We start from the raw sequence: 113,109 nt of genomic DNA, 5'->3' as shown, positions 1-113,109 counted from the left end.
ATCATATATACAAATTCATTAATTAATTTTATGTAATTAATTTTAAAATATTTTAATGATTTCTTTTACGTTAAATAAGATATTTAGTAAATAAATATTATCAATCACATACATATTAATCAACCAAATAAAGTAAATTATCAAAATGCCATATATATTGTTCATAATTACAACAAAAGAAAATATAAATAAAAGATAAAAACTATGATGCGAGGTCTCTACACACATCCTCGACTGCAGCTAATTGTGTCTCTACTTGTGTCAGTCGAGTACTAACTGTGACCTGAGTTGCATTATTGGCATTAATCGCTGTACGTAACTCATCAAGCTCTGTATGTAACCCAGAGACGGTAGCCATAATCTCTGTACGCAACTCAGACATGGCAGTATGCACTGCATCAATCACTGCTGATGTGTGTACACCGATCTCAGCACGCAATATGTCAGCCAGCTCCTCGCGAATATATGTGCGTGATGTCTCAGGCTGTGTAGATGTCTCACCGGCCGATACTCCAGTATCTCCTGGCTGCCCATCTCTCTGAATCTCAGCCCTATCTGGAACAGCTCCACGAAAACGAAATCTAGAGTGTCCCGTGCTCCGTGATAGGGTGGTGCTGTTGATCGGTGCCATCGGAAATCGAGAACGCTCGGCAGATTCGGGCACAACCCCGGCATGTAGCAAAAATCGAGTGAGAAGGATCCCAAACGGCAGTATATCTGTCGTAATAAACCGTGCCTCTGATCGGATCCTCTCAAATATATAACCAACGAGGTCGATCGGGATGCCACGAGCGACCCGGATCATAAATCTCGCTCGATCCATGCCGACCTCGGTCTTGTGCTGCCGTGGGTCAATATTGTTGGCAATGATCAAATTCATAATCTTGAAGAAAGAAGATAAATCTGTCTGCCTAATACTCTTGGAGCCATCATACACTGGAGCATCTGGACCAACAATCAAGTCCCTGACCTCGTGATCAGCAAGTGTATCTATCTCATCTGTGTAATCTAGTCCCTCGTCCTGAGACTGAGCTGCATCACCTGAAGGACCAGACTCTCTAGGCGGGAGGTTTGGATAGGCATCAAGAAGCCTAGGAATACCCAGATATGCAGCGAGTCCATCTGCTGAAAATATAACAGGAGCTCCTCGGACAGAGATCCTATATGCCCCTCCATCGTCTGGGCTAGCAGCACCGAGCTCTTTATAGAACTCAGTAACGATCTCAATGAAGGAAAGGAGCTCCATTCCTTCTTCTCGCTGATCTAAGATCGGTGCCCAACCACGATCATTAAATACTGATGGGAGGGAATGACCCTCCCATATAAGAGCGACAAAATCAGACAGTTTTACCTGTCGCTCAAGTAAAACGGTCCGCTCTCGAACTGTTTGGATGGAAGATTCTCCTGATCTACCACGTTTACGGCCCCGAGAAGACATTATTATGATCCTGCAATTAAAACAATAAAATATACATTCAAGATTAGTGATAAAATCTAATTACGACTAAAAGATTTACAAAATTATATACTAATAGCAATTTAATAAATTAATTGATAGAACATATAATCAATTAAACGATGAAAACAATTTAATAAGCTAATAAAATGTTAATGGATTTAACTTAATAATTACCGTTCGAACGTATAAATATATGTTCGAACGGAAAATTAATAACGTTCGAACGTGTCTATAAAGTTCGAACGTACAGGTTTACCGTTCGAACGTACTGGTTAATACCGTTCGAACGTAAAACAGATCTAACTCGGCCATGGCTGAGTCAACTCAGCAGCCATGAAAATACTCAAAAATGTTTCGATTCCGTGGTTTCTTCGACTCAAAAACAAAGTACTCTTCATTTCTAAACATCCTACGATAGATTTATGTGTTCTACGGTAATTATTAATGAGAAAATATAATTTTAAGGAAAAAAACCAAATAAAACCATAAAATTATAAAATAAACGGTAAAATGAGTTTGAAAGTACATACCTTTAGTTGGGAGGACAAATGTTGTACGTATGTGTTGATCATGACGGCAGACGGCGGTGAAGAGCGTGCGTTCAAACGTTTTCTCAATTTTTCAAACGGTGGAGACGGCGGCGTGAGAGGAAGGAAGCCCGCGATAAACTTATACCTGCAGAACCGTTCGAACGTTAATATTAAACGTTCGAACGTTAATGTAAACCCGTTCGCCCGTTACTGTTTCACGTTCGAACGGAAGTTTTACAATATTATTAAAAAATATATTAAATGTATACTATATTTATATTCATATAAATTATTATAATATATATACTATTATAGTAGATTATATATATTGTAATCTACTATGTAATATTATAATATATATTATAATAGTAGAATATTTTAATTGAAAGCATAATATCTTATAAAATATTTTCTTATAGTATAATAGTAATATATCATAATACTTTACTATCAAAGTATTATATATGAGATATAACTCATATATAACGTACTATATAATAGCATGTAGTACTATATGGTATGAGTTTATACTTAACTAATATATGTCATATTACATATTCCATTATACTTTACCTACTAAAGTTATATATGATATTATACAACATATATACATAGAGTTTAGATTACTTATAATATACTATCATCTTATAAATTTCTCTAGACTTTATTATGTGACCTTAGTATATTTGGGGCTATATATATGTGAGTATATATTACTAATACATATGATCTTAATAATATATATGATAGTATAGGTCACTATATATATGATAATATATATTACTATATATACTATATAATTAGTATAGATTACCATATATATGATAGTATATATTACATTATATATGATAGTATATATAACTAATACATATGATGTTATAGTACTTTTCATTTAATGATGAAAAAAGTTATATTTAATCATAAAGGATATGTGTTCGAACGGTACTCATAAACAGTTCGAACACATATGTTAACGTTTGAACGTAAAATAAAACATTCGAACGGACAAGGCAAATGGCGGGAAAACATCCCGCCAATTAAAGACAGCTGGATTACCGTTCGAACGTAATTTGTTATAGTTCGAACGGATTATTGCAGTGGTGGGAAAATATCCCGCCAATTAAAATATAGTATCATCTAATATGTCTACATATATTAATGTTGTTCTTTTATTCAACATTATAATGAAAAAAAAAATAAATAAAACTTTGTAATACCGTTTGAACAGTTAGAAATTAACGTTCGAACGATAAATTTTCGAGCGGGAATAATTCAATAACGTTCGAACATACTTTTTATACGTTCGAACGTGAAAATTAGGAGGGAATTGTCTCCCGCTTAATATTTTCACATTCGAACGGTTAGTAAATAACCGTTCGAACATGAAATGTTCTTCAAAAACACGACAGAACCTCACAATTTCCTTTCTCTCCGCGCTGTCGCTCCGTGCTCTGAAGATTACCCTTCGCATATTAGAGGTATTCTTTCTCAAACTAGCCCTTAAGCTCAAAAAAATTGTTCATCTCACTCCATTATTCTCGGATTAATATGTGTAGGATAGTTTGTGATTATTTTCAGATTATTCTCGGATTATTTCATTTTCATCTTCAATTTGTCAGGTATTTCTTTTAAAATAGAAATGTATGATTTGAACTTAATATTTTGCAATGTTAGAAAGTTGTATGCTTTGAAATTGGTGTTTGTGTTTGTTAGAGTTTGTAATTAATGGAGTTTTCGGCGTTGTTGAAGACGACTGGAATCTGGAACGAATACGTTCGAACGGATTAGGATTACCGTTCGAACGTATTAATTTTGTTCGAACATAGGGCATCATCGTTCGAACGGGTAATGACATTTCATATACATAATACAAATAGTTTGGGATAGTTGTGTAAATTATATGTACTACTACCATTTAATATTGTTAATTCTAGATAAATAAAATTATTATTCAAATTAAAACACTACTAAAATTTTAAAATAAAATATAAATTTTGGTAGATTTAATAATACTTAAATAGTTAAGATTTAATAATACTTAAATACTTCAAGATAAATTAATAAAATTAATATTCAAATTAAAATACTACTAAATCTTTAAATTAAAATAGAAATAGTTAAGATTTAATAATACTTAAATACTTCAAGATAAATTAATAAAATTAATATTCAAATTAAAATACTACTAAATCTTTAAATTAAAATAGAAATAGTTAAGATTTAATAATACTTAAATACTTCAAGATATATTAATAAAATTAATATTCAAATTAAAATACTACTAAATCTTTAAATTAAAATAGAAATAGTTAAGATTTAATAATACTTAAATACTTCAAGATAAATTAATAAAATTAATATTCAAATTAAAATACTACTAAATCTTTAAATTAAAATAGAAATAGTTAAGATTTAATACTACTTAAATACTTCAAGATAAATTAATAAAATTAATATTCAAATTAAAATACTACTAAATCTTAAATTAAAATAGAAATAGTTAAGATTTAATAATACTTAAATACTTCAAGATAAATTAATAACTTTTAATATTCAAATTAAGATACTACTAAATCTTTAAATTAAAATACTTAATTATAAACATGTAAAACTAATATTTAAATTAAAATCTGGAATAAATATTGAAATAATACCTACTAATTATGTTTTTGTTGTATTGTTGTGTAAATAATATGTTGTTATTGTTTGACATATATTACCATATTTTGTATTTTTTGTTCATCAAAATAAACCTTAGACCCGTTCGAGAGTTATCAATTCGGATGAATGCTTGATTGATAACTCTTGAATTGTCCAGAGTGGACAGTTTGGGATTGTAAGATCATTCTCGCAAACTATAGAACTATATCTGTTGTCGTCCAACATTATGAGGTTGACATTTCATCCATTGTTCTCTGGATATGCAGTTTCGTTGATGGTGCAACGATGTGTTAATCGTCAGTGCACACAACGAAACGAGCATATTTGGAGAACTATGGGGAGATGCTGCCGAAATTTTGTTGGACGTGACAGATAATAGATCATAGGGTGGCGACTATGATCTTACAATCCCGAACGGGATAGGACCAACTACCCGGTGAAAGGTGGCATACTCATTAATTGGTACATGATATATGGATGTTTGCTGATGCATTACAATATTGTTTGTAATGAATATAGTCGGCATGGATAAGAGTTGGATGAGAGTTACCCATCGATTGGGTCAGAATTACAATGTATATGCTGAAGGTGTTAAGAAATTCTTGGAGTTTGCATTGGGTACATGTGATAGTGATGGGCGTATCAGATGCCCATGCAGAGAATGCAGGAATTTGCGTTCTCATAAGATAGACTTGGTGAGAGAACATCTGTTTGTCAAAGGTATTGATAAGGGTTATACTGATTGGGTCTTACACGGCGAACCATATCCAACTTCATTTGAGGCTCCACATGAAGAAGAAGAGATCGATGAAGATGTACAACCAGAGATTGTTGGAGATGATTACGATGAGGATATGGAGGAAATGTTAGGTGACATCGGTGCGGGAATGTTTGTGGATGAAGGTGACACGGACACATTAAGCTCAAATGATGGGGGCCATAACACTTTTGCACGCTTGTGGAATGATTCACAGCGTGAGCTATATCCAGGATGCAGAAGACATAGTAAGTTGTCGTTTACCGTAAGATTGCTTCACATAAAATCAATGTGTCGATTATCTATTAAGGCAGTCAATATGTTACTTGAGCTGTTTAAAGAGGCACTGCCGACAGACAATACTTTACCTCGTAACTTCTATGAAGCAAAAAAGTTGAAACGAGGACTCGGATTTGATTACAACGTAATACATGCATGTACGAATGACTGCATATTATTTTGGCGAGAGAATGAGCAGTTGAACGAGTGTCCTATATGCCACGAGTCAAGATGGACATCGGACAAGGCAAATGTTCCGCAAAAGGTCGTCCGCCACTTTCCATTGATACCTAGATTACAACGATTATTTATGTCACGCGCAACGGCTGTAGATATGACATGGCACTCATCAGATAGAGTAAGGAACGAGAATATTTTGTCACATCCTGCTGACTCCCAGGTGTGGAAGGAATTTGATCAGGAACACCCATGGTTTGCTGAAGAACCGCGTAACGTAAGACTTGGGTTGGCAACAGATGGATTTAATCCTTTTGGGAACATGAGTACTAGTCATAGTACTTGGCCAGTTGTACTTATGCCGTATAATTTACCACCTTGGAAGTGTATGAAAGATCCATATTTCATGATGAGTTTGCTCATCCCAGGTCCGAGGTCACCGGGAAATGATATAGACATACACTTACAGCCATTGATTGCAGAATTGAAAGATTTGTGGGAGAATGGGGTTGTCACATTTGATTCGTTAACAGGCAAGTCGTTCAAGATGCATGCTGCGGTGTTGTGGACAATAAATGATTTTCCAGCTTATGGGAATTTGTCAGGTTGGAGTACTAAGGGGAAAATGGCATGTCCAACTTGTAACAAATATACCAAATCTGAATGGCTTACGTACGGGAGGAAATTATGTTTCATGGGTCATCGTCGATTTTTACCTGGTGACCATAGATGGCGTGGAAATTCTGGAATGTTTGATGGAACTGTTGAATGGGGCCAACCTCCACCATATTTGTCTGGCGAAGATGTACTTGCACAATTTATAGATGTTGGTTGTAATGAATTTGGTAAAAAACAACGAAAGAGAAAACGAGCTACGAATGAGTTGAATTGGACAAAGAAGAGTATATTTTTCGAACTCCCGTACTGGTCGAAGTTAAAATTGCGACATAGCCTTGATGTTATGCATATTGAAAAAAATATTTGCGAATCCGTATTGGGAACATTGATGTCAATTGAAGGAAAAACAAAGGATACAATAAACTCAAGGAAGGATTTGAAGCGGTTGGGAATAAGACGGGAAATGCAGTTGCAAGAAAATGGTTCGTCTGTCTACATGCCGATTGGGTGGTATACATTGTCAAGGAATGAAAGGGTTACATTTTGTGAGTGGCTAATGAAGATCAAATTACCGGACGGTTATGCCTCGAATCTAACAAGGTGTGTGAGAACAAATGATTGGAAAATAACTGGATTAAAAAGTCATGATTGTCATGTTTTCTTACAGCGTATCTTGCCTATTGGTATCCGTGGGTACTTGACCAGAGATGTGCGTGTGGCTTTGACTGAGTTGGGTGCATTTTTTAAAGACTTATGTGCGAGGACGTTGAATGTAGAAGCTTTGGATCGAATGGAACGAGAAATTGTCATAATATTGTGTAAGCTAGAAAGTATTTATCCACCGTCATTCTTCGATGTCATGGTTCACCTAGCCGTTCATTTGCCACGTGAGGCTCGACTTGCAGGACCAGTTCAATATAGATGGATGTATCCCATTGAACGATTTCTTGGAAAGTTGAAACGTACAGTGGGTAACAAGGCCCGTCCAGAAGGATCAATTGCAGAAGCATATATTGACGATGAGTGGCATACCTTCTGTTCCAAATATTTCCACGGAGTTGACACTCGGTTTGATCGGCCAGAAAGAAACTTTGACGTTGACCGAGCAAGACAACGGAATATATATTCTGTGTTTTCCCAACAAGTTCGTCCAATTGGTGCAGTGCGTGGTTATGACTTGTGTGGAAGAGAGTTCGAGAAAGCTCAGTGGTACGTGCTGAACAATTGCCCTGAGATAGAGAACTACTTGAAGTAAGTTATAACTTTTTCTTAATTTAAATTGCCTCATTACGTCAGGGAAAAAATACAAAATATAATATATTTGTGGTAATCATCAATTTCAGTGATCATATTAACGTGCTCAAGGAACTAGGAGTAAATGATATAAACCAGAAACATGAAGAGGAGTTCCCGAGATGGTTTGAAGAACGGGTAATGAAATTACATATGCATTACTCAATAACAAATGAAAAAATATTAATTTCAACTTTGATATAGTATATGCTTTACTCAATATGTAGGTTGTACAATTGCATGCGAATAATCCAAATGATATATCTGATGAACTGTATGCATTGGCGCGTGGCCCATCGAGACGCGCTGCTCGATATTCTGCATGTATTTCTCGGGGAAGTAGGTATCACACACTGGATCGAGATTGTTATAGGAAAACCCAAAATAGTGGTGTCCTAGTCGAAGGAAGTCATGATGGAGAAAATATTGATTTCTATGGGGTTATTGTCGATATAATTGGAATGAAATATTTGGGAGAGCTTGCGGTGTATCTGTTTAAGTGTGATTGGTGGGATTTAAGCAATCCTCGTACTGGAGTCCGTGATGATGAATATTTTTTGAGTGTTAATACATCAAAAAAATGGTATGAAGATGATCCTTTTATTTTGGCTTCTCAAGCATCTCAAATATTCTACTTAGATGACCCGAAGTTAGGAAATCAATGGCGAGTAGTTCAAAAATATTCTCCAAGAAATATATATGATGTTATCCCTCAGGTGGAAGGACAAGATGAAGAAGAAGATGACTCTTCTACTCAAGAAGCATACCAAGAGAGTCAACCCGCGATAAATTTGTTTGTGGATTTGAGCCAGTATGAGATGATTCCATTAAATAGAGAAGATATTGAGGCTGAAATTGTTGATGCGACAGTTGAGGAAAATGTTGAATCATCTGAAGTATCTACAGATGATGAGAGCGAATTGTCAAATGAAACTGATACAGATTCTGATTGACCAATTAAGTGTTAACATTCCACTTGATGACAAATATTTTACTTATTGAATGTATCAGTAGTTTAAAATTATGCCGCCAAAGAGGAAGGAAGTTCGCAACCCATCTCCACCTGTTCCTAGCTCTCCTTCAGACTCACCATTAGAGATTGATTCTACAGAACAAGGTAAAAATTTAATACTCATAAAAGTTATTAATTAAGGTCCTGTAATAGAAATATAAATGCAATTGATTACAATGTTATATTTTATAGAATCTACAGTACAATCTCGTCAAGGTCGAGGCACCACTAGAGGGGTGACGTTGGAAAAATATCGGAAGGTGGGTAAGATCAAGGTTAACATTCCTGACGAACATACTGGGGGCGAAGGACAACCAGCAGCTTGGCTTGCATCACATGTGGGTGCTCTTACACGAACTTACGCACCTTTGGCAACGACTTCATGGAAGAAAGTCCCCCAAGATGTTAAAGAGCTTATCAAGAAGCGTTGTTTGGTAATATTTAAAATATTGATTTAGTAGAATAAATTCCTATACTTTACTTAAATTTAGAATATTATAAATGATAATGTGTTTGTGACTATTTTTTTAAGGATGATTTCGAATTAAATTTTGGTCGGAGAGAGGAGCGTAAGACTGTGGAAGAGCTTATGGGTAATGCATTCCGCAAATATAAGGCGAGGTGTCATGAGCATTATAATAAGTTTGAGAAGAAGGAAGATGCACGCCAACATCCTTTCCAGGATGTCCGACCTTCTGAGTGGGAAAAACTTTGTGACATGTTTGAGGATCCATCATATCAGGTATAATGAAATTTAATTATTTTACTTGTCATATCTGTCATTTCGCTTCATAATATTTTCAATTTCTTTGCAGGAGCGAAGTTCTATAAACAAAACAAATAGATCAAAATTGAAGATTAATCATCATGCAGGCTCAAGATCTTTCCATCGTCTTTCTCAGAAATTGGTATTGCTATTTTTTTTATTGGATATAGTTAATTATTTGGACTCATCATAATGACTTTATATCTTTAACACATTTATTGTAGCAAGATTCAGATACTAATTATGATCTGACAAAATTATATGCTGCATCGCACACTGATCGTAATGGAGAGTGGACTCATCCTGATGCCCGTGAAAATTATGTAAGTTTTATAACCTGTTTGAATTAAATATATTAGAATATTTATGACGATATTAATTCTTTATCTTATATATGGCTAGGATAAAATGGTTGCCCTACGTGCTGAATCTGCGTCAGATCAAAATTCCTCAACAAGTGATATTGAGATTTTTACACAAGTCCTGGGTCAACGTTCAGGATATTTGAGGGGTTTGGGTCGTTGTGTAAAGCCTGGTCCCTCTTCCTCTTCTTCTGGGAATGCATCTATGACTTCTATAGCGCTAGAGAATGCGAATTCCAGAATCGAAGAATTGACTGCAAGACAGCATGAGTTAGAGGCTCAATTGGCAAAACAAGCAGATATGGAGATGCGCCTCAAACAACATGAAGAACAACAAGAAGAGTTCAGAAGACAGATGCAACTCCAAATGCAGCAGCTTATGCAACAGTACAGGCCTCCAAACAACTGATGGATTTTGGGATTATCTATTTATGTACGAACAATACCTGTCTCGACTGTTATTTATTTACTTTGCGCTTATTTTCACACTTTTGTGAGTGTTAAACAGTTTCTAATGTATTGTGGCAAATAGTATGAATGTCTATTTGGTTTTCTATTATTGATTTAAATTAAAGAGATATCGTTCGAACGAACGTAAAACGTTCGAACTCTATGTAACGACAATAGCGTTCGAACGTAGACAATACGTTCACGTTCGAACGATCACACAACGTTCGAACGTAAATAATTTCAGTCATGTTCGAACATATCCTATACCGTTCGAATTTATATAGCGCGTTCGACCTGACCATTTAACGTTCGAACACAAAGACAATTCATAACGTTCGAACGAATTCATGTGTGTTCGAACATATTTCGAACTCGTTCAAACAGGGTACTACTGTTCGAACTTAAAAATTTTCCCGTTCGAACTATTTTCTGGGACGAATTTAAACCGTGACGAAAAATTTTTTTCGTTCGAACGTGTTCGAACGGTTTCCTTCAATTTCGTCCCAAAAGAAATTTTTTGGGACGAAATGGTGATTTTCGTCCCAAAATACCTTTTGGCACAGTGATATTGGAACGACTTTGGGACGAATTTTTCTCGTCCCAAAAATTTTTACGGGACGAAATTGGGGTCTTTTGGGACGAAAATTTTCATCCCAAAATACCGTTTCTGTTGTAGTGGTCTCTTAAAATGGTTAGAACAGACACGAGAAGAAGACAAGGAAGATTTATTGGTATGATCAAGATGATTACAACATCATAAAGTGACGTTTAATTTTATTAAAATGTGCTATATAACATGCATCGATGGCCCCATGATTAGAGATGATATCTAATATGGCGTTGGCCTCTTGGCTCCATGCTATTTCTTGCACTATAAAATGGTTTGTCTCTGCATGTCTTAAAAAACTTACACAAACGATATTATAATAAAGAAAACTATCCTACTCGAGGCAGAACTAGTCCTGAATATAAACGTCCTAGTTTTGATTTAACCTAATGGTGACACATCATGTTTAACTGGTTTTGCATGATTAAATGAGATGCTTATCCACTTGGCCTATGCCATTTGGAAATTAGTGTTATAATTTTATAAAATCCCAATCATACATCGATTAGGCCGCCCCAATTTTTTTTTTATAGTATTCAGGACATTGAAGTTAACTCAAGCATGTTTTTATTCTTGTATGCAATTTCCAAGCCATGGATAAATACTCAGATATTGCCATGGATAAGTACTTAGATATTGTAGCTATAACAACAATATCTGAGTGAAACATGCCTATTATGGTTTGGGCGTGGACGATACTTGTGCTGGTTATGCTTGCTTATCTCCTGCGAGAATGGACATGGAAAAGGATGAACAAGACTAAAACACTACCTCCTGGTCCAAGAGGCTTGCCTATCTTCGGGAATCTTCATATGTTTGGGGAATTACCTCATCGAGATCTTCATCGACTAGCCCAAAAATATGGCCCTATCATGCACTTGCGCTTAGGATTTGTGCCCACCATTGTGGTCTCCTCCCCCCAAGTTGCTGAACTGTTTCTTAAAGCGCATGACCTTGTGTTTGCTAGTAGACCACCTAGTGAGGCTGCAAAGCACATGTCTTATGAGCAAAAGAACTTGTCCTTTTCTCCTTATGGTCCTTATTGGCGCAACATTCGCAAGATGTGCACCCTTGAATTGCTTAGCAACGTCAAAATCAATTCTTTCAGATCCATGAGGAAAGAAGAGCTTGGCCTACTGGTGAAGTTTATTGAAAAGGCTGGTTGTGATTGTATTGTTGTCGATCTCAGCGCCAAGATCTCATCCCTCAGCGCGGATATGAGTTGTCGTATGGTGTTTGGGAAGAAGTACATGGATAAGGATTTTGATGAGAGGGGATTCAAGGATGTAATTCAAGAGGGTATGCATCTAGGTGCTACTCCTAACCTTGGTGACTACATTCCTTATATTGGTCCCCTTGACCTTCAGGGGTTGAGGCGACGCATGAAGGTTATTAGTAAGATATTTGATGCTTTTTTTGAGAAAATTATCGACGATCATGTCCAATCCAAAGATGAAAATAAGATTAAGGACTTTGTTGATGTCATGCTAAGCTTCATGGGATCTGAAGACTCTGAGTACCGTGTTGAACGGTCCAATATCAAGGCCATACTCTTGGTAATCATTCATTGAACTTGTGTACTATTTGATTCAAATTTGTTGTTGATCACTTATTTCCAAACAATGATTTCATTACAGGACATGCTTGTAGGATCAATGGACACTACTGCAACAGCAATTGAGTGGACAATTTCAGAAGTCATCAAGCATCCAAGGGTAATGAAGAAACTTCAAAAGGAGCTGGAAGATGTAGTGGGCTTGGAGAGGATGGTAGAGGAATCAGATTTGGATAGGCTGGAATACTTGGACATGGTTGTAAAGGAAACCATGAGGCTACATCCAATAGCACCTCTATTGCTCCCTCATGAGGCCATGGAAGACATCACTATCCAAGGCTTCCACATCCCCAAAAAGTCTAGGTTGATAGTAAACATATGGGCAATTGGGCGAGACCCAAGTGTTTGGACTGATGCTGAGAAGTTCTTCCCAGAAAGGTTTGTTGGGAGTAGCATTGATCTCCGGGGACGTGACTTCCAACTTCTCCCATTCGGCTCCGGGAGAAGAGGCTGCCCGGGGTTACAGTTGGGTCTAACTGCGGTTCGGCTCGTTGTGGCACAGCTTGTTCATTGCTTTGATTGGGAGCTTCCTAATAACATGCTACCAACTGAATTGGACATGACTGAGGAGTTTGGCATTACAGTTCCTAGAGCTAAACATCTACTTGCTATTCCCCGTTGTCGCCTTCACAAATGAGAAAGAAGATCTCATTTCTTTGTCACTCTATTTTCATCTATATTTGCTGATTTCATGGTAATGCATGTCCCTGTTGCACTCATGTTATTAGAACTCTTCAAGATATATATGATGTTCCTTTGAGTCTGTGATTTGCTTTTGTGCAACTCATTGTAGTTTCCGTCCAATATGTAATCGAAAAGATATTCATAAAATAAGAGAAATATCATTGTATGTAAAATACTCTAGCCAGCATACACAAGCTAATCACAAGCATTTGTAACTCTTCTCAACAATAAATGGCAGTGAAGCATCCAAGAAGAATAGCTCTCCAGCCAACCCAAGTCAACATGAATACAACATGAAATAAATGGGTTTAAGTTTGATATAATTGAGTTCGAATTAAAATAGATCAACTCGATAAGACACGATTAATACATGAGTCAGTCCTCTTAAATCGAAATCAACCCATATAATTTGTTTAAGTTTTATTTAAAGATTACTATACTATATGTATGCTTATGTTTATTATTATTGGGATTGTAATATTGCATTTTATTATAAGTTAATATTTTTAAAAATATTGACATTTATTGTTGGTATTTAGTCACATTTCTTGGAGATATTAATTATAATGTGGCTACTAAAATTTGTAGATATTAATTTTCAAATAAAATTATGTCAATTAAGTCAAACGGGTTATACGAGTCAATTGAACTTCTTTACACGAAATGGGTCAATACGGATCGTGTCGTGTTAATCCAATCCTAATTGATTATTAAACAGATTATGCAGGTCTTGTTGTGTCATCTGTTATTATATGAGTTGTGTTAAGGCTTTAAGTTCAGGTCGATTTAATTAAGCAAATCGTGTTTGATTTAATCTATATAATAAAATACTCATGTCTTAAAACGACAAAAATACAATCTATAAATACAAAGTATTCCCTATTTTATTAAAAACTCAACGCTTCTCTTGCTTAACGAATGGCATGAAGAAGCTGTTGGGAGCTCGACAATAAGAGCAACATGCATACAACAGATGTTTGCCTAGTTATAGAAATGACATACAAATAAAAATAAATAAAGAGAGATACAAAGATTTGCATGGTTTTACATAAAAGCATACGTCTATGGATTGTTTGGGGATAAAATTCACTATGATTGATGATTTTACGATCTCTCATGGCCTTACATATCGCTAAATATAATGGAGAAATTTAGGATTTCAGGAGATTGAAAACGATGCTTCCTTTGACTGAACATCCTTTGAAATCGTTGTGTATGGTGGAGTCTATACGTAGGAAGCCTCTGTAGATTTGTGGATATCTCCTCCTTATAAAGAGGTCTATTTCCTTGGAATGATTGAGTTTATCTTACATTGTGAACCCCTTTCCTTTTAGAAGTCTAAGTCTATTTCTTTCTAGGAATCTGAGTTTCTTTCCTTCTAGGAATTTAAGTCTCTTTCTTTTTAGGAGTCTGAGTCAACTTACTTTATCTCTTCTTAGCCTTATCTATTGGCTTGATTTTCAAGCTTTATCACAAGGTAAATTATAGGATGTTGATTTGACCCCAAACAGATGCCCGCGATTCTTAAGATCGACTTGCTCACAACAAGAAGGCCTTGAGAATCTTCAAGTCAATAATCTGCAAATAAAATAAACTTTGAAACTTGGTCCCTGGCTTTTTGTTTGTTTCATGCCAAGTAGTGAAGAGCTCACCTTGGAGATATATGCGGGAGATGTGCTCGACTGCGTTAGGTGCAAGCGCGGATCACAACTTGGGCAGGAGATGTACTCGCTTGCACTAGGTGCGATAGTAGAGCTCGACTTGGGCGGGAGATATACTTGACCGTATTAGGTGCAAGCGCGGAGCTTGGCTTCAACGGAAGATGTACTTGACCGCATTAGGTGCGAGTGCGGATCTTGACTTTTGCGGTAGATGTACTCGACCGTATTAGGTGCAAGGGCGAAGCTTGACTTTGGCGGGAGATGTACTTCTCCGCATTAAGTGCCAGGACGGAGCTCGACTTTGAGTTTGTTTATTTGTGTGAATGTTTACTTGACAGACTGTTTATTCTCGGCGAAGAGTGCATATTTTCATGATTAGTTTTTGCTATTTGTTTTCCATGATTGGTTACATGTGACCTTTTATCGTCAACAAAGAGTGTTTATTTTTGTGATCATTTTTGCTATTGTTGGTAGTAGTGGACTCTCCGTCCATTGGTGTAAATTGTTCTTAGTGTTCTCGTTTTGCTGTTGGTGTTTGTTGGTAGTAACCCACACTAAGTGGTCAAAGAGCCTGTCGACTCCTAGATCCATCTTAAGCAGTTGTCTAGCCCATCGATTCATTCCCGAAGGTAACCTATGCGAGGCGGTTGTGGAGCTTGAAGGCTTATTCTCAGAGGAAACCCACTGGCGGCGATTGTGGCATGAGTGTAAACACTCGGTATATGCTACAGAAGATGTTGTGGTTGTATTGCTGTCCAAGTGAGAGAGATTACGTATTGTAGAGACTTGACAGCTTGTTAGGCTCCTGGGAGGTCGGGTGGTCCATGATCTTTCCTGCATGTTGACTCATCACGAGGGAGGTTGGATAGTCGAGTGACTTGTCCCGCCTATTGACTCTAGCGAGATATGAGTAAGGTCGGGCAGTCCTTGACTTTTCTCACCTATTAGTTCATCATGAGGGAGGTCAAGCAATCTGATGACTTGTCCTACCTCTTGATCCTCGGCGAGAGATAGGTAAGGTCCGACAGTCCTTGACCTTTCCCGCATGTTGACTTGTCATGAGGGAGGTCGAACAGTTTGATGACTTGTCCAGCCTCTTGATCCTTGACGACGTATGAGTAAGGTCAGGCGGTCCTTGACCTTTTCCACCAATTGGCTCGTCACGAGTGAGGTCGGGCAATCTAATGACTTATCCTGCCTCTTGATCCTTGGTGAGAGATAAGTAAGGTCGAGCATTCCTTAACCTTTCTCGCCTATTGGCCCGTCACGAGGGAGATTGGACAGTCTCGCCTCTTGATCCTCGGTGAGAGATAAGGTTGGGTGGTCCTTAACCTTTCCCACCTATTGGCTCGCCATGAGGGAGGTGAGGCAATCCGATGACTTGTCCCGCCTCTTGATCCTCAGTTAGAGATAAGTAAGGTCAGGTGGTCCTTGACCTTTCCCGCTAGTTGGCTCTTCACAAGGGAGGCCAAACCGTCTAATGACTTGTCCCACCTATTGATCCTCGACGAGAGATAAGTAAGGTCGGCCGATCCTTGACTGTGCTAAAAATGCAAATCCAGATAGTGTAGATAATCTAAATCACAAATGTGAGATTTGCAAACCTGAATCGCTTTGCTAGAGCATGGCGAAGGTTTGTGGTGCATCGATGAGGCCCGGAGGCAATCATGCTTCAATTATGAAGGTCCAGGGAGCCCACGATATCGAGCAATCTTTTCTAATGAAAACAAATTAAAAAGCCTGTGCTGCGCCTAGGAGGGGCTATGTAGCCGGTGTTTCGTGTCACACGAGCGATTTCCCAAGAAATATATTCCTTGAGCTTGTGACCACTCGGATTCTTGTGGAACCTCGATGAGTTTTGGCGGAAAAAATATCCAAAAACCAAATTTTTTAATAGAAAATAAAATTAAAATATCAAGTTTGAAAAAGACAAACCCGTGAGATTTAGTTGTTACTTTCGATTCTCCCTTGACTAAAATTGTTAGCTACTAAATGATTTTTGCACGGAGAAATTACCAGTCTTTGAGCTCTTTTGTAACGATGACAATTTTTTGTCCATCTTGGATTGATTTTTTTTTCTTTTTACAATCGAATTTGAGCAAGCAGCTAAGTGTGGCGAGAGAGACTTTCTGTGGGTGAGTAAAATATTTTGGGTGAGAGGGCAAGAAACTTACAGTGGGTGAAGCAACCTCCTCCATGGCGAGCAAACTCTTTGTGAGTGAGCAACTCATTGGACTGAAATGTGGCGAGGTAACACAGTATGACTGGAGTTTTGTGTAGCGGGCACAACCTTTTGTGGCATGGAAAGATGCTGCACGAAGTGAGGCTGGCAAGAGGTTGACCGTTGGGATGGCGATGAGATGTTGGTGAGTTTTTTGCCGGATGTGTGAGCTGCTCGTTGGTCGAGCAAAGGTGGGTTATTGCCCACCATGAGTGTGATACCACGTATTTACGTGTATTTTAACTAAGTAAATTATTGCATTTATTAAGATTATGAACTTTCTTGTTTTAAATTTCAAATGATTTACATTATATTATTTTAAGATTTTTAATTGTTAATTCAATGTTTTCTTATTAATAATTATTATTTATTATTTAAATCGTTCTTTAATTTAAATTAGTTATTTGTGGGTTTTAAAATTTATTTTGTTGTTGGATTTAATTATTTTATTTTACTTAGTTTTTGTGTTTGAATTATTTTATTTTACTTGCTGTTTTGAAATCGTTTCCGTTGGATCATTTTTGTGACCCAAGATGTGAGGATTGGACCTCATTTCTTTATCTCACTTTTTCTTTTCTCCTTTTTCTTTTCTTCTTCTTTTCTTTTTCTCCTCTCTCTCTCTCCTCTCCCGTGCACTGTGCTATCTCTCTCCCTCTCTCTCCCTGTGCATTGCTTCTCCTCCACCCAGCCACCGTCGCGCGCTGCCGTGTGCCTCACCTCCCAGCCCACCTTCTTCCCCACCCACCGGCGACCCCACCCCTGTGTTTTCAGCCCCTCCAACGCCGTGAAACTCCCCCATGCGCAGCTTCAAGCCTCACGGCTTTTGGTGCTCGCGCGCCGCCTTCGCGCCACCGCTGGCCACCACCTTTTCACCACACCATCCTCGACCTCCCAGCTACCTAATGCACCAATCCTTGGCTCTAATTTGCCACCGATGAAGCCCATCTATCTCCATCTCCGATTTGAGCATTTTGGCCTTCAACCACCATTTACGCCACCACCCACGGCCAACAACCATCACCATTGGCTTCATCGACATCCCTAAGTCATTCCCTATCAATCTCGGGTCTTCATTTGTACTAATTCAAAAGTGAGTTTTTGAGACCCAAGGTCATAGTGCATTTGGCACTGTTTTGTTGATGTGCCGCCACTTCTAGCACCTACGTGATCTTTCAAAAATTATATTATAGCATTGTAAGTATTTTTTCAAAGAACTTTCATGATTTAAATGTATTTTTGTACTAACTCATTATACTGTGATTTGATTGGTTTTGTCAGACTAAGTTCGAGGAGTAAGGGGGTCGGTTAGATTGGACGATGGAGTTGTTTGTGTGATTGAGTTATGCTATGAGATTTGTTGGCTGTTTTATATATGGGTGTTTTTGAGTTTGACGTTGGTCATGGTGGATATTGATAATTTTAGAAAGTGATGATATATTTTAGAATTATGAGAGTTTAAGTTTTAAGGAATTCAAATAGGCTATTTTAGAAGTTTAGGCTTAAATATCGAAATATGTTATTGATTAAAAACTTATGAAAATTACGTGATTATTTTTATAGGTGATGATTTATAGTCGACTCGATATTTTTGGAGGAAAATTCTGAAAAGCTAAGTTGTCCAGGTAAGTGGGGTTCCTATGCATGTAATATGAAATGATTTGGATATGTTTTTGATCAAATGGAAATGATATGAATATGTTTCACATGTGTTTTGATATGATATAGATATGATAAAACTTTGGCATACTTATATGTCCTGAATCTGATTCTGAATATGGTTCTGATATGATACTGGTTCACGTGATATGGTTGGTACCAACATGATATGATATGATATGAGTGCACACACTTTGGAAACAAAGTGGTCTTTTTACGTATTATTTCCTGTGTGCACACTCGGGGCTCCGAGATTGAAAAAGGGGAAGTCCACCATATGACACTGTCTGGTTTGGCCACCGGGAATAGCACAACCCTACCACAGAGGTTAAACATGGTATATGATATGATACGATATGATATGATAAGATGAAGATGTTCAGTTATGTTATGCCAAAGAGTTTTTTAATATGAAATGGATATTTAAATATGAATAGTTGATTTTGAGTATGAAAAAATTGAAAAGTCGCTCTAATTTTCTGATAACATGTTTTTCTGAGATCTGCATATAAAAATAAAATATTTTGTTTCTGCATACTGAACTTTCTGAAAATGCTCATGTTTACATACTAATATATATTCTCTGTTTACTGAGTTGTTGATAACTCGCCCTTTATCTCCACAATATTTTTCAGATGATTTGAATGTTCCAGTTGAGAATCAAGAATATGGAGCATGGGTGAGAGGAGTTAAGATTGATGATTTAAGCATAGAAGGTTTATATGGTTATTGAGGATTTTCATTCAGTAAACTTGTTGTGCTCTGATGATGTGATTTGTTGGGAGGTTGATATTTATATTAAGATTTTGTATTGTCTTAGAATAGTTATTCTGGAGTAATTGATGTAAATAAATGAGTATTTTGTGCGATAAAGAAAAATTAGAGTACGTACTATGTGGATGAAAAATGATTTTTAAGTGATATGAGTTAACTCTTCAAACCCTCGGAGACGGGGCGTTACAATGAGGGTGGCGAGACGCTGGTGAGTTGTTGAGCCATGGTGAAGAGCTTTCATGGTGAGCAGCTTCTCGGCCTCTGTGCAAGCCTAGCGGTGGAAGAATGTCTGCCAACAGTTTCTGTCCCCTCTCATGGCAGGACTGTTGGTACAGTGCTACTACTTGGGCGGTACTGTTTCTGCCGATGCCAATCTAGCACGAGTTGGCTACTTACCTCCGTTCTGCTCACAGTTGGCTTGTCCTGGGCACGTCGCGAGTGGGGAGTGCCACGACGGGCGGAGCTATGGTGGTAGAGGACCACAACACTAGTGACAGAGGTCGCTGGCCAATCATGTGGTGGTTAGTGAAGGCCTCCTAGCGAGTTGTCGCGGGTCGCGCTGCCCAAATCTCGCGCACAAATAGTCTGTCTGCCTCCGTTTGTAGGATTTGGGCATACCACCGAGCAGAAAGCACTACGCCGACGACAAAAAGCACAGACAGCCATGTGGTGGCCGCTGGCAGCTTCACTTAGCCCATGGGTTGCTGGTGGAAACTTTTCATGTTGTTTCAGAGCTTGCATCGGCGAGAAACAGGCAGGAAATCTCCTGTTGGTTCCTTCTGGTTCTACGACTGGGTGGCCAACCTTGCCCATCACCGAGTAGAGGAAGTGCCGGGCCCTCGTGCCCGCCGACTAAGGCCACTGGGTGCATGGTGTGTCATTCCCATTGTGCATGCACTGCATGGCACGCACAGAGGGTGCCTTACATGCACAATGCATGTCAGGTGCACAATTCATGTCCCACTTGCTCAATTCATGCCTTACATGCACAGTACAACCATACATTCTGCACATGCCCCATTGTCTTTTCCTTCTTTCTTTTGCAGGTGTTAGTAAAATAAAAATAACAGGTAAAAAGTGAAAAAATTTATCTGAACTGTTTTGGATGGTCTCGTGAGTCAGAGAATATCCTTCTCCCAATTTTGGTTTAAAGAATTAGTCGATCCCACAGACGGCGCCAATTGTTAATGCGTAAATTTGCACAACAGATTAGAAGAGAGGAAAAAATAATTCCTAATTCATGATAATGATTCGAGCTTCGATACGGTGCACTTCACGTTCATCCATATAATAAATAATAAATATGCAAATAAAAATAAAGAAAGAAAGACACAAAAATTTACATGGTTCGACATAAAAACCTACGTCCACGAGTTGTTTGGGGGAAAAATCTACTATGATTTGTGATTTTACAGTCTCTCAGGGTCTCAAATATCGCTCAATACAATGGAGAAATTTAAGATTTCTGGAGGTTGAAAATAATGCCTCCCTTGAGAGAAGATCATTTAGAATCATTATGTGAGGTGGAGTTTGAATGTAGGAAGCCTATGTAGATTTATTGATATCTCCTCCTTATATAGAGGTCAATTTTCTTAGAATGATTGAGTCTAACTTGCCTTGTGAACCCCTTTCTTTTAAAAGTTTTAGTCTCTTTTCTTTTAGGAGTCTGAGTCTCTATAATTTAGGAATCTGAGTCAACTTACCTTATCTCTTCTTAGCCCTACCTCTTGGCTTCATTTTCGGCTTTATCTCGGGATAAATTATAGGACATTGATTTGACCCCCAACACTTATATATTCTTTTTATATGAAACATCAACTTCTCTTTAGTGAAATGAAACATTACAACTATTTGTCAACCCAAATTGGCTACCGAATACATGTTGGAAAACTATCCCACCAAACATTAATATCTTGAACATTACAAGCAAACCTTGCAAGTTTATGAGATACTACATTTGATTCTCTAAAAGCATGAAGGATTGAACAACTTGGAAAGTTGTTCATGAGGTGTTGAATATCTTTGGCAATATGACCCATCATTGTAGAGGAATCTGTTTGATCTTGAATATCCTTTACCACCATTAGAGAATCACTCTCAATTTGTAACTCTTGTAAACCCAATGGAGTGCACAGCTAAGGGCCCCTCAACACTGCAGTAAGTTGAATCTCATAGGAATCAATCACTGCCAATTCTCTCTTTGAGCAAGCCATAAGCACTTCATCCTTACTATCTCTTAATATTACTCCCACTCCTGCTATTCCTGCTTCATGAAAAACAGCTCCATCAACATTCAGCTTAACTACATCAATAGGTGGAGGCATCCATTTTGTAAATCTTGTAACTGTGTTTGAATGTTCTGTTTTAACAGAGTTGCAAAATTTTTGCATTGAAAGTGCCTGTGTAATCACCCAATCTGGACTGAGTTGTTTTTCCTCATAAGTCCATTGATTTTTCTTATACCAGCAGTTCCAAGCAATGAGCAACATCATTTCCAAATCTGCTTTTGTTTTGCCTTCTTGATTTAATCTTAGATATTCCCAAAATAGCAACTATGAGTCTGCAGCTTGCAAGCAAGGAAAGTGAAGGCATGAAGAGTATTCTCTGGTTCTTTTAAACATAATCTGCATACATCCTCTTCCACAGATCTTCTTTGTTTCAAATTCACCATGGTTGGTAAACCCTCCACACAAGCCCTCCATGAAAAGACTTTCACCTTATTTGGAATACTCAAACTCCAAATGAATTTCCATAGCTTATTTTGACTGTTAGTATTCGAAGATTCTGCATGGTCTTCTCCCCTCTTCATAGTTGTCAATAGTCTACTCTTCAAGAATAATTCCCTTTCCTCTCCATGGTCCAAGTCAAACTATCTTCATGCTGTTCAGAACATAATACCATTTTGAGGAATGCATCTGCAGCAGTAGGTGGCATTAAACTTCTTACTTTGAAGAAATCCCACCATCTAGTTTGTGAATCAATCACTGAGACCACTTTTGCACCAGCATCCTCAATGACATCCTCATTCACAGAACTTCTTAATTCTTTAAAACCTAGAGTCCAAGAATCATTCCAAATTTCAACACTTCTTCCATTGCCAACCCTCCATTTGCAACTGTGTGATAGTTTGTCCTTAACTGACCATATACCTTACCATGCATAGGAATTGTTATGTCCCTTCTTTGAATCCAAGAACCTGCTATTTGAAAAGTACTTAGCCTTATAAACCTTATAAAACAGACTATCTTTAATATGCATAAGTCTCCATCCTTGTTTAGCTAACAAGGTATCATTGAAAATTCTGAGATCCTTGAAACCCATACCCCTTTTGCTCTTTCATTCGCACATCCTCTTCCAACTAATCCAATGGATTCTTTTCTCTTCTTTTTTCTGACCACCCCAAAAACTTGCCATCGTTTGCTTAAGCTCATTACACAAAGAAGAAGACAGCTTAAAACAACTCATAGAATAGGATGGTATTGATAAAGCCACTACCTTGATTAGTATTTCTTTTCCTCCTTGAGACAAGAGTTTATCCTTCAAATTCTTCAGTTTAAGCCAAACTTTATGCTTAATATCAGAAAAAGCATAAGACTTAGCTCTTCCAATCATTGGTGGGAGTCCTGAATATCTTTCATACTATTCAAAACTTTGTATCCCCCAAAATTGTAGCAAATATGTCATTCTTTCATTAGACACATTCCCACTAAAAATCACTGTTGTTTTGTCTCTATTTATTTTCTGCCCAGAAGCAAATTCATGAACTTGTAAAAGCTCATGCACTGCCATATTTTCATTGAGGTTAGCCTTACAAAATAAAACACTATCATCAGAAAACAAAATATGATTTACTAAAGGGGCCCCTTGACATACTTTAATCCCACTAATCTGTCTTCTTTCAGTAGCCTTATTCAAAAGAGTAATGAGGCCTTCAGTACACAGCAGAAATAAGTATGGGGACAAAGGATCTCCTTGCCTCACACCTCTTGTTGGATAAATTGGTCCCTTTGGCTCACCATTTATGAGAATAGAGAAACTCACTGACCTAACACAAAACATTACCATATCAATCCACTTACTAGCAAATCCCATCTACTTCATCACCTCCTCCAAATAATTCCATTCTATCCTATCATAGACTTTGCTCATGTCAAGCTTGAAGGACATGAACCCTTCTTTTCCAACCTTCTTATTCCTCAGGTAATGGACCATTTCATATGCCACTATTATGTTATAAAAAAAAAAGTTGTTTGAGACTTTGAGATAACATTAGGTAAAATCTTTTTAAGCTTATTAGCTAAGACTTTGGAAATTATTTTATAAACCACATTGCAAAGACTAATAGGTCTATGGTGATCACGCATTCCTTTTTCCATAACAGAACCAATCCACCACTAAGCCCCTCACTTGCCACTGCCATGCAACCATAATAGTCCAACTAATAGTTAATTTTCTCCATATGCTTAACAGTCGACTTAGTCTCATAAAAAATAACACATCGGGATCTTCCTTCCTAACAAGGTCACGAAGGGCTTGAACTCCTCGTAGATTCCCAAGCCCATGAGAGTTCCAACTTATGATTTTCATTGCTTCAGGCGGGGTTGACTTGCAGCCTACATCGATATCTTCATATTTTGTTTTGAACTGCCTGTGACCCTTTTATACTTCTTAACAGGTAGAACTGACTCCTCCTCCACATCAATAAGATCCATTTTCCTCTTCTGATTATAGCATGACTTGTTCCCAGCTTGTTCCCCTTAATTACCCCTTTGCTTTCTTTGCCATGTTTTCCTTGTCACTGTGCTACCAGGTAGTGATGAATTAGATGTAGACACAATACATGGGCTGTTAACTTGGGTTACCTGCACCAGCTCAGCATTGTTTGGCCCACTCATAACTTGAATCAGAGGCCCATCCAAAGAGGTATCTTTGTCTGCTACAACCTTCTCTACAGTTGGTGTTTCCATATTAAAACCAGAATTAAAAACCACCCTTACTTCATGCAACGCATCTTTCTTCCCTAATAGGCCATCAGTTACCAAATTTGACTTCATAGTCTCTTTCTTCCTTAAAGATTCAACAATTACCATATTTGATCCCTGATTCTCTCTGCTATCATAACCTGGACAGTAATCCTTAGCCGTTACAGCCTCTTTTGCAGCCTGAATGCGCTCCCCTTTCTCAGCAAGATTCTCTCTAGCCTTCATTGAATTATTAATATGGTCTTCTTCCTTCTTAGCTCGAAGGTTCACATTTGCTACTGCTCCTCCCATACGCAGCCATGAACCAAGAGGTAATGAATCCTCAGTATACTTAGCTTGGGATCCATAAACTGATACAGTCTTTGTGAATATGACCCAACATATAACAAAAATTTGGAAGACCTTCGTAAACAAAACGTACCCAACAAGAACCCTGAGATCCCAAGCTAATACATTTGCCACACATCAAAGGCTTTGTGATATCTACAGTAACCTTAACATGTATGTATTCTCCCCATGCAACAGCATCACATTCAAAATCTACCTCATCCACCTTCCCAATACTGCTACCAATTAATCTAGCAACCTTCTCACAAATTACATGGAGAGGCAAATCATATAACCGACTCCAGAAAGGAGTCTCAACAATGTTAATGTTACTAACCTGAAGATCTCCATCAAACTGTTTCAACAAGACCAAGGACTTATCAAAAGCTAGCCAAGGCCCTTCTCGCAATACGCGTTCCTTATCTCTATCATCTTCAAATTCAGCCAACATCATTTCGGAACCAAAGTTTTTGAAAGAAAGCTTTTTGACTGGCCTCCATATGCTCTTCAAAGTGTGCTTAAAAGCTTCCCTATTGTAGCCCTTCTCAGACAGCAACGTGACAAAAAGACAATACTCCCTTCTGCTCTTGCACTCTTCTATCAAAGAATCTTCTACCAATAGTTGCTCCAGCTCCGTCTCTGATATTGACAACCTCTTACAAAGGTCGTCTATTGACTCTCTCGAGAGCGAATATGTACCAACGACACTTATATTTCATTGCACATGACTTTATGAAATTGTGATAGTAATTTTACGTGACATATAGATTTCTAAATATGGAAAGTTACTGTTCATTTCAAAATATTTTTAAAAATATTTTATTTGATTAACAAAAGAAACTCTTCATCTAATCATCTATATTTCCTCTTATAGTCATATTTGTTATAATTGAAACTTGACATAAATGTGACCAATTGAGATGATCTATTTTTTTCTTAAATTTGACCATTTTTAAAAAAATATTATTGTTACAAAAATATTGATTTTGAAAACATTACCGTTTGAATAGATAAATAATTTTAAAAATCTTGTTTCAAATAAAACGTCGAAAACACCAGCATAACAAATAATTTTTTAAGTACGAAGATAATATTTGAATAATTCTGGTTTTAGTTCCCTCTCTCTGTTTCTGGTTTGGCATATAATATTTGAATAATTCTATTTAGCATTGCACACATTATATAATATACTTTTTTTAATTTTTTTTTCTAATAACAAGTATGTGTTATATAGATGATAAGTTAAAGTTTGACGGGAATAAAATAAAATAAAAAACTAAAATATCTATAATGTGTAGTGCGGGATGATAAGTAGCATAATCCATAATATTTTTTCGCACAACGAGGGGGTACAAAGCACAACAGTAATGTTCGATCGTTCTCGCTTTGGAATGAATGAATGTGGGTTTTCCATTTTCATGGAATCTGAAATCATGTGAGGATTTTGCTACTCTGAATCTTGCTTCATATGAGAGCCTCTGTTTGGTGCAGGATACAAAGATATGTTGAGTGTGCAGCCTTGGTTCCTTCTTCACGTGGGGAAGAAAGAAATTTGCTCTATAATTGAAGCCGTTAAATCCATATGTTGTCTTTATGCTAAGAAGTACAAGTTTAATCAATGAAATCACTTCTCATATAAAAGTTTAAAAGTCGATGGAAATAAAAATAAATAAATTTATATTTTATCTTGACATAATTGATATGTCGTTTGAGTTTATTTCCTTGCATTTCACGTTCACAATATATTGCAATATTCTTGGCCAAATCTTCTTCCCAAGATGCGTTGCTTTGTCTAACCAATGTCGTGGTATGAGCACAAGATTGAAAAAAAAAATTGCATAGCCAACTCCGCATATATATATATATAAAGGTGTATTTCGATCCGTCATTTAAATTTTTTTATTATAAATATCGATCTCATCTTTTATATATACTTCTTGACGATCCTGAAATCTTTATTTGTCACGACACCCCTACCTGGAGGTTAGGCTGGACTAGATTTCACAGCTTTTTTTTTTTTTTCTTTTTTTGTGATTTATGCTTTGGTTGTGGTTGAATTTAGTCTTTGTTTGGTTTATCATTTTTGTTCCTTTTTTGTGTGCTGTTACTGATTGGTTCCTTTCGGACATTCTCGGCTTGAACTTTTCTATCCAACCTTCGATTATTGAAGGGTACAAGAGCATCCTCTTTTGTCCAAGATTTCTCTCTCTAGGAGATCTAAACTGGGCAAGTATTATTTCTCTTCTTCCATTATCTCAGATGGAAATGACGACTTTTCTTAGAGGTGTTTTTTATTCTTGCATGTGTGTTGAAATCAAGCATTTGTTTTCCTTTTGAGATTTTATTTTTCTTTTCTTGCGTTATTATCTGATATTGGAGCACAGATTGACTGCGGTTTTTTTTTTTTTTTTTTCCTTGCATTAAAAGAAATACTTCTCAAAGTTGTGCTCCAAGTTGTGCTCCAAGCCATTCCAACCTATGCTATGGGGATCTTCCTTCTGCCAACATCCATCACTAGGAAACTGAATCAACTCCTTAAGAAATTTTGGTAGGGGTACAATGAAGATACCTAAAAAATCCAGTGGATTACATGGGAACAACTCAGCTCTGCTAAGGATTTAGGGAGCCTTGGGTTTAGAGATTTTCAAGGTTTCAACCTAGCTATGCTCTCAAAGCAAAGCTGGAGGATGCTACAAGACCCATCCTCACTAGTCAAAAGAGTCTTCAAGCAGAAGTATTTCTCTCAGGTGGGTCTGTTGGAGTCAAAATTGGGCTCGGGGCCTTCATATGCTTGGAGGAGCATTCATGCAGGTCTGTCGATGTTAAAAATAGGCTTAATATGGAGGGTAGAAAATGGAACCAGTATCAACATCTAGAGATAGGTGGATCCCAACTCTCTCTGCCTACCAGATCTCATCCCCTAAAGACAATGATGTATGGTGTACCTCAATGAGTAACATAATAGACCCTAACTTGAAATTATGGAGAGAGGACCTTATGCAGGAGATGTTCTCAACTCAGGAGATTGTAGCCATCAAATCCATACCTATTAGCTTAGGAGGAAGAGAAGATAGATTGATATGGCAGTTCTCCAACAATGGCCAGTATACAGTTAGGAGTGGTTACCACTACCAAAGGAGTTTGGAGTCAGAAATGGAGGGGGAAGCATCAAGAAGATATAGTGACAAAGCTGTGTGGAAGAGGTTATGGAATATGAAGGTTGCCCCTGCTGTAAAATTATTTGTTTTGAAAGCCTGCAATGAAGCACTTCCTACTTTTGCAAACTTGAAAAGGAGGAAAGTTATAGAAGATCTCCTCTGTCCAATCTGTAGAATAGAACCTAAAAAATCAGGCCATGCTCTATGGGGATGTTCAGCTACAAAGGATGTGTGGAGTTAAGGGTGCATCAAGGTTCAGAAGATGTCATACCAAAATGACCTGTTCTTCAATGTATGGAGTTCTCTAGTGCAGCAACCGGACCACAATGAGTTGGGGAGGTGGCAGTAACACTAAAGGGGATATGGACCAGAAGAAACAAGTTTGTGCATGGTAAAGGGTTCAAACATCCTATAACATATCCCAGACGGCAAGAAAAGAGGTGATTTCCTTCCATGAGGCAAACCAGTCCCACCAACTTAATCTAGTGCAAAGAAATCAGAAAGAACTCAAGTGGCTAAAACCAGTAGTGGGTTTATTTAAAGTAAACTGGGATGGGGCTTTAAGGGTGGAAACAGGTAGAATGGGGATGAGAGTAATCATTAGAGATCATAATGGATGGGTTATAGGTGCACTCAGGGCATCTTGGCTAATCATAGACAACCCTTTTGATGCTGAAGCTCAGGGGCTCCTACTAGCAGCAGTCTTTTGCAATGAAATTGGTTTGAAGCAGGTAATATTGGAAGGGGACTCAAAACAAGTTGTTGATCTTCTACAAAAGTAGGGATCCAATTGGAGCAGAGGGGGAATGATGCTTGAGGATGCAAGGCAAATACTGAACACTTTCAATCAATGGACAGTCTCACATGCTTGCAGAGAGGCCAACATGGCTGCACACCACTTAGCTAAATCAGCTCTCAATTTCTCTGTAGATCTATATGACATTGAAGAATGCCTTGTTTGCATTCAATCAATTGTAGCTACCAAGATGTTATAAGTTTGGCTTTTAACGAGATCAAGTTATTTTTTTTTTTAAAAAAAAAAATTTAATGGGATATGGAAATGACATGGTTCATTTATATTAAAGAAATAATATTTACAGTCTTAACATGTGCAAGTCTCATGCACTTATTTTAAAAAAAAAATGGCTAGAGGACTCACATGAAAAAATTATTTCTTTAAGAGAAATACTTTATTTATGAAAGGATTACACAAAAATAATCTCACAAACTAACGTGATTTGTTGTGGTTCGTCAGATTGTAAAATTACTTTTATTGTAAAGCAAATCTAACGGATCATATGAAACCACATCAGTTTGTGAGTTTACTTTTGTGGAATCTCTATCTTTAGCACTTCACTTTTTTTTTTTTTAATGGTAGACCACATCCTTTTTCAAAAGGAGTACGTCACTACAAGAAATATGGGTTTTTCGCACAAATTTCTTTCCCACGACAAAGCATGGTGGAAAATAGTGGTTTGATCACACTAATTCTATTTGTGAAAAATGAATAGAGTTGTTGCTGCGACATGTCCATCGACGAGGAGGATTCGGTGGAAAAACAACACTATTGCGGCAAAAAATACGCGCTACAATAAATGAAATCCATAAAATATACCAAGTGTAAACAGTAGAGAAAGTCTACTTTGCCTCCCCAAGTTGACACCTCCATTTGACCGCTGGTCAAAATTCTTTTTTTTTTTTTTTTACTTAGTGATTAAGAAAGTGATTTTAAGTGTATTAGTGTATTTTTTATTTATTTTTTAAATGTATTTAAATATGTTAAAAATGTGAAAAGAAAAAGGAGAAAAAAAAAAGTTTTACCTCCCAATGGTCAAAATGGGGCGGCATAGTAGCCGCACCCGTAAACAGTATTGGTGAATTGGGACAATTACAGACTGTGGGAACAGATTCTTTTTCACTCCTACGATTTCCGTAGTAAATATTAGTGTTCTAATCAGACTATTGACTTTGTATTTTTCCCAAACCACTCTTGATTTCGCCCATTTCATAAGATCAATCCCCTGATCAATTCTTCTGGGCTGCAATCGAGGAGAACATTTCTCATTGAGCATCTCTGTATCGGCGTCCACGAGTTGGATGTAGTCCCACGGCAGGAATCCGCCCTTAATCTTATCGAGAATACTCGGCTGGAGCATCCAAAACTGACTTCGTTGGTCATTCTTTGTTTTTCTAAATATCTTCTCTTCGCCCCTGTTTCATTATTAACGTAAACTAGATTTCATTCTTGATGTTGTAAATCTCATCAATTTGTGGTCTTCCTTACTCGTCAATTTGATCATCACGTATAGCCTCACTAACTTATGTCATTTCATTTCAGGCATTTCCCACAAATTGACAAAAGATTGCATGCAGTATCCAATCTATATATATAAAGAATGGGTTTGGATTTTTTGCTTTTGGTGACATGTGAATGACAGGTAAGGAATTCAATTCAAATTGGTTTTCTGATCATCATGTTGTTAAAACTCATTACCTAGTGTATCTTGATGAATATAGAATTTTTGTGGTGGCCTTTTTCTAGTTTAAATGGTTTTTTGACAAAAAGGGTTCCCGTCCCCTAAATTTAATGATCTGATCTTACACTATAATATACAGTTTAATGAATTTTCAATATTACTATCTATGCACACACATAACACATAACATATGCACACGCACATATGTTTGAGGTGGCTTACAAAGAATTATAGGGTTGTTCGTAAGTTGTCTGAAAAATTTATATACTGCAGTTAGTATGCATGTATTGTTTCAGGTGGCTTTATGAATGGAATTAGAAACATGGTGGATTTTATATGTGTTTTTGCTTAGACCATTATAATGTCCCAGATAAGAAAATGTATGTATCAGCTTTTGAAGTGTTTGTCATCTGTAATGTCCTAGTAGCTAGCTGTTAAGAAATGTTTTCTATTGGCTAATACAGATGATTTGAAATGGTTTTTTTAGGTAATTATGAGAGACTAATATTTGTGGATGAAGATGATTTGCTTCCAGATTTTGGGGAGATGAAATGGAGAATTTACAACAGTATGGAACTATTTTCAGTCGCGTCTTGAACCAAAAATATGCGCATGTATACATGTAGTTAGGCAGCTCCATTTTTTATGAACAATCTGAAGGCCATGTAGGCTTCCCTCCTGAAGTACTCCCTATTTGTAAACTGCATGATGTATTTCCATGGCCTTGATTGACTGGTTAATCCAATGGAAATTAATACGTGTAAAACTAATATTACTTATGTTATATAAATATATGGGTGAATTTTACTTTTGGTTGAAGTTGTTCAAGTGCTGGTATTTGTGCAAGAGTGTCTTTTTGTACATGAGTGTCATTCTTGTAACTATTTATGATATCTTGCTTAATTTGTTGCTTTTTAATTGAGATGAATGCAATTTGGGTATTTCTAATTGGAACAATTCGTGGAGAAAGAGTTGTCTCAGAACTTTGTCTACATGATGTATTAGTGAGAAAATACTTTTTAAGAAGAGTTGAGGTGGTGGAAACAGGTACCTTCCACAATGTCAAAAAAGTATTTCCCACGGCATGAACTCCTAGGAAAATACTGGTTACGGATGGACCGGATGGTTGTGTGTTCATGGGAATCAATACTTTTTTCGATGGGATTACCAGTTTTCCACCACGTCATTTCATGGCAATAGTCTTCTTTTCCACCTATTCGGACGATTGGTTCTTGTGGCAAAAAACTTTTTTCGACGAAAATTGATCATGGCAACAACTGAATTCCACCACCTCATTTCGTGGCAAAAAACCTCTTTTGATGAAAATTGGTCGTGGCAAACTTTTTCCACTACAAATGATGACATATTTGAGGCCAATCTAGATGATTTTCGCACCGATCTCATCATGGAAAATAGTGATTTTTCCCCACGAGATAACGTTTTGGTGGAAACAAATATCTTATCTCACTAATAATATGCCACGAGGCTCCCACAGAATAATTTGGTGAGAAAAAAAAAATTTTCCACCAAGGTGGTATGTACGTAATCTTATCACTTCGACTCGTGGGAAAATGTCACAAATGTTATCATAAATACGCGAAATTTATACACTTTAAGACTAGATCTAGAACTACTCTTTATATTATAACACGATTCCTTCGAAAGACTTCTTGCGTGCCAACCATAATGACAGAGATTTGTATTTTCACCCAGCCAACTAAATTGTATTTTGTTTTGTTGTGATGTTCTATAAAAAAGTACAAGTCAAACTCACACTCTAATTATTTGTCAGTGATATATATGTTTTCTTTTTTCTCGGCGATATATACGTTGGATATTGCATCCATATTATAATAAATAATCCAACTACTGATAATAATAACGCATCAACATAGTTAAATAGAAGGAGGACAAAAGTGATACAGCTTAGCTCTAAATTTATGAGCTATCAATTTAAAAAATATATATATACATATTAATACCCATCTTTCTTTGTTTCTTTCTTTTCTTTCAAATGCCAAATCCCATAACTTTAGATCACATTCTACCTGAAATTCCAATTATCATTCACCATGTTTACATCAAAGAGGCCTCCATTAGTTTAAGCCATTTCTTGAAACTACACTGTTATACAATGGTTTATCTTATCTTTTGATCGATGTTCTCATTTGCCATCCTAATTTCCAATGCATTCCTGTCTTTCCAATTCCCAGCTATTATTGTTTTCTTGAAGAAGTCTTATGTTTTCCTTTTAATTGTTCTATATATGATCTTTTCGAAGCATACACCATTTGTATTCTACTTTGTTAATGTTCCTCATCTATTCGCTTATATGTTTACATTTTTGGGTTGAACTAACGACCACATCTTGAGATTAAACCTACTAATATGTTTAAAAAGAGAGCGCTATCTATTTTTTTCTGAAAAGAAAGAAAAAATAGTAAGAGGGAGTAACTGGAGGTAGCTTTCTTACATGTGCATGACCATAGTAGCACCCTACTTTTGAAAAGTTTATTAGAATGGTTTAATCTTTTGAAAAACTAGCAAGACATTTGTTTTGAATTCTTGATATTATATATACATTTATTTTCTGATCAAGATTCACAAGCCTTCTACATCTATCTAGGATCCACAAGCTGGTAGACTTGTCACCCCTTTACGCCAAGCTGATGAAACCAAGCAATGCTATGGCTTGGTTGAATAATATCCAACACCCAAGATCAATAATAGCTTAAAATATAATAATCTCTTCCACTGGATATTAAAAGAACTAATTTCGTGGAATCCTCTAACTAGCTTTATTAAATTGTCATTATCTATGTAGCTCAGAAATAGACTTAAAAGCTATTAAAACCATTGTGTTAACATAATTGTGACGGCATTTAGCTACCTGTTGTAATATATGGTATGAAAAACTTTGTTCTTGTGCATCATGTTAGAAGACTAGGGGTGGGCAACAAGGCCCCGCACCCTGTTGCCCCACCCCCGGTCCGCCAAATTCAGGGGGCGGGTGGCCCCATCCGCATCTAGTGCCCCCAGTGGGGACAGGGGGGATGGGCTCAACCTCTACCCCGCCACAGCATATATAATAATATATAAATAAATAATATATATTTTTATATATAAACGTATATTATAAATTTATAATTAAAAAAAATACCTCAATCATCAAAATGACGTTATTTTGTCATTAACAAAACAGCAAAACGGCGTCGTTTTGATGACTAGGTTATTTTTTAAAAAACATCCATATCAAAACGACGTCTGATATGGGTTGTTAAGCTGCCCCTGCCGCCTATCCCGCGACTCCCACTTTCCTTTCAGAATCTCCTCTCTCTCTCTTTGATCTCTCTAACCCTCGCAGTCGCCGCTCTCTCTCCCGCTCTGTAGTTCGTCCGTCGTATGCCGTCAGGACTCAGGAAATTCTTCATCGCCGTGAAGTCCGTCGCACGCCTAGTTTGTCGCCGAAGGTAAGTTTCCCGTTCCCAATTCACATGCACATATATATATATATATATTTTTTTTTTTTGAGTTATGGAGGATGAGACTAAATTGAGGAGTTGGAGGATGGGATTGTGAATTGTGTGCTGTGGTGGATTGAATTGTGCATGTGTTTTTATGATTGTAATTTTTAAATTGCGAATTTGAAATTCTTTAGGGTTCCAATTCGAAACCCTTAATTATGTTAAGGGTTTCATTCTTGAAACTCTTAAATTAATTTAGGGATTTTCCTTAACTGTAAATTAAGTTAGGATTTTCAAATCTTGACACTGAATTCATTGCCCGAGATGAATGCACCCAAACATGTCCCTCACAATTATGAAATCATTTAAAAAAAAAATGTTAGAGATTATCCCAGATGGGATCAGTAGGGGAGATTAAACTCAAACTTATTACCCAATTTCTAAATTGTTTCTTGTTTTATTATATTACCCATGTACTTGGTAGGTTTTGAAGCTATGACCTTATCCTCTACCCTGTTCTTATAAGACTCCGATTATTGGTCTTTCCTAGCTGACTATCCATTAGGGAATTCGGGAACTTGATTTCCTGCCCCACTGTTAGTTTTATACAAGTTGATAAGATCGGATATTTTCAACTGTTTTGATTTTATTATATCATTTATTTTCAGCTTTCTGTCGACTGGTTTAGCAGTGGTCCACACCTTCTCTCTGTTGCCAACTCCAGGCTCCAGCCCTCTTAACTCCTCCCCTCCTTACCAACTAAATAAGACTCGTACTTTACATTGATAGTACATGGTGCCTGGGAGCCATACTATTAAAATTGCTGGTTGTTTTGTGTAGAATGGATGGCTTGAATTCGAGGAACTTTTGCAAGGATTTGCTTAACTAAAAATGGTTTGTCAATTTCCCACTTGCTATTAGCTGATGATCTCATCGTTTTCGGGAAAATCAATGCAAGGAATGCCCAAGAAATTTCAGAATGCTTGGAAAAATATCAGGCTTGGTCAGGTAGAGGATTAATCACAATAAGTCCTCAATATTCATCACTCACAATACCAACCCAATAGCTCAAGCAGCAATTAGTCTGATTACACCCTAAAAAATTCCATCTTTGAGAATGAAATATCTCAAACTTCCAACTACTTTTAGCAAAGCAAAAAAAGAGTCCTATCAAGAACTACAGGAAAAAATCAATAAAAAGTTCGAAGGTTGGAAGTCTAAACTACCATCACAAGTTGGACAAACCATGTTAACCAGAGCACCATTCCTTCATATCAAATGTCTTCTTTCATGTTACAAAATCGGTTTGCAAATTACTAGATACTCAGTTTAAAAACTTCTGGTGGGGCTTCCGTGATGATCTAAAATAAAATTTGACCTTGAAGTCATGGAAGTCTATCTCTCAACCCAAAACCTAAGGTGGACTTGGCTTGAGGATAATGGAAAATCTTAACATAGCCTTGCTTGCTAGCAAAAATAGGTTGGGCAAAGAGTCAAGCACATACAGGTATTTGGCACCCACTACTTTTATTGAAATATCTCAACTCTTCAAGTTTCTCGATTGTTTAATCTAAAGCATCCAACTCTTGGTCATGGAGGGTCATTCTAAAGACAAGAGGGCTACTCTCAAAAGGTTAGATGCTATCAAAATTTCAATGTTCAATCTGTTAATATTTGGTCAGAATCTTGGATTCTTATTCTGGATAGTTTTAAGCCTAATCTGCTCTAGCAAATGGATGAGATCTTCCCCTTTTTAAAGGTCTCGGATTTAATCACACAAACTCCTCGAGCATGGGACATCCAAAAATTACAATCTCTTTTTGACCAAGAAAGCATAACAGAAATCCAAAAAAATTTTCTTTCCCAAAACCTTCCAAGGCAAGACTCTTTGATATGGTCTCCAAACAACTGCGGAAATTTTTCTGTGAAAACAGCATACCACATTGTAACAAATGTATCCAGAACTCCCTTACAAAACTTCTCAAGTCCTGTACTAAAGAAATTCTGGAAATTGAAAATCGACACAAGTTGTTTCTCTAGAAAATCAATTAGAACATTCTCCCTACCCGAGCAAGGCTCAACAGTTTTCTTCCAACTATTCAACCTGAAAATATGCACTGTCCTTTGTGTAATGTAGAAGAAGAATCTCTACTCTACCTTTTCATAGAATGCCCCTTCACTCGGATACTTTGGAACCAAAGCAACTGGCCATTAAATCTCATATCTATGCCGATCAACTCAATGACAGATTGGGTATTATTGATAATCAGTCCAGAGCCAGTCTTGGGATTAAATGGCCTAGAGATACATCACTTTTTCATTCTTGTCGTCTTAATACTCGACCTTATCTGGGAGCTTCGAAGAATCAAAACAAAATTATTCATGATCATATTGAGCTGTCTTTAAGGAAAGCAAGTGCTCAATTGGGAAAATCCTACCAGGCCTATTGAAACAGATTCCGATTAATCTACAACAAACTCCAGCTCAAAGGAAGATCAAATCAAAGCATATCTGATGCCAACTCCAACCGCACAAGTCAATCCGCTTCAACTCAAATTTCAAATGTAAAAGATAAGGATAAACTTAGATAGCATTTCCTTTTGAATTTATATTTGTAACAAAACACATGTACAGATTTATTATAAATAATACCTCACGCTCCCAAGATGATTATGGGAAGCACAATCCAAAATCTCTATAAACAAGCATGAAAAAAAAAGCTACAAGTCTTCCTCCCTCTTAACTGGACACCACCTCCACTAAACTACTAGAGTATTTCCTTTGATCATCGGTAGTTTGTTGCAATTCGTAAGGTATGATGTCAACAATATGGACTTCAAAATCCTTTCCACAATTCCAGTCATAGCTAAAGCATCTACAACCTTTCTAGCATCACAGCTAGCAAACTCTCTTCAACTAAAATCTCTCATTTCGGGAGCTGCGCAACAGGTCATTACAGTAATAGAAAATGTGGATTCTCCATCAGTATGGCAAATCATTGACGGCACCCATCAAAATCTATAACTTTGTGACGATTGGATTGTTAGAAAAATTCATTAAATACAAAATTGATGCGCGTGCTCAATGATGCAATAGATAAGGTTTAATTTAACTTTTAGTTATATACTCCTAGATATTTTACTCAGATATATTTTGTATATTGTCAATAGAAAAATCCACCTTGAAATACTATGTATTTATTCTCATTTCCTGTTAATACTAAGTGTTGTTACATTTTAATAAAAATTTATTTTGTAACGATTATATTTTAAATTGCAACGTTTGGGTTAAAGCATTAATATAGTTTTTTAATTGCTGCGGATTTTCTTATATTAATATTTTTGTAATTATCTTGAAAGCCGTTTGTAATAAATTTGATTGATTTAATGTTGTACGTTTTCATGTATATACGTTGACTGACGAAAAAATAGCTCTAGTTTGAGAAAGGGTAGTGATCTACATTTTAAGTTTTTTTATTTTTTTATCATTTTCTTTTAAATATTTTTTAACATATTTAATCACTAAGAAAAAATTAAAAAAATATATAATTTTACTAATACTCACTTTCTTAATTATTAAATAAAATTAAAAATTAAAAAAAAAATCAAATACAAATTAGATAAGAAATGGATAGTAATAAGATAGTAACCTGTCATTATTCTTTGCTCAAAACCCTCATTGCATTATTTTCAACATTTTATTTATTATGATATTTTACAGTTTTGTTTTAAGGCTTAGCCATTTCATATCATTATTTCGTGTGCTAACTTATGCAGAGTTTAATTCTTCTGTTACTTCATGAGCCGTTTCACAGTATAATTATCAGCAAGTTTTACTAGCCTATAAATAAGTGCTTTTGTTTGGTAAGAGGTGGTGTATAAAAAATTCATACTATTTCATCTGATAATTTTTATGTGTTTGAGAGATTACACGTAAAAGAGAGGTGTTTCTTTTTATAGAGCGTTGAGCTCAATCATTTGTACAGAGTTAGTTTGGCCTATACGATAATCAGTTAGACTGTTGTATTCTGAAGAAGTCAAGTTAAGAGAAATTTTGTTGTACTGGTTAATTTGAAATTTTGTATACCGTAGAGGAGTTGAATTTCCTTAAAGAGAGCAAGATTTCGGTGTTTTATTCCAAATTGACTTCGTCTTAATGTTAATTTCATTATAATTTTTATTATATTTTTATGTATTTCACTAGTACTAATTGATTAGGGAAAAAAATATTTAACCTCATGGACACCGAAAAGATTGGCGTTTATGCTATACCAATGATATTTCCAACTAGAAATGTGACCGACAAAATCTACTGATTTTTCTTTTTTAACTAATAATCAAAGAATTGTTTTTTAATGAATTTGTAATTTTTTTAAAATATTTAAGGAGTTTAAAAAAAAATTAAAAAAATTTGCACGTTCGAGAGGAACTTTCGGTTACTTTCCTCGATAGGTGTAAAAGTGTCCGAAATGAGAAGTAGAGCATTTTTCGATCTTTCGATGATCTACATGTAAAACAGTGTGTTTGATATAAGTTGTGTTAAGATTTAAGTTCTGGTTGATTTAATTAAGCACATCGTGTTTGATTTAATCTATATAATAAAATACTCATATCTTAACACGATAAGAATTCGATCTAAAAATACAAAGTATTCGCTATTTTATTAAAAACTCAGCGCTTCTTATATGTTGGCCGAACAAATGGCATGAAGATGCTGATAGGAGCCCAACAGCAAGAGCAGCATGCATACAACACCCATGGACCTGATGTTTGCCCAGTTATAAAAATGACATACTGAAAAGTTAGCCTTCGATGCTCCAAGCCCATTGAGGTATTATTTATATTTTATTCCTTTTACAATTGTTCATATTGAATTTTGAAAAAAAAATCCGTAATCTTATATTTCACTGCACATGACTTTACGAAATTTTTATAGTAATTTTACGTGACAACACGGTCTATTTTTCATGGACAAATTCTGCTTATAATGTATTCAATATAACATTCGTGCAACATCATTGGCGTGACAGTCAATTGTATCAATTATTTTTCAATTAAACATATCAATGACTTCTAAATAAGAAATGAGAAATGCTAATATGCCGTCTAAGTTTATCCCCTCACTTTGATAGTTCATATATATATATATATAGATATTTTACTTAATAATTAAGGAAATGAATTTTAATATATTTTTTTATTTTTTAAAAATATTTAAATATGTTAAAAAAATATAAATATAAAAATAATAAAAAGACAAATTTGTACTGGGTGGCAGCCTAGCACTACTCATAAGAAATATATCTCCCAAGCTAGTTTTTTCTTATTAATTTCTTTTTTTATTTTTTTATTTTATTTATTTTGAGTATTTCCTTATGGTAAAAGAAGACCCATTTTTTAGTGACTTCAACAATTGCATTACCTTGACCATCATTCTTCGTTGCCTTGCAATTAGTTCATTTCTAGGGGTCGCTCCTCCCCCTGTTATATCGAGTGCTAAATCTTCTTTTCTTCTTGTGAACTGTATATATTTTTAGTAGATCTCATCGTTGTAAAGCTACTTCTTGTAAAGTTTGGTATGCACATAGAAAGCTCAGATGGCAAGGTTAAGTTAATGCTTCTTTGGAGGACAGTGTTAGGTAGATCAGCAGAGTGTGGATATAGAAAGAGGAAGCTTGGAGACCCATTAAACAAGTGACAGTGATCAGTGGCAACGTCCTTGGCCATTTTATATATTAGTTAGGGACAAGACACAAGGAGAAGCCAACCCATGCCCTTGAGGACTGAGCTTGCTGCTGAGGAATCAGGAGACAAACCAAAAGAATAAATATATATATATATATATTTATACACATACAAACTTCATAAATAAAAGATTGGATTAGAGAAAATGGCATCATATATAGTGGTAGTAGCTTTTGCTTGTTCTCACTATCATCCACTAGCTAGAACTAGGCTTCAAAGAAGTACCGATGACATCTTCAAGATTCGCTCTCTTTCTCTTTTTTGTTCTCTTTTACTGTTTTGTATCTGTAGCTCAAGGCGAAGCAAACGCCAATGAATTTGTGGTGGGCTCTGCAGGGACTTCTGCAAATGTAGTCATCTCTCTCTCTCTCTCTCTACACACACAACATAAAGAGTTACTGTTGTTAATATAACAAGACATTGATAATGGATATGATGCAGGGAAGAGCAGCTGGGTGTAGTAAGGAGATTTCCGAGTGCAGAGAAGGAAACGAAGAGCCAGAAGATAATGTTTTTGTGAATGAGGATTATATCTACACCAACTCTTTTCCTTAGATAATTTATCTCCTTGTAATGTAAATTTGCTTTCAATGGATCATTTTGTAGCTTGAGTCCAAACATTTGTTGTTTAAGTTTATGCACGGAAAATTATTAATTTTTAATACTATTTATAATCTAATTACCAAGTTTTTTAAATGGAATATTACTCTATTATTATTTGTAATAAATAAGATACAGAGAAAGAAAGATCATGTCCAAATTGAAAGACCAACTCTCTCTCCAAGATGAGTTCTCCCCCTCTCCCTAGTGAGTCAAACCATCTTAAGGATCTCCCACACCAACCAATCTTCCCCTTCAGCTGCTATGAACACACCAGCATTAAATCCACACAAACTGCAACTTACACATACACTTCCCACCAACCATCCCTTCTCATTACCACCCCCATAATAGTAACTCTCATCCAAGCTCTACAAACTGTCACCCTCAAGAGAAACAGATCCAAACCCTTTACCCAACACAAAAGTCAAGCTTCCAAAATCAAACTCCCAAAGCCATGAATTTCATCCCTGATACAGAAAGCCATGTCTCAACAACCATAGCCCCAAAATGGAAAGAATTGAATCTGGAACCAGAAACTAAGTATGCAACATATCTCTCTGATCATGCACTCATTGGCAAGATCGTGTCATCCAAACCCCTCAACAAAAAGGTCCTTCATGCTACCATCAAAGTAATTTGAAGCTTTGTTATTGGGCTTACCATAGAAGATTTGACCATCAATACTTTTCAGTTTACCTTCTCAACTCAGTAGGACAATAGTAGAAAGATGGATCAACGTCCATGGAACATCAAGGGCTTCCACATGCTGATAAGACACTGGCCTCCAGGTTTGAGCTTACAGGAAATAGACTTAAAAATGTCAGTGTTTTGGGTGAAAATCCACGAGCTACCTCTAGAGTTAATGACAAACCAAAATGCTGGAAAAATAGGGAGGAAACTAGGAAACTTTATTCAAGTTGAGCAATCTTATAGCCCAGGTATAGTCTTTAGAAGGTACATGAGGATACTAGTTGAGATCAATGTACACAACCCACTGCCAGATGGATTCCCTCTAGCAAGAAAAATAAGGTCTGCCACATGGATAAGCTTCAAGTACGAGAGGTTATCAGACTTTTGCTATTGTTGTGGCTGCTTAGGCCATATACAACAAGTTTGCCCCTCCTTCGAATTCAAACCGAGGTCACCAACTTTGGTCCAAGGATAAGAGCAGACAATCCAGCCTCTAGAAGAACCCCCCACATTACACATCAATATGATCATCAAGGAAGTCAACAAACTGAAATGGTGGCCTTTGGAGAAAATGCAACAGGCGTGCCACCAACTCATCAACCACCACTAGCAACAAGACAATGTTTTCCACAAACTCCCAGCAAAGGAAAGGAAAATGTGATATATGAGAAGGAAAGTCACACCGCTAACCAAAACATCTTCTAGGGACAAAATAGTGTTGCAAGCCCCCATTGCATTCAGCTTGATACCCATGGTGCACCTTTCTATGGAAGCCAAACCTGCATGAGCATGGAACTCACTAAGCTGCAAAAAGAAACATGTGGCAGATATCCAACTTAGCAGACAAAGACTCAAGAAACAATTAAAGATAGCAGTGACTATCATATCTGACCTCCTATGCAGACTCAGATAGTACAAGCTGACCTCCCCATCACATTAGTCAAGGCAATCCAGCCCCTCCAAGAAAATAATGGAGATCTAATGGCCAGAATCAAGCCTCCAGCATTAAAACTCGGCCCACGAGCCCCCTCACCCATCACCTCACCTTCAATTAACTCCCTCTCTAAGCAGCACAACCCTTCTGAACCCAACCTTTTCAAACAAATCATAGCACAGTCCGAGAAACTCCAAAGCCCAACAAGTCTAGATCCAAAACACCACTCAATTTCACTCCTAGTCAACCCATTGGGTAAATCTTGTTTTGCTATAAGGCCTAACTCAAACACACTCACCAACACAGCAAGCCCAGATCACGACAGCAATACAGACTCAACCCAAGAACTCAACATGTTCTTCCCCCCTTGCAACAAAAATATCACGGCCTTCCATTCAACCTGCATTAATACAACCAAGAACAATCCCTCCATCACTGAAACAAAAATGGTGTTGACTCAAGAGGGACAAGGGGATTCGAGCAACCTTGGGGAGAAAAGAAACTGGAATGCTAAGTTGGGGAGACACAAATTTCAGATAGAGGAAGAGGATGTCCCAATTGCAAAGTACATTCAGCTAGCAAAGAGAAATAGGAATGATGCCAATAACAGAAAGACAAAAAGACTTGGGTTCTCTCCATATCAAAAGGAGGGACAACTTCCTAGTAATATGACTTAGACTCACACTTTTGATAAGTCTGAAGTGGCAAGGCCCAAGTTGTCACCAAAAAATGAAGCTGTTATCATGAAATTGCAGGGGTATAGCCCGACCCCATGCAATCAGAAGCCTGAGGGTTAACATCAGGAGCTACAACCCTGATGTTGCCTTCATCTCGGGACCATTTTGATGCATGTGAATATCTCTAGTATTGTTAATAGAGTAGGTTTCTCTATGTATATAGATGTTCCCCCTAATGGCAGAAAAAGGGGGGCTTTTGTTTTTATGGAAACATGGCTTGGATGTAGAACTTGTGTTTGTTAATAGTAATATTATGTCTTTATTTGTGTACTCTAACCCCACTCATAATCCTTGGGTTCTTATTGTTTATTGTCCTGCTCAAAACAGTCATAAATTGAAGTTTTGGGAAACCAGGAACCAAATTGTTAATAGCTTTAGTGGTTCAATTTTAGATATTGGAGACTTAAATTCCATATTGAGCCAAAATGAGAAAATAGGTGGGAGACCCTTTTCTTGTTCCTCTCAAGGAAATGGTCTTAGACTCTATATGGAAAACACTATCAAAATTGATCTAGGCTTCCATGGTCCTATGTACACATGGACTAACAACAGACAGGGCCTGGGAAGCATTAGGGAAATGCTTGATAAAGGGATTGCTAACCATCAATGGATGATCATTTTCCCTAATGCCACTCTCCACCACCTTCCAATTAGCACATCTGACCACTCCTCAATTATTCTTGATACCTCAGGGAGAAACCAGCACAAAACCTCCTTTAAATTTGAAGAGTTTTGGATAAGAGACCCCACCTGCCAAATGATCATTCAGAAGGCCTGGACCATCCATTTTACAAGGACTCCTAGCTTCACTCTCTAAAAAAAATGAGGTCAAAAAGGCCCTGAAAGTATGAAACAAGAACCACTCTGGTCACATTCAATGAGCAAGGTAAAAGAGAGGAGACCCTATGGAGGCAGAAAGCTAGACTGAATTGGTTAACCACTACTAACCTGAACACTAAGTTTTTCCACATGTCAACCACCATAAAGAGGCGCACCAATTCCATTGAGAGCCTTAAGATCAACCCTCATACATGGGCAACTGAGATCTCTATAATTCAGAACAACTTCCTTGAGCACTTTAATGAGATCTTCACAACCTCTAACCCAATCATGCACACTGAAATGAGTGACCTATTCCCTAACAAGATTTCAGACCTGGAGAACCAATTCCTTTGTGAGGTTCCATCTAACTTTGAAATCTTCTCAACTCTGAGACAAACCCCTTTCACCAAGGCCCCTGGCCTAGATGGCTTCACTGGTATGTTCTATAAACATTATTGGGACATCATCAAAGAAGAATTTAATGTTGTCATCAAGAACTTTTTCATTGATGGGAAATTGCTCAAAGAATGGAACCACACACACATTGCACTAATTCCAAAGACTAATAGCCCTAATATTGTCCACCAATTCAAGCCTATTAGTCTCTCAAATGTCTATTACAAAGTCATAGCTAAGATTTTGGCCAATAGGCTGAAAAAGTTCCTTCCCAAGCTCATTTCTCCATACCAGACAGCCTTTGTCCCTGGGAGGATCATTCAGGAAAACACCAACATGGCTCAAGAGATCTTTCATCTCATTAAAAGGAAAATGAAAGGAAAAAATGGGCTAATGGCTATCAAGATAGACATGAAAAAAGTCTTTGACTTTATGAAATGGAAAGTCCTGCTTAGTATTATGGACAACCTTGGTTTCCATAGCAAGTGGGTTAACTAGATCAAAGAGTGTGTCTCCACTGTCTTTTACTTAGTGATCATAAATGGCAACCCTTGTGGTTACTTTCAGCCTTCTAGAGGACTTAGGCAAGGGGATCCACTATCCTCCTTTCTATTCATTCTTGGTATTGAGGTCCTAACACGTATGATAACAAGAGAGGAAAATCTTGGTCACCTGAGAGGGATCTCAGCAAGCAGAAATGGACCAAACATCTCTCATATGCTCTTTGCAGATGATCTTATCATGTTTGGTAAAGCCTCAAAGAACACAAAGGTTTTATAATTGTCTGCGGACGTACTCCCTATGGTCTAGTCAAAAGGTCCATATTGTTAAGTCATCCATTCAATTCAGCTGCAACACATTGCCTCAAATCAGAAGAGAAGTGAAAGAAATCCTTAATTTTAAAATTGCCTCTTCTAATATCAAATATCTTGGTCTGCCCCTCATTTTCAAAGCTTCAAAAAAAGCTCATTTCGAAGAAATGCAAGAAAGGGTCACTCAGAAATTGGTAGGGTGGAAGGCTAAGCTCATCTCTCAAGCTGGTAGGACCACTTTAATAAGATCAGTAGCTAGCTCTATTCCTTCCTATCAAATGGTCACCCTTTCAATCCCAAAAGCAGTTACTCACTTCATAGATAATTCCTTTATAAAGTTTTGGTGGGGTTTTCCTACTCAGAAATTACACAATTTCACTCCTAAATCATGGAAGTCTATTTGCAAACCTAAACCAGTTGGTGTCCTCGGGCTAAGAATAACCTATGATTTCAACTGTGCTCTTATTAGCAAAATAGGTTGGCAAATGATTAATGAGAGTGACAATACTTGGAAGAGAATGCTCACTGAGAGATACTTGAAGAATTCTTCATTCTTTACAACCAGTCCAAGATCTTCTGACTCTTGGGTTTGGAAAGGGATCCTAAAACAAAATGATTTCTTGAAAAAACAGTGTTTGCTTTCAGATAAACAATGGTGTCACCACTAAGGTTTGGATTTACCCTTGGATCCCTACCCTCCCATCCTATCAACCCAGTCCAAAATCACCATCCACTCATAGGGACCGTTCACTAACTGTCTCTGAACTAACAATGGAGGAACCAAGAAGATGGAACACCATCCTTCTCCAAGCCCTTTTCCACTAAGACACCGTGAATGAGATTTAGAAAATCCCTCTTTCCCAATTTGACTTTCATCACCAAAATGATAAAATCATGTGGATGCATCACAACTCGGGCAATTTCTCTGTCAAATATGCCTATGTTGCCCTCTCTATGAACCAAGACCACACCAACCCCTTAATCAATTCAGTAACTGGAAAAAAACTTTGGAAAACTAGGATCCAAGACAGACTTAAACTATTTTGCTAGAAAATCATTCACAACATCACTCCTACAAGGAATAACCTGAAAAGGTTCATCCCTTTGAGTGAAGAAGACACCAAATGCCCCATTTGCAACACTAAGGAACAAACACAAAGGCATCTCTTCCTGAATTGCCCCTTCACAAGAATCCTTTGGAGGCAATCCCCTTGACCGATAGTTATTACTAGCTTTGCAAATAAGGATATCAAACATTGGATAGATTGTATAACCACTCCCTCTACGAGTCTAAATATCCCCACCAATGATGAACATCACTTTCAAAGTTTTGCTATCATAGCCATGGACAACATTTGGTTTCTTAGAAACAAGATTGTTAATGAAGCCATCCAACTTTGTGTTAGAAACTTTGAATAAACAATGATGTCAACCGATCATGTACATCAATGGTGCATTTCCTCTGTATGTTTTTTTTAATATTTATAAATAAATAAAAACACATAAGAAATGCACCATTTGTGCACATTATCGATTCAATTAGTAGTTTCCTTTAACATGGTCATTTAATGCCGGAGTAGATGACGTGACTCATTGTTGCTCAGGCTTGGAAATAGATGGTGGAACCTATTCAATTGAAAGACTCCAGAGAAAAACACATACATCTGTATCTAAATGAACTGACAGGTAACAAGGCAACAAGACTAACAGATTACACAATAGAAAAAGGATGGGTGTCCTATTGAAACCCATAAATGTAAAGTTTTCCGGCATATAGATTTGGCTCATCTTGAAAAACTATTGCGTTTGGATGTTGAGGTAATCTCAGATGATCTAGATTGATCTGTGTATAATAGTATTTTGTGAGTCTCATTGAGATGTGTTTGAATGTAAATAGGTTGAGATATGAGTTTAAATGTATGAAGTGGGTTAAGATGAATTTAACTTTTTTTTATAGAAAGTTGAAAAAATAGTGGACCCTATCAATAATTAGTTTGGGATAAGTTGAGTTCACTTCAACAACCAAACACAACTAAAACACCAATTGATTTGTGCAAAACTAGTCTCATTTGTTTTCAGTACTCCTCTCAACTCAACTCATCTCATCTAATATAATCTAATCAAATCATTATAAGTTTCTCGAATTAACACATAAAATAAAATAAATAATTTAATTTTTTCAAATCTCAAAACAAAAATAATATTAAAAAAATATATTCTAGTAATATTTTATTTAAATTTTAACTTTAATCTCAACTTAACTCAATTCATCTCATCAGCAAAAACAAAGACTAACTTATAAGGGCATATACTAATTTCTCTCCCAACATATTTCTTGGTCGGTGCGAGTTGGTGATTAACAAAACAATACATGTCCACTAATTTGGGTTCAGCAGATCTGGCTTCAAGCACTAGGACATTGGTCATGTCATTGAAGATTCTCTCTCTCAGAGAGACTTCTTATCAGCTAAAAGTATGGGAACATGACCATGTGGGAATCTTTAGGATTGCTGATTTTTTTTTTTTTTTTTAAATGGCGTATGGGTCTATTACAAACATTTTTATATTGTGACAATCATCTTTACTCTCCGGTATACCACTGCCTCTAAGATCTAACCATTAAGATAGACAAAAAAATACGTGATGTGATAAACAGATACCATAACTTTTTTATAGAATCAAAGCAGAAACATTAAAAAAGCACATTTTATTGAATAATTTTGTCTTATATTACAAAATTATACACCATTAGTAGACATCCATCCAGTCAAAGATGACTACCATAGAATTGTTACAAATTACAAAAGTAACTCCTCGTTGGGGGCTGAAAGCTATCCTTTATGGGCCAACCAACTTGCGATTAGAAGGCATCAGGTGAAAATAGACTTGAGAGTCCTTTTGGGATCATTCTTGTAAAAACTCAAAATTAAAATGGAACAGCTTCAGCTAACCTAATTACAAGTTCCAATCTTCCCTATAAGCCCGCCCTTGCTTATATTGAGGTAAAGGGACCCACCGTCCATGACATGCTCCTTCAAGCTCTTGCTTTTTTCTGATGATTGGACAGCTGACTTGGGTGATCATAAAACTTCATAAGAGCCGCGTCTGCACTCTAGATCTGTAATGAGCCCAACCAAAGGAATAAATTTGCTGAAAGGTTAAGATCGATAAAATATAAACAGTTCACAGCAGTTTCTATGGGTATAGCATAAAAATGTAACCCCGATTATACAAAACGATCAAGCACATTCTAGAAAGTTTCTGATTTGGTCATGCAGCGGTAAGACAGTAGGTACAGTTGCTTATGATTCTAATAACCATCATCAGCTTCATTTTATAAGCTCCTAATTGGAACAGTTGCTTATGACAGATAATAGTGGGTGAGACTCTCAGTAACTTATTCCCAAGGCAAAGAATGGTGATTCGATGATGGTTCCACAGTTCAAGATTTATAGAAATAGCACAACTAGGTACCTGTTTATTTGGTTGAAACAATTTTATTTAGTATAATGAACTGACTTGAGAAACTCTATTCATAGATGCTTTAAATCAGCCCTCAGTTTGAGGATGAAAGACCACAAAGTAACTTGCTGGTGTTGAGGGACCTGATATCTATATGACGACCATAATCTACCACACAAAGAGGTCAAACTCCAAGGTGATTGTCATGGGCAACCCAAAGGTGCTCCAAATTCAGTTCACTTGATTTAGAATCCAATCTTGTAAGCCTTTCTAAAAGGTAAAGATTATGGGGAAATAAATTAACATGTTTGTCCACTTTCTTGCTAGCTTATACATGGGATCATCCATGCTCACATGAGTTCTCCAATAAGGCCCTCGGCTTACATATATCCACGATATTCTGCCACCCAATAACTTCCAACACCACTTAGGTGCACAGATTCATACAAAAAGACAAACATTGCTGAATATCAGAAATGAATTATGAAAAATAATGTCATTGTTTCCTAGCTTGAACACCTCCCACCACAGAAATTGACATGTAAATAAAGCTCACAAGTTGACATCAGGGAAGTAGGTTATATGTTCTATATTCTGTCAATTTTTGTAGTGTTTGGTCATACATTACAGACACTCACATATGCAACTTTTCAGCTGTCCAGAAGAAGAGGAAATGGTATTCACTTACCGGTGGCTTAAGCAGTTCCTGTTACCAACCTCTCCCTTTCATCAAGTTTTTTGACCTTTATAATGCCAAATAGAACTTGAAAGCCAAAAAATGCACAGAAGACATATGCTATAGTTGCAGGCACCTGAAAAGAAACAATTTAAGCAAAGCACTGAATAAAAATTAAGCCCCAAAGAGATCTGTATTGCCATAAAGAAAAAATATTAAAAGGGATAGCTTACTCGTATGGAATTAAAATACAAAATCGTTGCAAGGTTTATTAGGCTCCCAGCAGCTACGGCCTGTTGATTAGTCAAAAGGAGATACAATCAAGGAGACAACATGATAAAGGGAGTATTACAAACACTTTGTTAGTCTTTTAAATTCTGTCTTAGAGATCCCAGGTTATTGTATGTGTGCATTTTTGGTGTGACACTCTCTCTCACACGTGCGCACAAACGTACACACCCTTTCTCTCCCCTTTCTATTTTATGGTCCTCATTCTGGTGTTGGGAGACTTGAATCCCCCAATGCCCAATAACCCTCCAAGTTTCATAAACTCTCTACTTTATATTTGATGAAGCTGCAGAAGAAGGAAAGAGGAAAAAAACAAATTGCTCTAGGAGTAGAGGGGTAACACTTGCACAATTCCCCTAGAAGATAAGCCAGCTAAACTCACATTCCCTACAGTCCTCTGAACAGCTGCAACACGCTGGAACGCCCGCTCTGACTCCAAGGTTCGAACTCGAAGTTTCAGATCACCTTGCTCCTGTATTAAATGGAACAAGGAAATTCAATTTGAAACCAACCAGATCAATGGAACATAATACATCAAAGAAATTTTTAATAAGTACCAATCGTTGGATAATCTCTGCAAGCTTTTCAACTCTGTCAGCCTGTCTGAATAAATTGTAGAACGCACGAGATTGTCTATCCCATCTCTTTCTGAAGTCCTGAAATACTCATAAGATTCATAAGAAATTGCGAAACAGACCAGAGCAATGCAAAAGATAATGAGAAAGTCAAGAGAGTTTTGAGTTTGCCTTCAGGATAACTTCAACCCCAGCTTCCTTAAACCTTAACAACTCCATCGCATAGCTACAAGGTAAAGCATCAAAGGCATGTCAGAAACAAGGAATATCTAGCTTGCTAAATCTCAGAGTTGGAAGAAGCAAAGATCAAACTCACGGTTTGGCAATCTCAGTAATATCAAATCGAGGGTCAAGGCCCTTTCCAATGCCATCCAAAACTGCAGAGATGATAATATTTTACTGGTCTGAGGTTCATGTAGCATGTACAACAATTCATAACAATCAAGCCGGCAATCTCTTATTATATTACCTGAAAATGCTCTAACAACAAATGTGAATGTGGCAGGGAATCGAAAGGGTTGATCTGCTGCAATAGCTAATAGATCTTCCCCTGTTAGGAGAATGCAACAGTTAGAATCTCATGTTCATGGGGAACATGTGAAAACCCTAGCACTTGCTGTTGTTATCCGAAGTAGAACATTCACACGACTAACTGATCTGAGGGTAGAAAGTTCAAAGATAAGATAGAGCTATCTGTTTACTTTATTATATTTGTACATATGCAGATATGCACACATGTTACTGTACACGCATAGATACATTACATTATCTTCGTTATTCAATTAGCCATGAACAATTTAAATAACTTCTAAAATCTCGAGCATTAATGAGGCAGAATACAGTTGCATGTGTATGCATCAAACAAGCACAGGGTTTTCTTATTCTAACCCCAGAGTATGCCTTAACTTCCTATGTCTCAAGTTCAACAAGACAAAACTGACCCCAGAACAGAATCTTCTCTGAAAAGTCAAGACTCCCAATAAAACAGAGGACCACCCAGTTCCCATTTTATATGCTGGTAAGAAGCATGTAAGACAGTAAGAAGTATTGCAATTGATTGCTATCCCTGAGAATATACCTAAAAATCATAAGACCAAATTATTATTTATGTTTCTATAAAAACAATATCCCAAACTGCATTGTATTGATTATGCCCACCACATGCACTTAACTCTCAAAATCTATTGCCATATAGTTGCGACATTCGAAACTTAATCAACCATGATAAAACCTATCACAGACATAAGATCTACACCAGGTGAATTACCAATTGCAGCCAGCCTTTGTTTCTTTTTCATTACTCTTTCATCCTTACTCAATGGCTTTTTAAACCCTGGTTCCATTGTCGCCAGCTCTCTTTCCTTTCTTTGTGCAGCAAGACGCTCTTCAAAACTGCGGAACAGACAGGTTATAATTTTAGAGTCAGAAAAACTCAACCAGGAAAAAAATGTCTTCAGAAAATTTAGCAGGGCATTTTTGTTTATTGACATTAGACAATTTGGCAGGAAAAAAAATGTCTAATATATAATTGGCAGGACATTTTTGTTAATTGATATTTACCCAGAGCTCCATCTTTTGTTTTTTCATAGGTAAACAGGACTGCTTTAAAAAAGAAGGAATAAAAAGCTCCATATTTTATTTAAGACTCGAAAAGAAAAAACAATAGCATTCCCAATCAATACACACAGGGCCTGGCTGTACTCAATCCCACCCTGTATATGATTAAATTCAAGCATCATTCTTGGTTACAGAAGGATAAGACAACAGCTAATATCTTCCTTCCTATTGAATTTAGAAATGACTTGTGTCAGATCTATAGTGCAATAAATTTAGCCCGCTGGAAGCATTGTTAGTATTCTTTGGGTATTACACTTGACCTGACAAGGAGGCATTTCCCCGAAGTGAGCTCTTGAGGCATCACTGAACTTAAGCTTATTTCTGTTTTCAAAAAAAGTTAATGGAATAAACTACTAAAGAAAGTAAAAGCATCAACATATTAGAAAATTTGAGAGAGAAAACAAGAAAAGATGGAGCACCTGTTAAGGAAGAACTGTGCTGTTCGTCTGACAGCAGTCATATCTCCAGTAGGTACAAGAACACCCATTTGAATCATTGCCTGAAGCACCTGCACTAGCATAAGAGTTTCCACCAGTAAGTACATAAGAACCAAGCATAGGAACTACAATATCATTAAAATATGATATTTGTAATGATGGCCACCACCCTTAAGGGGAAACAATTACCTTATCTGGATCTTTCTCATAGACTCCATAGAATGTTTCAAGCAAACCTTCTCTAATATTTTGACTGATACTACAGGGAGAGTAAATGCACAGGACAGTCACCATAGGGTGCTACAGAAATGGAAAAGAATCGATGGATACTTAGAGTGGATAGCACAGGACCAGAAAATACCTTCCCATCATTCCAAAATCATAAAAGATCAATCTTCCACCGTTGACATCATCAACAGCAATATTTCCAGGATGCTGCAGAAAGAAACAAATAAAGATTCTGGTTACATCCATGAGACAGATTTTTTTTTATAGGTATCCACGAGACAGATATGCAATGGCAGGATCTGAAACTAGAGTAATGCTAGATACAGTCCTAGGGTGTGCAAGCTTACTAGAACTCTCTATCAGGGTATTAGGTTTGAAAGAGGCTATAAAAAGAGGGAAAGGAGGGAAGAGATGCGAGAATGCAAGGGATTAACAACACGATTTCAAGAATGTTCCAAGAGGGTGTTCTTGACCATCTCTTTTAACTCTTCATATGATTCTGATTTTACACACCCTAATTTTTCTCCAATTTTACTAAATCTGTCTTGCCTATACCTTCACCTGCGAAGCACTACTCTCCTGCTTACAAAAGATTACTTCCCAAGCAAACTATTGAAGACAGACTACTGGGAGTGGGAATAAAGCTCCAGACCTTAACCCTGAAAATTCTTTTTCCTCAGCAAATACTATCATAACTCTATATAGGGACCTTCTGACACCACAAAAGATAAGGCTTAAGACCAGTCACTCCTCCAGCAACCTCCCCCCCCCCTTCCCAACCTGACTCTCTATATGATCACTAGGGATTTTAAACTCCTCTATGAACCAAGGTAGTATAACTTATATTTATCCAAATAAAACAGTGCAACAAATTATGAATAATATATCTAGAAAATAGTCCTAATCATGGCATGCTTTATCAACCTTTATAGCATTAAAACAAAAAAGCAACAGCAGGAACTCACAGGATCAGCATGGAAAAAACCATGGGACAGAATTTGTTCCAAGTATGATTCAACAGCATATCGACCCAACCTAGAAAACAAAGAAATAGAATTATCAGGTGTTACAGGTAAATCATCGTTTCATCAAGATGTACAAGAGTAGGTGATCTCGTGCAAACAAGGTTTTGCCCTGATGTAAGGCATGAGATTGGATTAACCTTTGGCGATCAACACCCAGCTGATCCAAAGCTTGTATCTTGTTTATCTTGATCCCTGGGACATACTCCATTGTCAGAACCTACATGCAAAATTTTTATAATGATAATGATCAAAAGAGGTTAATATTAAAAGGTAAATAATAATCACATTAACTGGTTGAGGTTATGACTTCTAAAAGATTAAACCTGTGGTGTCGTATACTCCCAATATATTGATGGAACTTTCACATAATCCATATTTTTGAAGTTACTTGCGAATAGTTCTGCATTGGCAGCTTCTTTTGTGTAATCGATCTCCTGAAAATTGAAAATTCTAGTTGCTAATTGAACAGGAAAAATAAAAGAAAAGAAGCGAGAGTGTAAAAGAATGAGAGAGAGAGAGAGAGAGAGAGAGAGAGAGAGAGAGCGAGATTGATATCAAGGTAAACGAGAGTATAAGTTGCATCAGAGACCTATTAGGGACTGACCAACTTCAAACAAAAGATGATCCTAATATGTGTTAATAGTTCTGCTCATTAAATCTAAAGTATTTTGAATTGTAACAGAGGTGAACTGAAAAGGCAATCCCATGCAATTTCTTTTCCCAAATAGTGTTATAATTTTCACACTTTTAGGCTTAAAGTAGATCACATACAATCCTCCATCAGCCCCATTTCAGAACACTGGGGCATATTCTTATCAAGTCAGCCTTCTTGAAAGTGTGCAGATTATACATTATACAGTTATCATATTCCAACTAGTTTGAAATTCGGATCCTTAACAAGGTATAAGTCAATTATATTATAACTTTAATCATTGGAAGGCACCCTACGGAGGACTGTCATTAACTCAAAATTTTGTGGGGCTAAGGGTGGATGGAGTACAAATGAGGTGAGTGTACCACATGAGGTGGGGCTCTAGAAACACACAAGAAGAAGATGGGAATCCTTCTCTAGACATACTCGGTTTGAGGTGGGAGATGGGTCTAGAATCAAATTTTGGCACGACCAATGGTGCCGTGAAAAAATCCTCCAGGAAGTCCATCCAGGAATTTATGGAATCACAAGGTCACAATAAGCCTCAGTTGCGAATCCATTCCCATGGAAGAGCATTTGGAAGACTAAGGCTCCTAAAAGCAACTTTCTTCATATGGACAATCTCCTTAGGGAAGATCCTCAACATAGAAAATATAAGGAAATGAAAGTTTATCATAATCTATTAGTGTCACATGAGCAAAACTAGCAGGGAGACAGTTGATCATTTACTTCCTTATTGTGAGGTCGCCACGACCCTATGGAATGACTTCTTTGCTAGAGAAGGAATAGCTTGGGTGATGCCAAGGAGGGTAGTTGAGTTCCTAGCAAATTGGAGAGGCTTACATGGTGATCGCAAATTGCAACAATATGGAGTATGGTTCCCATTTGTCTTTGGTGGTGTCTTTGGAGGGAGAGGGATGATAGAAACTTCGAAAATCAAAAACAGTCAACAGATGAGCTCAGAAGTTTCTTTTTTAAACTTTATTCCATTGGTATGTAGAAATAGATTTCAATGCCATGCCTATTATCATCAATAAAATTCTTGTTTACTGATAAAAAATAAAAATCATTGGAAGGCCAACTTAAGCATGACATCTAACATGACCATGTGATTTTGGTACCAACCTGAATGTTTTAAGCTCTTTACAATCAGTTGGATGATGTTTTAAACACACCTTTACCAAAGGGGATCAAAATCGACTAGGCACCACAAAGAATATGTCCAACAAACTAGATTTAAGCTATAAGTAAATCTCTTGGCTAGCTTAACTAACAACAAAATGCCAAGCAAAGATGAAGAGGATTCCTGTCATAGTCAATAACACAACATAACAAACTCGACTTGGCTGTCCAGAGGCCCTGGCAAATTTCATTGACACATTCTGTTTTACCACTTTAGTCTATGATCGTTGCATACAAGATTCTAGACCAGTGTTTACTCACAACCTTGGCACACACTCCTTTTTGTTCCCCCCATCTTTGTTGCAAGATGGAACCATCTCAATCAACTTGCTTCAAAGTTATCCTTGATGCTGTTCCTAAAGTCCCTTAAATGTTTTGGTATGATATTATCAGTGTATCCTGTCCCAGCCCCTACTGTTCCATATGAACTTCCTTGTCTCAGATCAATTCGTTTGCCAATATTGATTTGTTTTTTCTTTAAACAAAGCAATCCTCACAGACAGGCATCTTATGAGCCTCAAATTTATGTAGAAAAAGGTATGAAATTCCATCAAAACCCAAGCATAATGATGAGCCTATCAAGGGAATATGACTACCTGATATAAGACACTAGCACACTCATCATAGATAGCAACCCAATCCCTCTTAGCACCATCTGACTTTGGGTCAACTTTCTGAAGATATTCTGCAATTACCTGGAATAAAGAATGGTCATAGTATCAATGCATGTCAGAGTTGACAAACCTGTTAACATGCATAAATATCAAGAAATAACTTTCAGACATACAAGTGCATGCCCATACAGGCATACAACATGCTCGCATGGAGACATAAATAAAGAAGCATAAAAAAATTACAAAAATGAGAAAGAAATAAAAAATAAATAAAACCTCCAAGTGTCTTTGTTATATTAAGCAATAATCTAATAAAAAATTTCGATTTCTGCAGGCAAAAGAAAGCATGGAAGGCCACAATTAATATATAATGAGTACTGGCAATTAACAATAGAAAACTAACCCTCAGGTTTTTAAGATCAATATCAAAAAGATCCTTGAGACCAGGCCTTTGTACTTTAACAACAACTTCCTGTCCCTTCAATCTTGCACGATGAACCTGACCTGCATAAAAGAGAGAGAGAGAGAGAGAGAGAGAGAGAGAGAGAGAGAGTATTTTGAGCCTTGAAATCTTATAAGCTATTGCAAATCAAGAAACAATTTTACTGTAAATAGAACATATAAGGTACATTGAGCAAGGTTCATCAAAAAGCAAATAAAAATTACCGAGACTAGCAGCAGCTATTGGTTCATACTCAAACTGATCAAATATATCACTCAAAGGAGCTCCAAGTTCTTCTTCAACTATAGACATAGCAGTCTCTGAAGGGAAGGGAGGAACTTGATCCTGAAGCAAAAAAAAAAAAAAAAAAGCAATTCAGTTTTACAAGAAAAATCACCAATATATAAAAGATAGCAGGGCCATAGTATCTTTTATTTTTACGAAAAAAAAAAAATTATAACTACGAATAAAATAGGCATTGCCGACGTACACAGGAAGCAGGGCCATAATATCTGGTGACTGTAGTTAACTTATTCTTATTTTTTATAATTAATAAGAGTTTTATTACCATGAATGGGCATAGCCCGAGTACACAGGAAGTATACAAGAGGAAATACCTACACACAGCGACTAAAAAGACAGAAAAAACTAAATTAACTCCAACACATCATCACCGTCCATTACATTAGCCATAGCCTATAGACATAGAGTTTTAAAGAAAAATTCCCCCAAGTGTACAAAATTATTCTTTCAGAAAGGTAAGAAGAAAAACAAGCTTAACTTCTACTTTTAGGTTCTGATAGCAAAAAATGGTGAATGCCCAGAAAGAAAAGGGGGCAATGTAAAGAAAAGTGGTCCATATGTTAATTTTTATTTTTAAGCAATATTTCTTTATGGTTGTTGCCACCACGTCTCTAGCTCCTATTAGGCGAGAACAGAAAATTAAAAAAAATAAAAATAAATTTATCTCATCATGTTTTGACAAACTTTACATGCTCCAAGTTGAAAAGAAGTTTTCCAATCAAGTTTTTTACATCTAGGAACATAATATATTGCAACCACATATACCTTGGAAAATTAAATGGCTTTTATTTCTTTTTACATAAAAAATCTACTGCTGATTTATTTTTTATAATTCTCGGAAAAAGAGATATACCCATCAAACAAAGGAAAAGGGAATATTAAGTCCAGTGGTCATTAGTATGGCATAGATGAGGAATTATAAAGGCTGTTAAACTGAATGTCTCACATCAAGAGGCACACTAATTCTCTGAGGTTTTTTGACATTGATGTACATTTTCAAGAGTATTGTGACTATTGTCCAAAAATAAATGATCAAAATGATATTACTGGCATGACTGTACAAATGTATCCGAGTTCAAAGGACTTCAACCTTTATTTGAACATCTCTCCCCATTCCACCCCCCAACACCTTCCCCAAAATTGAAATATAAAGCAAACCAATACACATTGGTTGCTCACTTGTTAGCCATACTGGGAACTCCAATTGAAAAAGTACCATTGGAATGAGAAACCCTCTTTCTTACCCTAATCGGCTAGCTATTCATGTTTGTTCCTTAGATGAGATCACAAAGTAGTAACCTATCTCAGTCTCAGAAGGCTCTAAATGAACAACAGTCACAAAGTTAAAAGGAAAAAAAGGTTGATGAAAACACATTTATTAATCTGGTTCATTTCAAGATGAGCACTAGACAGTGGAGAACTAGAAGAGGAGCAGTGAAGAACAAATGAAAACTTAAAAGAAGCATCCGAGCGGCAAGTATTAAGATGGTTCAGCCAATCAACACTACATTATCTATACACACTGTGGCATGAAGCACTCATGAATGACATCTAAAATAACATAAATTCAACCTGAAGTTCTGACAACTGATCAACGTATTCTTGTGCAAGAATGTCCACCCTTGTAGAGAACTGCTGGCCAATTTTGATGAATGTAGGACCTAATCTCAAAATACTTTCTTTAAGCCACTTGGCAAGGGCCTTCCGCCTTAAAGCTTTCTTTTCTTCTGTTATTCCTCCTGCAAATCCACATCTTCAAAATCAGATCTAGATTAACAACCCCATCCACTCCCCCTCTCCCCAAAAAAAAAAAAAACCAGTTTTATCTAAATAGATGAAATCATATTGAGAGAATTCTAGATATCAAGGCTGCTCCTAATTGGAATCTAGTAGAATTTACTTTTAGAAAGCAATTCCAAGTTTGGCGGTACAACCCTTTGCAAATATTGCACCACGGGCTTTTGAACAGCTTTCTCGTCCTTGACACTTACAAAATATTGCTGTTAGTCACTAAATATTGCAAAAATCTTGCTTTATTTATTCACTTCAACTCAGATGGATAAACCCATATTTCAAAAAGGTTGCTAAGTTTTCAAAGCTATTCTCAACGACACAGCATTGGAGTCTTATTATGAACAGATACAAAACTACATGCTTTCAATTGTTGGAAATCTTCAATCCAGTAAAAGTGCCAGACCTCTATAAGAGAACTTTTTATTGTTCAGCCAAGCCTTAAAGATAAATGTCAGAACAAATCCCCATATTTCCAAGGTCCTTTGTATTGTTGAGTAAGTTTTGAATCTACTCCAGCGGCCACCAGGTGCAACAGAAACCTGCAAAATGTTTCACAAAAAGATTTTTCTCAATATATAAATATATATACGCATGTTGCTTGTGTGTGTGTGTGGACAGATAGATAGACAGGTATAAGCTCTCTTGTGAACAACCATATATATATATATATATATATATACTAGTAATAGAGTAACGTCCAAGGGACGTTTGCCTAATTTAGTTAATTAAGAATATTATCATATTTAAATTATGTTAAAACTCTAATTATTTATATAGTTTTACTTTCCTAAAAATATTTAGTAAAATTTCATCATTTATTTAATGATGAAATATTAGTATTTTATAAATTAAATTTGATAGTTTATGTATGATGTGGTATTTATATTTTAATTATCTATTTTAAATTAGTTTAAATCAATGTTTAAATTTCTACCGTTAGATCAAATCTGGGGACTTAAGATAAAGGGTTGGGATTTAAATCCCCAAAACTTTCATTTTCCCCTCACTTTCCCTTTCTCCCTCTCTCTCCTTCCGCTTCAGCAGCCACGTCTTCCCTCTCTCTCACCCAATCTCCTCCCTCAAGCAGCCCAGCACCACCGTGCACCACTCTGCGGCATCACCGACCACCTCACCGGCTTCCTCTCACACCGGCGACCAAACCCCACCGTCGAAGCCCCTTGGCAGCTCCTCCCTTAACCGCACACGAGCAACCCGAAATGGGTCTCAATGCACGAGTTCTCCACCCTTGCGCCACCGCGGCTCAGCCCCAACTCCACCAAGCACCACCACCGAGTTCCCCTCACGCTGTGGACCACTTCCATGGAACCCCTCACGCAGCGCCTCTACACGCACAAGTTTCTCCCCGTAGCTCCGTCGTTAGCCAACCCCACGCCATTGCACCACCACGACGGCCTAGATCCGCCGCCTACAGCCCACGACGCCACCACCAGCCTTCCACGGCACCTCCCCTGCTCCTCCATGCCCAGTCGAGCCTCTACCTCTCCCATTTTGTGAATTTGTACATTTTGTGATTTTGTAGAATTAGAATGATTTACGGTGAGTTTGTGATCATCCTACAGTGATTTTGAGATGATTTACGGTGAGTTTGGTTTGTGCTTGTTGTGATTGCTATGAGGTTGTGCAGATCAGGGACATATGTGGAAAACGGAAGTGTACACTGTTCATTCTTGTTCATCAGCTGATACGCTCTTTTAAGTACAAGGAGATATATATATATATATATATATAAATATATATAAACAAAACAGCCTCTTCCAACACCATCAACCAACCATTGACCTGAACTTAATTCCAAGTTTGATACCTCAGATTAAATTCTTCAATTACACATAAATGTTGAGTACCTTTATTCATTAATAATCGGTGCTTTCATTAGCAGTTTAGCACATAAATTAGCCTATCGTTTATACTTTGTATCCATTACCATTTTTTTCCTAGCTGTAATAGAAGAGATTTATATATGAACTGGCATTTAACTTTCTATCAAACCCCACTTACAATTTACATGACAGACAATGACATGATGCTTTAAATACCTGCCTTTTCTCTTTAGATTTTTCTCTTCGGCCCTTCATAAGATTCGAACACCTCAATTTTACTAACACGCTTATATTTAGCAAATGAGCCCCACGCTCACATGTTGCAGATGAGTCCAACCTTAAGAATCAGGCGAACCGTGAGGTAAACCACTGGACGGTACCAGTAAGAAGTAACACATATTTCTCACAACATTCTCCGTTAAGATTACAACGCACATAACAAGAAGAAGAAATATTGGACACACTCAACCTGCATTCCCTTGCACAGAGCCAGGTCCTTCAAAAGTGATTCTTAGGCCCCACTTCCAAATCTAGTAGTTTTCAGGTATGTACTCAAATTCACTAAACTCCAAATTGAAAACAATAATAAAACAGCTAAGCAAAGTTTTTTTTTTTAAATTCCATAGAACTGTTTTTTTTTATAGGTAAAATGGAAAAGTCAATAGAACTGTATACTCAAATCAACACCAATTTACCTCAATGGATTCTTTCCCGGATCCCTTGAACCATGCGTCTTCTTTACCAATCTCCTCAATCCTTCTCTTCCTCCCGTCCTCCTTCGAAACCGTATCTTCCTCCTCCACCAACTCCGCCGCGGCCACACCATTCCCGTTCACATACTTCACCAAGCTCCCATTCTCACGCTCAGACACGCCCACACTGCCATTCGAGTACCACTCAGTAGACACACCGTACCTAGTATCGCCAGTAGCAGCACTAGCAGCTCCATTTCCATTTTTCAATTCCTTGATCAATTGCCTCTCTCTCTCTTCTACCAGCAAACCTTCCTCACTCACAGCCCTAATTCGATTCCTAAAAGAAGGACGGCACCTAAGGTTCCTGGATACAGACATATGAGAGAGAAAAAGCCGGTGTTTGGGAGTTGATTGCGGAGAGAGAAAAATGAGCTCGGGTAACGTTAGAGAAGCGGCCATGGTCAGGGTTTTTTGCAAAGAGAAATTTCTATTGAACCCCAACCTAGTTTTTCATTGAATGTGCAACACAGAAACGAATCCGAAGGCTTTCTTGTGGCTGTGGACAGTGAAGCATTTGCAAGACGAAGAAGACGACTAGGACGGTTACAGGAAGTGTGGGAAGGAGGGAGGGAAAAGGGTGGAAGTGGATACGACACGTGGCAAATAGAAAGATGAGCATCGTGGGGATTTGGGGATTCTTATTGGGTGAGAACCCTGGCGTGTTGTCTTGGCCACAAACGCATCTCGGGATCCTTCTTTGCCTGCAAACTTCTCCTCGGACTCTTTTTGGCTTACGTGTATACCCACACGTTCACGTTGCAATGCCCCTCGTCAATAACATTGTAAAAGGATTTTTTTTTTTTATAAAAGATTAATTTTCTTATTTATTTTATAAATCAAATTAAATTACATTAACATTATATTCACGCTGACTTACAAATAATTTTTTTATAACTGTGATACATTCTTTGAAAAGCTAAGCAGATATTATGAAAAATTGTGATGCACCTCGTCCTTTTTTTTTTGTTTTTGAGAATTAAATATTGCTTCATTCAATAGTCAATAACAAATATAATGAAAATCATATTTTTACAAACACTAATAAACCTTAAAACTACACTCCAGAACATTCCTCTACATTCACTACTAAACAAGTGAGAATAAAGTCCGGTAGAGTGGATCACTATTGAATGGTATCTTCCATCACACCTCGTTCTTGAGGGTTGAGTATTCGTACGCAACTTGCCTAATCTCTACCTAAGGAGGACAGGGTTGCTCGCCCGCATCAAGTGAGCGAACTGGCAAACACTTGCCTCCCATGCACAAAGGCGAGAGCAGGTGCCAAGCTAGGTTTCACTTGTCCTCCCGACCCCTAATTATAAACACTTAATTTTTCTCTCTTCTCATTTATTTCTTCTCTCCTTTTCACTTCTCCCCCTTCCTTTCACATCTCAAAGGTCGTTCACCGTCCTTTCTTCAATCTCATTTCTCTTCTCCTCCCTCTTCTATTATTCTTCTCCTCCTCTTTTAAACCGGCTTCTCTCTCTCTATTATCGTGAGTCACAAGTCACAACTCACGGCCAAGCCACAATTTATGCAACTTGTAACTTTGTCAAGACTTTTTATTGGATTTGTTTGATTTTCTTATGTATATGCAATTTTGTTAAATTTTTTGTGAAAAATATGTTTATAATTGTATAAATAGAATTTTTATAATTGTAATGCTTTCTTTGAGAAGCTAAGCAAATATTATGAACAATTGTATTACACTTCATCCGTTCCTTTTCTCTGTGATGGGGGGGGGGTTGTGGAGTTTACAACTTTTAGCTGTCCAATGCCATGTTCTGATATACTCCTACCTGAGTGCATCCTCTACTTAGCATTTATGCATTTTACACACTAATCAACATCTTTTGTCCAAATTCTAAGTAGATTTCCGAGAGAGAAACAGTGTATACACCCTATAACATCTAATTCTGCTCTAAGATCCACAAAATTATAGGGGATCTAAATCTTACATGCATCATGCAAAGAACCATACTGATTCAGACACCTTTCTGAAATTTCTGATAATGTTTAGAGAGAGATTTTCTCGCCATTTACATCTCATATTTACAGACTAATGCTCTATAATTACCTACAAAATTCCTATAAAACTCCACAAGAATATCTCCCCCGACCACTTTGACTAGCATAGCACCAATGACTCACAATTATAATTGCAGCAACTCACTCTTTTCCCAAGCGAATGAGCAGAATCTCTCCCCAAGGCGGACAGCAGTTTCCTGTGTGCCATGGTTTTCAACAAGTTCCGTGTTGAAGCTTAAACGGCAACTGGCTGTTTGCCTACCAACTCACAGTTCATTGGTAATACTGACAACTTCTGTGACTGTTGCGTTGCAAAAGAAACATCTACGGCAATTTAAAAGATGCCTGGTTATGCAGCCAGAACAAGATATGTGAGAACATGGCACGAACCGGGCATCTGCTTCACCAGTATAACAGATGCAGCATGTGTTATCATCCTCCTCAGTTTCTCCCCCATATCCCATTTTATCAACTACTTGCGACTCAGTCCGGCTGATAAGGATGCTCACAAAGTTCTCAAGCTGCCCAAGTTTTCCAGGATAGGCATCCCCCCGGAAAGATCCAGCCTGGAGAAAATAAGAACGAGAGCATAAATTCCTGTTAAAACCTTCATCTTAACAGAGAGAATATCTAGTCATTTCAAGCAATCAAGATTGGGGTGAGCTAAAAACACAAATTGCATTATCCCACAAGCTGACAAGCTATTCCACCCACCAATATAGACATGAACAAGTTGCAAGTTTAATTCGAAGGGCTAATGCAAATGCCTTGAAAGCTTAAGTATGCAATAATTGGGAAAACGGAATATGACAGATGTCCAAAAGACATCGAGGCTAGCAGTTATATGGAAACACAGAATCCAGATCCACAAGTTTGGCAAATTAGTAGCAGCTATTATACATTTGCAATTAATCAAATAACCATCTTAAAAAGGGTAAGGTTGGGGGCATCACCAGCATAATACTAGTAAGTTCTTGTACCAAGTGATAGCACAATAAAAGAAAAAAATGAGTCTCATAAACTGAAACAATTTTCCAGCTGATGGGAAAAGTTTAGGATTCATGCCAATATGAATGTACATAACCATGGGGAGAGACAGAAAGGAGGGAAGGGGGAATCAGTCAGGGACTAACCCAGTTGTAATCCAAGAGATATTGGAAACCACAATGAACAGTTTTAGGGCAGTCCATGCTTGCAAAGACACCCACAACATCATTGTGCTCCCTGCACTCTGCACCTGAACTGGCATCCAGCAAATTCAAGATGATCCCCACAAGAGGTGCCAATATCATGCCTCTGTTAACTTTTTCTAAAGAATGACCATGTCGTCTAAGCAGCCTGCAAAATTAACAGGCAATATGAAATTAGTTTGTAGGATTTTAAAATTCCCTATTCATTTCAGCTATTTATAATGTTATGATAAGATATCAAGTTATCCATGAGAAGGCATTGGTGGCCCAAATATGATATTAGGTTGGGAATGCAGAGTTCTTTAGTACAGAGCAAAAAAAAAAGAGCAAAAGGGAGGCATAAAATGACGTGGGTAGAAATCAAAAGCAAAGATATGACTGTTAAACGGTAAATGGAGCAGTGGCCCTAGGTAAGGATGAGTGGCATAATAGGATCCATATAGGCAACCTAAATTAGCTTGTTTTTAATCTCAGCCGAGTACATCAAGTTAAACTATAACCAAGTTTACTTTGTACCAAGAAGTAACAATCAATATGTTCCATACAGTCGAAGTGTGAAAATAGACTTATTTCATACAAGTTCAAATACTACAAGAAACAGAACAGATTCATGCAAATTTGATTGGAAAAGGGTAGAAAGGTTCAGGGGGGAGAGTAACAGCACAAGTTTGTATTCAATAGCCAGGAACTTACAAGTCAAAAAACTCAGCATCTGTTGCTGAAGTTATGTGGTTCAGAATAAAGATGATCAGTTCAGTTAGCCGTCGAAGATTTGTATCAGTCCCCAACAAGAATGCTTGAGGGATTTCATGGGTACAGAATTCCAATACCCTGGTAAGATTGCATGAGAGATCAAATATGACACTGCATTTTCTTTGCTGAAACTCTAATACCTGCAAGAATGTTTTACAACTATTACATGGCATGATGGAGAATGGGGGAAGAAAGGTGTTAGAAAGGCATAATGGGGAGGGGATGGTTCAAACAAGAAAAAAAAAACTATGCACTTGCCAGCAAAATGCATATCAGTAAACCTATTATAAACTACTCTACCCGACAAAAACCTCAAAGGCAGAGAATTAACCTTTTGATATACCGCACCGTTAATGACTCAATCGCATCATGTGATTTACCACAATTAATTAATCCAATCATGATAAACATACATAAACAGATGAGAAAAAGCAAAACTCCATGTCTGAGAACAGGTAAGAATTCTTTTTTTTTTCAATAAGTAATAGAAGATTTCACTAAAAAGGCAAAAGTCATAGTATAGGAACACTTAATTAGAAATAGGAAAAGGAACAATAAAATCATGAAAATTCAACCCATTAAAATTAGTAGAAACTATCAAAAGGAACAAAGGATTGAAAGAAAATTCTCTGTTGTCTGCTCTCGATCCTCAAAATTTCTAACATAAAATAACTAAAGAGGATAAAATTTAAAAATTTTTAAAACTTTTGTCCATAATTAGTGTGGCAGCAGGATATTCAATCGCCTTGCAACTGCACAGCCCAACCCAGAAAACTGAGTAAGCAACCACCACAACTGGAAGAACAAGTAGGTCACTCCAGGTTAATTAATATTGACCACATGAGAGAGTTTTTACAGTCAATTTCAAAACAGACCTGAGCACAATGACATAAATGTCGAACAACAGAAGCAAATATATGGATCTAAAAACCTACATCCACTAGAATATTCAAATCCCTACATCATATTTATTATGCACTGACAGCATGTCAATACACCCAGGCTGCACCATCCCATGTGTGAACCACCCGTCATAGTAGAGCCTTAACCCAGCCCATCTGTTTGCAAAAGTAGATAATTTAGAAGCACAGTAAAGAAGAATCAAGTCCAAATATTTCACCACGATCCCACCTAGTATTCTCAGGCTATAGATTAAGCCAATCATATTAATTACTATCTAAATCATGTGAACGGGTCAAAGAACACTATCATCATTTGAACAGTTCAGAAAATGAAAAAGGCAGTGAGTTCAAAGATCAGACAGAAGTCAATTAAACAACTGAAAAATTGTTCGAAGATATCTCATTAATAGGCCAGCTATGGGCCTAACTCTCTAACAACTATGGAAATCTCCTACATAACAAGTCACTCCCCCACAAAACCACCCACCCCCCGTGCACGTCCCCCAAACTATTTCTCACATACAAATACACACTAATCTCCAGTGTTAACCACAGCTTTGATCACTGCAGTGGACATGCACAAGGCATGTGACCAACTCCCACACATTAATCATCGTGTCAGTCACTACAGTGGATGTGCAAATCGCACGCAACCTGCTCCCAACCACAAAGTGGCGTCACATCTATCACAATATATAAAGCTGAAGCATTCTCTTGGTAAAAAATTGTGCCACCTCAGCATTCACTCAATTAATTTTATTATTTTACTATTTTCAATTTTATTTTGCTTCACCACTTTCATTTTCCACTGTCAATTTTCAGCCCCTTCAATCTCCAGTCTGTTCAATTCCTTTTGTTTTAATTACAACACTAAATCCCAACACTTGCTCTTCCTTTCTCTCAAGTAATTATATCCGTTCAAGTTCCAGCCAGCTAATTTTATTGTGCATCAATGGTCTAAAAAAATTAGCCACACCTCTTCACTTTCCGTTCATGTCTCTTACAATTCCCCATCTCATCATGCCTCTTTGGTTTCGTCTCTTGCAATTCTCTACCAGTTTTTCACATGGGCTGGTATCTATTTATTGTTTAATTTATTGCAATACTTATTTCTCCTATAATAGAGAGGTTGTTGCTGATGCTTACAAACCATGCAGTTTTCTATATTGCTGTTCCTTCTGTGGCATGACTGTGACGAGAAAGAGAGAAATAGAATACGGAGAGAGGGACCAAGGCAAGAGAGAGAGAGAGAGATGTCTCTTACCTAGATGGGTGGCAAGCGGTGGTGCAGCAGGGCTTCTTGGTGAAGCAACATTGGCGGCATGGAATGCTAGGTGCAGTAGCAGCAGATCTTGGGACGCGGTCGAATTAGGGGGAGGGGGGAGAGAGAGAGAGAGAGAGAGAGAGAGAGAGAGAGGCTCGGGTGAGGGTTGGTATTTTTTATATTCATAATGCTCAACCCTCTGTGCTTGATTAACATGTAACTTGCAGGCGATGATGGGGAGGTTGTGGAAGTTGCAAGTTCTGCTATGGATACATTAAATAGGACTTACAGGATGCCTTCCCTGTTGAATGGTTGTCCTCCTTATGGGCACAATTCTAATTGAATGGTTGTTTCCAATGTCCCAAATTGTAAGACACTGAGCTACTTGAGACATTGGAAAGTGAAGAGAGCAATTGTGGGAGATGGAGGAAGATGGAAAAGCCAGAGTTGGGAAATCTTGAAAAAACGCACGTTTTGACTTTTCTTTTTTTCCTTTTTTCTCTGGGCTGGGTTTATGTATTTAAAAGGCTGAGTAAGCAGCAAAAATCGATGCAAATATAGCCCTTGGTACAAAGAAATTATTTTAACTGCTTTAAACCTAACTTTTTTATACAAAACAAAAACTAAAATCTTAATTTTTTTTGTTTGTACCTATCTATATAAATGGTGCAATCTTAATCAATAATTTGCCCATGCGGTGCACAACTAGTTACTATGTATAATTGAGACAAAAAAAATGTCTGTCTGCTGTGATGGAAAGATGTCTTAAGATTCAAAAATTAGGGAAAATTGTGTATCACAGGGAGATTTGGGATAGATGGTCCAATTGAGTTCATCTGGGGATTTATGTTTCCAGCACATTTATCAAATCTGTTGGCAAGTTCGTCTGAACCTTACAACAGGCCACCACTACTAAGCTTAAGGGAAGAGATTCTGGTGGGAGAGTGTCATTTTGTTTCTGATCACTTACTATTTGATCATATCCTACTTTTGAGGTTCTAATTTAGTCATGCACTCAAAAAGCAGGTGAAAATACTAAAATATACATTCATCTTCTCCATGTGTTAGTTCAATTCCAACATTGCCCCAAGAATCTTATGTATTCAATGTTGTCACTTCATACTTTGCACAGCACATCCCAGCACTAAAAACAGGCCAAGCAACGGGAAAAGGGACAAGAAAAATGGATGTCCATATGATTACTGTAGGTTACCCAGGTTTGCACTCTGTGGTTCCAATTAGTCAATGCTGAGTGAAATCCAGATGAACGTTAGTTCCAGGTTTACAATTTGATTTTTAAAAAAAGAAATCATTATGCTAAACAGCAGTGCAACCAACACCAACATCCCCAGCATTTTGCTACCTTGGTCATTACGTATATATTATCATCATTGGCCAAATTAACTCAAAAGATAGGGATCAGCTGCTGTACTCCCAATCCACTTAATAGCTACTTCTTCCATTTGTTTTGGATCCTCCAAAAAACATTCTTAACATTCTCATCTCACAGTGCACCCATCCCCTCTCCCCCCAGGGATGGTTGTTTTTTAAGTCCTTCCACAGTTACTGTGGTGCTCCCACACTGTTAAAGCTCTTTATTATGGCATGTTGTATGAAATAAGAAGAAATTCAAGAAAATACCTCCTAAATAATAAACAGGTTTTGGAACAAACACAAAAGAAAATTAATATGATTGAGAAAAGAAAGTATCACATTTTCCATAGGAACCAGATTAACCATACCTGGAATTTTTCTTGCATTTCACGCATGGAAACGGAGAATTCAGTCATTGTCCAACTGAGAGTGTTAAATAGGCGGTTGAGGAAAGCCGAGAACAGATCTTTGTCATTGATGCAAGCTTCCCGTAGCAATCTCTTCAAGAATGAAAAGGCCAAACAGCATAACTGGTCAGAAGTGGCTCTAATGGGTAACTAAAAAGTCATATATCAAAAAAAGGGGTAACTATTCACCTGGAAAACCACAGATGATGATGATTCCCCATGCTTGGAAGAACCAAATCCAGAACCCCTACATAATCGCAGAAGAATGTTGGTTACTGGGATCCAGGATCTCTGATCAAATGCTGAAATCAATGCTGTTGGCAAGATGTGTATTGCTGCTTCATTGCTCTCAAAAGCTGCCAAATATTCCTTGTACTGTACCAGTACCGATATGGAGTGGAGGAGAAGATCCTTAAGATCTGCACTTGATATCCTTGGGTCATTGAAGTGGACTACTACAAAGGTAACCTGGTCCACAAAACATCTCATATAAACTTAACTGACTCACATTATTGAATACATTAAACATTCTGAATAAAGAAAACATCGTGAATCTGTCACCTGAACAAATGGCCCAAGTAATAAGGAAGATATAAACTAGGAAGTCAGTGCATCATGTCTCATAATAATTCAAAAGCTACATGTAAGCAGGTCAAAATATACCATGCCCATGGTTTCACAACCTTGTAATGAAAATTTAGAAGCTTCATAAAATTTGGTCGCCTTTTAGGATATGAAGACGCATAAGTATGTGCTAAAGGCTTTTTACAAGAGAGTGAAACCTGTACTTGTTTATATCATTCGTATTATATTATTTTAATAAGAAAGAACAATTTTAATTGATAATCAATCATGTTGCAGATATCAAGATCATACACCACTGTCATGCCAAATTATACAAGGAAGAAGAAGAAGAAGATTAACAGATGAGACATACAAATGAAGCAAGTCCCTGCTTGACAAATATCGCAGGTGCAACAAACGGAGGATCACTCTTCCGCAACACATGAAAGCAGTCAACCTGCATAGACAATAGCAATTGATAATAAGGTTAATGGAAACAAAATATCATCAACTCTATACGTGCAGAGTGCTTGAGTGAAAACTGAAATGAAGCAAATACAAATGTTATCAGCAAAATTTCTCATTAAATGTTTTTTTTTTATAAGTAAGAAGAAATTTGATTGATATAAAGATAGGCATAGCCTAGCTACACCAGAAGTATACATGTGAGTACACCAAATTAAGAACTAGAAACTATTACAAGAAAATCATGGAAGCTAAGACCGTTTAAATCTAAAGCAATGGCCCACATAAATAAAGTCTTCCAGAAAAAACTCTTAAACTCCTATGAGGAAAGTTCATGATCCTCAAAATGTCTATTATTCTTTCGCTCCAAATACACCAAAAAATACAAATAGGACCATCTTCCACACAGCTGCAATCTGTGGTGTCCCTATGATCCCTCTCCAGCTAGCTAGTAGTTCAACCACCCTTCCCGGCATTACCCATGCTAATCTCATTCTGCTGAAGAAAAAATTCCATATGTCCCATGCAAAGTCACAATGTAAGAGTAAATGATCTACCGTTTCACCACTATTTATGCACATACAGCACCAGTCCGTAATTATAAGTCAACGCCTTCTTAGATTATCAATGGTTAGAATCCTCTCTAAAGCTGCCGTCCAAACAAAGAACACAACCTTGGGAGGTGCTTTACTCCTCCATATGTTCTTCCAAGGGTAGATTGAACTGTAAGCATGTCATAGAAAGAGCGTACCGAGAATTTCCTTTTCCTAGAAGGTCTCCATTCCATCTTGTCCTTAGCTGTAACAACAGAAGTGGTGTTATACAGCAGATTAAAAAATCCACCAGAGCACTCACTTCCCAATCATGTGCCTCCCTAGTGAGGTTGATGTTCCACTCCTGTGAATCATGACTAATTGCCCTCACGTCAGCCACCATAACTTCCTTTTCTCATGCAATTCTGAAGATATTGAAATAAGCAACCTTAAGAGCCGTATCTCCCACCCACACATCATGCCAAAAGCTTATTCTACTGCCATCCCCCAAACACAACTTAGTATTACTCGAAAAAGCCCCCCAACCTTTCCGTATAGACTTCCATAACCCCACACCATATGCCCCCTTACCCTCATTAGAACACCAGCCCCCCTTGCACTCCGATACTTCGCATCAATCACCCCTTTTCCATAAGCCTTCCCTTCCGTGATTATAACACCACAACCATTTCCCTAATAGAGCCTTATTAAAGGCCCTCACATTATGGACCCCCAAACCACCATCTCTCATAGGAGTACACACATTATCCCATCCAAATAGGTGAAATTTAAACTCATCACCTAGTCCACTCCACAGGAAATCACGTTGGAGTTTCTCAATCCTAGATGCAATGCTCACTGGAAGGGAAAATAAAGACAAGAAATATATGGGAAAGTTGGATAGAGTGCTCTTAATAAGAGTGGTTCGCCTCCCTTTCAATAAGTATAACATTTTCCACCCGGCCAGCCTACGCTCTAATTTCTCTAACACCTCCAATTGTCTTAGCTTTAAAAGTTGCTCCCAACAGGAGACCAAGGTACTTCAATGGCAGCGAAGAGACCACACATCCCAATATGTTGGCCAACCCCCTAATATTTCTTACATCACCCACTGCAACCATCTCCATTTTAGCAAGATTTATCTTTAACCCGGACACCGCTTCAAAACAAAGTAAGATAGCCTTCAAAGATTGAATATGTCCTGCATTATCCTCATAAAACAAAAACGTATCATCTGCAAACAGGAAATGAGAAATAGTGATGGAGTCATGGTAGATAGCCTCCATCACAAGGACAAATAAAAGTGGTGATAGTGGATTGCCTTGTCGTACCCCCCGCGAACTATTAAAGAAACCCACAGGATCACCATTTACCAAAACCAAGAAGCGAGACGTTGACACACAATGTCTCATCCACCCCCTCCATCTTTCCCCAAATCCACATCTACGAAACAAATAGAACAGAAAATCCCAATTGACGCGGTCATAGGCCTTCTCCATGTCCAATTTACATAAAATACCCAGTAATCCCGACTTGAGCCTGCTGTCTAAACACTCATTAGCTATAAGAACCGAATCCAATATTTGTCTACCTCTCACGGCATTAGGATATGTTTGGGGCATGGGATGAGACACAAAATTCTCATCTCATCTCATCTCATCTTTCATTACAACTTTCCCAAACTCTCATACAAAATATAATAAACAATTCAATTTTTTCAAATCTCAATTCAATTTTTTCAAATTCCAAAACAATAATAATATTTTAAACTTTCATCTAAAACCATAAATTCTCATTTCACTCTCCTAACCTACCATCTTATCCATGATTGTGCTCATCGCCTCATCCTATTGGCAAGTACTTTCTCATTAAATGTTAATACTACTTGCCATATGTGGTATGTCTAAATCCTTTGACATAACACACAACCCTTTTTCTTCTTTTTGAGTCATAAAATGGCAACTCACACATTCAAAAATGGCTCAAGACAAATCAAATTTATTGCTAGAAGAAAAATATATATATATTTGAAAAAAAAAAAGATCAGTAATGTACCATATGTGTGGGTGATGAACAAGGAAACAAGTTATACATACTCTATGCAATACCTATATCTGTGATATAACATGATTTTACAAAGTTTCATGCTGAATAAAGATTTTATATACCAGAGTTTCCAGATAAAATTCAGGGATGTAAAAGAACAAGGAATCCACTTTGCTAAGAACCAGAAGCAATTGGACAATCCACATGCACATTGCATACATCCCTCTCTGCTTCCATTGGGAAAAAAGAGAGATGCGATACCTGTAAACCATTGAAGTAAATTAGAAACTAAGGGTACAAATGCAAACCAAGTTTTTCAAATCACAAGGTGAGCTGTCACTTTCTTAAAAATCTTTATATAAAATAAGTTTTATTAACAAAAGTTAAAAAGTAAAATTATCAACGTCATAGTAAGGACCTTATAGTCCCAAACAAAGCTTTGATGTTTTTCATATTCCAACATCATGATAAAATATTAATCAGAGCATCCGCACACAAAACATCTTCTCAGTTAAAAAATTACAAAAAGGGAGAAAGACAATAACCAATAAAAGAACCCACATGGGCCTGGGCTCTGAAGCACATATTTATGTCCAAGTATCATTCCATAAAACCAGGCATCCTTGATCACTATAGAACACCATGCATGATAATATGTCAGCTACCCCCCCCCCCCCCCCAAAAAAAAAAAAAAAAAAAAGAAGTGTATACGAACCAAAAGACTATCATTGGGCCATAAATAACCCAAGCAAAATCAATGGCATAGAAAACTACAAACATTTAATGAAAAGGGCAAGCACGTGTCCATCTAAAACATACTTATAAAAAAATGTCCATCTAAAACTACAAAAATTGAAATTATTGCAAATTACCTATTAACACTGCAGCTAAATTAACAGGCCTAGATTCAAACAAACGGCAGCCACAAATGAACAGGAAGATATAAAATACAACAGAATAAAGACGTGAAGTATCAGCACATTCCAGAAATTGGCCATAGTTTTGTTTAAAGGATAAAGGCCATCTAGAAAACAACCTATGTCAACATCACCATCTTTATCAAGACATCATTTTTTTTATAGGTAATAAGAAATTCATTGATAGAAAGATAGGCATAGCCCAAGTACACTAGGAGTATACAAAGACATACACCTATTTAAGAACTAGAAACGGTTAAAAGGAAATCATGGAAGCTGGAACCATTGAAATCTAAAGCAATGACCCACAGAAACAAAGTCTTCCAGAAAAAACTACGAAACTCTTCCAAGGAACGTTCATGATCCTCAAAAAGTCGCTCATTTCGTTCACTCCAAATACACCAAAAAATACAAATAGGGGTCATCTTCCATACGGCTGCAATCTGTGATGTCTCAGTGATCCCTCTCCAACATGCTAGAAGTTCAACCACCCTGTCTGGCATTACCCATGCGACTCCCAGTTTGCTAAAAAAATAGTTCCAGATACCTCTAACAAACTCACAATGTAAAAGTAGATGGTCCACCGTTTCACCACTATTTCTACACAAACAGCACCAATTCGTGATGATTAAACCACGTCTTCTAAGGTTATCAATGGTCAAAATCTTCCCTAGAGCTGCTGTCCATACAAAGAATGCTGCCTTGGTTGGTGCAATAACAGTATTATACAGCAAATTGAAAAATTCCACCAGGATATTCACTTCCCAATCATGAGCCTCCCGAGTAAGATTAATGTTCCACTCCTGGGAACCTTGATGATGTACCCGCAGATCGGCCACCATGGCTTCCTTATCCCTTGCAATGCTAAAAATTGTTGGATAAGCATCCTTCAAAGCCGTGTCACCCACCCACACATCCTTCCAAAAGCTGATCCTACTACCATCCCCCAAGCACAATCGAGTATTACTAGCAAAAAAGCACCAAACTTTGCGTATGTACTTCCATAGCCCCACTCCATATGTCCCTCGGCCCTCTTTAGAACACCAACCCCCCCCCCCAGTTCACTCCCATACTTCGTGTCAATCACCCCTTTCCATAAAGCTTCTCCCTCATAATTATAACGCCACAACCATTTACCTAGTAATGCCTTGTTAAAAGCCCTCACATTTCGAACCCCCAGCCCACCATCCCTCATAGGAGAGCAAACCTTGTCCCATCCCACTAAGTGAAACTTAAACTCATCTCCTATGCCACTCCATAAAAAATCACGTTGAAGCTTCTCTATTCTAGTTGCAATACTAGCGGGAAGAGGAAATAAAGATGAGTAGTACGTTGGAAGGTTGGATAAAGTACTCTTAATAAGTGTAATCCGCCCCCCTTTTGTTAAATACAACTTTTTCCATCCGGCCAACCTACGCTCAAATTTTTCTAGCACCCCCTCCCAAATAGACTTGGCTTTGAAAGCAGCCCCCAATGGAAGCCCAAGGTACTTCAACGGCAACGAAGAAACTGTACAACCCAAGATGCTAGCCAACCCCCTAATATTGCTTACGTCTCCCACTGCTACCATCTCTGTCTTGGCAAGATTAATTTTCAGCCCAGATACAGCTTCAAAACAGAGTAGGATGGCCTTCAGAGATTGAATATGTCCTGCATTGGCCTCACAAAACAGCAAGGTATCATCTGCAAACAAAAGATGAGAAATAATGGTATGACCGTATGAAGCTCCCACTGAAAATCCTGAAAAAAATCCTCCCCCTATTGCTGCAGACACCATCCTACTTAGAGCCTCCATTACTAGAACGAATAAAAGGGGTGATAATGGATCACCTTGTCGTAGTCCCCGCGAACTGTTAAAAAACCCCACAGGATCACCATTTACCAAGACCGAGAAACAAACCGTAGACACACAATGCCTTATCCACATCCTCCATTTTTCCCCAAAACCACATCTACTCAACATGTATATCAAGAAATCCCAATTAACGTGATCATATGCCTTCTCTATGTCTATTTTGCATAGAAGACCTGGAACTCCCGACCTGATTCTGCTGTCCAAACATTCATTGGCAATAAGAACCAAGTCTAAAATTTGTCGCCCCCTCACAAAAGCATTTTGAGATTTAGAGATAATCTTTTCCATGATTGTGCTCATCCTATTAGCAAGAACCTTTGACAATATCTTATACTTGCTGCCCACGAGACTAATCGGTCTAAAGTCTTGTATCTCCATTGCACCAGCCTTTTTTGGGACTAGAGCAATAAAAGTCGCATTTAAGCTTTTTTCAAATTTGCATTAAGTGAAGAATTCCTGAAAAACCAATATAACATCCTCTCTTACCACCTCCCAGCAAGTCTGAAAAAAAACCAAATTGAAACCATCCGGGCCTGGGGCTTTATCTTTGTTCATTTTGTTGATTACTAGAATTACCTCTTCTTTAAAAGGTCTCTCCAGCCACGTCATGCTATTTTGACCAATGCCCTCAAAAACTAGGCCATCTACCGTAGGCCTCCATGTATGAGATTCTGACAACAAATTTTCAAAATGACCAACCACAAAATCCTTCAACACGACCTGATCAGAGGATGCAACTCCCTCAATATTCAAAGACTATAGAATTAAACCTTCTATGTGCATTAGCCATACGGTGAAAAAACTTAGTACATTTATCCCCTTCCCGAAGTCATAGAGCCCTTGACTTCTGTCTCCACGAAATCTCCTCCAATAAAATCAATCTTTCAAGTTTAGAAACTACTTGCTCTTTACAGTTGTTCTCGACTCCTACACCCTCCAAGCTTTGTAGCTCGTGTCAAGCTTTTCATCTGTAAGGTACATCACCAAACACATGTTCATTCCATATCTTCAAATTCATTTTCAAAACTTTCAATTTCCTGGCCAACACATTGCTCGGATTGCCCTCAAATAAATAGGAACTCCACCATTGTCTAACCAAATCCACAAAACCCTCATTTTTTAACCACATATTCTCGAACTTGAATGGCCTTCTACCCCCTATGATACCACCACCATCAAGCATTACAGGAAAATGATCGGAACAAATTCTCGGGAGTCTTTTTTGGCTTACAACTGGATATTGAAGTTCCCATGATGGGGAAATGAGAAACCTGTCCAGTCTTGACCAAGAAAAATGGTTAGACCAAGTATACTCCCCTCCCATTAGGGGTATATCCATAAGGCCTGAGTCAAAAATGAAATCTGAAAAATCCACCATAGCTTGATTTTGGCGTCCCTCCCCTGATCTTTCACTGGAAAATCTTGTCACATTAAAATCTCCTCCAATACACCATGGAGCACCCCACCAAGAACAAAGACCAGCCAGCTCATCCCAAAGCATCCGCCTTTCCCTATCCAAATTAGGACCATAAACCCCAGCAAAGGCCCAAAGGAAACCATCGTCAACATTTTTAAACAAACACCCTACCGAAAACTCCCCCACACACATCAAAGCTCTCCACCACCCTCTTATCCCACATAATCAAAATACCTCCCGAGGCCCCAATCGAGGGTAAGTAAGTCCAACCTGCATATGGGCAGCTCCATATGCTCCTAATAATGCTATGATTGACAAGCTTCAACTTCGTTTCCTACAAACAAATGATGTCTACTTTCCATTGCCTTAATAAAGCTCTTATTCTAAGGCGTTTATTAATCTCGTTCAGCCCCCTCACATTCCAACTCAATATTTTGGGCTTCATTTATCAACTATGCCACCCCTCCCCTTGTTTCTTCCACGACTCGCACTCCCCTCCTTTCCATAATAATTAATGGACCACATCAACCTCTTTAGCTCCCTATCTCTTCTCGACCCTGCTCCATGCTGACCTGCCTCTATGGCTATAATCAAAGCCTTAAACTGCTCTTCATAGCCCACACACGAGATCCCCATACAGCTCTGAAGTTCCTCTACTTTTTTCAGAACCCAGTCCGAGGAAATACTAGGAGGAACCATACTTAACGGAGTAGGATCCTCTCCTCTCCTACAGCCTCCTCTCCCTCAGAAGAATATTTGCAAGGGTCAAATAATGTCAACATACCTTCTCCTTCATCTCCGTGAGCCAACTCTTCACTAGCTCCCTCAAAACCGAAAGCCATATCTTCTTCCCCCCACGGTTTTAACTGTGTCTGGACCAAAAATGAAGGTGACCCAGGGTCTACCGAAGGAGACTGAGACACCCCATGAAGAGGTGACCCTCCCCGAGCAACACCAGCACCTTCAGCGGCAGAAACAGGTTCATCGCCGTCTTTATTGTCTCCCACCACCACTTCAGGCAACTCTGAGGCCACTGCCGGACCACCACTTGAGGCGCCGCAGGCCGTCGCCCCTATCTGTGCCAGACCCAGCCCGAGACTCGGGCTTGAAGTGGATGATTCGGGCCCCTCCATCATACCCGAAATCCTGGATTTCGAGCCTTTCTCCTGCCAAACCCGAAGTAGGCTTCTATTCAGGCCCAGCCCATTTACAGCTTTCTTCCCCTTTAATTCGGCCTCTCCTCCCTGGCCCACACTCCCAGTCTGAGGCCCACTAGTCTGAACCTGACCCATCTTTAATTGCCCATTAGCCTTAGGCAGCACCTGAGACCCACTTGGACCATAGCCCGCAGACTTACCCAAGCCCACTCCCAGCCCTTTAATCTGCGCACTGTATCATCCAAGCTATATTAGCTTGTAACAAATCCACTTGACTTTTCATTTCCTGTAAAGCACACAACACGCTTTCCTCAAGCAGACCGACAACCCTTCTGCCTTCTACCATCCTCGTTTGATCTTCTACAGGAACAGCGACATCCCTTTGCAGGCCTACCCCTCTCGAGCCTATTGATGTGTCAAAGTGATGGCTAACCCAACCACTACCTCTGAGCTGCAGCACCTCCCTGTAAGACCGAGATGTAGGCTGATATGGAGGCAGAGGAGGACCTGCACAACTAACCACCTCCAGCGCCTCCACCCCCTTCCTTCCCTATCCTCTGGAATGAATAGGAATTTTCGATACCCACCCCCCCATATTCCATCAACGCCATGAAGCAGCCTCGTGAGTTAAGGCGACGCTGAGCAACATAGCCCCTGTCACCATCTCTATGAGCAGAATAATACCCCTGCCTCCCAGCCTTCAAGCTATCCTCCAAGGCATGTAGGAACCACCTTGTCGTGCCTATTCCCAGACTAATCTCCTTCACCACCTTCCAACCTTTCTCTGTTATATGGACAAACCTCCCCTCCCTAACTATCTCAAAAGCCTTGGATTCAATAAGCACTACTTTTGAAGAACCCATAACACACTAATAGCAACACTAACACAACACTGGATGCACCGAAACCTCAACAGAAGAAGAAAACAGAAGTTTTCATCGTCGACACCTTTAGATCTAACATCACTCTTTGACTATCTACATGACCGATTACTAACTGGTAATCGGTAACAGAAAGAAGACTTGAAAATTATCAAGACATCGTAATCAAAAGTATGTCCATTATGGTATAGTTAGAGTCTCAACATTATGGTGGTGAGGCCTAACCAGTATATGAACCCATGTCAGCTCCATTTAGACTTATGTTGAACTTCGCCAACAGATATTAATAAGGGGGGAAAAGAATTTTTTATGAGTAATGGGGGAAAAAAGAAATTGTGGCACATATAATAATTCTTTTAACTTTTTTTTTACTTAATATGCCCAATTAGGAGAGGGAAAGATAGAAGAGATGCAGGTATTTAATGTGGATAATTCCTAGCTACAACTTATCAATAGTTGCACACCAAAATGAGTATAGACATAGCCGCAAATACAAATCAAGCATAAGGCTTACGCTTTACTTACAGTATCAATTTATAGCCTATACTAAAAAAGATGTGGAAATCTTAATGTCTTAATGTGGCCATGACCAGGAAAACATTAATAAACAGGTTTGTTTTCCTTTCTTTTTTTCTTTTTTCTTTTTTTTTTTTGTGGGGGGGGGATAAGGGAAGTGAAAAATAAACACAAGCCAAATTGAACTTCACAAAGATCTCCTCATGCTCATCTTACCATGTACAATGTCTTACGAAATCAATAACTTCTTCACGATAACAATTGCGGGCTTCTTTCAAACGCTTTAATTGCTCACTGCAAGTTCCTTCTCTTATCTGTTTATCAGTTTCATCCAGCACAGAGATTGACTGCGACTGATGAGACATGTAATATGATGCCTACAATCCGAAAAATTTACTTCAGATAATTTGAAGTATTTCAAAGCAACCAAAAAATGCAAAAACTACAAGTCAGATTATTCAGTAATGGGTTGGTGCACATGCGTGAAAGGTCTTGGGTAGTGTATGTAACGCCTCAAGGAAGGCCCAAGCCACATCTGGGCCACTCCAAAATGACTGATCAATGGTACAATTGGAGCCCCATTGAAATCATTATAAAGAGCAAAAAATTCTCCCTCCCAAACAATATGGGATTGCATACACGGTACACCATCTATACCCATGGGGGGGTATCACAGTGTACATGACTGAAAATGCTTTAAAAAAGGGAATATTTCTTTTTTTATCAGTAAATAAGACTTTAATTGATAAGAAATAGGCATAACCCAAGTACACAGGATATAATTTTTTTATAAGTAAGATAGCATTTTATTAATAGAAGTTTTTTTTTGTAAGTAAACATTTTATTAATAGAAGTAAATAGGCATAACCCAAGTACACAGGAGGTATACAAACGGCATACACGTAGTTACATAAAAAGGAGCTAGAAAGAGATACAAGAAAGTCATTGAAGCAAGCTCCATTAAGAACACAAGAAGATGCCCAAGTACACAGGATATATACAAGAGTGACACCTAAGCATATAAAAAAGGGAATTTGCAATTAGTAAATTGAAAAAAAAAAAAAAAAAAAGTGCTCAAATCAAGAAACACTGCAAAATAAAGGTAGTTTCACCTATGAGCACAGATCACCAAAAAGTCAGTTTCACCTTTGAGCAACACCACTTATTACAAAGGTATAATCACCATATAAAAGGTACTCTAAATCAACAAATCACCATGTTAATCTCGACATCAGTAATTCTTTTATAAATAATGCAGACATATGTAAGATGGCATAAAAACGGAAATAAATAATGCAGTTACGCACAATTCCACCTGTTCCAGACTGATCGAACAACTATGCAAAAGGCAAAGTTGAGCATGTTAAGCATGTGCAACAATAGAAATGTTAAGATGTGGCCATGATGTTTCTAAGTTTGCATCAATACAAACCTTAAGATCAGACAAACTTGAGTGTGTTTCTTCAAATATTTGAAACTTGTTGCACCATACATAATTGGGACTCTACTGACAATGGCATTTTAGGCATGGCATGCTCAGAAAACTTGAGACGAGGAGAAATAGCCAGAGAATATCCCAAATATAGGTCTAAGAACATAATAGGTAAAAGAAAGATGATATAGAATGGTCAACCACTCAACTAAGGGGAAACTGTACAGGACATGGAGAACCCAAAGGAAGGCTAACATTTTTTTTTTATAAGTAATAAGATATTTTATTGATCAGAAAGTAGGCATAGCTTAGGTACACTGGAAGTATACATGTGAATACACCAATTTAGGAACTAGAAACAGTTACAGGGAAGTCATGGAAGTTGAGACCATTCAAATCTAAAGCAATGGCCCACATAAATAAAGTCTTCCAAAAAAAAACTCCTAAACTCCTAACATTGGTGGCAAGCAATTGTCAAACCGATCCATTCCCAAAATAGCATGCAGCAACTTATATCAGCTTTCTTAAAAAAAGACCCACTTTGACCTCTTGTAATATCCAACCAGCATTGTATCAAGTTTCAGCCAAAACCAAAAGGTTACAGATTTATCTTGTGCACAGTAGCCTCCAATATAAGGATACAAAGTCATTAAGCTAGTGCTGGCAAAGATATAATTACAACATGGATTATATGCATTGTAGAAGGGCCACTAGTAACTACCCTAGCTTAATTTCATGTCATGCTTCTACCAAAGATACTAACTTTTGGAACATGGAGATCAGATTAAAAGTTAATTGAAAGTGTACATTTCCACATAAGCTTATAAATTACTTATCAAGAAATCATAATCATATCAAGTTAAGAATTACCTTTTGATGCAAAAAGGAAATCAGTGACATTGATAACAAAATTTACTCTTGACATTAGCTGTTAGAAGTTTTTGAGCTTCATCAACTGTTCATAATCACAATTACACTGCTGATGGATATGAGTCCATGGGGACTTGGACCCTTAGTCAGAAGATGCAAATTCTTAATCTATTTTTATTTCAAGCTTTTTGTAGTTTTCCCTTTTGCCTTGACAATGCAGCTTAGATATTTTTAAAATGGGGTGGCCAAGATATTGTGGAATGAGATTTTTGGTAGGACGGGAATTGCTTGGGTGATGCCTAAGCAAGTGGTGGATTTTCTTGCTTGTTAGAAAGGTTTTGAGGGAAGACAACGTGCTGCTGCCATTTGGAAGATGATCCCCTTGTGTTTGATGTGGTGCTTATGGTTGGAGAGGAATGGGAGGTGTTTTGAAGACAAAGAACACTCAATGGGAGCACTTAGGGAGTTTTTCTTTAATACTTTGAGTTTGTGGGCTAAGGCTCTTGTATTGAATAGAGATGATTTTCTCGATTTGCTTTAGTCTTTTTTCAGTTTCTCGAGTGTATGTAGGTATTTCCTCTTGTATACTTCCTGTGTACTTAGGCTATGCTTATTCTTGGTAATAAAATCTCTTATTAATTATAAAAAAAATGGGTGATTGGCAAAGGAAAAGAACAAGGCATACCACTCTTAATATCAATGGAGATGCTACTTATCCTTTATGTATATATATATATATATATAAAATGCAGTCTGCGGATGCTACTTATAAAAAAAGATTCAATGCAGATGCTACATTTACAATCAACAATAAAACTCGTGCATCATTTAAAAAGGATATTTTCCCTGGTATCCTTACCTGCTTAAAGTTTGGTGCAAGACCTATGTGATACAACAGCAGCAAAGCATCTAGAAGTTCTTCTTCTTGTAGCATAGCTGAAGAAACACCATTCTCCTGGGGTACAATCACAACATGTTGGACTGGGCGATAACCAAGTTCAGATTCAGATTGTTCACTGGAGCTAGGTTTATCCACTATCTCATCAGTCAAACTTCCAGCACTACATTCTGCAGCAACATGAGCAGATCTCTCTGGAATATGGTTGCAATGGCCTGTAGAACTTTTAGCTGTATATCTAATTGGATCCTTTGAGATTCTAGTGAAGTCATCATAACTTGAACTTGAACAGCAACATGGTTTCTGCCAGGTTGAATGAGTAACTCTGGTTTCTTCGTCATCCATACAGCCTTCCTCCCACCTGATCACTTCTGCTTCCTCATTATTTGAAGGGTTTGAATTCAATACATGACTGAATGATCCTCCAAGCCTAGATATGTCAGTTCGATGAGGATCATTTTTTAAAAATAAGTACATAGGAAAACTTCGCTGACCACCCCTGTGAAGAAAACCAATATTGAGGTCAACCATTTCACAGCTCTTCAACCAGCCACAGATATCCCTCATGCCAAATCCTTCAGATAGGAAATGGAGGATAACTGTGAACAAAGAAACAAGAACAGAATTGCTTGAAACTCCAGGTGGCAGTACATTATGATCTGCACCTCTTTTCTTTAATAAAAGATTCTGTACAAATGTCCTAAAAACTGAACCAGGCAACTGAGGAGGTGTTAGAGGCGGTATGAATTGAATGACCAAGCGACAGAGGTCCCTATGCTTCTCTTCTATCTGCAAATAAAATAGGTACCTTTCAGTTATGAATTAATATGAAAAATTGTAGAGCTAGAATCCAAACAAATTAATCAACATAATGTTGCCCCTGCATATGCCTTAGAAGAATACAATTCAAGGGAACCCATAGCATACAAGTAGTCAATATTGAATATTTCGCACCACAATGTCAAGCCTCAACCTTGATAAACTCTTGTATAAAGAACTTCGAGAATACAGATAAATGATGATAACTTAACTTTATTCAGAACATTCCATATAAATAAACATTTAACTGATCTGCGTCCCTCAAATAACATCAGTTTGTGGCCAGTTCAGACCAATGCCTTTTTCTTGTCTTGATAATTAGAGGTAAATATATGCTATTTTAATATGAAACTAATTAACTTTGCAGTGATGTGAAACAAAGATCCGATACATTAGTAGTTGTTGATGATTTGGATGGGAACGAAAACAACTTTGACGAGAGAAGCTTTGAAGCATGAGCTCATTTAAACCTTTTTACTCTCTTGCCCTTTTCATCTACATATTTCCTTCCAATCTTTGATATGATTATCAGCTTACTTCTGGTAAGCTTTCAACAGTCCAGGGATGAATTCTGTGAAAGACCAACTCGGTCAGAGAGCTATGCTGTTTTATTTTTGGTATGTCAAGGCTACATGTTTTATATCACTTTGTATCACCCGTTTATATTACTAATTTTCCACCAAAAAATCCATTAATAGGTCAAACAAGTATCTCCATTCACTTTGCCTGCCTAAAACAATGTTACCAATTCAACTTATAAGGCAGCCACACCGCACATTATTAGCCCATAAACTTGTGCGTTTATTTCATGATCGGTTATTCACGAAAACGTTCTATAAAAGTGCTAGTCGAATAAGGCTTGGTTTGGATCGAGAGATGCTTCAATCTCATCCCATCCCATCCCATCAAATCTCATCTCATCTCATCTCAATATCCAAACACCACACACACACACTTTTCAATTTCAAATCTTTAACTTTTTCATCTAATCATTACCCAATTATTACAACTTTCTCAAACTTACAAACAAAACATAACAAACAATTCAACTTTTTGAAATCTCAAAACAAAAATAATATTAAAAAACTATATTTTAACAATATTTTAACTTTATAATATTTTTATTCCTTTTTCTCTCCTTTCCCAAAACCCCATAAAACATTTTAACTCAAACCATTTCACTACTATTCACAAACCATCTTACTACTATTCACAAACCATCTCAAATCATCTCATCTCAACTCACTATCCAAACCAGCCCTAAGATAATGATGCTAAATTCAAGAATGTTATTATAATAGAAGATCTTTACCAATTTTTTTTCCAATCATGAACAGTTGAGTACTTTATCTATTTGTTGTTGAACTATTATGTGCTTACTTCTACGGCATGATGAGATGATGAGAGGTGACTTAAGGATGTTATCATAGTACAATATTCTTAGAGGATTTCCTTTTCAATTATGAACCACTGGGTTGTTCACATCCATGGTGCTTAACTAATTTTTACTGCCACAATAATTGACAATACCACTTAAAAAAAGTAGCCAACAATACAAATTTGAGAATGGAATAACTGTTAATACAACTATTAATGTGGTTATCCCAACTATAGTATGGCTAGCTCTTTTGGGTAAAGTATCCATGTGTACTTCATTGTACCTTTTGTGCCTATCAATAAAGATTTAATACTATTTAAAAAATATATACTTGGCTTTCTTCTATGCTTGGAATTATATATTTTTTTTTATAAGTAATAAAATTTTATTGATTGAATGCAACTAGGCAAAGCCCATGTACACAGGTAGTATACAAAAGAGACCCCTAATTACACTCTAGCAAGCTGAAAAGAAAGTAAAAACTCATGAACATTCCCTCCCTTTAATACAATAGCAGAAAACGATTGAACTCTATGCTTGGAATTATATGATCAGTGCTTTAAAAAGAATTATTCTCCTTTCCATTACCATTTTTCAAATCTTTTATTAAGGATAAACTAGAACACTCATATAGACTTATAGTTATAATGAAAATATAAACTGTGGTTAAAAATGCACCTTATTGATTGCTTTGGACAAAGCGGTAGTTGTCAAGATCATGCCACTCTCATGGGAAACGTCTTCACATGAACCAGGCCACCATACAGAAGGCATTAGGCATTCAAGATCCTGTTTGTTTGGGGACTTCTGTGACAAAAATCCTTCAAACAAGAATTCAAAATCTGATGACTTCCACCACAGCACCATCAATTCTTCCCGTCTTAAGATATGACATGCCAATGCAAGATAAGAATATGATCCTGAATATGGGCACTCAGTGAGAACCAACGACCTTGTTTTGCAGCCACATGAAAGGGCACCTATCAGGTGCTCAAATAACAAATGGGATCCTTCAAATTTTAGAAAGACATCGACCGCTTTATCCAGGCTTGAATAGTCATGTGGTGCCTGCACTCCAAACACTTCCATCATGAGTGACAGAAATGGACCCCAGCCTATATACTCCACACTCCCAGCATCAGTTTCAAGTAAATGGAAAAATTCCTCACATATCCCTTGAGATACTGGATCAAAAAGTTCTTCAAATGAAACAAGTGTCCTCAATCTCCTCAATTTCTCAATAGAATAATGCTCATCCCGTTCCATACTTTGCATATCCAAAAGCCTTGACAAGCACCTCAGCAACTGAGTAGCAAATAAAGTGACAGAGGATGGTGATTGAATGGGGAGATAGCCTTCAATAGGGTACTTAAATGGTCGGGACCCAAAGTTTAATTCACATCTTTCACCTTGAGAAAGAGAAATTGCTGGATAATACCCAAATCCGGGCCTTATCTTGCGAATCGCATGAAACGCCACTCCAAGTGAGATACCATTTCGATAGAAAGAGATCTGATCACAATCCAAATCTATGCAGCATCCAATGACATCACCAACAACCCACGACTGACCATATGACTCAGCTTCCTTATTCCATTTCTTCTCCCTCCTTCCATCAAATGCATATGAATCTTCAGCATCACCTACACCCTTATTGTCAGTGAAAGGACAAGAAAGAGTTACCCATCCAAGTTGCTGTATACCTGATGTTTCTAAAATAACCTCATACATCCATTTCCCTTTCCAAACACAGGCATTAGCCCTAGCACTACTGAACATTGCTAGACTCTCTACAAGCAACGGTGGCTTGATGATTCTTATATCACCACAAATGCTGATATCTTCAAGAACAACAACATGGGGACCACAACCATTATCATATATACAAAGTCCATTCATATTTCTAATCAAAGAATCCAAGTTCACATGGAAGTTTGAGAATTCATTCTTTATGATAGAGCGAACAAAATTACTGTCAACTGGTATGGTCAATGGACGAATTGATTTGTTAGGTAGACCAAATACATATTCAAGAGTTCGCTCCACAGATTGGTGACAAAAATCATCGCAGTGTGAAACAAGCCGGGTTTTTGACGAATTCTCTGTACCATCCTCACCATTCAATATTACAGCCAAACCAGAAGAAAGCCCACCAATCCGGAGGCTGTCTTCGGCCATTAGCAATATATAAAACCACTATCCCCTTCAATTGATGACCCAGCACCCGACCAAATCCTTTCAAAATTCAGATACCCTCGCAGAGATATCGGTCCTCTCTAAAGCAATTTGACCCCTTGAGCCTGAAGTTCCCAAGTCACAGCGCATGACTATATGACGAAAACAATCTACATAGAACTGTTTGGTGGCTGGAAAAAGCAGAGGAGAAAAAAATTAAAGCAGCAGCATGCACAGTCCAATACATAAAATCTTTTTAATCGTTACAATGACTAAAGCTAAGTTAACTAGGAAGCTCCACCCCCCAGCACCGACCCGAGGCGCCAGACAAACAGTATATGCAATGATTTTTCTCACCCATTCCTTCTTCCTTTAGTTTCCTAGGCAAGCAAACAGAAATCGAAATGAATCGAACAAATTAAAGAACTTACAGGTGTTTGTTCTGTTTTTCGTCTCTTGTGGCTTCAGAACTGAGAAGGCGGCGGGGGAGGAGCCATGCTAGGGCTTTACAGGAGCCGTTGATTGAGAGAGAAAGAGAAGAGAGAGAGGGGGGGGAGGGGCTGTTTATGCCTTTGTAAGTTCTGGACTTTCTTTAGCGTTTGGCCAACAACGGGCCAAGAGTTATGGAGAGATTTGAAGGAACCGAACCCCAGGCCACAGAAGCAACAGAGCAGCCGCTCCTTCCCCCGACCAGATCGACCCCACCAGGAAGAAATTTACCGACACGTGTCCATCGACTGTGGGCTTCTGGGTTGCTGACGTGGTACAAACCGCACCCTCTGGTTTTCCTTTCTTTTTAATTTTTGATTCTGTTTTCGGTTTCCCTGTAACTCGGTCAACTATCTCTCTCTGACTCTGATCTGAGAGTTTTTGGACGCGTGTCTTGCTGAGACTCCGTTGATATTACTTCTGATTATCGTCAATGGAATTGTGTTCATTGTAAATTCTGCCAAATATGTGGTCAAAGAATAGTATTGGAGCATGACATTATAGATGATTCACACCTGAAATCCGGGATGCATCTTTCATTCCATCACATCTCATTTTATTATATTTCATTCTAAAACATCATTTAAATATAAATATTGTCAAATTAATCATTACAACTTTCCTAACTTTCCAAACAAAAAATAAAAAATAACTCAATTTTTTTAAATCTTAAAACAAAAAGTATATTCTAAACATATTATAGTTTTATAATATTTTTTATCCAATTTTTTTCTCTCTCCTTTCCCAAAATCCAATAAATACTTATCTCAAACTATCTCACTATTATTCACAAATCATATTACTATTATTCATAAAATTTTCATTTCATTCCCAAGGCAAACTTTATAGTGAGACGATCTATAGATAGTAATGAAATGGTTTGTAAATAGTAGTAAAGCTGAAAATCGACCCTTTCGACGCGATTTCTAGATAAAACCACCGCCGATCGAAGACTAAAAAGTGGGGGGAACAACCGACCGTAACCGGTCGATGGGGAGGAGGAAAATTAGTCGTATCGATTTCGATGGTTCTCGGTCAGCTTTCAGTTCCCTTGCAGCGAGCTGCTTCTGAGAGAAGAGAGAGAGAGAGAGAGAGTTGCAGAGTCTGAGATTTGAATCAGGAAGAACATTGGGAAAGAATAAGACTCATCTCGAAATGACGTCGTTCGATACATATTTTTTTCATACATTTTTAATAAAACAACGTCGTTTTCATTATGTGTTCTATACTTAAGGCGTAAAACAATGCCGTTTTAAAGGTATATTAAAAAAAAATAGTTTTACCCCTTCGGTCGGTTCAGCGATCCAGTCCAGTTTCAAACTGGGACCAAATTGCTAAACATCAGTTCCTTCAATTTGCCACCGCACGTCGGCCAGTTCTCCACCGATTTCGGTCGGTTCTTGAAGCGACTAGTCGGTTCTCGTCGGTGGCGACCAGTCCCTCGATTTTTGTTCAGCCCTAAATAGTAGTGAAATTGTTTGGTTAAGATATTTTATAAGATTTTAGGAAATGAGAGATAAAAAGTTAAATAAAAATATTATAAATTTAAAATATTGTTAGAATATTATTTTTTAATATTATTTTTATTTTTAGATTTGAAAATTTTAAATTGTTTTTTATTTCTTATATTTTGTTTGAAAGTTTGGAAAAGTTATAATGATTAGATAATGATTATATGAAAAAGTTAAAAATTTAAAATTAAAAAGTGTTTGTATTTGTTGTGTTTAGATATTGAAATGAGATAAGATGAGATTTGAGGATCTTGCAATCCAAACGGGACCTAAAACTTAGTCATATTAAGAACGAGAAATGCTACTTATTATCCCACATCACACGCCAATAGATGATTTGTCATTTTTTTCCTTCTATATAAACACACATATTGATGTGTCATTATAACTTTAAAAAAAAATTAAAACAACAATAATTTTTTAGCATAATTGATGTGGAAAGCTTCCACATCAGCGGTGTGCTGGGTGTGTACAAAATAAGGCTTTTAAATACATTAAGGGTGTACAAAAACCGACAGAGAACCAGTCAACCAATAGTAGAAATAAGTTGAAACAGACGTCAGCCGGTTCGGTTCTGGTTTGAACCTGGTTAAAACCGTTAAACCGGCCTATTATATATATATATATATATATATATATCTTAGATTCGTTCTACACATATCATTTAGAAAAATAAATTAGAATGAAACGAAGCCATTTGGTTTAAACAATTTAGGGTTTAATATCCCCTTCCCTTATTCTTCTTCTCCCAATTCTCATCTCTCTCTCTCTCTCTCTCTCTCTCTCTCTGTGTGTGTGTGTGTGTGTGTGTGTGTGTGCACCTTCCATCCCCCTCTCTCATCACCACACCGAACCATTCTCTATCTCTCTCTTTTTCTGAGTTTTCGTCTCATCGCGATGCCAAAGGGGCATCGATGATCGACCGGGATCACGCCGAAATCGATATCGCCGGTTTTATTCATGTATATAGGTTGTCAATTCAATTCGGTTCTCACCCCTAATTTACATGTTGACATGTAAATACATAATGTATTGTGTATTCATTATGAAAAATTCTATTTTATAAATAAATACGGATAACATATCTAATAAAGTGTTTATATAAAATAATTTAATTTTGAAGATAAATTTTAAAATTTAAATTATACAAATAAAATGTTATCATTTAAGTAATGTGGATGGTGTGTTCTACACACCGGCTTGAGAATTAAGGCTGAAAATCAAATGGATCATATATTGGTATGTATAAAATCTGTCAAATTGACTAACTAAGTGGGAGAAAACAGGCTGGAACATTTATGGTCGGTTCGACGATTTTCAAATCGATTTTACAAACACAAACCCAAATCTAGAAAACGACCAAAACAATAGCATGATCGTCAATCGATAACAGAAGTAACAAATATGGAAAACCCCAAAAATATACTACATATTCAATGATTTATATTGTAAAATTTCATAATAAATAAATATGGAAGGCTAAAAGCAAATTTAGCACTCAGAAAATCAAAATCATACTGATTGAGACTGGGAGAGAGAGAGAGAGAGAGAGAGAGAGAGAGAGAGAGAGATTGGACGTTAGATATAGAGATGGCATCGGGGCAAGATGGATCTCATCGACAACATGAAGGAGGAGAGAGGTTGTGTGGCACTACGGTTGTCGGCTAGTGCTTGAGAGTGTAGAGAGAAGTCATAGAGAATCGGGATGAAGAAGAGAGAGAGGGGCATGGTAATTAAACCCTAATTCAAAACAGTGCCGTTTGATATATTAAACCTAACAACGTCGTTTTATATATATATATATTTTTTCTAAAACTGTATGTGCAAAAAACGTTGTTTAATTCACTTAACTCGAGTGACGTCATTTTACATAAGAATAATATATATATATACATGGTAGTTTGAACCTAGTTCAAACTAGAACCGAACTAATTGTCATCGATTTCTATCATTTTCTATCACCGACTGATCGATTCTCCACCAGTTTCGACCGATTCCAAACTCCAGCGGCCAGTTATGATTGGCAACAATCAGTCTCGTCGATTTCTGTACAACCCTATTGAGAATAGAATAACTTATTCATTAAAGTTATAAAAAAAATTAAAATACAAATATTTTTTTATATTAAAAAAATTATTATAAAATATTTTTTACCCCTAATTTACATGTTGACATGTAAATACATAATATATTGTGTATTCATCATGAAAATTTTTATTTTATAAATAGATGTGAATAACATATCTAATAAAATGTTTATATGACATAATTTGATTTTAAAAATAAATTTAAAAATTTAAATCTTACAAATCAAATATTACTATTTAAGTAATATGGATAGTATGTTTTACACACCAACTTAAAAATTTGGACTAAAAATCGAACTAATCATATATTGGTATGTATAAAATCGGTCGATTTGACCAACTAAGTGAGAGAAAACTGGCTGGATCACTTCTAGTCGGTTCTACTATTTTCATATCAGTTTTACAAACACAAACCCAAACCTAGAAAATGACCAAAACAATAGCATAATCGTTAAATATGGAAAACTTCAAAAATATAATACATATTCAATTATTTATATATTGTAAAATTTCATAATTAAGAGTCTATTTAGTATATCAATAAGCAGACTTATAGTTCAAAATATGATATTATACGATGTAAATAGAAGGGCTATGATAGTTTTGATGCAATCTGAACAAAGGGGCAAATTTGAAGTGAAATAAGTTTTCACATTTTTAAATTTAGTGCTCTTAATATTAATTTAAATAAAATTTGATACTTTCTTATTACTACACAGCTCATGAAAATTAAACTTCCAAGTATACATATTAAATAATAGTTATTATCATAATATATCAATCATCATGTATCTTGTAATTAACTGTGAGTTATTAGAGAATTACTGCAGTTATAAAATTTTTTTTATAAAAATAAATTCATAAACTAATGTGAATTATGTAATATGTTATATATATTTTATAATAAAAATAATTTTATAATTTAATGTACCATATTAAATTACGTCGAAATGTGAGTTTATTGAATCTCAAATCTCTACATGACTAAAGTATTTCTAGAATCTTTATATTTTAAACTTAAAAATACTTCAAATTTATCTATGCGTGTAAATTGAAAAGCCTATGAATGAATACACCCAATTGCCCCCCGGGGGTTGAATTTTCGTTGGCGCGGGTTCTATTGAGTCGATGACACTGCAGTGCGCAATATGCGCACTCAAGTCTCAAGCCTAAGATTCTCCTATTGATGTCCTTGGTCACTTGTAGTGCGTACCGCGCACTACTTGCGCATTAGATCGAACGTACTCTCTCCCGGCTTGGTCCCTTTCTATTCCTTTAATGTTTTGGGCTTTTCCTGGTCTCTGCAAAATGCGAGTCAAAACTTTATTAGTTCCGTTCCGTCTACTCTTTCATGAAAACAACAGGTACTCGCTATTTTGAACGGCACCTGTTGAAGCAAGGGTCACACATCGCATATGTTCTCTAATTTTTTTAAGGCAAAATTACTGTATTAATCAACAGGGTTTTGATTTTTCTTAAACTGACATTTCTTAGAGTTAAATAATAATAATAATAATAATTTCGAAACTATGTCCGAATTATATCTACATATTAAAAAAAAATTCTATACACTACACTATATCATCATCTCACTTTTATTTTATTATACAAGATGTGACATATTTATCACTATTAAATAATTTTTTATATATACAATTTTTATTTTTGTTTTAATCTTTCTCTTTCAATTTTATGAAAATAGTTTAGAGTTCTCGTTTTTATAAAGGGTGAATGTGAGTTTTTCATGCCATGGAATAATTTGTATAATACATTTTTAATTTTTAAGTGCGCACAGTATCTTTGAATAAAGTACATAAATTTATGACCCACAAAAAAATATTATTTTCAATAATAGATCTAACTATTTTTTAAATAGAAGATGTAGATTTGCATATTTTAAAATTATATTTAATATTATTACATGACACTTTTTTTTTTTTTTAATGAAATTACTGCCTTAACATATGTTCAAAATAAGGTTCAATACTAGTCGGAGTCGCGTGCCTTTTATGAAGGGTGTATATGTATAATATATATATGTATAGCATGGTAGAAATAGTAATTCCTTATATCCATAGGAAAAAAGAAAAAAGTTCGCCTAGATTGGTGATTAGGACAGAAGCTTGGATTTGGGCGGCTTTGTTTGACTTGTTGAGTCACTAATAAATTGGAAATTTCCTGACTGCCTTGGGGGAGCTTCTAGCTGGGTCCGATTCACAAAGGGTAGGTTGTGTGCAACCTTTTTCTATTACTTTGACCCCGAAATTAGTTTAAGTTTTTTAGATAAGTAGTGATTTTATATAGTATTGTAATAAAAGTATGGATTTGAACTTTGACTCTATATTTTATTTTATTTAATTAAATATTTTACGTGTTGAGTTCACTTGAGTGAAGTTTGGCCTACACTTGAAGGAGAGTGTTGAAAATATAATTTAAATAATTAAATTTACCTCTTCCTACTGGCTTAAATTTTTGTGTCAGTAGTGATTTCACACTTGTGACTTTAATAGTGACCTTCAAGAGATGTGTGCTTATTTAAGGAGTAATATTACTATGCCTTCTAATTTATACCACTCAATTTACCCTCTTGATGTGGCACTACAAAGCGATACACGTGGCTCATTAAAAAAAATTAAAAACACAAACATATAAAGTTTTATTTTAAATATATATATATTTAAATTTAATAAGACACGTGACATCACATTGTAGTATCACATCAAGAAAATAAAGTGAGTGATATAAATTAGAGGACATAATAGCATTACTCTTATTTAAGACGTACATTGAGTTTTCTCTCATGCACCATGTTTGTTGTTGGAGTAGGATATCTTAGTGATGTATTCTATTTAATTTCCTTGTAGAGATAACTTGCCGGACATCTTTCTCTAGAACAAATTCCTAAAGAGCCATCATGTGAACTTGAGTAAAAGCTATGATGGTATAGATGCTTATCCCAAAAGTGGAGAGGGGGCATGTGCCGTGTAAACCATATGAGTGGTCATGAATGAGTTGTCCCAACACACACACACACACACATATATATATATAGGAAAATATAAAATTGCAGCCTACTCTACTGTGCGCTGCAGCCGCAGCACACTCTACTGTATTGAGTGTAAAAAAAAAATAAAAAAAAACCACGCAGGTATGCTGCGGCTACGGGCTAATGCTAAGAATTCCTCAAATATATATATTTATAGTAGCAATTTTTGTGTAAGTGGAGCGGATAATAGCATAAAAGTTGACATAGAAATGGCCTCCGCAGTTGGGGAGCAAGATGCTTTTGTTTGTTGCATGTTGGCTTGGGCAATTCCTTGGCCAAGTACGTACTTCAATAAAAGTATCTCAAAAAATAATTGTTCCATCCTCCATTAAAAAAAACCTCAACTACAAGCTTTGTAAAGGAATCGTCCTCTTATTCACACGTCTCTTATATAAGGGAAGTTGCTTCCAAATTGGTAATGGTTTATCAATTTACATATATATATATTATATATATAGTTCCAACACTTTGGATTCCTTCCATTGCACCCAACCCGCATCCCCTCCCATATCAACGGCAATGCCTCTCATCAGCTTACACATATCTTACATCTGATCAACCAACACTGAACACTCAATGCCTAATACCTTCAAAATGTAAGTATTTTCTTGAATATTCCTAGGTCTCCTTTGCGTACAAGTGTATTCTCAGATATTTTCATATATTTTCAAATATTTTATTTCCAAACATACTCAAACATAAAATACTTTTCAATTTTAAATTTTTAACTTTTTCATTTAATCATTACAACTTTCCTAAACTTTCAAACAAAACATAAAAAGTAATTCAACTTTTTCAAATCTCAAAACAAGAATAATATTAAGAAATTATATTTAATAATATTTTAATTTTAATTTTTTCTCTCATTTCCTAAAACTCAATAAACATCCAAATTCAAATCATTTCACTAACATTTACAAACAATCTCACTATTCACAGATATACTAAAATATTCTAAGTATCCTAACGAAACCTTACTATTTACAGATATACTAAGATATATTGAGATTGCCCCATTTAGATTTAGAGTTGATCTTATCTCATCTCATTTCATCTATTCATTACAACTTTTTCAAATCTCAAAATAATATTAATATTAAAAAATAATATTCTAACAATATTTTATTTAACTTTTGGAAAGTGCTTCACAACGGTCGGGTTGCAAATCTCACAAACACAAACCTCCATTCATCTCAAGCCACGTAGGAAAAAGCACTCTAAGAGAAATACACTCTACCACAGAGAATCAATTCGTATGTGCTAACTCGTTTCTCATTTGCACCATCCTCTGTCCTTCTCTTCGTCGCTACTCTCTGTGCACTACCCTCAGTCCGACACCGACGCCGAAGCCGACTCAAGCATCTCAGTCTGACGCTAACGCTGACGCCGACTCAACCATCTCAGTCCAACGCATCTCTATCGCCGATCTCCCCCATCTCCGTCAATCATCTCTATCTCTTCTCCATCAAAACCAAATCAAACCAAAATCCACAATCAAACCAAAATCAACCCACAATCAAACCATAATCCATTCAAAATCACAGTGAAACACATCTCAAACTCGTAATCTCAGATCATCAAGTATAGAGAATAAGCTCAAAATCACAGTGAAACCCATTGCAAACCCGCAATCTCTGTGGCACTGGGTTGATGCCAGAAAGATGTTTGTGGTAAGGATTGGGTAGAGAATCTCATCGGCGGCACTAGGAGGGTCACGATTAGGGGCTGGAAGTGAGGAGAGTGGCGGAGAGAGTGGCTTTGGTGTGAGAATCAATTAACAGGGAAGGGATTGTGGCAAAGAGGGGGCTTGAGTTCCTTGTGCGACGACAGAGAGAGGGGCTGTTGTCGTGGTAGTGAGGGTGGTCGTCTTGGCGGAGAGGATTCCGTGGGAGAGAATGAAAGCCAAATTGTCTGAGTCCGTGGGGAAGAGAATGGAGAAAGGGAAATCACGAAGAGAGATAGAGAATTTCTGATGTAGTGCTAGTTCAGAATAAGTGTGGTGGAAGTCCTAGGTGTTGCTATGTGATTGGGAGGCTGTTATTTGACTAAAACCAGCCCGACCAATCCTAAGGGATTCTCTTAACTTTCATCTTAACTCACAATTGTGATACCCATATGATATGAATAAGGGTAGGTGGTGTATGAGATCCTACATTGCTTGGGAATGAGAAGTTCTTGCTCTTTATAAGATTCCAATGGAGTTTTAATTGTATCATTGACTAGTCCTTTTGGAGTATAGGGCATGTGGTTTGGGCCTTCCATTGGGGCGTTACAAATGGTATCAGAGACTATCCCAACCAGAAATGTGGGACTTGAGTCGTGCCACCTACAATGGACAAGCCCGACGAGGATGTTGAAAATTTAAGGGGGGTAGATTGTGATACCCCATATGATATGAATAAGGGTAGGTGGTGTATGAGATCCCACATTGTTTGGGAAGGAGAAGTTCTTGCTCTTTATAAAGTTCCAATGGAGCTCTAATTGTATCATTGACTAGTTCTTTTTGGAGTATAGGGCATGTGGTTTAGACCTTCCATTAGGGCGTTACAACCCAAACAAAAACTAGTTCTAAATCGCTGACCCAATTCCTAATCACATGCATGATTTCAAACAAAAAAACAGAGACAAGCTAAGAGAGAGAGAGATAGAGGGATAGCATGGTGAGAGAGAAACCCTAGATGAAGATTTTGAAGCCTATGAGTAGCTCTATCTAGAACTAGTTTTCGTCTAATGTGAAAAGCCCTAGATGAAGAATCGGAAGTCTTTGAGCAACTCTTTCTCGAGTCGGTTTCTGTCAAGCTGGTTGCTGTTGATCTTGAAGAGCCTTGGGAGAACATTTGGAAGCCTCGCATGCTCTCTCTAGAGGAGCTAGTTTTTGGGGGAGAAACAAAGGAATATGAAAGCAAATGATTTAATTTAAATGAGGGAAAAATCGATATTTCATATATGCTGACATGGAGGGTATGCACTATGCAAGGTGTGTTAAGTTGAAGACATCCGAATAGCGTTCTAATTTCTTCATCCTACCATTGGTAGCGCCGCCCAATTTCTATCCACCATGACCACACCGTCCTGACATCATCCATCGCTCAATGCGTGTTTGCCATGTGCCACTGCCAACACGCATGGCTGTCACACACCACCTCATCATCTTGAATTTCTATCTTCTTTTGACACCAACAAATTATAATTGGATGTTAGTTGGTTTGTCAGGTATGATATGAAAATATGCCCCCCCCCGGATTTTTCTTGTCTTTCTTCTAAGGACCATCAACTTCAAATTTGCACCTAACCGCCGCCCACTACCCTACCACATGCACCCCCACAGGGAGTTTCCTAGTGTCTAGCTCCACTTCTCCATGAAACATCACCCCATTTTGACTAGCACATTAGCCCCACACACTGTTGCAAAGTTTGCCTAGAGTTTTGTGCTTCTTTTTATGAAAATTACGTTTGAATATTCAATTGTCCAACAATGTGGAGAGAAGATCGTCAATGCATGATAGCCACAAATCGAACAGCTCTTGTGCACATCCTAGCATTAATGAACTTTCTTTCAATTAGCAAAGGTGCCTTCATGACGGCCTTTTCTCAACTACAAGTCTACGAGTTAATAGATTATGGAATTGGAATCATTGCATTTCATTTTTCCTTTTTAATTTTTTTTTTCACATGCTGTAATGTTTGTGTTGTGATATTTATTGAGTTCTCCACCCCATTGTTACTCTATTCTAGGAGTGTAAACTCAAATAAAAAAATCGGTTCGATTTTTAAAATATAAAAATCGGCCCGGTTTCTATTTTAGGATTTTTTAGACCGGACCGGTTGATTAAAAAAAATAAAAATAATATTTTTATATATAAATTTTATACAAAATATTTTAAATATATATTAAATATTAATATAAATAAGTTTTATATATAATGTTTATAATTATACATTAAATGTTAATTTATAATTTCATATATATATATATATACATATATATGAAATAATTTCATATTATAATTTATAAATTATTACATTAAATGTTAATACTAATATATAAGTTTATAAATAATACTAATAGTCTAATATAGACTATAGATTATAGTTATACTTATAATTAATACTAAAAGTTTTTACTAAAAGATTATAACTAATACTAATACTTATAATTAATACTAAAAGTTTTTTTTTTATAAACAAATTTTTAATGACAAATTGTGAAATTTACATTTTAAAAAAATCGAAAAATCGGACCGGACCGGAAACCGATAAAACTGAAAGTACCGGTTTAGGAGGGTAACCGATGTGTAATCGGTTTTGAAAAATATAAAACCGATACATACCGGTTCGGTCTTAGATTTTATCCAAAACCGGACCGGACCGGACCGGACCGGTTACACTCCTACTCTACTCTTAGTTTTCTTTTTTCTCTTTCAAAAGAAAGATTTAATTTACTTAACTGGTGAGACAGATTGAGAAATTTGTGTCTGTCATTGTCTAAAGCTACTAAGCAAGATCCTTCTAACTGATATAACATTTAAGCCAATGCCATCTATCACCTATCGCCTCTATTTCAACCTCAGTTGTTGCCAAAAAGTTTCTTAGGACCTATTTGGGAAGACAATTGCTCTAAAATATTTTTAAACTATTTTATTATTATTTACAAATTACTCACTATTATTTTACTATTGTTTATAATAAATTATTTCATTATTATTTATAAATATTTTAAAATATTCTTAATATTTAAACGATACGTTAAAGTAAGTAATTAAACTTAGAAGACAATAGAAAAGTTGAATGGGTTTCAAGGTTCATAAAGGTTGGTTTTTATTTGGGTTAATATTTGTTGATGTCGTGTTTCATAGGTCTGGGTAACTTCACGCTCTCGGTATATGAGCGATCACCTGCACAGAACTCGGGCCGGGGAGGGACCTCAAGGTCCGTTGATTCTCCAATATTTAAGTCAGTATGGTGAAGAAGAAGATGATAAACAATAATGAAGATGAGAGTGTAAGGTGATAGTGATAGATTGATTGATTGATTACTTTGTCCGCTGCTGGTAGCATCCTATTTATAGTTACCGACCAGGTCCCTACCCATAGCGGGGTGTTGTATAGCAGGGGATAATACGCTTGTGTTGTTGATTCACCGAGCTGCTTCTGTGCCATCTCCTTGTCGAGCCATGAAGGGCTCAGGCTTGTTACGCGTTGCACGGGCCTTGGGTCGCATTGAATGCGTGCCCATGCCTTCTGCTCTAGGCAGCATTAAATGCGACATGATTTCTGCCGTGGGCCGCATTAAATGCTGCATGCTTTCTGTCCCAGGTCCCCAAGTCCCCAGGTCCCTTCCATCTAGTGATATATGCCATGTCCCTTCCTTCTCAAGCCTTGCCTTCGTCCTTTGTTCTGTCAGCCTGGCTCGACCCGGGTCTCTCTCCTGCCCGAGCCCTGATCCAGGTTGTTTGCTTGACTCAGTCCATGTGATATGATTTGGCCCAATATAAGGGATTTTCTCCATTCACAATTCCTCGCGAATTTTCAGTACACTCATGGGTTAGGAATTCTAAGAGATTTTTATTTTTATTTTTTAAACTTTGGTCTGGAAATGTAGAAGACAAATGGGCACTCACCTATTCACTGTTGTCGTGAACCGATCTCTCTGTAATCATTAACGCCGGCCTCAATAATTAAAGCTGCTTTCTGGCGTGCCAACGTTGCCTAGGATTGGTTCGTTTTGTGTACGCATGTTGTAGGTAAACGTTACGCCGTTTTCCTGCAACTAAGGTGTCTCTTTGAATCCTGTGTCACTGTTTCGGATATGCAACTATTACGTTCCTATTTATTTTTTCTACCTTGTTCCTTCTTCCCCTTCTTTCCTTTCTTCTTCGTCTCGCTCTTTTCCTTTGCCTCTTCTAAGCTCTAAAAATTTTCCTGATTCTTCCATATACTCTTACCATGACTAAGCGAAGCACGAACGAGGCCCAATTCAAATATTACGCTGGGAAGGGGTGGAAGTCAACTATGGCTGGTAACGAATTTTATAATTCTGCAGAGAGTTCCCCATTCCTGCTGAGACTGCTCTAGAACTCCCTCATCCTCGTGCTACAATGGTTGACGAGCAGGGTTTGTCGACGAATGTGGCTCTTTATCCTCACATGTTTTCCATTGGCTTGTGTCTGCCATTCTGCCGTCCGGTGCGTGACATCCTAGACTTCCTGCAGTTTGCTCTGGCGCAGCTTAACCCTAATGCTTGGCGTTTGGTCCTAGCCAGTTATGTGACCTTTCAGATCGTTCAGAGGATTACCCCGACCAAACTGCCCAGGAGTTTATGAGTGTGTACCAAATCAATCGGCTTGATGGGAACTATTGCAGCTTCCAATCCTATTCTGTTGAAAGATGATTCACTATTTTGGAGAGGCGTTATTCTTCAATAAAGGAATGACACTGGCGATTCTTTTTCATTAGGGGCTTTGGATGGGAATGTCCGGAGGGGGAGCGTGAATACAACGAGTTTCCAGTTTGATCCGTTTGGGGTAAGGTTCCGACCACCAAATCTCTTGCTATTACACTGTCGGAGAGAAAGGAATTCAGAATTGCCTCTGTCATATCCTGGGTTATGGCTCATCTCGACCTAGTCGAAACCGACGCACTACTGAATGACGATTACATTCGTTGCTACCTTGTTCTCTCGCACTGTGTTCATGTGTTAGGTCGGAACTTCTTATCGGGTTCACCCTCTTCTTCAAGAGAGAAGAGTCTTGAAACTTCTCCTCCCGAAGGAAAATGCGCCAAGCGGTCCCGTACAGAGGAAGTGACTTCCATTCCCACCTAGTCGGTTCTTGCCGGAGAGATTCCGGCCACTTCACCGCCCCCCACTAAGCCAGATGCTCCTCTTAAGAAGAAGAAAAAAGGCTCTCAGCAAGTCGCCCCCATAGGGCAGTTCTGGCCAAGCCGCTCCAGGGAGTGGCTCTCACCGAGTTGCTCTTAAGAGTAGTTCTCACCGAGTCGCTCCGGAGAGTAGCTTTCACTGAACTGTTCCTAAGAGTCGTTCTCGCCGAGCTCCTTCGGTGGGCAATACTCAACAAACTGCAGAGGGTTCCCACCAAGCTGTTCCAATAAACAACCCCTCTGAAGGTAATTCTTCGAAACTTCTAAATTCCTTCCCTTTGTTAAATTCGCTTAAGTAGAGGATGATGGCGTTGAGCCTTTTTTATTTTATTTTTTTGCAGGCCCCACAAGGGGAGAAGGAGCAGAAGCGGCCGTTACCTTTCTTTTTGCTTCGGCCTTTGAAAACTCAGTGCCTCGGGGTCCCGGGAAAGCGACGGGTGTTTTTCCTTCCTTCGAGGAGACTCTCTTTGAGGAGGAAGTCCCTTTTTGCAGGCGACCAGCTCACTTCGAAGAAATGATTGCCGAGGTTGAGGCATCCTTTGGGGTGTGTTTCACCAACTCCCATATTCCACCCCCGGAGCTCTCTGGTCCAGCTTCCTCTAGTGGCCTTTCGATTTCCATTCCAATGGTCTCCTTTTCTCCTCCCGTTCTGCCTTTGGAGATAGAAGTTACTCCCACCGGGGGTGAGGGGTTAACCTCTTGGAGATTGCGGAGCCATGCACTGCAGAGGTTGTTGAACGGCTCAAGGCCTTGAAGCCGTGTTCCAAGGGGGCTACAGAACCCATTCCTCCAGAATTTCCAATTCTCTCACCAGCGTCAGAACAAGCTGTCGAGCCAGTTCCCTCAATGATACTAGAAGTTTCTCATTTGGTTGGCGTCGCTCAGGTATATGTTCTTCCTCCTTGGCTTTTCTCTGCTCATTCATCATTCTTTTATCATCTGCTAAGCCACTTGTTTACCTCTGGAAAGCCATGCCCCTCAAGATGAGTCTTCTCTTTTGCAAGAAGACATTGTAATAGTGGAGGAGGAGGATGATTCTTCCCCCGCTTGCAGCCCCCCTTGCTCAAAAGCTGCCCTTGGCGAGAATTCGACCCAAGCTAAGGAACTGCCCGGTTCCCAATTTATCCTCCAGCAGGATCCACCCGTTGAAGTTTCTTCTCTGCATGAGGAGGAACCTAATCTACCTCCCATACATGCAGAGGCTATTCTACCATTGGTGTGTGCCGAGCCATCTTCCTCTTCTGGGCTAGGGAGTTCACAAGGTCCCGGGCCGAGTTGTAAAAGGGTCTGGGCAGAATCTTTCGAAGCGCATGCCCAGAAGTTCATATCCCTTTTTGCCAATGTAAGTACCTTTCCTATATTGCCATTTCGGTTTTTCATACTTTGCTAATGAATTTTGTTGCTGTTGATTTCTCAGGCCGCTGATCAGCTAGCCGATATGGTTTCTCGAGAACAAGAGGTTCTTGAAGAAGATTTTCAAACTCAAAGGGCGTTAAACAAGCTTCTGAACCTTCGATGGGAAAAGTTAATGGGTGACCTCTGTGCTCTAGAGGTGGAGAACGAGTCCCAGAGAGGGGACAATGCACTCTGTCATTAGAAGATACGTGACCAGCGGCAGGAAGCCAAGAAGACGTGAAAATTGCTGAAGATAATGGCCATGGAGCTCGAGGTTAAGGATAAGGAGCTCCAATTGAAGAACATGGAGATGGACATACTTTGAACTAAGATGTCCTCAACACTCGAAGGTTTAGAGTCTGCAAAGAAAGACCTTAAGGATCTTCGAGTCCAGTCTGGTCCCTTTTTCGTTGAGAGAGACGATGCCCGTTCCGAGGCTCTGAGGCTAGAGAGCGAGCTGGAGTTTGCTCAAGAAGCACTGAGGCAGAGCGAGGAAATCGCTAAAGCATTGGTGAATGAGAAGAAACGTGCGGTTGAGCTGGAGCGCGAGCTGGAATTCGCTCAGGAAGCGTTGAGGCAAAGTGAGGAGACAATTGAAACGCTGGCTAGTGAAAAGAAGCGCGCTACCCAGATTCGATGTTGCATGTTTCATAAGTACCTGGGGATAGCCAAACAAGGAGATGTGACGACCCACGCCTCAGTTTCTCGCATGAAGTCTTCTTTAGGGGCAGCTCGGTACCGCGTATACCAGCTGGAGTCCCAACTCAGAAAGGCTCCCGCCCTTCGCAACAAAACTTGGATCAATGGGTATAAGGAGGTTCTCAAGCGTCTTCAGGAAATGCTTATTCAGAACATCGAGACCGATCTCCGTACTCTAAATCTTCGAGAGATCTCACCGAACATGAATGCCTACAAGAAAATGTTAACGTGGGGGTTGAAGGAAATGCCCTTAGCCTTCTGCGATGCTCCCTTTTAGTTCCCAATTTCCCCTCATGTCGCTCGCATGTATTTGTCCCTTTTGTTTTTTGTAATTTTGACGATAGCAATGACATGGTGCCTTTTATTTATACATATATCTCTCGTTTGCTTTGGTATTGCTCACTGTATTTGCCAACCTTTCTTCTTTATTGAACTGTTTAACTCCATTCATCGTTGATGGAGATGGAGATTCCATGCTAATAGAGTGGTGAGTGAGACCCTTTCGTATAGATGGGTACCGAGCAAGTACTTTGGTTAGGGTGATTGCCGAGTTGCAGTCCTTCGCACTGATCTAAATCCTTGTCGAGTCCTCATATTTGTATGGAGGCATGTCAATAGTTTGTGCGCTACCTTTGCTGTTTTTGGGCTTGTTGTTAACTTTTCCACGTGCTTTACACAGCACGTCGGTTGAGGCTTTACATTTAACCTTCTTATTAACTGCTCTATAAACTTCGTGGAATGTGCCAGTTGGGATTTCCCGTAATTAATCTCCTCATTAACTGCTCCATGAACTCCGTGTAATGTGCCGGTTGGGATTTCCCGTAATTAATCTCCTTATTAACTGCTCCATGAACTCTGTGTAATGCACCAGTTGAGATTTTTCGTAATTAATCTTCTCATTAATTGCTCGATGAACTTCGTGTAATGTGTCGGTTGGAATTTCTCGTATCCTTGAATCTCAAGTGCCTACGCTTTTCCATGGGGGAAGCGTGGACGACCTGGGAGGCCTTAGGGACACATGGTTGTCCAGGGAGGTCCCAAGAGTTATGGTACCCCAGGGACGTCAAACGTCACTCTCACCTATAAAAGGGTCCCTTTCCTTTTCATGGGAAACTCACCCCACCCGCATCTCTTTTCTTCCTCCCAAACTTAGTGATCTTATATGATGTTCTTCTTTCCTATCGTGTTTTACAAGGGGCAATGTCTTCTCCTTTGGTGCTTAGGCTGTCGTTGGTTATGGCGATTCGAATACCGAAGAAGAAACAAACTTTTCATATCTCTTGTCCTTGTCCTTTTGCTTATGACACATCGCTTGTTCTTGCCCCTTGCTTACAGGGGTCGACCCCCGTAAACATTGCATCAGAACTCGCATCCTATGAGTTCTGTATGGTGCTCGATCAAGGCGGTGGTGTGGCAGCCACGGTTGAGGAGGGTAGGAACAGACGGTTCAGGGGGGTAATCAAATCTTCAGAGTTGATTCCCCTTGCCTCCCTACTGACCCTCAGTTTGTAAGGATGCCCTTCCCCCTACCCAGCCTTGAATCCCAGTTCACCCTTCGGAGAACCTGGGTAGGGTGCGGCTGGATTCCCTTCCCCTGAGAAAGAAAGATAAGCGTCCCTTCGGGGGAGATGCAACTTCACTGCTGAGCATTCTAGTTCTGCTCAGACGAACCCGGATCGAAAGTGTGTCCATATTCTCTGATATGTCGATCTCCCTATTTCGTCTGGCCATAGAGGTACTGCCGAGCTCTCCATCTTGTCTGGCCAGAGTGGGATTCTACTAGACGACTTCTTCTTTGATGGAGATATCACACTGCTGATCATCTTGTTCTTATCCAAACGAGATTTTTCTTTTCATTTTTGTAGCTTTTGCTGATGTAATTTTCTCCTTGTACCTCTGTTTGTAACGTTGTTCTGGAAATAAAAGGATTTTGTTGTTTTTGTATATCTGTTCGTACGACTTTTCGCATTTATTCTGCTCTTGTTGACGCAATATTCTTCTTATCGTCCTGTTTGTAATCCTGTTCGGGAAGTAAGAGGACTTGTTGTTTTGTATATCTGCTTGTACGACTCTTCGCTTTTATTCTGCTCTTGCTGATGCAATATTCTTCTTGTCGCCCTATTTGTAACTCTGTTCGGGAAGTAAGAGGACTTGTTGTTTTTATATATTTGTTTGTACGACTCTTCGCTATTATTCCGCTCTTACTGACTCAATATTCTTCTTGTCGCCCTGTTTGTAACCCTGTTCGGGAAATAAGAGGACTTTGTTGTTTTTGTATATCTGTTTGCACGACTCTTCATTTTTATTCCGCTCTTGCTGAAGCAATATTCTTCTTGTCGCCCTGTTTGTAACCATGTTTGGGAAATAAGAGGACTTTGTTGTTTTTGTATATCTGTTTGTATGACTCTTTGCTTTTATTCCGCTCTTGCCAACGCAATATTTTTCTTATCGCTCTGTTTGTAACCCTGTTAGGGAAATAATAGGACTTGTTGTTTTTGTATATCTATTTGTACAACTTTTATCTTTTATTCCGCTTTTGTTCGTTGAGCATTTTCAATACAAGCGATGAAAGGTTTGCTAATGTGAAGTTTCTTTCGAGCCGCCATTTTTCCGTTAACTCCTGCTTCGTTTAATTGGGTGACCGAACTTGTGTCCCGTGAAGGCCTGGTTTGTATATAAAATAATTTTGTGTACTTGTTCGTTTGTTTATGCATCCTTACACGAAGCTCGGCAAGTCATTTAGACTGCGTTGAGAATAGCTGTTAGCAAGTAAGAGCTCGTGGCTCGGTTCCTGTGTGTTTATTTCTGCATCCTTGCACAAAGCTCGACAAGTCATTTAAACTGTGTTGACAATAGCTGTTAGTAGGTTAGAGCTCGTGGCTCAGTTCCTGTGCGATTATTTCTGCATTCTTGCACGAAACTCGACAAGTCATTTAGACTGCTTTGAGAATAACTGTTAGCAGGTCAGAGCTCGTAGCTCGGTTTTTGTGCTTTATATTTCGTGGATTGGCACTTATAGGGTTGCAGAGCCTGAGGGCCCTGCTCCCTTACCAATGCATTTCACATATTGCACGAAACTCGACAAGTCATTTAGACTGCGTTGAGAATAGATGTTAGTAGGTCAGAGCTCGTGGCTCGGTTCCTGTGCTTTATATTTCGTGGATTGGCACTTATAGGTTGGCAGAGTTTTAGGCCCTTGCTCCCTCACCAACGCATTTCACATATTGCACGAAGCTCGGCAAGTTGTTTAGACTGCGTTGAGAATGGCTGTTAGCAGGTCAAAGCTCGTGGCTCGGTTTCTGTGCTTTATACTTCGTGGATTGGCACTTATAGGTTGGTAGAGCACGAGGGTCCTGCTTCCTCACCAATGCATTTCACATATTGCACGAAACTCGACAAGTCGTTTAGACTGCGTTGAGAGTAGCTATTAGCAGGTCATAGCTCATGGTTCAGTTTCTGTGTTTTATACTTCGTGGATTGACACTTATAGGTTGGCAGAGCCCGAGGACCCTACTCCCTCACCAATGCATTTCACATATTGCACGAAACTCAACAAATCATTTAGACTGCATTGAGAATAGCTGTTAGCAAGTCAGAGCTCGTGGCTCGGTTCTTGTACTTTATACTTTGTGGATTGTCATTTATAGGTTGGCAAAGCCCGAGGGCCTTGCTCCCTCACCAACACATTTCACAAATTGCACGAAGCTCGGCAAGTTGTTTAGACTGCGTTGAGAATAGCTGTTAGCAGGTCAGAGCTCGTGACTCGGTTCTTGTGTTTTATACTTCGTGGATTGACACTTATAGGTTGGCAAAGCCTGATGGCCCTACTCCCTCACCAACACATTTCACATATTACACGAAACTCAGCAAGTCATTTAGACTACATTGAGAATAGCTGTTAGCAGGTCAAAACTCGTGGTTCGATTCCTGTACTTTATACTTCGTGGATTGACACTTATAGGTTGGCAGAGCCCTATGGCCCTGCTCCCTCACCAACACATTTCACATATTGGACGAAGCTTAGCAAGTCGTTTAGACTGTGTTGAGAATAGCTGTTAGTAGGTCATAACTCATGGCTCGGTTCTTGTGCTTTATACTTTGTGGATTGACACTTATAGGTTGGCAAAACCCGAGGGCCTTACTCCTTCACTAACACATTTCACATATTGCATAAAACTTGGCAAGTCATTTAGATTGCGTTGAGAATAGCTGTTAGTAGGTTAGAGCTCGTGGCTCGGTTATTATGCTTTATACTTCGTGACCGATCTAGAGAATAGGCTTATCTGATTTAGGCTGTTTACAGGAGACATAATAATGCAACACTCGAAATTAGTCCATAAAATTTCAATTAGTCATAATCTTACATTGTTTGAGCCTATCTTGGATTTTTCATACAAAATACTTCCTTAGGTATTCAGTGTTCCATGGATGTGGTAACTCGTGTTCTTCGTGGTCCTTAAGTCGATACGAACCAGGTATTCCCATTGTTGTTACCAGATACGGTCCTTCCCCCTTGGGCCCTAGTTTGCCTTCATTTTGAGTAGTAACTCCTATTTGTTTCAAAACCATGTCTCCCACTTTGAAATTGCAAGGTCGGACTCTTTTGTTAAAATTCTGATCAACTCTTCGCTTGTTGGCTGCTGCTCGGCTTACGGCTTCCTCCTTCATTTCTTCTAAAAATTTCAAGTTCTCTCTCAATCGTTCGTCGTTATGATCTGGATCATAATGTTGCACTTGATATGTGGGTATTGCCACTTCAGCCGATATCATGGCTTTTGTTCCATAGATGAGAGAAAAGGAAGTTTCTCCTGTTGGGGTTCTTACTGAAGTTCGGTATGCCCACAACGTACTTGGAAGTTCTTAAGCCCATTCCCCTTTCTGGCCTCCTAGTTTCTTCTCCAGAATGTTAAGTAATGTTTTGTTGGTCGCTTCTACTTGCCCGTTGACTTGAGGATGTCTTGGTGAAGAGTACGTAGTCTTGATTCTGAGCTCCGAGCACCACTCTCGATAATGAGAGCAGTCGAACTGTCTCCCACTGTACGAGATGAAGCTTTGAGGGATTCCGAAGCGGCAGACTATAGATTTCCAGAGGAAATTTGTAATTGCCTGAGCCGTAATTGTTGCTAAAGCCTCCGCTTCCACCCATTTCGTGAAATAGTCTACTGCCACGATGACAAACTTTACTCCTCCTTTACCTACAGGGAGGGGGCCAACGAGATCCAATCCCCATTGCACGAAGGCCGTGACAGAAGTGAGTTTTTCGGGAGGGTAATGAGGAATGAGAGCGTTTTCCTGGCATTTGAGACACTTTCGGATGAACTTGTCGACATCCCCGTGAGCGTTAGGCCAATAGTAACATGCTCGAGTAGTTCGTGCCACTAATGCCATTCCACTCGCATGATTCCCACAAACTCTTTCATGTATTTTTGCTAGCACGTACTGAGCTTGTTTGGAGGAGATGCATCTTAATAGAGGCTCGACAAAGCCTCTTTTGTATAGAATTCCCTCCACCAAAGTGAACTGAGTCACTCGGTTTCTGACTTTTCAGGCTTCCTCCCTATCATCCTGGAGCATCTCTTCTTGAAGAAATTTTAAAATGTCCGTGGCCCATTCTGGGTGTTGTAGGACTTCGATAGTTGACACCCGAATTCCTACTGCTGCCACATCAATAGTTTGGATTACAACGTGATTTGGGAGTGGGGATTCTTCTTGCCCTGAGGTAGCTTTGGCTAGCCGATCTGCTTCTTGGTTCTCTCCTCTCAGAATCTGATGGATGGTAGAGTACTGGAAGAGATCCTGCTCTTCTCCTACTCGTTGGAGGTATTTTTTTTTTTTTTTTTTCAGATTTTCTCCTTTCATAAGGAATTGTCCGGTTACCTGCCCCACCACTATTTGAAAGTCAGCTTTTACTTCAACTTCAGTTGCACCCAAAGATCTAGCAATCGTTAGACCTGACAAGAGTGCTTCATACTCGACTTCGTTATTGGTGACTTTGAATCTGAGCTTGAGCGCGTAATCAAGTTTTTCTCCTGAGTTTGTTATTACATGGACTCCTACTCCTCCCCCAGACTGGCAGGATGAGCCGTCGATGTAGACTTGCCTCGGTTTGCCCTAAGGCATAAGGACCATTTCCTCTGGAAAATTCAAGAACTCAGCTACAAAATCTACTAACACCTGGCCCTTTATTGCGGTGCGTGGGAGATACTCAATCTCAAACTCGCTCAGCTCGATCACCTAGTTAATCATCCGACTAGAAGTATTTGGTTTCTGCAATATTTTTTTCAAGGGAATATCAGTTTGGACTTTTATTGGGTGAGCTTGAAAGTAGGGTCTTAACCGTCTAGCAGTCATCACTAATGCGAATGCTAGCATTTTTTTTGGGGATATCTAGCTTCTGCCCCTTGAAAAGCCCTGCTTACATAATAAACCGGGCGTCGAACTCCTTCTTCTACTCGGATCAACACAGAGGACACCGCATTGGGCGATACAACCAGGTAGACAGTCAGGTCTTCTCCTATTGTGGTTTGGCTGAGCAAAGGTGGATGAGCCAAGTATTCCTTCAACTGGCTGAAGGCCGTTCTACAACCTTCATCCCATTCTTGTACCTTTTGCAGGACCTTGAAGAAAGGACGGCACCGGTCAGTTGACTTTGCAATGAAACGGCCCAAGGCGGCTTTCCTCCCTGTCAGTTTCTGGACTTTGTTGATAGTTCGGGGTGGAGGCATGTCCACGATCGCCTTAATTTTTTCGGGATTAGCTTCAATCCCTCACTCGGAGACCATGAAACACAAGAATTTTCTTGACTTGAATCCGAAAGCACATTTTTGCGGGTTGAGCTTCATCTTGTATTTTCTCAGTACTGCAAAAGCTTCCCAGAGGTCATCAAGATGCTGCTCGGATTTCTTGCTCTTGACCAGAAGATCGTCTACATAGACTTCCATGTTTCTCCCGAACTGATTTTTGAACATTCGGTTGACCAAACGCTGGTATGTTGCTCCTGCATTTTTGAGGCCGAACGGCATTGCTCTGTAGCAATAAAATCCTCTATCGATGATAAATGCCATTTTTCTCATCATCGGGGCTTATCCTGATCTAGTTGTAGCCGGAGTATGCATCCATGAAGCTGAGCAAGGTGTGCCCGACCTTTGAGTCCATTATCAGATCTATCATTGGAAGGGGAAAACTATCTTTAGGACAGGCTTTGTTCAAGTTGGTGAAGTCGATACACATTCTCCATTTCTCACTTGCCTTATTGACCAATACAACGTTGGAGAGCGATTCGGGATAGTGAACTTCCCAAATGAACCCCGTAGTTAGAATGCGTTCCACTTCTTTAGTAATGGCCGTATATTTCTCCGCACTGAAACTACAACGCTTTTGCTTGACTCTTTTGGCCTCGGGGTTTACATCGATGTGGTGTTCTATTACCAATCCATCGATACCCGGCATTTCTTCATGGCACCAGGCGAAGACATCACGATTTTCCACAAGTAGTTGATTCGTAGACTGGCTTAGCTCGACGGACATTTTAGATCCCATTCGCATAGTCCACTCTGGTTTTTCAGGATCCATTGGTATCAAAAGTAGCAGCTCGTTGGGTTCCCCCTGCCTTAGTGCCTCTTCGTCCCTAACTTCATGGTCTAGTTCAGTTACAGTTGGGGGTGGAGGCATGGCCGCCTCGTTGAGTTCCACCTACCTCGATGCCTCTTCGTCCTCTACCTCTTGGTTTGGTTCGGTCTGAGCCAGAAGTGGAGGTGTGGCCGTTTCCACGCGGCCTTGCTCAAGAGTTTGTATATCTATTGCTTTCGACTTCATCTCTCGGGTGTAGCAATCTCTTGTGGTCTACTGTTTGCCATGCATTTATCCTACTCCCGACGGGGTCGGGAATTTGACCTTGAGGTGATATGTGGAAGTCACAGCCTTCATTTGGTTCAAGGATGGGCGTCCGACTATCACATTGTACGAAGAATGGGCCTTCACTACCAAGAAGTCTATCATGAGAGATGATGTTTTGGGAGCAATTCCTACCAACACAGATAGAGCGATTGTCCCGATCGGTTGGACAGTGTCTCCTGTGAAGCCTTTGAGGGGCGTAGGTGTTGGCCGCAACCTATCGGGAGTGATCCCCATCTTAATGAATGCTTCCCAAAAGAGGATGTCGGCAGAACTGCCATTGTCAATTAATACCCTTTTGGTCCGGTAGTTAGCAATTTGCGCTGTTATTACCAGTGCATCGTAATGAGGGCGCGACAAACCCTCTCCATCTTCTTTACTAAACGTCACAATATATTCTCCGGACGAATCTCTACTGTTACGGGATGGTCGTTGGACAGAGAATACTTCTTCGTACCTGGCCCTCCATGCATGGGCCTTCTGTGTCGAGGAAGTCGTTCCCTCGACATATCCTCTAGCTATGGTGCTAATTTTGCCTATGAGGGGTTCTTCTCTTCTCGAGTTTCCCTGACGTGGGTTCTCTTCACGGGAGTTCCCGGTTCTTCTTCTATCGGGGCTTCTATTATTCCTCTGAGCAGGATTCTTGTCTTTGCGGGTTGGGTTGTAACTCCTACGAATTGGATCTTGATTTCCGAATGGGGCTTCGATCCTGGTCTCTTCGAAGGGGGTTTCGGTCCTGGTTTCTCCAATAGTAGGGACAGTAGTCCCATCGTGGCTCATCCCTCTCGTCTTTATATTGGTTGGCATGAATCTCTGGGCTGTCAAATCTTCTCCACTTCGTATAGTAATCTTGTGTGTTATGTCCACTGCTCCTATGGAAGGAACAATATTTGGGGCGTGACAAACTTTGTCTTTTCTCTTCATGTTGGCTTAGGTCCTCCTCAACTTCTACCGTTAAATTAGAGTGTATACGAGGGCTAGGTTTTCCTTTGCCCTTGGTTTCGTAAATCATTTTCTTGTGGGTCCCTTGGTTCGACCCCTAATGTCTGTCTGCCATTTTCTTATCCGCCCTTTCCAAGTCACTTTTTCTGGGGGTAGTTAACACTTGGAGTGTATCCTTTCCGTTTATGTAACAGTCTGCTCGGTCCATGAATTCCCTCAGGGTTGATGGTGTCTTTCGGGCGATCTCTGTCAAAAAAGGGTTACGAGGCCAGACCCCTCCTAACAGTGTAGCTAGAGTGATCTTTTCGTCTTGGTCGTCCGTTGTGATCCGTTCTTTGTTGAACCGGAAAAGGTATGACTTAAGGCTCTCGTCATCCCTTTGCTTAACAATCAACAGATAGGCTGTTGGCCTTCTCCTCGTTCGGCTGGCCATGAACTGCGTTAAGAACCGATGCGCTAGTTCATTGAAACTATCTACGGTTCCAGGTCGTAGAGAACCAAACCATACTCGTGCTGCCCCCTTCAAAGTGAGGGGGAAAGCCCTACATGCTATCTCACTAAGGAAGCCGTGGAGAGTCATATGAGCTTTGAAGGTCTCCAGGTGTTCCAACTGGTCCTTTGACCCATCGTATGCTTCCATCTGAGGAACTTACTTTGGAGGTATAGGTACTGCCAAAATTCCAGTACTGTATGTCAGTTCAACGTTGGTGAGTAGCTGGTCCACCATGGAAGGTTGGCCTATTTGCTTTGCTACTTCCATCTGGATTTGCAAATTTACTTTGTGTCGTTCTTCATCTGTGGTGGTTGCATTAGGCTGAGGATGGTCCCCAGAGTGATGACTCTGTTAGTTTGCCTCAAGTTCTTCGTCATTCCTTCGTAAGGCAATGTTCTCTTGTTGGAGGGTCTCTATGTCTGCCATGAGTTTCTGTATTGCTTCATTTTGCTGATTGAATCTTGCTTCCATTGCTTTGGACTGCATCTTTTGACATTGCGAATGCTGAGAGCGGGTTGTTGCCGGCATACGAAGGACACGCTAGTTATGGGACAACGGAGATCTCACATACGGCGCCATTGTTGATGTCGTGTTTCATGGGCCTGGGCAACTTCACGCCCTCGGTATACAAGCGATCACCAGCATAGTAACTACTGGGGGGGGGGGACCTCAAGGTCCATTGATCATTCGATACTTAAGTCAGTATTGTGAAGAAGAATAAGAAGATAAACAGTAATGAAGATGAGAGTGTAAGGTGATAGTGATAGATTGATTGATTGATTACCTTGTCCGCTGCTGGTAGTATCCTATTTATAGTTATCGACCAGGTCCCCACCATAGCGGGGTGTTGCATAGCAGGAGATAATACGCTTGTGCTATTGATTCACCGAGCTGCTCCTGTGCAGTCTCCTTGTGGAGTCGTGAAGGGCTCAGGCTTGCTGCGTGTTGCTCGGGCCTTGGATTGCATTGAATGCGGGCACGCCTTCTACTCTGGGCCGCATTAAATGCGGCATGCTTTCTGTCCCAGGTCCCTTCCATTTGGTGATGTATGCCATGTCCCTTCCTTCTCAAGCCTTGCCTTCGTCCTTTGTTCCGTCAGCCTGGCCCGATCCGGGTCTCTCTCCTGCTCGAGCCCTGATCCAGATTGTTTGTTTGACCTAGTCCATGTGATATGGCTGGGTCTTGTCTCTGGCCCAGTTCGACCCAGATCACATAT

General features: G+C 38.2%; 4 protein-coding genes across 7 annotated transcripts; 2 read left to right on the top strand and 2 right to left on the bottom strand.

Annotated features, from left to right (window-relative positions):
- Positions 1-11,648: 11,648 nt before the first annotated feature.
- Positions 11,649-13,223, top strand: LOC109012814 (cytochrome P450 71AU50-like). Its single transcript, XM_018994633.2, has 2 exons — positions 11,649-12,527; positions 12,609-13,223. Exons 1-2 carry the CDS (start codon positions 11,649-11,651, stop codon positions 13,221-13,223), a joined length of 1,494 nt encoding a protein of 497 aa, XP_018850178.2.
- Positions 13,224-28,630: 15,407 nt separating this feature from the next.
- On the top strand, positions 28,631-40,411 carry LOC109012818. Its single transcript, XM_035695121.1, has 6 exons — positions 28,631-28,780; positions 30,897-30,906; positions 31,014-31,094; positions 33,809-33,996; positions 40,026-40,084; positions 40,176-40,411. Exons 1-6 carry the CDS (start codon positions 28,631-28,633, stop codon positions 40,252-40,254), a joined length of 567 nt encoding a protein of 188 aa, XP_035551014.1. The 3' UTR covers positions 40,255-40,411.
- Positions 40,412-47,414: 7,003 nt separating this feature from the next.
- Positions 47,415-61,196, bottom strand: LOC109012773 (protein ACTIVITY OF BC1 COMPLEX KINASE 8, chloroplastic-like). Its single transcript, XM_018994577.2, has 21 exons — positions 60,560-61,196; positions 58,427-58,562; positions 57,802-57,968; positions 56,151-56,271; positions 55,888-55,988; positions 55,467-55,565; positions 53,360-53,470; positions 53,174-53,253; positions 52,977-53,046; positions 52,145-52,218; positions 51,973-52,042; positions 51,766-51,854; positions 50,997-51,121; positions 50,199-50,279; positions 50,046-50,106; positions 49,901-49,955; positions 49,712-49,810; positions 49,537-49,626; positions 49,100-49,159; positions 48,879-49,002; positions 47,415-47,846 (listed from the first exon to the last, which is right to left on the bottom strand). Exons 1-20 carry the CDS (start codon positions 61,016-61,018, stop codon positions 48,886-48,888), a joined length of 2,265 nt encoding a protein of 754 aa, XP_018850122.1. The 5' UTR covers positions 61,019-61,196; the 3' UTR covers positions 47,415-47,846; positions 48,879-48,885.
- Positions 61,197-62,470: 1,274 nt separating this feature from the next.
- On the bottom strand, positions 62,471-87,079 carry LOC109012772 (E3 ubiquitin-protein ligase RKP). Of its 4 annotated transcripts, XM_018994575.2 has the most exons (11): positions 86,892-87,073; positions 84,964-86,651; positions 82,050-82,877; positions 79,105-79,265; positions 72,268-72,406; positions 69,475-69,558; positions 68,727-69,005; positions 68,499-68,630; positions 64,531-64,730; positions 63,781-63,985; positions 62,471-63,213 (listed from the first exon to the last, which is right to left on the bottom strand). In XM_018994575.2, the coding sequence occupies exons 2-11, from the start codon at positions 86,461-86,463 to the stop codon at positions 62,914-62,916; spliced, it is 3,828 nt and encodes a 1,275-aa protein (XP_018850120.2). In that variant the 5' UTR covers positions 86,464-86,651; positions 86,892-87,073; the 3' UTR covers positions 62,471-62,913. The 4 variants fall into 4 exon arrangements, 2 of the variants coding, with proteins under 2 accessions (XP_018850120.2, XP_035550572.1); XR_001999516.2 differs by lacking the exons at positions 62,471-63,213; positions 63,781-63,985 and adding an exon at positions 65,552-65,648 and having other exon boundaries at positions 64,576-64,668; positions 86,892-87,079; XR_001999515.2 differs by lacking the exons at positions 62,471-63,213; positions 63,781-63,985 and adding an exon at positions 65,552-65,648 and having other exon boundaries at positions 64,716-64,730; positions 86,892-87,079.
- Positions 87,080-113,109: the final 26,030 nt, after the last annotated feature.

The sequence above is a fragment of the Juglans regia genome, chromosome 10, assembly GCF_001411555.2.
Source record: "Juglans regia cultivar Chandler chromosome 10, Walnut 2.0, whole genome shotgun sequence".
Lineage (NCBI taxonomy): Eukaryota > Viridiplantae > Streptophyta > Magnoliopsida > Fagales > Juglandaceae > Juglans > Juglans regia.
This window is presented reverse-complemented; position numbering and strand designations above follow the sequence as displayed.

Coding starts and splice junctions, on each gene's coding strand:
- LOC109012814 (XM_018994633.2), top strand. CDS start 11,649: ATGGTTTGGGCGTGGACGATACTTGTGCTGGTTATGCTTGCTTATCTC. Junction 12,528..12,608: donor ATATCAAGGCCATACTCTTG/GTAATCATTCAT, acceptor ATTTCATTACAG/GACATGCTTGTAGGATCAAT.
- LOC109012818 (XM_035695121.1), top strand. CDS start 28,631: ATGGGGATGAGAGTAATCATTAGAGATCATAATGGATGGGTTATAGGT. Junction 33,997..40,025: donor CGCCTAGTTTGTCGCCGAAG/GTAAGTTTCCCG, acceptor TTGTATCTGTAG/CTCAAGGCGAAGCAAACGCC. Junction 40,085..40,175: donor CTGCAGGGACTTCTGCAAAT/GTAGTCATCTCT, acceptor GATATGATGCAG/GGAAGAGCAGCTGGGTGTAG.
- LOC109012773 (XM_018994577.2), bottom strand. CDS start 61,018: ATGGCCGCTTCTCTAACGTTACCCGAGCTCATTTTTCTCTCTCCGCAA. Junction 53,254..53,359: donor GGGAGTATACGACACCACAG/GTTTAATCTTTT, acceptor TTTTGCATGTAG/GTTCTGACAATGGAGTATGT. Junction 49,627..49,711: donor CAGAGATTATCCAACGATTG/GTACTTATTAAA, acceptor CATTTAATACAG/GAGCAAGGTGATCTGAAACT.
- LOC109012772 (XM_018994575.2), bottom strand. CDS start 86,463: ATGGCCGAAGACAGCCTCCGGATTGGTGGGCTTTCTTCTGGTTTGGCT. Junction 79,266..82,049: donor TTGCACCAAACTTTAAGCAG/GTAAGGATACCA, acceptor TTCGGATTGTAG/GCATCATATTACATGTCTCA. Junction 63,214..63,780: donor ATCTCTTGGATTACAACTGG/GTTAGTCCCTGA, acceptor TATTTTCTCCAG/GCTGGATCTTTCCGGGGGGA.